Source organism: Mobula birostris, chromosome 32, assembly GCF_030028105.1.
Source record: "Mobula birostris isolate sMobBir1 chromosome 32, sMobBir1.hap1, whole genome shotgun sequence".
In the NCBI taxonomy this organism is placed as follows: domain Eukaryota; kingdom Metazoa; phylum Chordata; class Chondrichthyes; order Myliobatiformes; family Myliobatidae; genus Mobula; species Mobula birostris.
In genome coordinates, this window is record NC_092401.1 from 20,665,834 (window position 1) to 20,810,012 (window position 144,179).

The 144,179-nt window shown below is 43.5% G+C and overlaps 2 protein-coding genes and 1 non-coding gene across 7 annotated transcripts in view; 1 reads left to right on the forward strand and 2 right to left on the reverse strand.

Moving 5' to 3' along the window:
* Window positions 1-24,676: 24,676 nt before the first annotated feature.
* Window positions 24,677-24,761, reverse strand: trnar-ucu (transfer RNA arginine (anticodon UCU)). The gene is given in 2 exon segments: window positions 24,677-24,712; window positions 24,725-24,761. It is a non-coding gene; the product is annotated as a tRNA-Arg (tRNA).
* A 288-nt stretch (window positions 24,762-25,049) lies between these two features.
* LOC140191127 (breast cancer anti-estrogen resistance protein 3 homolog) lies at window positions 25,050-112,783 on the forward strand. Of its 3 annotated transcripts, none has more exons than XM_072248237.1 (10): window positions 25,050-25,270; window positions 69,348-69,475; window positions 71,774-72,219; window positions 78,501-78,595; window positions 91,715-92,343; window positions 95,308-95,423; window positions 99,931-100,102; window positions 105,799-105,910; window positions 107,169-107,372; window positions 111,982-112,783. In XM_072248237.1, the coding sequence occupies exons 2-10, from the start codon at window positions 69,368-69,370 to the stop codon at window positions 112,191-112,193; spliced, it is 2,094 nt and encodes a 697-aa protein (XP_072104338.1). In that variant the 5' UTR covers window positions 25,050-25,270; window positions 69,348-69,367; the 3' UTR covers window positions 112,194-112,783. The 3 variants fall into 3 exon arrangements, with proteins under 3 accessions (XP_072104338.1, XP_072104336.1, XP_072104337.1); XM_072248235.1 differs by lacking the exon at window positions 25,050-25,270 and adding an exon at window positions 63,266-63,331; XM_072248236.1 differs by lacking the exon at window positions 25,050-25,270 and adding an exon at window positions 68,645-68,779.
* A 20,589-nt stretch (window positions 112,784-133,372) lies between these two features.
* LOC140191238 (cdc42-interacting protein 4 homolog) overlaps window positions 133,373-144,179 on the reverse strand; it is a 195,277-nt gene continuing 184,470 nt past the window's right edge. For all 3 annotated transcript variants that reach the window (XM_072248443.1, XM_072248444.1, XM_072248445.1), the window contains exons 13-14: window positions 142,588-142,724; window positions 133,373-134,779 (exon numbers count right to left, since the gene is read on the reverse strand). In XM_072248443.1, coding sequence (XP_072104544.1) covers window positions 134,625-134,779; window positions 142,588-142,724 — 292 coding nt within the window. In that variant the 3' untranslated portion in view covers window positions 133,373-134,624. The remainder of the gene's footprint in view (window positions 134,780-142,587; window positions 142,725-144,179) is intronic.

Sequence of the window (144,179 nt, forward strand, 5' to 3'; positions counted from 1 at the left end):
CTAGCCGCCTGAGGCTGAAGTCAGATTTGTGCTTATCACCACTGACTATTTGTTTTGTAAAGCTCAAGTTCCTAATTAATGGCTGAATTTAAATCCCTAGTGGGATTTGTACTCAGGTGACTGCTTTTTTTTAAGTCTGGCAGCCTGTTTGTCTGGGAACTAGTGTTTCGTACACCACAAAACAAGATCTTAATGAAAAGTAAATTAAAATAGAGGAGCTGCTGTGAGGTGAGACAAAGGTTGTGTTTTTCCTTCAGGATTCTCCATATCTGAAGTGCTAAAGCACAAATGTGGAATGATAACACAACTTCTATGACTTTAGCCATCTGCATCAGCTGGGCCGCTTACACACTGCCTCAGAATTTCTTTGTTGTGGGTCTTCCTTGAGGCCACAACCCCTCTTCAGTCATGACACCCACAGCTCCAGTAACCCACCACCACCCAAGGTCACAATCTGTAAAAAGGCAAAAAAACACGAGATTTACACTGATATTTTCACATCACTGATATTGCACGCATGTATTGGTACTCAAGCAACACACACAAAAAATGCTGGTGAACGCAGCAGGTCAGGCAGCATCTCTAGGAAGAGGTACAGTCGACGTTTCGGGCCGAGACCCTTCGTCAGGACTAACTGAAAGAAGAGCTAGTAAGAGATTTGAAAGTGGGAGGGGGAGGGAGAGATCCGAAATGATAGGAGAAGACAGGAGGGGGAGGGATGGAGCCAAGAGCTGGACAGTTGATTGGAAAAAGGGATACGAGGCTGGAGAAGGGAGAGGATCATGGGACGGGAGGCCTAGGGAGAAAGAAAGGGGGAGGGGAGCACCAGAGGATGGGCAAAGAGGGACAGAGAGAGAAAAAAAAATTATTAATAATAATAAATAAATAAATAAATAACGGATGGGGTACGAGGGGGAGGTGGGGCATTAACGGAAGTTAGAGAAGTCAATGTTCATGCCATCAGGTTGGAGGCTACCCAGACGGAATATAAGGTGTTGTTCCTCCAACCTGAGTGTGGCTTCATCTTTACAGTAGAGGAGGTCATGGATAGACATGTCAGAATGGGAATGGGATGTGGAATTAAAATGTGTGGCCACTGGGAGATCCTGCTTTCTCTGGCGGACAGAGCGTAGGTGTTCAGCGAAACGGTCTCCTAGCCTGCGTTGGGTCTCGCCAATATATAGAAAGCCGCATCGGGAGCACCGGACGCAGTATATCACCCCAGCCAACTCACAGGTGAAGTGTCGCCTCACCTGGAAGGACTGTCTGGAGCCCTGAATGGTAGTGAGGGAGGAAGTGTAAGGGCATGTGTAGCACTTGTTCCTCTTACAAGGATAAGTGCCGGGAGGAAGATCGGTGGGGAGGGATGGGGGGGACGAATGGACAAGGGAGTCGCGTAGGGAGCAATCCTTACTCCCTTCCTTCAAAGTACAGCATAGGCCATACATCTGACAGATCACCTTCTTCACCTTGTTCATTTGTCCATATCCCTCAGTATATTTCTTAATGGACTCTTTGTTTGAGTTTTCTATGTCCTTACTTTGATTTCAATCCAACTGCTGAGAACTGTCCATAAGGCCATAATCATAGAAGCAGAAATAGGCCATTGAGGGAGGAACTCAGCAAGTCAGGCTGCATCTATGGAAGGGAATAAACGGTTGACATTTCAGAATGAAACCTTCACCATGCCTGGAAAGGAAGGTGGGTGGAGGAACGGGACGAAGTGAGAAGCTGGGAGGTGAAAGGCGGGAAAAGTAAAGGGTGAAGAAGAAATCTGATGAGAGAAGAGATTGGGTATGTGGAACAAGATACCAGAGGAGGTGATAGAGGCAGGTACAATTACATTTAAAAGACATTTGGACAGGTAACTGGACAGGAAAGGGTTAGGAATCCAGGCAAATGAGATTAGTGTAGACAGGCATCTTGGCTGGCTCTGACCCATTGGGCTGTAGAGCCTGTTTCCATGTTACATACTGGAACTATGAACTCTCTATTCCAATGGCCTTGTCAATCCAAAAGTTGTCTATTTTTAACATCTCCAATATAGTTTCCAATGAACAAACACATTGCTTTCATAAAAACAAGATATGCAGACATCTACGAGGAGCAGTGCCTTAGGAAGATGGCGTCCATCATTAAGGATTCCCACCACCCGGGGCATGCCCTCTTCACATTGTTGTGAAGGAGGTACAGAAGCCTGAAGGCACACACTCAACAGCTTCTTCTCCTCTGCCGTCCGATTTCTGAATGGACATTGAACCCATGAACACTACCTCACTACTTTTTTTATTTCTACTATTTCACACTACTTACTTTAGCGTAACTGTTTAACAGATGTATATATACTTGATGTAACTCAGTTTGTTCCTCTCTATATTTATTTATCAGATGTATTTCATTGTATCGCTGCTGTAAAGTTAACAAATTTCATGACATAGGCCAGTGAAATTAAATCTGCTTCTAACTCTGAGATGCTGGGAATCCAGAGCAACACACAAAGTGTTGGAGGAACTTAGCAGGTCAGGCAGTACCTACAGAGTGGAATAAACAATTGACATTTCAGGCAGAGACCCTTCACCAGGACTGGAAAGGAAGGGGGAAGAATCCAGAGTAAGAAGGTGGGAAGAGGTGAAGGACTGCAAGCTGGAAGGTGACAGGTGAGGGGAAAGGTGGGTGGGTGGGGGAGAGGGGATGAAGGAAGAAGCTGGGATGTGATAGGTGAAAGAGGTAAAGGGCTGAAGAAGAAGAAGAATGGACCAGAGGAGAAAGGGAAGGAGGAGGGACACCAGAGCGAGGTGATAGGCAGGTGAGGAGAAAAGAGAAGGTAAGAGGGAACTGGAAGAAATCCCAATAATGAAACATTTTCTGTCATGAAACTTCACTGCCACGAGGATTTCTTTGTAAATGGAATAAATTTCTGAGTAAAACTGATTTCTTTTAAACAATCATTCATTCTAAAAGTAGTGCTTTGTGTTGTAATTTGCATTTAGGTCCCAGAATGAATAACGCAATGAACTCAAATTCTAGATTTTTTGTAATAAGAATCATCTCTGAGTGTATTTGAAGTTATTTATTGGCTCCATGATTATCTAGCTTCATAATGATTTCTGTTGTTTATCTGCAGGGCCATATTACTTTGCAGCGAAATGTCAAATTAGAATGAGTGCATGTCCTAGGGTAAAAACCAAGGACAATGACCCAGTCTAATGTCGTCTGACAAACAGACAAACGGTCTTCATAAAGGTGATTGGTTCTGACAGCTCAGGCTGTGCTGTTGTTTATTTTTTTCCGTGGGGCAGGGAGGTGGTAAGTTGCGTCCATTCTCTCCAAGACAATGAGCAAAAGTTGGAAAATGCGGGGACGTTGACACGGCACAACACTCCAAAGGCTCAGTCCTCAGCAGCAGTGTTTGTCCTACTTCACACAGGGGCACGGCTGTCTTGGATGGGAACCGGGTCACCGAGCTTCAGCGTTGTCACACGAACCTTATTAAGATAATAAACCGGTCTGCCTCCAGTCAGAATGCACTTTCCAAGTGACGGAGAAGCACACTGCTTCGACTGTCTCACAATACGCCACCCTGCTGCCCTTATTACGTCCGCCCATCCCTTCATCCCCTTTCCACCGTGCCGTACCAACCAGTTACACTCAGCAGCCACTTTATTAGGTACAGGAGCAGTCTCCTGCTGCTGTAGCCCATCCACTTCAAGATCCAATGTGTTGTGCACTCAGAGATGCTCTTCAGCACATCACTGTTGTAATGCACAGTTATTTAGTTTCTGTCAGCTTGATACAGTCGTTCTCCTCTGACCTCTCTCACTAACAAGGTGTTTCACCCACACAACTGCCACTCAGTGGTTGTCTTTTGTTTGTGAAAATCCCAGCAGCTCAGCAGTTTCTGAGATACTCAAACTACCCCATCTGGCACTAATAATCATTCCACGGTCAAAGGTGATTTAGATCACATTTTATCCCCATTCTGGTTTGAACAACAAATGAGCCTCTTGACCATGTCTACATGCTTTTATGCACTGAGTTGCTGCCACATGATTGGCTGATTAGATATTTGTATTACTGAGCAGGTGTACACGTGTACCTAATAAAGTGGCCTCTAAGTGTATAGTTGTCCTATTTACAGATTTAAATCTCTTGGAACAGTGTTCTTTACCACCCTGGAAGTAAATTTACAGTTGAGTAAAAGTTCAGATGTCAGCACCTATATTGTCTGGAAAGAGAAACTCAGTGTCCATAGTCACCAGCTCTGTGATTGAAACTAACTCGGATAGGTGGACTTTCATCTCAAGAGAATTTTCCAAGGTTCATATCAAATGATAAAAATGTTGGTCCACATTTATTCAGAAAATGCTTCAGAAATTTCTCCATCCACACTGTGTTCTAGCAAATATTTCCATTCCCCTCAGAGTTTCATCAAATATAAGTATTTATCTGATTCATAGCTGGACTTAATTCCATTTTGACTCAATATTAACATATCAGAAAGGACCAGTTAACCAAATGATCAACCAAATGATCAAGTTTGTTACATGTTGTCCCCCCACACCTCCACCCATTTTATTTTTGTAGAAATTCAACACACCGATTACCCTCACTATTTGTAACACAGCATTTCACAATGTCAGGATTACTCCCATGAATAATCTACCATAGATATGAGTCATAAATTTGGGCAATTGTCTCCTCTTTTGCTGCTTGGTCAGTCGTGAGACACCTTTGCCATCTTGGATAATATAAGGTAACGTAGTAGTTAGCGTAAAGCTATTACAGCGCTAGAGACCTGGGTTCAGTTCTGCTGCTGCCGGTAAGGAGTTTGTACGTTTCCTCCAGGACCATGTGGGTTTCCTCCAGGTGCTCCAGCTTCCTCCCACATTCCAAAGACATACGGGTTATTCGGTTACTTAGTCACATGGGTGTAATTGGGCTGGAAGGGCCTGTTACAATGTTGTATCTTTAAATAAAATAAAGCCAGTACAGGTTGGCTGAAGATGGAGATATCTTATTCTCTATCTTTCACCATCTCCTGGTGTTACGTTTGGATCCTGGGTCAATAACAATGTTTGAAGTAAATGTTACCATCAAAGTACATCTATGTTGCCATATACTGTACAACCCTGAGATTCATTTCTTTGTGGACACACCTGGCAAATCTATTGAATAGTAACTATAAGAGGTTCAATTGAAGATCAACCAGAGTGCAGAGCGCAAACTGCGCAGATGCAAATTTAAATAAACAGCAATAACAAGACCATGAGATGATACGATAAAGAGTCCTTAAAGTGAGAGCATTGGTTGCAGGAACATCTCAATGACAGGGCAAGTACGTGTCGGTATCTCCTTTTATTCAAGAGCCTGATAGTTGAAGGGTAGTAACTGTTCTTGAACCTGGTGGAGTGAGTCCTGAGGCTCTTGTACTTTCCACTTGAAGGCTGAAAGCATGACCTGAGTGGTGGGTATCTCTGATGTTGGATGCTCCTTTCCTACAGCAGCATTTCATGTCGATGTGCTCAATGGTAGGAAGGGCTTTACCAGTGATGTACTTTGGCTGAATCCATTACCTTCTGTAGGAGTTTCCATTCAAAGGCATTAGTGCTCCCCTACCATTCCATACAGTATGCCTAAGTAGGTTGCAAAGCATCTTTTTGTTAAAATCTAGGAATATGGGAGCCACAACCACTATATTGGAATTATAATATTTATATGCAAGTGGAATGAGTGAAAGTATTTGTATCACTAAGCTAAAGAGGAGACATTAGAATGAGCCACTAATAGTTTAAGATCAAACTTAATGACAATAATATCATTAAAAAGTTAACTGGATTTAAAGAAGAATGGAAAAAGTCCGGGTTGTATATTTCCCAGAGAAAGACAGATTAGATAGAGACAGCACAGGCACAAAAATGTTTGTAGTCAGGAAGTATATGTTAGAGCTGGTAAGTGGCAAATCCTACACACATATCCAAGTAAAAGAAAAAGGATGCCAGGGTGTGACCAGTCAATATTTGCTGAAAATCTTACCAAATACTGTATATTGATGGAGAATGGACGTGAAAGCACAGAGGAACGTCTGGAGAAATTTCTGAAATGCCCGTTCGCTGCTGTCGTTACTGTGTGGTCGGGAATCTTTCGGAGGGTAGGCCTCAAAATCCCCAGCTTTGCCTGCTGTTGGCAACCGAGGTTGAGGTCGAATCGTTTGGACAGAGGTGGCGCTCAGTACTCGGTGTCCGAGAGCTGATCAGAGCTCGAAGTTTTCGGATGACTCAGAGTCTGATTGTGGTCGGCTTGGCAGTTAGAGTTTTTCTTCCTTCTCCTGTCTGCATGAGATGTGGGACATTTGAGAAACTTTGATCTTTACTGTGCTCATGGACTTCTTCATCAAGCTATGGTACTGTTACACACATCAAAGTTGCTGGTGAACACAGCAGGGCAGGCAGCATCTCTAGGAAGAGGTACAGTCGATGTTTCAGGCCGAGACCCTTCGTCAGAACTAACTGAAGGAAGAGTTAGTAAGAGATTTGAAAGTGTCAAATCTCTTACTAACTCTTCTTTCAGTTAGTCCTGACGAAGGGTCTCGGCCTGAAACGTCGACTGTACCTCTTCCTAGAGATGCTGCCTGGCCTGCTGTATTCACCAGCAACTTTGATGTGTGTTGCTTGAATTTCCAGCATCTGCAGAATTCCTGTTGTTATGGTACTGTTACACTGTTTGTAACTATATGATATAATTATGTGGTTTTGTCAGTTTTTTCAGTCTTGCTCGGTCCTGTGTTTTGTGATATCACACCAGAGGAAATAATGTATATAAAATAATGACAATAAAAGAGGACTGCTGTCTTCATAATCTAATATCCTTTATTATCCACAATGTGAGAAGAAATTAGAAAATGCTCAGCAAAAAAAAAGATTAGAAACAGTTGTCATGCATTGTAGTTGCTGACAATTTTGAATGAATTTTTCAAAGAAATAATAGCATAGATTGTGTGGGGTAAGGATATTGGCCTCCATAGATCTTCACACTTGGGGCAAGTGAAGTTATTGCCTTTGGTTCAAGAGTCTGATGATGGAGGGGTAGTGTCTGTTCCTGAACCTGGTTGTGTAAGTCCTAAAGCTCCCGTACCTTCTTCCTGATGGCAGCAGTGAGAAGAGGGCATGTCCTGGGTGGTGGGGTTCCTGATGATAGACGCTGCTTTCCTGCGACAACTTCAGTAAGTTCTCCCTGCGACCGCGTGGAAGGCAGTTCAGGGGAAAGATGAGAAGAAATTTCTTCACGGAGAATTTGTAATTCTCAAAAGCGGGGTGCGGGGTAGGCTCAGTCATTGAACTCCTTCAGAAAGATTAGGGCATTACAGGAATCCGGCTACAGCATGAAAATGGCAGTGTGGTGGCATAGCGGCTGGCGCGACACTCAGAGCCGAGTTCAATTCCGGCACTGTCTGTAAGGAGTTTGTACGTTCTCCCAGAGAAATGCATGGGTTTCCTCCGAGTGCTCCATTGTCCTGCCACAATCCAAAAATGCACCACTTAGTAGGTTAACTGATCGTTGGAAATTGTCCTGTGACTAGGCTAGTGTTAAAAAGGAGAGTTACTGCGCAGTACTGGGCTGGAAAGGGCTGTTCTGCACAGTATCTCGATAATTTTTAAAAAACTAAATAAGATAAACCACTCAGATTCAGATTTTTTATCACATGTACATCAAAATTTACAGTATCAACAACCAGGATGTGCTGCAAACAGCCCGGAATTTTAATAAATCAGGCCATGGTTTCAATAAGTGTTAAAGCAGGCTTAAAGAACAAAACAGCCTTCTTCAGCTCCCATTTCTTATTCTTACATGAAGCTCCACTCACTGATTAACTAGTAATGTTTCATCCACCAGATGGAGTATTACAGGAGATCTACAGAACCTCCAGATGAACAACTAATAGCAGCTATTAATGTTATTCCCCTTGGATATCCGCTGATACCCTGCCAAATTAACAGGAGGAGACAAGGAACACAACGCAGAATTTCTTCTCTCTTGAAAGCTGCCCTTGCTGACAAGTGAGGCTGTTTTCCCTTTTATGTGCAAGGTCAAGCAGTGCGCACTGGCAGATTGCTCCATAATGTGAGATGTCACAAACGATTTTGTCCTTAGCCCACATCTAAAAAACGTGCACATTTCAGCGTGTGTCGTGAGATAGAGATCAGGAGCGGGAGCCATGGTTTAAATTCCCTTTCCTAGAACAGGAATATAAAGCTAATTTTATCCAAAGTTGCCCAATTTGAGGTCAGTAACTCAGCCTGGGCTGGGAATTAAAGCTGGGATCTATTCTGCATTTACCGATAAAATCTATAATTGATGTCATCTCTATTAAAGAATAAGTGAAGCATCTACTGAATTAAACCTTTTTTTTTGCCTGTTCTGTTTAAAGAAACTGGCCTGGATCTTCATCCGTGCAAGGGGCAAAAAATCAAAACAACCTTACTCAAACTTGCAAGTTCAGAAGTTCAAAGTTCAAAGTAAATTTATTATCCAACTATATATATGTCACCCTATACAGTACTAACGTGAGATTCACTGTCTTGCGGGGATTCAGAGAAATACAATACAATCAATGAAACTTGCACACAAAAGACTGAGAGACAACTAAAGTGCAGAAAGAAGACAAACTGTGTAAGCTATCAATAAATAAACAAACAAACATAAATAAAACTATCAACATCTAAGTTGTAGAGTCCTTGACAATGGATCCATAGGTTGTGGAATCAGTTCAGAGTTGAGGTGGGTGAAGTTATCCACTCTGTTCAGGAGCCTGATGGTTGAAGGGTAATAACTGTTACTGAACCTGAAGGTACGGGAAATAAGGCTCCTGTACCTCCCGCCAAACGTCAGCAATGAGAAGAGAGAACGGTCAGGATGGTGAGGGTTAATACTAACTGCTAATAAAAATTTTGGTGCAAAAATTTCACATACCTTGGCATCTTTTAGGTTTCCAAAGATGCCAGTTGCATGCAATAGCCAAAATTTGATTCTGTCAAGAATTAAAAATAAATCATTGGTCAGCAGATGCTGTTAGATTCTGGAAAAAAATAGCTTTTAACAATACTGAAAGTCATTGGGAGAATGTTGCACAACTATCTATGGAACAAACCTCAACCACACTGACCTAAATTGGGAGCCCTGTCACCACACCCTTGGTAATTTCAAGAGGGCTTCCTTCAGATTGGTGACCAGAAAGATATAGAAGGACATCGCTAGGATTAGAGGAGTGGAGTTATAGGGGGAGGCTAGTTCTCAGTTCCGTGAAGTGTAGGAGACTGAGAGACGTATCAAATCACAAGGGGAACAGATAAGATGAATACACTCAGTTTATTTTCTCAGGGTTGGGGAATCAAGGTCTAAAAAGTAAAGGTTTAAGGTGAGAGTACAGAAGTTTAACAGAAACTTGAGCAATTTCTTTATACAAAGGATGGTGTGTATGTGGGATGAGCTGCCATGCAAGGTGTTTGAGGGTAGTACAATAACTGCTTTTAAAAGATATTTGGACAGGTACATGGAATGAAAGGGTGAAAAGGTTTAGAAGGTTATGGGCCTATTGCTGGCAAATGGAACTAGACTAAGTGGGGCCTTTTGGTCAACATAGACCAGCTGGGCCTGTTTCCATGCTCTATAATTCTGTGAACTCTATAAATATCAGAAGAAATTATTTTTAAAAGGGAAGTGAATCCATGCTCATCAAATGAATCCATGCTGTACTATTCTATGTTCTATGTTAAATGAGAAGTAAGTTAAAACGAAGCAGGAGAGAGATCTGATAAGAGGTGGTATCAAAACTGCCTTCACCTTCCTTGTAGCTTTGACCTCAGAAAGTAGACTTCGAGGAGTCTCATAACAATATATCCAGTGGTCATTCAGCTGTATGAGTTTCAAAGGAAAGTGCAGTCAGGAGGCAGCTTTCTTGTGCAAAACACACATGCCAGAAAGTTACCACAAAGGAACCTGCAGGAGCACCGTGCCCTTCGAACAGAGATTGCATTTGGCAAGATTCAAGCACTCTGCACTGTGCCCATGCACAGGAACGCAGCAGTGACAAATGGGACAAAGAGCAGCAAAAATTCCGAGGCGCATTTCTGAGAAGGTATTCCTGACTTTGACTTTGGGAGTAGTGCAGATCCGTAAGTTTATTTGCTACATGAAAGTTGAGTGTGATCTCTGAGAACTATAAACAGATGCTCACATAAGTTCCGGGTGTTTGATCTAGCAATGGTGAAAGACTCAATTTTATCCAAGTCAGGATGGTGTTTGATTTGGTGAGTAATTATTAGGTGTGATATTGTATGTACCTGCTGTCCTCTTTCCTGTAACAAAGTAGCCTTGAGCATTTTACAAATGGCACACACCGGGACCACTGTGCACTGATGAGGAAGGGAGTGGATGTTTAATGAAGTGGACGGAGGTGCCAATCAAATGGGCTGCATTGCCCAGGCCAGTGTCAAATTTCTTGATACTGTGGTAAATACATACATACAGAAAACTAGAAAATATCCCATTATCCCTGCAATCCCAGTAACCTCCCTACCACCTTACCGATGATAAATGGTTTGGGAAGCCTGGATGATGGCATTCGGACTCGGTCAGCGATCACTCCCAATGGGACCAGAGGGTCAGTGATCTCTCCCAAAGAGACCAGAGGGTCAGTGATCTCTCCCAAAGAGACCAGAGGGTCAGTGATTGCTCGCAAAGAGACCAGAGGGTCAGTGATCTCTCCCAATGAGACCAGAGGGTCAGTGATTGCTTCCGATGAGGCCAGAGGGTCAGTGATTGCTTCCAATGGGGCCAGAGGGTCAGTGATCTCTCCCAAAGAGACCAGAGGGTCAGTGATTGCTCCCAATGAGACCAGAGGGTCAGTGATTGCTCCCAAAGAGACCAGAGGGTCAGTGATCTCTCCCAATGAGACCAGAGGGTCAGTGATTGCTTCCAATGAGGCCAGAGGGTCAGTGATTGCTTCCAATGGGGCCAGAGGGTCAGTGATCTCTCCCAATGGGACCAGAGGGTCAGTGATCTCTCCCAAAGAGACCAGAGGGTCAGTGATTGCTCCCAGTGGGGCCACCAGGTCAGTGATTGCTCCCAACGAGACCAGAGGGTCAGTGATTGATCCCCATGAGGCCAGAGGGTCAGTGATCACTCCCAATGAGGCCAGAGGGTCAGTGATTATTCCCAGTGGGGCTACCAGGTCAGTCATTGCTCCCAACCAGAGGGTTAGTGATTGATCCCCATGAGGCCAGAGGATCAGTGATCTCTCCCAAAGAGACCAGAGGGTCAATGATCACTCCCAATGAGGCCAGCGGGTCAGTGATTGCTCCCAATGGGGCCACCGGGTCAGTGATCTCTCCCAATGAGGCCAGAGGGTCAGTGATTGCTCCCAATGAGACCAGAGGGTTAGTGATTGATCCCCATGAGGCCAGAGGATCAGTGATCTCTCCCAAAGAGACCAGAGGGTCAATGATCACTCCCCATGAGGCCAGAGGGTCAGTGATCGCTCCCAAAGAGACCAGAGGGTCAGTGATTGCTCCCAATGAGACCAGAGGGTCAGCGATCACTCCCAACGGAGGCCACTCTTCGGACCAGGCGTGAGTTCCAAGTTACAGAAGAACTGTTCGATATTCTGAGGTTTATGTGATTGGACTCCTTCAGTTTTTTGGCATTTTCTTTCTTGTGGTTGATTGGCGGGTGGGTGATCTGTAAGTTCTTTGTGTGTGGGCGGGGGTGGAGATAGGGGCTTTTTGATGTTACTGTTGCTGTTCTTTATTTGCGAGTGAGGGGGTAGGTCACTGTTTTTTTCTGTGGGGGTGGGTTTGGGGATTTGTTGCTATTGACACTGTCTCTTTTTTTCTCTGTGAGTGAGTGCAGGTAGCCTAAAGCATTTCTGGAACGTGGGAAGAAACCGGAGCAGTCACGGGGATAATTTACAAATTCCTTACAGACAGAGGCAGCAGGAGTACCTCAAAGGCACAGACTGGAGTATAATCAGGAAGGCGGCTACCTACGATCATCACATCAACGTTGATGAAGATGCAGTAGACCGGCTACACAGGAAAGAGCATTGACGACATTGCAGTGATTGAACATTTTGTCACTAGGACAGCCAGCTGTTTACTGTACAGCTTATGGTTTACCTGTGCTGCACTTCCAATTTATATGCAATTAACTTATTTATAGTATAATATTTTGGTTTATGTGCTGTGTGTGATATACGTTGTGTGGGTGGTCTGTGGTCTGGAGGAACATTGTTTGGTTTGGTCGTGTATGTGTACAGTCAGGTGACAATACACCTGAACTTGAACTTAAACTCCTCTCACTGGCACTGTAAGGGTGTTGCACTAACCACTACACCAGCAGGCCGCTAGAAAACCTCTTTAAGAGGTGAATTGAGTTCACAGAAGTAAGCCAGCTCTTCCCACCAGCTTCTGCCCTTCTGTCCACACCAATCATGATGTTTATCTGTGCTAACCTCACTGGACTTCATTAGGCCCATATCTTTCTTATCTAAATATCTTTTAAAAGTAATCATTGTCCCTGCCTCCGCCACTTCCTCTGGCAGCTCATTCCATATCACTATCACCCTCGGTGTGGAGAAACGTGCCCCTCAGATCTCCTTTAAATTTCTCTCCCCTCACCTTAAACTCATGCCCCGTAGTTTCAGACTTCCTCACTCTGGAAAGAAAATCTGACTATTTACCTGCCTATGCCCTTCAGTAAGGTCACCCCTTAGACTCCTGAGAGTGACCCCGACCTGTCTAATCACTCTTTACAAGGAAAGCCCTCCATTCCAGGCAACACCCATGTGAACATTGTCTGCACTCTTTCTACTACCACCACATCCTCCTGTAGTGTAGTAAAAGACATGCACACAATGCTCCAAGTGTGGCCTGTCTGATGTCTTCTACAGTTGCAGCATATCTCCCCAGCTCTTACCCTCAGTGCCTTGTCCTATGCAGGCAAGCATGCCGAGTGCCTTTTCACAACTCTTGCGAGACCATGGATAATCATGGGAGCCTGGAAAATCTTCACTCTCCAGGGCGCAGGCCTGAGCGAGGTTGTATGGAAGATCAGCAGTTGCCCATGCTGCAAGTCTCCCCTCTCCACGACACCAATGTTGTCCAAGGAAGGGCATTAGGACCCATACAGGTTGGCACCAGTGTCGTCGCAGAGCAATGTCTGATTAAGTGCCTGGCTCAAGGACACAACACGTTGCCTCAGCTGGGACTCGAACTCACGACCTTCAGGTCGCTGGTCCAATGCCTTAACCACTTGGCCACGTGCTCAGAACCTGTCAACCTATATCACCATTTTCAGGGAGCGATGAGCTTCCAGCCCCAGGTCCCTCTGTATGTTAACGCTCCTGAGGTCCTTGCCATTTGCTGTAAGTGCCCTGTAGTACATGATGCCTTACCTCACCTTTAAATTTCACCTGCTATTATTATAGATAACTTTATTGTATTATTAGCATTCTTAAAATGGGAGAATATCCACTTTGCATGATGTGAGGTGATAGCGGAGAGATGACACCTCCCATTCATGTGATGAAACTTCCAGGAATACTTTTAACCAGTGTTAGTAACACTCGTAAGAACACAAGAAAATAGGGACAACAGTCGCCCCACCATTCAATATGACCATGGCTAATCTGCCTTCGACCTCATCTCCTCTTCTGTTCCAGTTCCTCATAGTCACAAAAATGTCTCTCCCTCCCTCTTCCTGTGTTCCCCCTGATAATTTATGAAACCTTCAGGGTCGAGGACCCCAGGGATTCACCACCTTCCACAAGAATAAATTCCTTTTGCCTCCCAATGGAAGACACAGTCCTGTAAAGATCCTGAACATTAACAAACTGGATAACATCCAGAACTTAGTTAATAAACAATTAAATAGTTTCATACTATGTTCTTTTGTCAGATACATGAGAACTTGAAGCTATCTGTGCAAGACCGTAGTAGTTAATCACATGATCGTTATGCAGATAGAATGGCCATCCTCTGAGATGGGCCTGTAACTCCCCCTGGTGGTTTGATTACAAAATAACTACATTTAATTAAGTCTATTTTATTTTGATTTCCTGAGGGGCACAGGTCAAATGGCAGAATGATATAAACGTTAGAAAGTTTAGGGAAGATAAATCAGCATTATTATTTATTTCTTAGCATAGATTAATAATTAATTTCTAGAAAGGTGCAGTGGAGAGCATTCTGACTGGTTACATCACAGCCTAAATGGAAGCTCCGGTGCTCAGGACTACAAGAGGCTGCCGAGTGTTGTAGACCATGAATAGCACAACTCTCCCCACCAGTGAGGACATCCTCAAGAGCCAGTGCTTCAAAAAGGCAGCATCGTTAACTAAGGACTCTCACCATCTTCTCGTCACTAGTGTTGGGAAGGAGGTACAGGAGCCTGAAGACTCACACTCTACGTTTTAGGAATAGTTTCTTTCCCTCCGCCAATGGATTTCTGAATTGTCCATGAACCTCATTTTGCCCTTCTATTGCACTACTTAAAAACTCAAACATGAGGAAATCTGCAGATGCTGGAATTTCAAGCAACACACACAAAAGTTGCTGGCAACTTTTAAGCGTATTGCACTACTTACTTATTTCCTGTAATTCATAGTAGCTTTTATTGTGTTGCTCCCACAAAGAAAACAAATTTCATGCCTTACAAGTCAGTGATAATAAACCTGATTTGATAATATGATTAGGAAACAATCAGATGTTCTTTAATTCATTAAAAAGATAAATGTCCACATATTTTTCCAGTTATTTCATTACTAATTCATTCCCACATGAATTACTTTTAGAATACAGAATACAAAAGTAATTCATGTGAGAACGACCTACAAGTGACATTACCTCCCCAAATGAGAATAGCCTTTGTTAATAATTAGCTAATTGTTCTTTCATGAGCATAAAAGGAATGTGTTAAGAGATGAGGTAAACACTGATTTTTGATTCAATGTTTAACAAATCTATTTAGAAAAAGAACTTCCAAAGAGGACTGGTTATAATCTCCTTCCTTAATAATACCATGGAGCAGAGTCAACCTTCATTTATATTCACACTATCCATGGGTCCGGTAGCACTTCTCAGAAATGGGCATACTTTGGAAATGTTGTCACTGAGGTAGGGTAACACTTTGTGCACAGCAATGCTCCTGGATGGCACAGTGATCACAACTAGGTGACTTGCTTCAGTAAAGCTGGTTAAGTGATAAATATTAAACAGCACCCAGAAATAAACTCTGCAGTTCTTTATCAACATAGGTCCTTTTATACCTACCCAAGAGAACAGCTTAACTTCTCATCCAAACACAAACACCTTGAGCTCACTCATAGCACTGGCATGTCAGTCTAGATATTTTTGCACACGGAAATTTGATCGTTCTCCTTTTGAGTTAGTGGTGTGAGTGCTCCTTACAATAACAGATGACAATACCCTGTGAGTAGTAACTTTGCTGCATTTCATTCATGAGCAGTACTGCTGTTAGATAAAGCACACACAAAATGCCGGAGGAACTCAGCAGGCCAGGTAGCATCTATGGAAAAGAGTAAACAGTCAACGTTTCAGGCAACACACGTCAAAGTTGCTGGTGAACGCAGCAGGCTGTTGTTAACGTTTCAGGCTGTTACTCTTTTCCTAGATTAGATTAGATTAGATTATGAAGACATGTAGTCATCTTTTATTGTCATTTAGTAATGCATGCATTAAGAAATAATACAATATTTCCTCCAGTGTGATATCACAAAACACAGGACAGACCAAGACTGAAAAAACGGACAAAACCACATAATTATAACATATAGTTACAACAGTGCACAATACCATAACTTGATGAAGAAGTCCATGAGCACAGTAAAGTTCAAAGTCTCTCAAATGTCCCAGATCTCCCGTAGATGGGAGAAGGAAGAAAAACTCTCCCTGCCATGCTGACCACAATCTGACTCTGAGTCATCCGAAAACTTCGAGCTCTGATCAGCTCTCCGACACCGAGTACTGAGCGCCATCTCTGTCCGAACGATTCGACCTCCTTCTCAGTCGCCAAAAGCAGGCAAAGCCGGGGACTTTGAGGCCTACTCTCCGAAAGATTCCCGACCACACAGTAACGACAGCAGCGAACGGGCGTTTCAGAAATTTCTCCAGATGTTCCTCTGTGCTTTCGCGTCCATTCTCCATCAAATCAGAATTGTCCACGGCCCCTATTTTACAGATACGATATCATTTTTCACCGGAGGGCTGCGCACGTGCAGGCGCGCCGCCATCTTCTCCTCCCGCCTCCATAGATGCTGCCTGGCCTGCTGAGTTCCTCCAGCATTTTGTGTGTATTGCTTGGATTTCTGGTATCTACAGATTTTCTCTTGTTTGCTGTTGCTACATAGGTCTTTTATTCCCCAGCATAGACCGTTGGGGAAAACTGCCATGAATTCAACAACTCTCTGCTATGATTCAGTTACTTCATTTTCTCAGTGTTCCACAAATCCTTCCAGCCTTGCCTGTCTATCAAAAGTAACATTGTGCTTTCTTTGTTATGGAAGGCTGTGCATTTCTATCAGAAGACAAATTACTGCCAATGTTGGAAACATTAAACAAATACTAGTTTTGGTCAGCCTATTATAGGAAAGAAGTTACTAAACTCGAAAGAGTGGAAGAAAAAATTTACTAGGATTTGGCGGACTTAAGGCCCTGAGTTACAAGGAGAGGTTGCATAGACTAGGAATTTATTGCCCGAAATGTAGGAAGGGGGTGATCTAATAGGTTCTTGCTTCGTAAGGGTGGCAAAGGTTACGCAGAGGAGGCAGGAGAATGGTGGTGAGAGGCAAAATAAAACAGCCAAGATTGAATGGCAGAGTAAACTTAGCAGGCTGAATAACCTAATTCTGCTCCTATGTCTTATGGGCTTATGATACAGGTATATAAAATCATAAGGCACACAGACAGGGTGAAAGCACTTTGTCTTTTTCCCAGGAAGAAGGTGCTATAAACAAGAAGGTAGATCAGAGGCAAGAAATTTAAAAAGGACATCAGGGGGAGCTTCATTGCCCAAAAGGGAATGAGATGCCAAAAGAGTGGCTGAGGTGGGCACATTAGAAACATTTAAAAGCCATCTAAATAATGAGAGCACAAATGGGAATAGCTTGCTGGGCAACGGAGTCGACATCAATGAATTGGCCAAAGGGTCTGTTTCTATGCTCTGACTCTGGTCAGCAGCAGAGACAACATACACTATATGGAATATGAAACATTAATTTTCAAATTAATGCACCCTTCTGAAGAAAGAGCTTTAACTTGAAATAGTGAATCCGTTTCTCTCTCCACAGACGCTGTCTGATACACTGACCAGTTCTGTTTTCATAGTGACATAGTAGCAGGCCATTCAGCCCCTCAAATCTGTTCCACCACTCAGTTAGATCATAGCTGATCACAATTCCACTTAACCAGCTTACCTTGTACTCCGTAGTAATTTTACAAAACAGAAGAGACCCGCAGGACTTCCAGGTTTCTGTTTCCTTCTATTAGGTAGAAGGTAGAACAAGTTTCTATTAGGGTGGTTAAGATCACCAGCCTCCTCAGCATCAAGGACATCTTCAAAAGACAGCATTCGTGATTAAGCACCCCATCACCCCCCATCACCCAGGAAATGCCCTCTTCTCATTACTACCATCAGGGAGGAGGTACAGGAGCCTGAAAGCACACATTCAGTGTTTTAGGAACAGCTTCTTGCCCTCCGCCATCAGATTTCTGATCAGACGATGATCACCTCACGTACACTACCTCACTACTTTTAGCACCGCTTATTTAAATTTTACATATTTCTTATTGTAATTTTTACTACTTATTGCACTGTACTGCTGCTGCAAAACCGCAAATTTCCTAACACATCCCGGTGATATGAAACCTGATTCTGGTTCAGGTTTTGAACCTGAAGGCTTATCGTGTGTTGGCCTTCTTTAGTCAGGGGATTGAGTTCGTGAGCCGTGAGGTAATGTTGCATCTCTGTAAAACTCTGCTCAAGCCACACTTGGAGTATTGAGTTCAGTTCCGGTAGCTGACGTTACAGAAAGCTTTAGAGAGGCTGCAGAGGAGATGTACCCGGATACTGCCTGGATTAGAGAACATGTTTTATGAGGAAAGGTTGAGTGAGCTGAGGTTCTTCTCTTGGGAGCAGAGGAGGATGAGCGGTGACTGGATAGATGTGCATAGCACGATAAGAAGCATTGATAAAGCGGCACATGCAAAGTGCTGGAGGAACCTGGCAGGCCAGGCAGCTTCCATGGAAGTAAACAAACAGCTGACATTTCGGGCCGAGACTCTTCTTCAGGACAAGTGGACGGCCAGCACCTTTTTCCCAGGCCAGACCAGAAATGGCTCATTTGAGAAACCATAAATTTAAGACATAGGGGGGGATGTCAGAGATAGTTTTTTTTTAACACAGAGCATACTGCTGCAATAGAGCAGCATCCATCATCAAAGATCTCCCCCCACCATCCAGCCCATGCTCTCCTTTTGCTGCTGCAGTCAGGAGGTACAGGAGCCACAGGAAGCATGCCACCAGGTTCAGGAACAGTTATTACCCTCAAACATAAGGCTTTCGAATTAGAGGGGATAACTTCACTTGCCCATCACTGAACTGTTCCCACAAACTATGGACTCACTTTCAAGGAATCTTTATTTCATGTTCTCAGTGGTTATTGCTTATTCATTTATTATTATTATTATTATTATTTCTTTTTCCTTTCTTTCTTTGTGTATTTGCACAGTTTGCTGCTTTCGAACATTGGTTGTTTGTCCGTCCTGTTGGGTGTGATCTTTCATTGATTCCATTGTGTTTCTTGTACTTACTGTGATTGCCTGCAAGAAAATGAATCTCAGGGCTGTACATGGTGAGGAATATGTACTTTGATAATAAATGTACTTTAAACTTTGAACCCACAACACTGAGTTACAACATTCGAATTCTTAATAAATATGGCTGGGAGGCTACAACAGACCCCGAGGGCACTCTATGATCAAATCATCTTATTATTCCTGTCAACTAATTCCCAGGCTAAGTCAAAAGTCTGTTCCAATTCTGCACAGTCTAATTTGTAATCTTACATAGGGAGCCATAGAAATGGAGACACAAAAGACTACAAATGTTGGAATCATAGAAATGCTAATGCAATGGCAAAGCACCACAGCATTTGCAAGCAACACACATCAAAGTTGCTGGTGAACGCAGCAGGCCAAGCAGCATCCCTAGGAAGAGGTACAGTCGACGTTTCGGGCCAAGACCCTTGGTCAGGACTAACTGAAGAAAGAACTAGTAAGAGATTTGAAAGTGGGAGGGGGAGGGGGAGATCCAAAATGATAGGAGAAGACAGGAGGGGGAGGGATGGAGCCAAGAGCTGGACAGGTGATTGGCAAAAGGGATACGAGAGGATCATGGGACAGGAGGCCCAGGGAGAAGGAAAAGGGGGAGGGGGGAAAACCCAGAGAAAACCTAGGGGTATAGTCAGAGGGACAGAGGGAGAAAAAGGAGAGAGAGAGAGAAAGAATGTATATATAATAAATAAACAAATAATACATGGGGTATGAGGGGGAGGTGGGGCATTAACGGAAGTTAGAGAACTTGAAGCGAGGCAGAAAATTCTGCAAATAGAGGAATGATATACATCTAGAGCAACGCACACAAAATGTGGAGCAACTCAGAAGATCTGGCAGCATCTACGGAAAAGAATAAGCAGCCAAAGTTTCAGGCCGAGTCCCTTTATCAGGACTGGAAAGGACAGAGGAAGAGGCCACCACGAGAGTGGGGGATGGGGAGGGAAGGAGGACAAGCTACAAGGTGGTAGGTGAAGCCAAGTGTGTGAGGGAGGAGGGATGAAGTAAAAAGCTGGGATGTCATGGGTGGAAAAGGTAAAGGGCTGGAGAGGAGAGTGGACCATGGGAGAAAGGGTAGGAGGAGGGGCACCAGAGAGAGGCGGTAGACAGGTGAGGAGAAAGGGGGTTTAGCGCTGGAAATGGTTACATCCCAACACGCGGGACAGAAGCAAGGTCGCATTGTGTATTTCCGACCAGCAGATACCAACCAGTTTAGCAAGCAGAGCGGCGGACACCCCTGCTGAAATCCGGAGGAAAACACACAGAGGATGCAGAGGGGGATCACAAAGCCGAGGAAAGAGGACCGGGTTGAGACAACAGAGACTTTTGGAGAAGAGGAGTTCGGTGGGTAATACCGTTCCGGCTGACCGGAAGTGCACTGACAGCAGTAAGCGTAAAGGAGTTGGGTGCTTACTGTTCTGGTTAACAACGGATGGTGCAATCCGGGGCATATTACGATCGAGGAACGTGTTTGCAGACTGGATATTGAACCTTTTGCTGTTGGACTTCAGCCACATTCCACCATGATACAACACTGGGCGTCACGGGAGGTCGTTCGTGCCTGTGGCCATCGAACGTGCAGCTCCTCCCGTGGAGGGTCAGACACCCTGAGCCAATAGATTGGTCCTGGACTTATTTTCCATCTGGCATAGTTTGCATTTTGTTGTTTGATTGTTGGGGGTTTTGTATTGCTATATTTACGCTCTATTCTTGGTTGGTGCGGCTGTAACGAAACCAAATTTCCCTCGGGATTAATAAATTATATCTATCTATCTATCTATCTAAGAGGAGATGTACCAGGATGCTGCCTGGATTAGAGAATGTTTTATGAGGAAAGGTTGAGCAAGCTAAGGCTTTTCTCTTGGGAGCAGAGGACTGAATTGAAGACGAGAGAAGAGGAATGGGGGAAATATGACCAGAAACTGGAGGAATTGATATTCATGCCATCAGGTCAGAGGCTACCTAGATGGATAATGAGGTGTTGCTCCTCCAGTCTGAGGGTGACCCCATCGTGTCAGAAGGGGGAGCCATAGATAGACTGACATGTTGGAATGGGAATGAGGATTGAAATTAAAATGGCTGACCACCAGGGAATCCTGTTATTTGCAGATGGAGTGAAGGTGCTCAATAAAGCAGTCCCCCAGTCTACGCCAGGTTTCACTGTTGTACAGGAGGCCAAATTGGGATTGGCCAGTACAGTAGATGCACAGATGAAGTGTTGCCTCACCTGGACGGACTGTTTGGGCCCTGAATGGGGGTGAGGGAGGAGGTGAATGGGCACTGCTGCTTATACGGATAAGTGCCAGGAGGGAGATTAGTGGGGAGGGATGAACGAACAGGGGATTCAGAGAGGGAATGATCCTTGCAGAGTGTGAGGGGAGGTAACAAGGCATTTGATGGTGGGGTTCCATTGAAGATGGCATGTTCTAACATCTCAGTGTCTGAATCTGGAGCAACGCACAAACTCAGTGTGACAGGTAGTACATCATGAGCATCAAGGAGCACAGGAGGTGTATCCAGAGAAATCAGCGGTAGCAGAACACTGCATCTGCAATAGCCATAGGATTGACTTTGACGGCACAGAACTACTGTGTTGTGCCAATGATCTGTGGGACCGTCTGGTGAAGGAAGCCATTGAAATAAAACTGGAGAAAAGGAATTTTAACAAAGATGTAGGTCTCACTGTAAATAAGAACTGGAATTCAATTGTAATCAAGGTGGGACAGTGGAAACCTGATTGGATGAGGACTAACTAATCAGCAGTTACGGACTATAGGAGTATAAATACGACCAGATTAGACATGCCTAGGCATCATCCCTGATGAAGATGGCAGAGTCTGCATTCGAAACATTGGTTAGAATCGATACCTGTACCCAGCTGGAAGTCCGAGAAGAGTTTATTCATCATCTACTGTGTCTCTACAATCTCCCTCAACACAGGTGCACCACAGGAATGTGTGCTTAGCCCCCTGCTCTACTCGTTTTACACTTGTGACTGTGTGGCTAAGCACAGCTGCAATGCCATATGCAAGTTTGCTGATGACCATGACTGCTGTGGACTGTATCAAAGGGGGTGATGAATCAGCATACAGGAAGGAGATTGAAAAATTGGCTGAGTGCTATAATAACAACAAGCTTTCACTCAATGTCAACAAAACCAAGAAACTGTTTGTAGACTTCACGGAAGAGAAACCAGATGTCCTTGAGCCCGTACTCATCAGAGGTGGAGAGGGTTAGTAATTTTAAATTCCTGGGTGTCACTATCTCAGAGGCCCTGTCTTGGACCCATCATATAAATAAAATTACAAAGAAAGCTCGACGGCACCTCTACTTCCATAGTCCATAGTCCATAGTCATACTTTATTGATCCCAGGGGAAATTGGTTTTCGTTACAGTTGCATCATAAATAATAAATAGTAATAAAACCATAAATAGTTAAATAGTAATATGTGAATTATGCCAGGAAATAAGTCCAGGGCCAGCCTATTGGCTCAGGGTGTCTGACCCACCAAGGGAGGAGTTGTAAAGTTTGATGGCCACAGGCAGGAATGGCTTCCTATGACGCTCTGTGTTGCATCTCGGTGGAATGAGTCTCTGGCTGAATGTACTCCTGTGCCCAACCAGTACATTATGTAGTGGATGGGAGACATTGACCAAGATGGCATGCAACTTGGACAGCATCCTCTTTTCAGACACTGCCGTCAGAGAGTCCAGTTCCATCCCCACAACATCACTGGCCTTACGAATGAGTTTGTTGATTCTGTTGGTGTCTGCTACCCTCAGCCTGCTGCCCCAGCACACAACAGCAAACATGATCGCACTGGCCACCACAGACTCGTAGAATATCCTCAGCATCATCCGGCAGATGTTAAAGGACCTCAGTCTCCTCAGGAAATAGAGACAGCTCTGACCCTTCCTGTAGACAGCCTCAGTGTTCTTTGACCAGTCCAGTTTATTGTCAATTCATATCCCCAGGTATATGTAATCCTCCACCATGTCCGCACTGACCCCCTGGATGGAAACAGGGGTCACCGGTACCTTAGCTCTCCTCAGGTCTACCACCAGCTCCTTGGTCTTTTTCACATTAAGCTGCAGATAATTCTGCTCACACCATGTGACAAAGTTTCCTACCGTAGCCCTGTACTCAGCCTCATCTCCCTTGCTGATGCATCCGACTATGGCAGAGTCATCAGAAAACTTCTGAAGATGACAAGACTCGGTGCAATAGTTCTCAGGAGTCTGTGGAGATTTAGCATGTCATCAAAAACTTTGACAAACTTCTATAGATGTGTGGTGGAAAGGCTACTGACTGGCTGCATTATGGCCTGGTGTGGGAACAACAAAGGCTTTGAGTAGAAAATCCTACCATAGGTAGTGGATTCAGCCCAGTACATCATAGGTAAAGCCCTCCCAACCACTGAGCGCATCTATATGAAACATTGCCATAGAAAAGCAGCATCCATCATCAAAGATCCTCACCACCTAGGCCATGCTCTTTCCTCTGCCATCAGGTAGAAGGTACAAGTGCCTCAGGACTTTCACCACAAGGTTCAAGCAAGGACAGTTACTACCACTCAACCATTAGGCCTTTGAACAAAAGGGGGTAGCTACACTCAATCTATTTCTGGTGCTCCCACAACCACTGGTCTCACTTTAAGGACTCTTGATCTTGTTATTTCATTCTCCCGTTATTTATTGCTATTTATTTACATCTGCATTTGAATAGTTTGTTGCTCATTGATCCTGTTTACAGTTATTGCTCTATAGATTTGCTGAGTACACCCACAGATAAAAAGAATCTCAAGGTTGTATGTGCTCTGATAATAAATTTTACTTTGAACCTTTGAACTCTGAACTTTGTGTTTTGTTCTCTTATGCCTGTATCTTAAAATTTGTGTAATCTCCAATTTTGTGATGAAAACTCATTGAATTGAAACATCGATTTTGTTTTTTCTGTTAGAGTTGACATCAGGTTTTATTGAGTATTTCCAGCTCAATTCTGACTTAATCACAGCCAGCTGATCAGAAAAATATCACCTGATCAGAAAAATAAAAACAGTTCATATTTTGTGGAAAGGAACACAATAATATTATTTTTTTAAAGATACCTCAACTTGACACTGATCCCTGCAACAATTCCAAATGACATTAAAATATACGTTTTTTTTATTATCTAAATATAGTCCTCATTTTTAGAAGATTTATAACACACCAGATTTATTTCCCTCAGCAATGAATTTTTAAAAACCCTCAAAAACAAATAAATTTGTATTTTAAAATTTATCATCTGTTTCACACTCACTTCCCAGTGGTGCTGCCAGGTTCTATTGCCGTTAATTCTACTGCTCTCAATTATTCCATTACTATCATTTTAGCATTTCTTCTTTCACTATTGTCACAATATTTTCACCAACTGCGCTACAATATTTGCGCTATGTGTTTGTGCTGGTGGCTGTGATTATTGCTGTATTTATTATTACCATGTACAGTGTTCACTCCGTGAGCGCCATGCAAACAAGGAATTAAATTGCAATAAAACTAATCTAATCTAATCTTATCTTATAAATATAATCACTAAAGAAAAACAAAACAAAATTAAAATACTTATTTCCCCTATTGGTTAATAAAAGCTGGAAATAAAAGAAATGTCTTATAATCCTGTAAAATTAAATGACTATTTTAAATGTTCATAAATATTTTTCAAATATTAATACAGTCACTTGGATGTTGATAAATATTTCTGAAACATTAATACAGGGGATGTAAAAGATTCTCGACTCCGCCGGGACTCGAACCCGGAACCTTTGAATCACTTCAGCCGCTAGAAGTCCAATGCGCTATCCATTGCGCCACGGAGCCACCTGTTGGATCCAACCTGGAAATAGACTACTCGTTCTCACATCACAAGCGTACAGCTGCAAGCTCTCAACTCCGAACATGCCACTGTTTATGTCCCTCCATATATGCCCCCTGACTCGCTGAACTCCCCCACCATTTCACGTTTGTTGCTCAAGATTTTCCAGCATTTGCAGAATCTCAGATAATTACTTGCCATTTCTTCCTTTTAGCTATCACCTTGCTAGGTCAGCATCTACCCCCGGAGGCTTCGCCGGTGAGGTAAAGTGAAATTAGCTTCGATGTCTGTGCGTGTGTTGGGGTGGATGGCTCGGCGGCCGGTGAAACCGGCGCCCATACCGGCTGCCGCCGCTAGGAGCTGCCCGCCCCGGCCCGGGACCCGCTCGCCGACGGACGGAGAACGTCAGCCAGCCGTTGCCACTGGCAACGCGTCCGCTCGGGGCCGAAGGCGGCTGCCGACCGAATGGCGCCACCGGCGCGTTCAAAATGGCGGCCGCGACGGCTTCACTCTGGTCAGTTAGAACATCGACATGATGGCTGCGTGTTAAAAACAATGTTCATTACCTTTGAACATGCTGAGTTGTTGTGCTGCGCAATTTTATAAAAAGAATGGGAAACGGCTTCATATAATCTCAAATTCAGGTTTATTATCCCTGAGATATGCCGTAAAAATTGTTTTACGGCTAAGGTACAGTGCATTACATATATTACAATAAAATATATTAGACTATTACATATATAACAATAAGATATATATATGTGTGTGTGTATATATATATATATAGTACAAAAATAGAGCAATATTCTGTTTAGACTTGATACTGGAGCACGAGTAAAATGGAGAACAGGCAAGGAGTTATTGTGAGAGGAAAAGAGAGAGAAAATAAATAAATAAATAAATTAGGGATGTGGCCTTCTATATATTGGTGAGACCCGACGCAGACTGGGAGACCGCTTCGCTGAACATCTACGCTCTGTCCGCCAGAGAAAGCAGGATCTCCCAGTGGCCACACATTTTAATTCCACATCCCATTCCCATTCTGACATGTCTATCCACGGCCTCCTCTACTGTAAAGATGAAGCCACACTCAGGTTGGAGGAACAACACCTTATATTCCATCTGGGTAGCCTCCAACCTGATGGTATGAACATTGACTTCTCTAAGTTCAGTTAATACCCCTCCTCCCGTTCTTACTGAATCCATTATTTATTTAACACACATCAAAGTTGCTGGTGAACGCAGCAGGCCAGGCAGCATCTGTAGGAAGAGGTGCAGTCGACGTTTCAGGCCGAGACCCTTCGTCAGGACTAACTGAAGGAAGTCCTGACGAAGGTTCTCGGCCTGAAACGTCGACTGCTCCTCTTCCTAGAGATGCTGCCTGGCCTGCTGCATTCACCAGCAACTTTGATGTGTGTTGCTTGAATTTCCAGCATCTGCAGAATTCCTGTTGTTTCCATTATTTATTTATTTATTTATTTATTATTTTTCCCTTTTTTCTCTCTCTCTCTGTCCCTCTCACAATAACTCCTTGCCTGCTCTCCATCTTCCTCTGGTGCTCCCCTCCCCCTTTCTTTCTCCCAAGGCCTCCTGTCCCATGACCCTCTCCCTTCTCTAGCCTCGTATCATTTTTGCCAATCAACTTTCCAGCTCTTAGCTACATCCCTCCCCCTCCCACTTTCAAATCTCTTACTATCTTTTCTTTCAGTTAGTCCTGACGAAGGGTCTCGGCCCGAAACATCGACTGTGCTTCTTCTTATGGATGCTGTCTGGCCTGCTGTGTTCCACCAGCATTTTGTGTGTGTTGCAAGATAGTGTTCATGAGTTATTGGACCATTCAAAAATCTAATGGTTAAGGTTGAAGAAGGTGTTCCTAAAACGTTGAATGTGCATCTTTCGGCTCCTGTATCTCCTCATTGATGGTAGTAATGAGAATAGTTATGATAGAGCTGACTGTCTACAACACTCTGCAGCTTTTTCCAATCATGTACTAAACGGTGATGCAACCAGTCAGAATTCTCTCCATGGTACATCTGTAGAAATTTGCTAGTTTTTGATGGCATACAGAATCTCCTCAATCTCCTAATGAAACATAGACGGTGGTGTGCCTTCTTCATGTTGGGCCCAGGATAGATCTTCAGAGATGTTGACATCCAGGAACTTGAAGCTGCGTGCCCTTTCCACTGCTGACCCCTGGACGAGGACTGGTATGTGTTCCCTCAACTTCCTGTTGCTGAAGTCCACAATCAGTTCCTTGGTCCTACCGCTGTTGAGTGCAAGGTGGTCGTTGCAACATCACTCAACCAGCCGATCTAGCAGACTCTTGCATGCCTCCTCGTCACCATCTGAGATGCTGCCAACAACAAATGGGTCATCAGCAAGTTTATGGATGGTGTTGGAGCTATGTTTAGGCACACAGCAATATGTTGTAAAGAGAATAGAAATCTCAAGGAATACAGAATATTTTACCGAGCTGCATTCATGCTCCATCCTACTATTATGTACATGCCTGTGGGGCTGGGAAGTGAGGTTAATATAAGATGTGAAGCTTTAACAAGTGAAGACAATGAGCCAAATGAACTCCTTCCATGTTGCGCATGTCTCTAATTCCAAAGCATTAAACTGTGCTTTTTTTCTCTCCATATACCTCTGTGTTGGATTGCATTAGCTGTATATATCTGACAGTGCAATTGTGTGAAGAGTTATACCACCAATGGTAGCACATTTGGCTAAGTAAGAATAATAAGGGTTCAGTTTCCACTCTCAGTGCACAGAAATGTAGGTCACTTTGGTAACAAGGAAGTCTATTGTTGACAGCGGTGCTGTAGAATCAAAGAAATGGCCCTTTCAGTTCATCTAGTACATGTAAACAGCAGTGCTTATCTACACTAACCCCATCTGCCTGCATTAGACCCGAATCCTTTTATTCTTTACACATCCAGGTACCTATCCAAATGTCTTTTAAATGTTGAAATTGTATCTGCTCTGGCAATTTGTCCCAAATATTCACTACCCCTCAAATTTCTCCCTTGTCATCTTAAACCTGTGTGCACTAATTCTTGACTTCCCCCGTCCTTGTAAAAAGTTTCTAACTGTGTCTGTTATCTATGACTCTCATAATTTTACAAACTTCTATAAGGGCACCTCCTGGCCTCTTGCATCCCACTGAGAAGAAACACAGCCTGTCCAATTTGTCGTAGCTGAGACACAAGAAAGACCGCAGATGCTGGAAATCCAAATCAACACACACAAAATACTGAGGAACTCAGTGGGTCAGGCATTATCTATGGAAGAAAATGAATAGTCATTGTTCCAGACTGATACCTTTTATCAGGGCTCTTACACAGGATGTGAAGAGGAGTCCTATTGAATTGTCTTGGCACAAAATGCCAACAGTTCATTTTACTCCATAGATGCTGCCTAACCATTCCTCCAGTATTTTGTGCATATTTCTCCTTATAACTACAGCCCTGCATTCCAGTGAAAGCGACATGACAGTGAACCTCTTCCTCACTGTCTCTATTGCTACCACATTCACTCTTATATATAAAGTTACAAGCACAGATTAAGTTTTCTCTCACAGTTGGATGCAGCAATGGAGTCATTCCTGGTATCCTGCACAACACTCATTCCTCAATCAATATCACTATAACTGATTTTCTGGTCACGATCTTATTGCTGCTTGTGGAAGCTTGCTGTACATAAATTAGCCTTCTTATATTATAATAATGTCTACGGTTCAAAAGCACTGTTTTTGGTTTACAATATTTTGCAACATCCTGGAATCATAAAGGACACGCTATAAATTTAAACCTTTCTTCATTCAGCTAACACAGAGAAGTGCAAAGGGCTATGAACAGACTCCAAGAAAGAACAGGACACAATAATAAAAAAAATTAAGGACATCACTGACTACGCAAGGAAAAACAACATCAACTGTACCGGTGATGCCTCCCTCCCTGATGCTCTCAACAACCTTTATGCACACTTCAAAGCATGCAACACCACACCACTGTGAAAGCTGCCTCCTCCCAGGTAAGCAGCCACTGTCTGTAACAGCAGCAAGTGTAAGAGAAGGACTCTGCAGAGACTCAAACTCCATAAGGCAGCCGGGCCAAACAATTTCCTAGGCCGAGTACTCAAGGACTGTGCTCACTGACACCTTCATCTTCAAGACATCGTTCATGCAGGCTGCTGTGTCCACATGCTTCAAATCAGCTACCATCATCCCTGCACCAAAGACCTCTGCTTTTTCAGAACTAAATGACTGCCATTCAGTGGCATTGATGCTAATTTACATGAAGTGCTTTGAACGGCTGGTAATGTCACATATCAACTCCATTACTGCTACATTGGACAGTCACCAGCATGCTTACGGACAGAACTGCTCTACAACAGATCCCATAGCATCTGTCACGCTCCTGGCCCTGTCACTAGAAAACAAGGACTCTTATGCCAGAGTAGTTTCTGGATTTCATTTTAGCATTCAACACTATTGTCCCACAGACCTTGGTGAACAAACTCCTACTTCTCAGTCTAAATATGGGACTGGGTGTTGGACTTCCTAACCAACAGAGCTCAGGTATTCAGAATGCCCAACCTTCCCATTATCTTCAACGTGGGTGCCCCCCCCCCCACCAGGGCAGTGTGCTATACACCCTACTCACACATGACAGCATGGCCAGACACCTGAGTAATCATATTGTTAAGTTCACCAATAGCATGACAATGGTGGGGCTTATCACCAACAATACTGAGGCAGCCAACAAAAGGAGGTGGAAGAGTTTGAGGCCTGGTGCCGGGCAAATAACCTTTTCCTCAATGTCAACAAGACAAAGGAGATGGTTTCTGACTTCAGGAGAACTCGCACCACTCACACCCCTCTTTACATCAACAGCATAGCGGTGGAAACTGCAAGCAGTTTCAAACTCCTGGGAGTTCACATCTCACACATGGTCCCAGAACACATTACACACAATCAGGAAAGCTCAGCAATGCCGCTACTTTCTGAGGAGGCTGAGGGGAGCTGGACTATGCACATCATTCTAAAGATGCACAGTAGAGAACATCCTAACAAAATCTGCATCACTGCATAGTACAAACACTGCACTCTGGCAGACAGGAAGGCTCTACAAGGAGTAGTCAAAACTGCCCAATGCATCACAGTCTACCCACTAACAAGGACATATATACAGAAAAGGGCCAGTAGTACCATGAAGTATCCCACCCACCCTTCTCGTAGACTTTGTCCTACTCCCATCAGAGAGGAGGCTACGTAGCATCCACTCCAGGACCATCAGACTCAAAAACAATTACTTTCCTCAAGCAGTAAGGCTGATCAACACTTCCACCCACAAACCCACTCTCCACATTCCCAATCACCACTACTTTATCACTTCCTGTCAGTCACCTTATCTACAGACACTCCTGTGTCTCGTGTCACTTCATGGACATACAATAAATCTAGATATATAAGCTATCTTATGTACTTATGTTTATTGTGTTTTTATTATTATTGTGTTCCTTATCGTGCTTTTTATGCACTTCATCAGATCAGGAGTAACAATTATTTCATTCTCCTTTACACTTGTGAACTGGAAATGACATTAGACATTCTTAAAGGTCTTATGGGCATACAGAAAAATTGGAGAGGGAGGGTTCAGTCTTGACAAAAACTTACAAGGCTGTGAATTCTTCAGAAGCCATTTCCCAATCCACATAAGAATGCAGACTCAACCTTCAATCTGATCTCCAGGTGGATTTTTTAATATACGTAAACTAAAAATGCTATGTGCTCCACACTGTGGTGAAGCATAGATTTCAGAATGCTGGCAAAACACTTCCAGCAGAGGGTGCACAAAACCAAAGGAACTTTCCAGAAGCTTAAGCACTGTAGTCACTTACTGAAAGTTAATACTTGGAGAAAGGTCTCATTGCAAGGGGGCAGAGTTCGCAGTGAGAAAGGAAATAGGTTTCAGTTGGCATAGTAACAATCACATTACCTGACTAATCTTGCCAAAAAAGCAGGTACAGACCTAAATGATTTATGAATAGTGATCAAACTCCATTTGTTTGTTGAAGGAGCTTAAACCCTTGAGAGTCACAAGGCATAGAATAACACAAGTAGGCCATTTGGCCCATTGTATCTATGCCACTTCTTTGAAAGGACTATCCATTGAGCCCCACTGTTCCTAATCCTTCCCACATCCCTTCAAATTCTTCTCATTCATGCATACAAATGGTGGATCTAGCTGAAGAAGTTAGCATGTTGGCCTGACTCAAATCAAAGAGGCCTTGGGAGGGAGATCCCTCTCTTTGATACAGTTGCCATGGGGAAATGAGTAAGTGTTAGCAGTAACATGGTTAGTACAAACAGGAACTGCAGCCTGTTTCAGTTTGGAATTTGCTAGAGGCAATGGCGTACATGACTACTGTCTACTTAACGCTAGGGGTAAAGCGCAATATGGAAGGGCTAATTAAGTAGCTTATTTAACGAGCTGGCATAATCACAACCGATCATGTGGGTTCTTTCTCTGCTGGTTTATAATTCTCTGTATGCCTCTTAAATTAATTTGCTAATAGAAACTTCACATAAAATGACTCCCAATCATTACAGTACTTTAAACCAATCTGTACCTTGCTATACTGTTTGAGGGTGCATTGAGGAAGTGGTATATTCATGTGAAAATCATACTTGGAACTTCACTTGCATCATCTGACACTCACTTTCAGTGCTACTTGCATGAATTGTGGCTATTTTAAAATATACAATTGTGTCAGGTCAGTAGCTGACACTTCCAGAAAGAATTCAATTGTGTGACGTATCTTCTTCTTAGGCAGTCTTTCAGGGGCAAGGATGATTTGCTTCTGCTCCAGTTTTGGATATTTTGAAGAGGTGAAAGTGGTCTATACTGGAACTGCAGACTCTGCCACAAGTGGAGCAGAAGATGATTTTGGGACGATGTGCATTTCTGCGGTTTGCGCAAGACTTCTGTGTCCTCCTGTCGTCAAAACTGAAGGCTCTCATTGCCTCCTAAATGCTTCTCCATTTTGAGTAAGGATTCCCATTAGTCAGGTAGAAGCTACATTTTTTTGAAGGTGATTTTGAGAACATCTTTGAGGCACTTTTTCTGCCTTCCTGGAAATGTCTGTCTATACAGAGCTCAAAGTAGAATAATTATTTTGGGAACCTTCTGCCAGGCTACCAACAATGCATCTCAACATTGCAAGAGCCCTGCTGCTGAAATTACTGGCCTTGGAAAGTTCATCATCATTTCTATACCTCTCCTGCCAAATGTTTTATAGGATTTTGTCAACATAATATTGATAGTGATTCTTCAAAACTAGAAACTTCTACAGTAGCAACACACACAAAAGCTGCCGGTGAACGCAGCAGGCCAGGCAGCATCTCTAGGAAGAGGTGCAGTCGACGTTTCAGGCCGAGACCCTTTATCAGGACTAACTGAAGGAAGTCCTGACGAAGGGTCTCGGCCTGAAACGTCGACTGCACCTCTTCCTAGAGATGCTGCCCGGCCTGCTGCATTCACCAGCAGCTTTTGTGTGTGTTGCTTGAGTTTCCAGCATCTGCAGAATTCCTGTTGTTTGAACTTCTACAGTAGGTTATGATTGACTTCAGAGCAGCAATAATCACCTGATGTATGGATCACTATAGATCCATAGACTAGGCGCTTGAGGTTTTGGCCTTTGTGCATCCTCAGTCAGCCAAAGACAACCTGCCGCACTGGGAAGTGGTGAATTCTGTTGCCAACACTTGCCTTCATTCAAAGACGTTCTCAGGCTGCCTTGATAAAGTGGAGGAGTGTTTGGGATGCCACTGAGAACCTTAAGCTTCGATGGTGGTCCTGAGATAAGAAAATTAATGGACAGTTTCAAGTCTCTGGCTGTGGTTATTGATTGTCATGGTGTTTTGTGGCAAAGGAAGATGGACAGAGGGCCTTTCCCTTCTGGATTTTTATGTGAAGACCATCCTTTTGTATACTTCATTGAAGGAGTCAATGACATGCGACTTGATTTTTAAGGTTGCAGTTATCTTGATTCCGAGGTAGAGGCAATGATAATTGAAGAGCTTCCCGCTCCAACTTTAGACCAATTCCACTCCATTTGGAAGCTTGTTGGAAGTGAGGTGCAGCATTTTAGAGAGGAAGTTGATGTGTTGAAAGATTCAGTGCTTGCTTGGTCCTTTTCTGTGCTAGTATTGAATGGACCAGTCTGTTAGGACCACAGAGTATATACAGTATGATTGTGTGGCAGATGTAGAAGGGTAATGAATTTTTTGAAGGCAGACACATTGGAGTACGATACTTCATAATCTGTCTTTGCAACAGTGTCAATTGCTTATGTTAAAATATCAAATATATCATGTACTATGTATGATTGGAGCTGTGCTCTATTTTTCATTGATTTTTCACATGTGGTATCTCTTGATGGAATTTGCCTTATGAGTCTGAGGGGAACTTTTCATTCATAAAGAGAAGGCCATTGGAGACGATCCTTGTGAAGATTTTCATGCAGCAGATTCCAGGAAATCTCACTAAAATGACCATAATCAGATGTCTCCTTTCTTGGATATCTTCTCATATGGGAATCATGAATTAGTGCCAGAAGAACTTTTCCAATATGTTTTAATATCTCGGATGGAACTTCTCTGCTCTAGCAGCCTTGTACAGAGCAATGGTCCTCGCATTTAGCATTCAGGGTTAAGAAATTACTTCCCCTAATTGCATGAAGAAGCAAATTATTTGCTTGAGGCAGGCAAAAGCAAACTCCATTGAAAGTACATAAATTATCTGTGAATTTGTATCACTTTAATTGACGTATTAAGTAACTGACAGTGATATTTCATCCATTGCTCATCATTCTGCTCCTACCATCAACTGCAGATGAGGTAGGATTAAGTACTTTCAGACTCAAGATTAAGTATCTCACCCTGGATTTGGTAATATTTTTGGTTAATGGACTTGCATTCAAACTAGTATTGTGTCCTGGGTTATAAAGTCAGATTCCACTCTACAATTTGAAGTTACGTCTCTGTGACTTAGATGAATTGCTTGAAAGATATCCTTAGTTCTATTTTACCACCAATTGTAATTTTCTCAGAATCAATCAAAAAACAACGTTCATGTTCATTAATGTTAAGTAAAACATCTTATAATACATATAATATGCATGCATGGGTCTGTTAAGCCAAATTGCCTGTTTCTGTACTGCCTACACTTTGCAGTAATTTGAAAAAATAGGCCTTGGGCTTGGGAAACCATTATCTAATTCAAGAAGCACTCATGCCAAATAGAACTGCCCCATGTGCTGCTAACTTAAGTCAAATCGTGGATTGAACCTTTTAATTCTCTTCACGTTATAATTCTGTTATTTTCTGTTTCTTGAGCCACTAATGAAGCAAGGGGATTTGAAAAGGCTTTAATTGCCTGTCGACATTTTGTTCGAAACAACGAATTATAAATGCAATTTGCTACACCAAGTGAAAAAGTGAAATATTTTTCCTTCCTATTCTCAAGACCTTAACTCCCTTGATGACTTAAGTGCATTAGAGTGAAATATTGATAATATTTACAATGTGATATTCTTATTTTGTACTCACATTTCCTGGCTCTTGGTTTCCAATCCTGTACAAATGACTTTTCACTCCAGGCTGGTATCTATCCCTTAGTGACTACTGAAGAAGTGAAAAAGGTAAACAAATCTCTAATAAAGGCTCAATGTCCAGAAAACAGTACACCCGGGAAGTCTTGCCAGCTACAATCAGACCTTTAAATATATTCAAGTATATTTTAAACATGCCTGGTTTATTCTTACCTAGTTTAGACTTGCCTGTTTGATCATTTGTATGTTTTCATGGAATTCCTTCGGGCCAGCTATGAATGGTATTTGAGGTAATGTACTGACAAGTCTACTCTGAATACGTTGTCGAATATTTTGTTGGACAACAAAGCAACTGAGTTCAGACTCAAACTATCAAAAAATACTTCACTGAGAAATAATATATTTGTATCTTGTTTTAATTATCAGTGCACCTTTTCTTTGTTTTGTTTCTCTTTTAAAGTTTCCTCTATTTTGTTTACCTTTGCTCAGTCTTGAGTTTATCTGCCCTGTGTGGAGTGATTCTCAAGTCCTAGCCTGCGTCTTCTGCAAACCAATCCTTAAGTAAAGATTCTTTGTTGAACTCCATGCTTGTATCTGGTGGACTTGGGTCCACCTGATCTAAGTCTCTCCTGGTAGTCCCTTAGTTGAAGACATGGAACTTCATCATAACAACCCCAGTTCAAATCCAGCCTGTCTTACAGCAAGACAGAGCCACAACATGGACCCAGCAGAGTATTAATAGCTCCAGTCAGTGCAGGCCAGCCAGGAAGCCATGATGAGTAGACATGAGCATGTGCTCCAGCAGATCTTGACCACCCTGCAGACACTCACCGAGATCATCCAGCTGAGCCAGCAAACTCCTGCTACCACATAAACTCCCGAGCCTCAGAACCTGCCGGTGCCCAAGTGATTTGATGATAGCCCAGGGACCTGTCGAGGTTCTCTTTCTCAGTGTTTTCTGGCTTTCAAGCTGCATCCCACCAGGTTCCCTCTGACCACTGCAAATTGGCCTATGTCATCTCTCTTTGGTCTGTCAGAAATCTTGACTGGCCGTGGTGCTCTTGGAGAAGAACTCTTCAAGTTGTGCAATGTACACCAGGGAGATGAAGGGGGTGCTTGACCACCCAGTCGTCAGACGAGAGGTGGCCAATTGGCTCCTCCAACTTCTTCAGGTATCTGTAACACAATCGAGTTCCACATCCTGGTGTTCATGGCCATGTACTGCCATGGGTTATTGGGAGAAACTAAAGATGAATTGGCAGCCAGAGACCCAGTTGAGGATCTTGAGACATTCATTGATACCTCCATCCGGGTTGACAATTGTCCCCAGGAAAGGAGAGCGCTGCACCGAGGCCTCTAGAACTGCCAGTCTCTGAGCCCCTCCAGCCGCATCATCCTTGATGTAGTCATGCACCCCTCCCCTTCAGCTCCCTTAAACTTACTCCAGAGGAATTGATGCATCTTGACAGAGCCTGGCTTTCTCCAGTTGAGCAGGACTGGAGAATGAAGGGAAAGTGTTGCACCTACTATGGTGAGTAAAGCCATTTCCATTCTGCCTGGTTAGACCCATCTAGAGAAAGGGTCTGACAGGTTCCACCACTCCTCCCAGGTCTGCTACTTCCAGAGTCGTGCTGCCTAACTCCATCTCATTGGGAGAGCAGCAACGTGCCTTTGGAGCCTTCATGGATTCTGACATGGACCTAGGTCTAGCAAGATATCTCCAGGTTCCTCTGGTCCTTCTCAACCAACCAGTCATGACCACAGCTCTGGGTCCTGGGAGGATCTCACTGCTCCCATATGTCTACATATAGAACATACCGACACGGTCCTCTTTCAGCCTTATTCATTCTCTGGAGATCTCGTTGATTTTGGGACACTCCTGGTTGGCCCTTCACAGCCAACAAATTACCAGTGCACTCCATGGATGGTCTTGTCGTTGCCAGACCCCCTGCCTACCCACCTCCTGGTCTGCCTCCTGCTGCCTCTTCCGAGCTGTCCCAAGTTCTGCCCAAGTATGCAGAACTGTTAGGGGGTGTTAGTAAGTAAAGGGTCTCTACACTCCCGCCTCTTCAAACCTGTGTCAGCACAACTGAATTGGTGCCCGTGTAGGGTAGTGTAATTAGTGAAGATATACAGAATTCACAGCCACCGACATTGAATTGGAGTTAACTTTAAAAGATAGGTCTGGTGTGATTACATAATTACTCTTACCATGCTTTGTATTCAGTTTTTTGGAGTTCAATAAATGAGTTGCTATGGCTTTTTCTTAAACATAAAATGCCTCGCATTGTTTTATTTCCGAAAACCTACGTTGGTGACCCCAATGCTTTAGGATGATTCCAGAGTTACTGAACATGTTCGGCAACACAGTCACTTTGAAACTGCCAGAGCTTTGGGAACAAAATGCCGTCACTTGGTTTGTACAAGCCAAGGCCCAATTTGTGCTACAAGAGATCACACAGACCACACCGAATTCTACTATGTGGTAATGTTGCTCAAAAACTCCACGGCTGTGAGAGTGGTGAGTTTATTAGAACATGCGCCTGAACACGATAAAAACCAATCGCTGAAAACTCACCTTTCATAGAAATCTGGACTATCAGAGTCTGAACGCGCCAAACAGTTGCCCTCTTTGCCCAGTCTTGGTGTCTCTCCTGATAAATCACCATCCTTCTGTTATTTTTGAAGAACTCTTCATGCAGCAAGTGCATGATCAAGTTCGCATAGCCCTCACTAATGCACTTGAGAAGGATTATAGGGAGCTTGCCAAAATGGTTGATAGTCTACACTCAGCCAGGCTGGAGAACATAATTTTTCCGCTTTTCCCTGCCTCAGTAAGCCGGGTCAGTGAGGCCTCCAACATAAGCACGTGAAGCAGACAATGCCAAGTCTATGTTTTTACCACACTCGGTTTGGTACAAATCACCTTGCAGCTTCGACATTGCTAGCACATCAGGACATCAGAGGTCTGTGAAAATTGTGGATTCCAGCTGCCAAGGTGGTCTACTGTTCATTACGGACACTCTTTCGGGGTGACGCTCCCTGTGTGACATGAATGCTCAAGTGAGTGTGCTGCTGGCATCGCCTATTAGTGAGAAGGCAAAGAACAATGAAACCTCCCTGGAGGCTGCCGATGGCAGCAGGATCCAGACTTGATTGACTGACGCTGTGCTGCAGTGGACAATGTTACCCATTCTTTGTCCTGGCTAGAGTGGCTAGACTTCTGCCTGGTGCAGGTTTCTGCTGTGTGCCCAAGGACTGTTGGTTGATCTAGGAAATACAAGCTTGTGGATATCAAGGATGTCAGGGCTTGTTACCCTGGTCTCCCAATAAGTTCCCCACAACTCTCAAGCGCATGCACCACCGCATGTGAGTTTATTCAACTGCTGGGTGAATTCCCAAACCTCACCAAGCCTACATTCTAAACTACAGACACAAAACATGGGCTCGAGCACCACATTCCCACAACTGGCCCACCAGTCCGTGCCCGCACACACAGACTGGACCCGGAAGAGCTGGCAATTGCAAAGGCTGCATTTGCCAATATGGAAAGACTTGGCATTGTATGCTGCTCAAGTACCCACTGGGCTTCGCTCCTCCATATGGTCTCTAAATATGATCATGGTCACCACCCCTGACTGTTACCCGGTCCCACAATTCCGAGATTTTTTGGCACAATTAGCCGGAAAGCTAATTTTTTCCAAAGTCACTTTAGTTAGGAGCTACCATCAGGTACCTGTGTGCCTGGACTTTCCCAAAACAACTGTGATAACCCCATTTAGCCTCTTTGAGTTTTTGCGCCTGCTGTTTGAGCTGAAAAATGCAGTACAGACTTTCCAACAGCTGATGAACTCAGTATTAAAAGACAGATTTTCTTTTTGTCTACCTGGATGACATACTTGTCTCCTGTGCATCGAAATTTGAATGTGTATCTCATCTCTGTACACTTTTCAAGCGCTTAAGCCAACACAGTTTGACTATTAACTGCTAAATCTCAGTTTGGGTTGTCAACCATTGACATTCTTGGCCATCGCATCTCCACAGAAGGTGCAAAACCACTCCATCAAAAGTAGCCGCTATTAGAGAATTCCCACCACTTCACACTACAGGAGTTTTCAAGTATGGTGAATTTCTATCACCACTTCATTCCGCGAGCTGCTGAACTTGTGCTCCCGCTGCATAGTACGTTAGGCAATGCCCCTAATCAAGTGCTTGACTGGTCAGCAAACATGACCAGGGCCTTTGATGATGCCAAACAAGCTCTTTCCAACATGACCCGACTGATGCATCCGCCTCTCAATGCACCTGTAGCCATTTAGTCATTACTACTGACATTTCAGACTACGCTGTGGTTGGAGATGTGTGCAGCTGCTCGCCTTCTTCACCTGGAAGTTCCGTCATCCCAAAATGAAGTAAAGCACATTTGACCACAAGCTTCTTAGTCTCTATCTGGCTGCCCACCATTTTCTAGAGGGTCGCCATTTCACAGCGTTCATTGACCATAAACCCCTCATGCATATGATTGACAAAATATTATACCCTCGGTCTGCACGGTAACAATGCCACCTGGCCTACATATCAGAGTTCGCAACTGATTTACAACATATAGAAACATAGAAAGCATACAGCACAATACAGGCCCTTCAGCCCACAAAGCTGTGCTGAACATGGCCCTACCTTAGAACTACCTAGGCTTTACCCATAGCCCTCTATTCTTCTAAGCTCCATGTAGCCATCCAGGAGTCTCTTAAAAGACCCTATTGTTTCCGTCTCCACTGCCGCTGCTGGCAGCCCATTCCACGCACTCACCACTCTCTGCATAAAAAACTTACCCCTGACATCTCCTCTGTACCTACTTCCAGGCACCTTAAAACTGCCCCTCTCGTGCTAGCCATTTCAGCCCTGGCGAAAAGCCTCTGACTATCCACACGATCAATGCCTCTCATCATCTTATACACTTCTAACAGGCCACCTCTCATCCTCCGTCACTCCAAGGAGAAAAGGTCGAGTTCACTCAACCTATTCTCATAAGGTATGCTCCCAATCCAGGCAACATCCTTGTAAATCTCCTCTGCACCCTTTCTATAGTTCCCACGTCCTTCCTATAGTGAGGCGACCAGAATTGAGCATAGTACTCCAAGTGGGGCCTGACCACAGTCCTATATAGCTGCAACATTACCTCCCAGCTCTGAAACTCAGTCCCACGATTGATGAAGGCCAATGCACCGTATGCCTTCTTAACCACAGAGTTAACCTGCGTAGCAGCTTTGAGTGTCCTATGGACTCAGACCCTAAGATCCCTCTGATCCTCCACACTGCCGAGAGTCTTACCATTAATACTATATTCTGCCATCATATTTGACCTACCAAAATGAACCACCTCACACTTCTCTGGGTTGAACTCCGTCTGCCACTTCTCAACCCAGTTTTGCATCCTATCAATGTCCCACTGTAACCTCTGACAGCCCTCCACACTATCCACAACACCTCCAACCTTTGTGCCATCAGCAAACTTACTAACCCATCCCTCCACTTCCTTACCCAGGTCATTTATAAAAATCACAAAGAGTAGGGGTCCCAGAACAGATCTCTGAGGCACACCACTGGTCACTGACCTCCATGCAGAATATGACCTGTCTATAACCACTCTTTGTCTTCTGTGGGCAAGCCAGTTCTGGATCCTCAAAGCAATGTCCCCTTGGATCCCATGCCTCCTTACCTTCTCAATAAGCCTTACATGGGGTACCTTATCAAATGCCTTGCTAAAATCCGTATACACTACAGCTACATCTCTACCTTCATCAATGTGCTTAGTCACATCCTCAAAAAATTCAATCAGACTCGTAAGGCACAACCTGCCTTTCACAAGGCCATGCTGACTATTCCTAATCATATTATGCCTCTCCAAATGTTCATAAATCTTGCCTCTCAGGAGCTTCTGCCTTTCAGGTTCCAAGGTTGTCAAGCCAAGAAGTGGTAGTGGGGACAAGCTCTTACTACCTAAAAGTGTTCCTCATGGCATGCGCCTCAAATAGCCTCTGACAACCAAGTCCAACTCCTGGCCTTCTCGTGTGGCTTAGCCTCTAAGCCCAGCGGAACTGTTTCTACTAACCGGAGAAGGGGCGAAGGCAGGTCCTGGCACCTTAAAACCAGTGCTTCGGGTAGAGCTCGTCAGCCTGGGAAGGCAGTCCATCTAAGAAAGGGAAAACTCTGATTTCAAACCTCCGCTGCCTTGCGGCCATACGCACTTATGAGAAAGGCTTCAGGAGTAAACCCTGAGGACAAATCTGGAGAGCTGGAGACCCTAAGGCAATTCGACGTTGCTTTCAACCTTGCTCTGGCAACTCCTGCGATGTCACTGGTGCAAAGCTGTATTGGCCCTTGGCCTTCCCTTGGACAACATTGGTGTCATGGAGAGGGGAGATTCGCTGCATGGGCAACTGCCAGTCTTCCATACAACCTTGCCCAGGCCTACGCCCTGGAGAGACTGAAACAAGACTTTCCAGGCGCAGATCCACGAGACTAACGGATGCCATCCATCAACTTACGAACCACAGAAGTATAGCTCAGTGGCCTATAATTTCCTGGGCTATCCCTACTCCCTTTCTTGAATAAGGGAACAACATCTGCAACCCTCCAATCCTCCGAAACCTCTCCCGTCCTCATTGATGATGCAAAGATCATGGCCAGAGGCTCAGCAATCTCCTCCCTCACTTCCCATAGTAGTTGGGGTACATCCCGTCCAGACCTGGTGACTTATCCAACTTGATGCTTTCCAAAAGCTCCAGCACATCCTCTTTCTTAATATCTACATTCTGAAGCTTTTCAGTCCACTGTAAGTCATCCCTACAATCATATAACCATATAACAATTACAGCACGGAAACAGGCCATCTCGGCCCTTCTAGTCCATGCCGGACTCTTACTCTCACCTAGTCCGACTGACCTGCACTCAGCCCATAACCCTCCATTCCTTTCCTGCCCATATAGCTATCCAATTTAACTTTAAACGACAACATCAAACCTGCCTCAACCACTTCTGCTGGAGGCTCATTCCACACAACTACCACTCTCTGAGTAAAGAAGTTCCCCCTCATGTTACCCCTGAGCCTTTGCCCTTTTAACTCTCAACTCATGTCCTCTTGTTTGAATCTCCCCCACTCTCCATGGAAAAAGCCTATCCACGTCAACTCTATCTATCCCCCTCATAATTTTAAATACCTCTATCAAGTACCCCCTCAACCTTCTACGCTCCAAAGAATAAAGACCCAACTTGTTCAACCTTTCTCTGTAACTTAGGTGATGAAACCCAGGTAACATTCTAGTAAATCTTCTCTGTACTCTATTTTGTTGACATCTTTCCTATAATGCGGTGACCAAAACTGTACACAATACTCCAAATTTGGCCTCACCAATGCCTTGTACAATTTCAACATTACATCCCAACTCCTATATTCAAAGCTCTTATTTGTAAAGGCCAGCATACCAAAAGCTTTCTTCACCACCCTATCCACATGAGATTCCACCTTCAGGGAACTATGCACCATTATTCCTAGATCCCTCTGTTCTACTGCATTCTTCAATGCCCTACCATTTACCATGTATGTCCTATTTTGATTAGTCCTACCAAAATGTAGCACCTCACATTTATCAGCATTAAACTCCATCTGCCATCTTTCAGTCCACTCTTCTAACTGGCCTAAATCTCTCTGCAAGCCTTGAAAACCTACTTCATTATCCACAACTCCACCTATCTTAGTATCATCTGCATTCTTACTCATCCAATTGACCACCCCATCATCCAGATCATTAATGTAAATGACAAAATAACATTGGACCCAGTACAGATCCCTAAGGCACACCGCTGGTGACCGGCCTCCAATCTGACAAACAGTTAACCACCACCACTCTCTGGTATCTCCCATCCAGCCACTGCTGAATCCATTTTACTACTTCAATATTAATACCTAACGATCGAACCTTCCTAACCAACCTTCCATGTGGGACCCTGTCAAAGGCCTTACTGAAGTCCATATAGACAACATCCACCGCTTTACTCTCGTCAACTTTCCTCAAAAAATTCAATTAAATTTGTCAAACATGACCTTCCACGCATAAATTCATGTTGCCTGTTTCTAATCAGATCCTGTCTATCCAGATAATTATATATACCATCTCTAAGAATACTTTCCATCAATTTACCCACCACTGATGTCAAACTCACAGGCTGATAATTGCTAGGTTTACTCTTAGAATCCTTTTTAAACAACGGAACAACATGAGCAATACTCCAATCCTCCAGCACCATCCCCGTTTCTAATGACATTTGAAATAATTCTGGCAGAGCCCCTACTATTTCCACACTAATTTCCCTCAAGGTCTTAGGGAATATCCTGTCAGGACCCAGAGACTTATCCACTTTTATATTCCTTAAAAGCTCCAGTACTTCATCTTCTTTAATCATCATAGTTTCCATAACTTCCCTACCTGTTTCCCTATCTTACACAATTCAATATCCTTCTCCTCAATATACCGAAGAAAAGAAATTGTTCAGAATCTCCCTCATCTCTTTTGGCTGCACACATAGCTGTCCACTCTGATTCTCTAAGGGACCAATTTTATCCCTCACTATCCTTTTGCTATTTATATAACGGTAGAAACCCTTGGGATTTATTTTCATCTTGCTTGCCAAAGCAACCTCATATCTTCTTTTAGCTTTTCTAATTTCTTTCTTAAGATTCTTTTTACATTCTTTATATTCCTCGAGCACCTCATTTACTCCATGCTTGTAGATATCTCTCTTTTTCTGAACTATGTTTCCAATTCCCCTTGAAAACCATGGATCTCTCAAACTCTTAACCTTTCCTTTCAACCTAACAGGAACATAAAGATTCTGTACTCTCAAAATTTCACCTTTAAATGACCTCTATTACATTCTTCCCATAACAAATTGCCCCAATCCACTCCTTCAAAATCCTTTTACGTCTCCTCAAAGTTAGCCTTTCTCCAATCAAAAATCTCAACCCTGGGTCCAGACCTATCCTTCTCCATAATTATATTGAAACTAATAGCATTGTGGTCATTGGACCCGAAGTGCTCCCCAACACAAACCTCCGTCACCTGACCTATCTCATTCTCTAACAGGAGATCTAACACTGCCCCTTCTCTCGTTGATACCTCTATGTATTGCTGCAAAAAACTATCCTGCACACATTTTACAAACTCAAAACCATCTAGCCCTTCTACAGTATGGGCTTCCCAGTCTATGTGTGGAAAATTAAAATCTCCCACAATCACAACCTTGCGCTTACTAAAAATATCTGCTACCTCCTTACAAATTTGCTCCTCCAATTATCGCTCCCCATTTGGTGGTTGATAATACACCCCCATAAGTGTTACTACACCTTTTCCATTCCTCAATTCCACCCAAATAGCCTCCCTAGACGAGCCCTCTAATCTATCCTGCCAGAGCACCGCTGTAATATTTTCTCTGACAAGCAACGCAAACACCTCCCCCTCTTGTCCCTCTGATTCTATCATACCTGAAGCAATTAAATCCAGGAATATTTAGTTGCCAATCACACCCCTCTTGTAACCATGTTTCACTAATAGCTACCACATCATACTTCCAGCTATCAATCCATGCCTTAAGCTCATCCACCTTTCTTATAATGCTCCTAGCATTAAAATAAATGCATTTAAGAAATTTTCCACCTCTTACTCTCTGTTTATCACTAACGGTGCAAACAACTTGACTATTTTCTTTTTCTTCCTTATTCTCTACATCTGTTCCTACACTCTGGTTCCCCTCCCCCCTCTTATCTAGTTTAAATCCACCGGAGCCTCTCTAGCAAACCTACCTGCAAGAATATTTGTCCCCCTCCAGTTCAGATGTAAACCGTCCTGCCAGAACAGGTCCCACCTTCCCTGGAAAACTGCCCAAATATCTATAAATCTGAAGCCCTCCCTCCTGCACCATGTCTTCAGCCATGTGTTGATCTGCGCTATCTTACTATTTCTAAACCCGCCTGCACGTGGCACTGGTAGCAATCCTGAGATTGCTATCCTGGAGGTCCTGTCCTTTAACTTGGTGCCTAACTCCCTAAACTCACCTTTCAGGACCTCCTCACGCTTCCTGCCCACGTCATTGGTCCCTACATGGACCACAACATCTGGCTGCTCACCCTCCCTCTTGAGAATACCGAGAACTCGATCCGAGATATCGCTGACCTTGGCACCAGGGAGGCAACAGGCAATCACCAAGATCCTTTTCTGTAGTGAATACTGTAGCAAAGTATTCATTAGGTACCTCTGCTATCTCCTCCGGTTCCATACACATTTTTCCACTGTAACACTTGATTGGTCCTATTCTCTCACATCTTATCCTCTTGCTCTTCAGATACTTATAGAATGCCTTTGGGTTCTCCTTAATCCTGTCCACCAAGGCCTTCTCATGGCCCCTTCTGGTTCTCCTAATTTCATTCTTAAGCTCCTTCCTGCTAACCTTATAATCTTCTAGATTCATCTCATTACCTAGTTTTTTTGAGCCTTTCGTACGCTCTTCTTTTCTTCCTGACTAGATTTACAACAGCCTTTGTGCACCATAGATCTTGTACCCTACCATCCTTTCCATGTCTCATTGGAACGTACCTACTCAGAACCCCACGCAAATATCCCCTGAACATTTGCCACATTTCTTCCATACGTTTCCCTGAGAACATCTGTTTCCAATTTATGCTTCCAAGTTCCTGCCTGATAGCCTCATATTTCTCCTTACTCCAATTGAGTGTTTCCCTAACTTGTCTGTTCCTATCCCTCTCCAATGCTATGGTAAAGGAGAAAGAATTGTGATCACTATCTCCAAAATGCTCTCCCACTGAGAGACCTGACACCTGACCAGATTCATTTCCCAGTACCAGATCAAGTACAGCCTCTCCTCTTGTAGGTTTAACTACATATTGTGTCAAGAAACTTTCCTGAGCACATCTAACAAACTCCACCCCATCTAAACCCCTCTGTCTAGGGAGATGCCAATCAATATTTGGGAAACTAAAATCTCCCACCACAACAACCCTGTTATTATTACACCTTTCCAGAATCTGTCTCCCTATCTGCTCCTCGATGTCCCTGTTACTATTGGGTGGACTATAAAAAACACCCAGTAGAGTTATTGACCCCTTCCTATTCCTAACTTCCACACACAGAGACTCTGTAGACAACCCCTCCATGATTTCCTCCTTTTCTGCAGGCGTGACACTATCTCTGATCAACAGTGCCACGCCCCCACCTTTTTTCTCCCTCCCTATCCTTTCTGAAACATCTAAAGTAGGGGTCACCAACCGGTCGATCTTTCAGACTTTCCCAGTAGATCCTGAAGAAAAATCAAAAATAAATACACAAATACTGTTGTAATGTGAGCATTATAAAAGTAAGTAATACCAATTAGGATAATGGTCATATAGCAATATTTTCACTAAAAAGCTGTTTGTAAAGAGAGATTGTTTCCAGGTTGCGGGGGTTTAGTTCCGTTCTTTCTGCCCAGTGCGCATGTGTGTAGCTCCCCCGCCATGCACCGCATTTTCAGCGTAGCCTGTGCTGCATCAAAGTCACCAATCAGATTAGGGACAAGAGTACTGACTGTCGCAAACATCAATATACGGCAGTGTCCCCAACCTCCGGGCTGCGAAGCAGGCAGTGGTGCAGCAGTAGTCGGGATGCACACAGCACATTTTTAAGAAAAAAAGCCGAAATAAACAAGCTAATTAATTAGATGCTGCCCGGCACATAAATGTTGGCTCAGATCAGAGGCGATGCAATCGGCAATCGCTCGGGATATCCTGATAGCATGACGGAGGCTCCACGAAAGAAGGAGAAAATGTACAAATTCCATCCAGAATGGGAAGAGGAATTTCCATTTACCTTGGTGAAAGACAAGTGTGTATGTATGTTGTGCCACCAAACACAAGCACTGACTAAAAGAGGGAATCTGGAGCGGCACCGCAACACCAACCACCAGGAATTTAAAGACACCTACCCCCCAAAGAGCGCAATTCGTGCCAGGAAAGTTGAGCTGAAATCGGGGTTGAAGGCCCAGCAATTGTTTTTCACAAAACATGCTGCTCAAAATAAGGCTGCTATTGAAGCATCATTTCGTGTAAGTCACCTTTTGGCTGAACACAAGAAGCCTTTTACAGATGGCGATTTATTCAAGGAAGCAATGGTCATTATTGCAGAGACTGTTTTTAATGACTTTAAAAACAAAAACGGCATCACAACCGCAATACATAATGTACCGCTCGGCCCTGCAACAGTGACAAGGAGGGTAGAGTCACCGTCAGAGGACGTGAATATTTTTCACTACAGTTCGATGAATCCCTGGATGTAATGCAAACAGCTCAGCTTGTTGTATTTGTCAGAATGGCTTTCCAGGATTTTACAACAAGGGAGGACTTCCTCACTCTTTTGCAATTAAAGGAAAGAACTAGAGGTGAGGATATTTACAATGAGTTTTAAAAAACGTCTGTGAAAATGACATCCCCATTCATAAACTGGTGGCAATTACTACTGATGGGGCCGAGCAATGCGTGGTGTGTGCGTTGGTTTTATAGCACTAAAAGTCGGTGCCTACTTCGGGTCAACATCTATGTGAAATTGTATTTTCACAGATGAAAATTACTAAATCTAAGTACAGGAACTGACTTACTGACAGACACCTCTCTAGGGCTGCCAACTTTCTTACTCACAAATAATGGACAAAAGTAGCAGTCAAATCCCAAGAAAGACTAGCATGACCATGAAGCCTTGCACGGGCACTTGTGTGCGCATGTGCGTATGTGCCGATTTCTTCTCTTTACCCCACCAATCGGTTTTGGCTTAATTTTCATTATTTCTACTTTATATAGGCTGTGTATTTATCATATCATTCCTGCTTTTACTATATATTAGTGTTATTTTAGGTTTTATGTGTTATTTGGTATGATTTGGTAGGTTATTTTTTTGGGTCTGGGAATGCTCAAAATTTTTTTCCATATAAATTAATGGTAATCGCTTCTTCGGCGTAAAGCATTTTGGCATGAAAGGTTTCATAGGAACGTTCTACCTTAGCGGGGGAAATACGGGACAGCTGGCAACCCTACACCTCACAGACTGTCCCAGACTGGCTGTCTGTAATTATGAGCCAAATTTCAGGGAACTAGCAGAAAGTATTCAGCCCCAGTCATCACACTGAGTGCAACAGTCAATTTTTATTCATTTATTTTTGGCGTTGAAATAAAATTAAATAATGAAACTTAGAATTAAAGGTGTGAAGTATTGTAATATTCTTAAAGAAAGACAGCTATGGCCTGTTTGATATGCTAGTTACAGTGTTTTCTTGTTTGAATTAATTTGAAAGTTTGACAAAAGTATTTTGTGTAATTCAAATACAATTCGCCCAAATAAAAGGCCTCAAATTGGAAGTACAATCTGAGCTGTTTTTTCTCTAAACGATTTAGTAGGTAGATCTTGCCTTTCACTGAGGTCGAGGTAGGGGATCTTGGGCTTAAAAAGGTTGGTGACCACTAATCTAAAGCCTGACACTTGAAGTAGCCATTCCTGCCCCTGCACCATCTAAGTCTCTGTAATGGCCACAACATCATAGCTCCAAGTGCTGATCCACATTCTAAGCTCATCCGCTTTATTCATAATACTCCTCGCATTAAAATAGACACATCTCAAACCATCGGTCTGAGTGTGTCCCTTCTCTATCACCTGCCTATCCTTCCTTTCGCACTGTCTCCAAGCTTTCTGTACTTGTGAGCCAACCTCCCTTTCCTCTGTCACTTCAGTTCGGTTCCCACCACAAGGTGGATACTAAAGCAGTGGCCAGCCATTGAGGCCATACACATAGGGGTTGACTATGCCGGCATGCCAACAGACCAAGCTACTGACCCAGGGGTCCCGGCTTACCAAACAACAGTCATGGGCCTACGGTTGGCTGACATTCAGTTTGGGGTAGTGGGTTTTCTTTCCTGTGCAATGACTCAATCAGTCGCCTTTGTCCCATAGTGCCTGCAAACTGGTAGCAGGTTGTTTTTAACTCCATACATGTCTTTTTGCATCCAGGTCAGAAGGCCTCATGGAAACTGGGTGCACTAAAGTTTGTTTGTAACACCCTGGGAAAGGTTTTACTGCTATCGTAATGTTGTTTCTGTAGAAGCAGTGTTTGGGTTAAGATTAGAGATAACAGGTGCTTTGGAATGTGAGCCGTCCAATGAAGGGAGTGTGTTTTCGTGTTGTGTGCCTGACACCGGGGTGAGCTGGGTCCTTTGTTCAGCAGGACGTGAAGGGAGATGCTGGAGAGAAGAGGTCGTAGGACCCGACCCAGAGTGGGGTCATGACTCGACAAAGCCCAGGGAGTTCGAAGGAGGATCAGCGAAGAGGAAAGTGTGAGCTCCAGCTTGTGCACATTAGACTGTTTCATTAAAATGGGCCCTTTTCTTTTTTTCTTTACTATAATTCTTTATAAGGCTAAATCATGTAATTGTATACCGTCTACTGTCTGTGATTTCATGGCACTTATTTGTAACAGGGTAACAAATCACGCAGCATCCACACAAATGGGGTTTCGGGGTTTTGCACTTCAATCTCACACATTTGGCGGGGCTGGAGATTGTATTCCCTAGACTTACACAGCCGACAGAATCAGAGCGTTACAATGGTATTAGAAAGGACGTGCGTGATTGGAGTGCAGTCTGTGTGCAGTGCCAGTGAGCAAAAATTAACCGTCATGTTCAGGCATCATTGGCACCTTTTGTGGTCCCTAAGCGACAGTTTACCCATGTCAATGTGGACCTTGCTGGTCCCCTTTCATCCCCCCCCGCCACCTGTGGTTTTACATACCTCCTTACCATGGTGGACCATACAACCAGGTGGCCAGAGGTCACCCCTCTAGCATTGACGACGGCCACAGACGTGGCTCGGGCATTCCTCTGCACCCGGGTTGCTCGGTTTGGCACCCCATCTGTTATTTCTCTGACCGGGGACCCCAGTTCATCTCAAACCTCTGGGCTGCGTTGGCCCAGAACCTTGCATTAGGCTACATCACACCGTAGCATATCACCCACAGGCCAATGGCCTATGTGAGCACTTTCACCACTCCTTAAAGGCTGCTCTGAGGGCTTCCCTGAGCTTTCCCTGAAGAAAGAGTGTTGGCATGATCGTCTCCTGTGGGTCCTGCTGGGGCTCAGAACAGCTCCAAAAGAGGACTCGCAGTCATCCACGGCCAAGTTGGTATATGGGCAGCCATTCCAAGGGCCGGGTGATTTTATTCCAGACTGCCTGGTCGGCCTCTCAACAGCAATCCAACTCATCAATAAATTCAATTCCTCTGCACCTGTTCCTACCTCCCATCACTCTTAGATTCCTGTTAACCTACATTCCGCCTCACTTGTTTCTTGTCCGCCATGATGCACACCAACATCTCCTTGGGCCCCCTTACAATGACCCATTCTGTGTTTCGAAACAGAGAGAACAGACTTTTCTCATATATAGGAGGGGTAGGTTCAGTAGATCGCCTCAAGCTAGTTTTGAAGGATTCCACCACCATGCTCCTGCTGTCACGATATGACCATGAATGGGTCAACAAGCCTCTGGACGAGCTAGACGCACCTACTGTTCCTCCAACCATGGAGCATAGGACCCGAGCCAGCCAGCTCATCCAAGCTCCCAATGCCGGTTTTAGTGAATTCTGGGGGAGTGGAGGGGGGCCCGTGTAGGGTAATATAATTGATGAAAACGTACAGAATTCACAACCACAGACATTGAGTTGGGATTCACTTTAAGAGGAGGGTCTGACATGATGACGTGATCACCTAAAGTACTTTTACCGTGCTCTGTCTTCAGTTTTTTTGGAGTCCAATGAATGGCTTGTTACTGGTTTCTTCTTAAACATAAAATACCTCAAGCCATTTTATTTGCAAAAACATACACATGGACCCTGTCTGCCCCGAGGGAAACTCTACTCCCTGTCAGCTCCAGAACGGGTGACCATGGAAGAGTAGATCGTGACACCCTAACGTCAGGTTTCATCTGCCCTCCCCGATTCCCTGCTTCTACAGGCTTCTTTATCCTGGTGAAAAGGAATGGCGGTCTCTGACCATGTGTAGATTCTCAACATCTCAATGAGATCACAGAGAAGAACTGGTACCCTTTGCTGCTGATGGTCACGGCTTTCATGTTGCTGCAGGAGTCAACCGTCTTTACTGGTGGGCCTCTAAATTGCATGTAACTTGGTCCGCATTCGGGAGGGTGATGAATGGAAGACTGCTTTTAACGCCCCGCTGGCCACAAAGAGTATCTCATGATGATGTTCAGTTCAGTCAATGCCCTTGCCATTTTCCAGGCCCTTACCAATGATGTTCTGCGAGAGAAGCTACATCACTCTGTCCTTGTGTACCTGAATGATGTACTCATCTTCTCCAAGACATACAATGGACATGTCTAACATGTTTGACAGGTCCTTCGATGTTTACTCCAAAACCAGCTATTCGTCAAACTGGAGAATTTGCTCGGGTTTACTGTCTCTAAGGGGAATCTGCAGATGGGCCCTAGTAAGACCTAGCCCATCAGGGATGGGCCTCAACCTACCACGATCAAGCAGCTCCAGCGGTTCTAGGATTTGCTCATTTTTACTGGAGGTTCATCCACAGCTTGCTCCATTGTAGCAGCCCTCACTGCTCTGACTAAGGGAACCTACGGCCCATTTCACTAGACCCCAGAAGCCAAGGTACCCTTCCAGGAATTGAAAACTCGCTTCACAAAAGCTTCCATCCATGTTCTCCCCGGCCCAGGGCTGCCATTCATTTTTGAAGTAGGCACCTCAGGTGTTGGGGTTGGGGCAGTTCTTTTGCAACGATGCCTGTCTGACCAAAAACTCCATCCCTGTGCTTTCTTCCCCCAATGACTCTCTCCTGCAGAGAGGAATTATGACATAGGGAATAGAGAGCTACTACTACTATGTCGACTCAGGCCTAGGGGGCCAGCGTCGGGCACGATGACAGATTCCTCTCTTCTCCCTCTCCCTCATCAGTGTGTTCAGTTCATCTACATTAGTCGCGCCACTGTCTTCTAGGAGCATGTTGACCATAGTCTTGGGAGGGCGCCTAGGGTTCATCCTCCCAGGCTTGGTCTCGCATATGATGACTAGGCTGGCAGGTAGCTCAGGGTGGCGTAGTCAGTGCCCTGCTAGTTGCAGTCTTCTCACCTTGATTTTAGTGGTGAGCATAGGTAGGTTGCTATAGAGCTCGATGTTCGTCATATGCTGTTGCCAACTCACGGCAAGAGCCATCCGGAGCATTTGTGTATAGCAACCATCTAGAGACTTTCGCATCGTCTTGGTGAGTGTCCACATCTCGTATCCGTACGTGAGAATGGACTCTATGACTGCTATGAAGATCCTCTTTTTAAGCCCTCTGGTCAGGTTCAACTTCCAGATTTCCTTCATGTCGTTCATAGCCCTTCACGCCAGCGCCTTCCATATCTTTATGTCCTTCTCCGAACTCATCATTCTTGACCCGAGATACTTGTAGTCAAAGACTTTCTTAATGGTATCATTCTCTACAGTCTAGAGAGTACCTTCATCACAGTTAAACGCCACATACTCTGTCTTTTTAGCGTTTAGGTGATGTCCAACTTTATTGCACTCAGTTTCCACGTTTGTCAGTAGAGAGCTGTTGGCAGTCAAATGAGCAGTGGAAGAGTGGAAATATTAGCTGGAGTGGGCTAAACATCCATTTGTGGTCTAGACCAATCACAAGATCCTGGCCTAGATTCAAGGGGAGAAGTAACTGAATTCATGCCAGGTTTGATGGTCTCTTTTAACACTTTTGATTTTATCATTACCTACTGTGCAGGTTTGAAGATTTAGAAGCTGGACACCTTCTCCAGGCAGTTTGAACAACAGGACCTAGTTGCCATCCCAGAACCCGTCCTTCCGAGGTCGAGGATGGTGGCATTGGTCCAGTGGGAGGTTGAGACCATTGTTAGGAGAGCACAGCAACAGAAGGCAGATCCAGAGAATGGCCCACCGGGTTGCCTTTATGTCCCTAACTCTGTCTGTTCAGATGTGTTACAGTGGGGGCATGCATTACGTATCGCAGGACACCTGGGGACTGCTCAGATGGTGGAGTTCAACAAGAGGCAGTCCTGGTGGCCGGCATGGCTGGGGATGTTAAATCATTGTGGCAGCCTGTCGCATCTGTGGTCAGAAGGAGGAACCCAGATCATGTCCACAGGAGGCTGTTACAGCTGCTGCCCAATCCTTCCTGTCCCTGGTCCCATATCTCATGGACTTCATTACTGGTCTGGCACCATTATGAGGTAACACCATGATTATGGGGGTGGTGGACCAGTTCTTCAAGGCCTGACACTTTGTGCCTCTACTTAAGCCCTTCCCTCAGCTTGGGAGACGGCCAACCGTATGTGGCAACGCATGTTTAGAGTGCATGACTTTCCCTGGAATGTTGTTTCCGACTGCGGCCCTCAGTTCACTCCCTGGTTCTGGAGGGACTTCTGTCAGCTCATTGGAGCTACGGTCAGCCTCTCATCGAGATTTCGCCCCTAGTCCAATGAGCACATGGAGAGGACCAACCAGGTCCTGGAGAAGACCCTGAGGGGACGTGTTGGGTAACCCAACCATTTGGAGTGACCATCAGCTCTGGGAAAGTTTGCTCAAAACATTCTGCGCCACTCTTCAATGAGTAGGTGTCATGATCAACAGGTCTAGCTCTCCACCAAAGACCTTTCTCTGCGGGTTACCTCTCAGAAACTGGCGCCGCGCTACATCAGACCGTACAACCCCGTCACTTACCGTCTCCAGCTGCCTGACGCCATGCGTATCAACTCCACCTTCCGTTTCTCCCTTCTGAGGCCCCTTCTGTGTGGTCTGCTGGCACCAGTCCTGAGACTGCCCCCAGCTCCTCACATCATCGACGGTTAGCTGGGGTACATCTGGTGGCTTCTGGATTCCCGTCTGGTTTGTGACCCAGAGCAAAGGCTGCGAGTTCCCTCCCGTGATACCCTGGACCCAGACCTGATCCGAAACACCCACTGCCACCACCCAGATCACCTTGGGCCATCAGGTGCCAGTCACAGAGGGTAGGGTCCTGTCGTGCTTTGATCTGACCACTGCGACACACCAGAGTCCTCCACTCCTCCTCCCCGATTATTAGTTGATCATTTTCACCAGTCTCTTGTTTCAGTTACCAGTTTATCTGTGCCTTGTGTCTCTGGTTAAGTTCCCTCTGCTTTGTTTGTTTTTGTTCCGTCTTGAGTCTACCTACCCTGTGTGAAGTGATTGTCAAGTGAGTTTTCTACAAACCAATCCTCAGGTAAAGATCCTTTATTCAACTCCATGCTCAGCTCTGGTCTTCTCTGCACTTGAGTCCACCTGGTAGTCTACTGGTTAAAGGTACAGAACGTCGCCATAACAACCTGGATTCAAACCCAGCCTGGCAAACACCTGTGTTATAGAAGGTCCATGTTCAAGTGAGATCAGGGTGAAAACTGACAGTAAATGTCATTAACTTTCACTCTCTTCTCGCTACTAACATCAGCAGGAAGTACAGGGAACCTTAGGTCCCACACCACTAGATTCAGAAACATTTATTACCCTACAATCATCAGGCTCTTGGACCAGTGTGTGATTGTTATTGTTAATTGCTGTTTATCTGCATGAGCAGATCGGTGTAATATCACAGTAGTGCTCTGGGCGATGTGTGTCTAATCCCCGTATGGCAATCCGGATATAAAATAATGATTCTTTGGAAATAAAGTAATAACTCTGTCAAATGATCATATAAACCCCTAACTGGTTAATTGCAGTGGAGACGCAAAGCTGCCCATGCTGTAGGAACTCAGCCAGTACAGCAGCATCTGTGGGAGGAAAGGAAATATCAATGTGTTGTTTCAAAACCCTGTATCAGAACTGATGAAGTGCGTGCACCATGTCCCGGATGTGGGTGGGAAGGGCCTGGACAAGAAGAGACAGGAAAGAGTGAGGGTTTGGTGGGACATTGCAGTTTGTTATGATACAGCCTGGATCCTGTGATCTGGGCCAAGATATGACTCTAGTTTCATATGTAAGAATGATCTGGTGTATCCCAGCAAGGCTCCCATCTATATCTAACAGAAGGCTTACCTGTGTGGGAGTTCATCTAACGTAAGACTGTATCCTTTAAAGAGGTAACTCACATCACTGACTCAGGCGAAAATAGGGATGGTCAATAAATATGGGGTTTCTCAAGCAAGGTTCAGCTGGCCTTGTCAGCTATGACCATTTTCAGGAATTAATTAAAAATGAATTCTCGCAATGTAATCAACAACTCAAAAGAAAGGCAGGTCTTTGTTTAGATGATGTACTGGTGAGTGTAATAAAGGCTGTCATTTCTTTATGGAACAGGCAGTTACCATATATTAAATTCTGCATCAGAATTACTTAGTACCATCTAATGCTTGTTAGAGACATCACTAATTGAATAAAACCTTGCGTTAGTGGGATGAAATCAACTGTAAGCTTTCATAGAATGGGGGCGACAGAGTAGTGTAGTGGTTAGTCGATTACAGCACCAGCAGCTTGGATTCACTTCTACTGCAGTCTGCAAGGTGTTTGTACTTTCTCCCGTGACTGTGTGGGTTTCCTCCCACACTCCAAAGATGTACAGGTTATCAGGTTAATTGACCACCCGGTATAATTGGGTAGTGTGGGCTCATTGGGCCAGAAGAGCCTGTTACCATGCTGTATCTCTAAATTTTAAAAACATTAAAAGCTGTGCATTCAGTCCAACACCCTCTTTTTGAAAGATACTATTTAAATTGCTTCTAGCACCTTTTCAAACCCCTCTCAAAAGTAAACATATAACACAATTTCTCACTCCCTCTTTCTTTTTTGAATTTTCTCACATCTGTATTTTTTTTAACATGTCTTCTTACAGAGAAAGGGGGAAAAAAAGAGTTTCCCTATCTATCAAGCCCTACAATTTTGGATTCTTCCTATAATCCTCCTCTTTGAGAAAACCCTGTTTCTCTAAACTCTAACCTTTTTGCTCACAGATATCCTAAAGTACATGACTGTAGAGTGAGTTACAGGACAAAAATTAGGTCGGTTATCATCGGAAACTCTGCAGAAATAGCACAGAATTATACTGATCATACATAAGAAAAACACTATTTAGTTAATACTTGTATATATGCACCTATAAACTTTCTCTGACTCTTCTTTCTCAATTTTTATCCCTCTATCCGTTCTTCCTCATGACTTTATCTACGTTTGTAGATTCAAATGCATCTGTGATATATGGAACAACTATTAATCACCATAATGAACTGCATATTCCCACCCACCTCCAGCCAGAAAATGTCTTTTGCTGTATGTATGATTGATCATTTTAATCTCATGGCTCCTAGTCTGTTATGGAACCTTCTCTGTTCCTGCCCCGATAAACCCTGCTGTAATTGCTATCAAATCACTGTAACCAATTCTCTTCTAAGGGAATTCCAATCTGTTCATTTTTTCCTGAAAGGAATGACCTCCTATAGTTCAGTAAGCAGTCTTAAGAATCTTCTCTGTACCTTCTCATGTACTTTGTTATCCTTTTCTAATATAGATACCAGAATATTTTTCATTAAGTATATTCAAAACCGATAAGGATAAATGGTTAGAGCAATGATTCCCTAAGGGGGCATTAGGGAAAATAGAAGTTGTTTGGAGTTGTTCAGGATTCATGGAGGGCAGGGTGCGGTAAGTGGCACCCTAACTGGAGGCACGAGACCCTACCGACCGTTAGTAGAGCAGGCACTTCCAAATAAAAGAATGAGGCATTGGAACACAGGAAGAACCATAGCTCTGCGGGCAGTGAAATAGAGCCAGTCAGTGAACCTGCCAACCCCAAGGATTCCTCTTGAGGTGTTAAAAACAACCTCAGCTTCATACGTGCAGTCAAGAATCACCTTTGGGGATTATGATAACTTACATGATTGGTCAATTGTACTAAAAGGTAGCTTACCGAACACCAGCTCGATCCCAACTAACATTCAGATTCCAATCTGAATCTTTGTCAATGTAGTTTTTGTTGTTATCATCTTCATCTTTGCCTCACTGTTCCTTTGCATGGCGCTACCATCATTCAATTCATGTCAACTCACTGCCGTCGTCAATATTCGATAGGCATTCGCAGTTTGTGTTAATTTTTTATTTTGATTTAGCCCCGTTAATGATGGATAAATACATATGGCGAGATCTCTGTGACCCTGAAGGTGGTGGAGCCTTGAATTCTAATCCTGCTAAAAAACAGAAATGACAGAATGTGCATCAATACAATGTACATTCCTGGAGTATGGTTTAATTCCGTTCCCGTCAGATCAGAGATGCCGTATGTGTCCTATTTGTAATACTGTAGTGTCTAATGAAGCCATGAAACCATCAAGGTTGCAGGAACACTTCAGTAAAAGACACCTGGAAAAGGCCTCTTATGGTATTACTGTTCCAGAAGATGAAAGAAGCATTTGAAAAGCATTGTCACTAGAGTCATTTGCGAAAGAAAGCTAAAAGAAGACCTTGATAGTGGTCTCATTGCTCCTTATCACATTTCCAAAATGATAGCAAAGTGTGGAAAACCTCATACAATTGGAGAAAGATTAATAATTCCTGCTGTATCAGATGTGCTCACCACTGTTCTCAAAGTAGATGCTAGTATTGTAAAATCAATTCCTCTGAGTAATAACTGTAGCTCATCATAAAGACAAAATGAGTGAAGACATTGAGTATCAGCTATGCACAGAGCTACAAAAAACAGAATTTGGGATTTTACTGGATAAGTCTACCGTGCATGACAACGAGCCATTGCTAATGGCATATGTACAGTTTATCAAAAATGGAAAAGTTTATGAAGAGATTCTCTTTTGTAAAAAGTTAAAAACAAATATCAATGGAGATTCAATCTATGATGAGCTGAAAATGTATATTGGGAATAAAAGTATTCTGATTAGGAACATGATTTCTTGGGCAACAGATGGAGACCATATGGTAGTCTCCAGCCCCTTGGTATGAACATAGAATTCTCCAACTTCCAGTAATTCCCTCCCTCTCCCTTCCTCTATCCCTATTTCACTCTACCCCCTCCCCCAGCTCCCTCATGGTTCCGCTTCCTTCTTCTACTACCCATTGTTTTCAGGGCTATGACGTCAATGCTTCCCCTCCCCCCACCCCTTTGTCTTTCAAATTACTGGTCTTTCAACTGACGCTACAAGCATTTTTCAAATCCTTCCCCATCTTTCATTCTTCAGTCCTGACGAGGCGTTCCGGCCTGAAACATCAAATCATCGTTTCTAACTGATGCTGCCCGACCTGCTGAGTTCATCCAGCATACTGAAAGTGTTACTTTGATCTTTTACAGCATCTGCAGATTATTTTGTGGAGACCATATATGGCAGGTTAGATCTGGTTTAGTGGCATTTATGAAAAAAGAAATTCCAAGTCAGTTTGCAATCCATTGTATAATTCATCATAAACATCTCACAGCCAAAAACCTCAGCTAAGCACGACTCTTGTAATATCCGCTATCAATAAAATTAAAGCTTGTCCATTAAATAGCAGAATATTTCACCAGTTATGCCAAGATAACAATGAAGAGTTTGAATGCTTGCTTCTTCACACTGAAGTGCATTGTCTGTCAAAAGGGCTGCTGCTTAAAACATTTCTTTGATCTTTTTGACACTGTGGCTGAATTTTTGCTCAAAGTTGGTAAGAGTTTGGGAAACAAAATTGAACTTCTATCTGGAGATGTGGCATACCTAGCCTATCTAGATGACAAAATGAACATTCTAAATATGAAATTGCAGGATGAAAATTTCAATTTAATCCAGACAAAAAGTGCAGTGTCCGCTTTTATCGGAAAATTGAAAATACATTAGCAGAACATTGGGAGAAGAATGTTCTTACAGTCTCCCTGCATAGAAGGTATGGCACTCTCTTTCACAGACAGTGATTTGCAAGAGTACTGCTTACACCTGCAGTCACTGAAGAAGGATTTTCAGTATCGATTCAAGGATTTGAACAATCTGGAAATTCCAGACTGGATAATTAACCCATTTCTTTTCAAGGTGGAAGAACAGGAAGAAAGCTTGCAAGCAGAAAGTGTCGAAATTCAGAATGATGAAGAAGCAAAAATGCTTTTCAAAAATGTCAACTTTTGTGGTATGTGGCTACACTTTCATATGAAGTTTCCCAGTCTTTAGAGAAGAGCCAAAATGCTCTTCATTGCATTTCCATCCTCCTACCTTGTAGAAAGAGGCTTCAGTGCAGTGAACCACATACTCACAAAAAACAGAAACCACTTGGACGCTGCTACACATGGGGACTTAAGTATTTTGTTGTCACTCTGAACCAGGTATTTCAATTCTCGCTAAAAACCATCAAGCTCAAGAAGCACCTTGATATCAAAGCTGCTGTACAGCGCACAGGTACTGTGTAAGCTAATTTAAAGACAAATAAAAATTAAAAGCAGAATCATTTTGCATATGGTAGACATGTTTTACACTATGGGGGTGCCAGAAAGTATATTGTGCCTAAGAGGGGCGTCGGCAAGTATGAAAGTGCTTTAAGAGGTGTTGGGCTAAAAAAAGTTGGGAAACACTGGATTAGATTTTAAGGGAATCAAGGGTCCCGGAATCGGCAGTCTGTGCAGATCAATACTGAAGGTCAAATGCCAATGGCTGGAAGCCCAGGGTCTGCAAGTCCACAGGGAAAGTCATAGGTCCGATATCTGCGAGTCCACTGGAGGCTGGAGGAGGCCTGTTCTGTGTGTGTGTGTGTGTGTGTTGTTCTGCTGAACATTGTAGGCATGCTATTTTGATGCCAGAACATGTGGTGACACTTGTGGCCTGCCCCAGCACATCCTTAAGCTGTGTTAGTTGTTAACACAAATGATTCATCTCACTGTATGTTTCAATAATAGTAAGTACTTTACTGATTTCAAGTGGGAAATTCTCTCATTACAGCAGCAACATTTAACTAATAATAAAGTACAGAATAATAATGTACACAATAATAATTTACCAATGTGCAATAATGTACACAATGCAAATAAATGTGAATCTGAGAATCAGATACAAAAGTGGAATTCAGGACTACAATTAGTTCAGCCCTAATTGTTTTAAATAGAGGGGATGTACGGTTTACATCTCTTCCTTGTTATGGTCTAAACAATATTTAATGTTTTACAGATTCTGCTTTTCGTTCCAGCTCTTGAGAAATGACACAGTTGTTTAGCTGACTCTCTCTCTATGGCCTGAATTACGTGTTGCTGACACTTCAGGAATGAATGGGTTTGAACACTAAATGGTAGCAACTTGTGCTTATGTGGTACCTATAACCCGCTTCAAGCAGCCTTCAGTTATACCGGTGCCAGAAAAGAATATGGTGGCCTGCCTTATTGACTATCATCCGGTCGCACTTACATCCACAGTGATGAAGTGCTTTGAGAGGCTGGCGACAAAACCTATCAAATCCTGCCTGGGAAGTGACTTGGATCCACTCCAATTTGCCTACCGGAGCAACTGGTCCACAGTAGATGCCATCTCATTGGTTCTTTACTCAGCCCTGGAACATCTGGACAGCAATGATGGACACATCAGGATGCTCTACATTCAGCATTCAATATGATCATCCTCTTAAAGCTAATCAATAACCTCCAAGGCCTTGGCCTTACTATCTCCTTATGCACTGGATCCTTTACTTCCTCACTTGCAGACCCCAAACAGTTTGGACTGGAACAACATCTCCTCCGTGATCTTTGCACCACAAAGCTGTGTGCGTAGTCCCCTGCTCTACTTGCTTAGCCCAACTGTGTGGCTAAGCACAGCTCCAACGCCATAGTCAAGTTTGCTCATGACACCGCTGTCACAGGCCAAATCGAAGCGGTGATGAAGCGACATATAGCAGGGAGATGGAAAATCTGGCTGAGTGGTGCCAGAGCATCACCCTCTTGCTCAATGTCAGCAAGCTTATTCTTGACTGCAGGAGCCAGTCCTCATCAGAGGATCAGAGGTAGAGAAGGTCAGCAACTTTAAATGCCTCAATGTTCGTTATTATTTTGGAGGACCTGTCCTGGGCCCCTCACACAGGTGCAATTACAAAGAAAAAATGGCAATGCCTCTACTTCCTTAAGTATTTACAAAGATTCGGCCTGACATCTAAAACCTTGACAAACTTCTGCAGATGGGTAGTGAAGAGTATACTGATTTGTGCATCATAGCCTGGTATAGAAACACCAATGCCCTTGAGTGGAAAATCCTACAAAATATTCAAAGTTCAAAGTAACTTTATCATCAAAGTACATATATGTTACCATATACAATCCTGAGATTCATTTTCTAGTGGGCATACTCAATAAATCCATAGAATATTAGGCATAACAGAATTACTACACCAACCTGGGTATTCAATCAGTGTGCAAAAGACAACAAACTGCAAATACAAAAAGAAAGAAATAATAATAAGTACCATAAGCAATAAATATTGAGAACATGAGATGAAGTATCCTTTAAAGTGAATCCTTCGGTTGTGGGGATATTTCAATGATGGGGCAAGTGAAGTTGAGTGAAGTTATCCCCTTAGGTTCAAGAGCCTGATAGTTGAGGGGTAGTAACTGTTCCTGAACCAGGTGGCATGAGTCCTGATGGTTCTGTACCTTTTTCCTGATGGCAGCAGCGAGAAGAGATCATGCCTTGGGTGGTGGAGGAGGTCGCTGATGATTGCTGCTGCTTTCCTATGACAGCATTTTGTACTGATGTGCTTTGCGGTGGGGCTTTACCCATGATGGACTGGGCCTTATCCATTACACTTTGTAGGATTTTCCATTCAAGGGCATTGGTGTTTCCATACCAGACAGTGATGCGGCCAGTCAATATACATTCCACCACACATCTATGGAAGTTCATCAAAGTTTTAGATATCATGCTGAATCTTCATAAAATCCTAAGGAAGTAGAGGCACTAATATGGCCCAGTCCATAAAGGGTAAAGCCCTCCCCACCATTGAGCACATCTACACGAAACACTGTCACAGGATTTCAGCATGTAGAGCAGAGGTCTACGTGCCACTTGAGGAGATATCAGAACGTTAAGGAGCTGCATTTAACCACTTAGAAGAAGTGAGATGCCATTTCCCTTTGAAAGCAGCAAGGACAGAGATGAAGAAACTGGGGTAAAAGCTGACGTGGGCGTATCCTGACGCTTCTTCACATGATCGTAATATGTGTGGCTGTGGTGGCCATGCTGTAGGAAGGATGTGATTGAGTTCAAGAGGATGCAGGCAGAGATTCACAGGAATGTTGCCTGGACTCGAGGGTTTGAGCTAAAGGAGAGAATGAATAAGTTGGGACTGTTTCTCCTGGAGTGTTGGAGACTGAGAAGTGAGCTTTAGAGGTTTATAAAATTAAGGGGGGGGGCATAGATAGGGACAGAGTAAGAGAACCTAAAATTAGAGGGCATAGATTTAAGGTGTGTGTAAATTATTTAAAGGGGTTCCAGTGGGAAGGTGGGCAAATGGAACAAGCTGCTGGAGGAGGTGATAGAGGCAGGTACAATTACATTTAAAAGACATTTGGACAGGAGACTGGATAGGAAAGGCTTGGAGAGGGATATGGGCCAAAATCAGGCGAATGGGATTAGCACAGACAGGCGTCTTGGCTGGTTCAGACCCAATTCTCTATTCCAATGGCCTTGTCAATCCAAAAGTCATTTATTTTAAAGGACAAATACGTTGTTCTAATAAATACAAGAGATTCTTGCAGATGCTGGAAATCCACAGCAACACACCAGATGCTGGAGGAACTTATGAGGTCAGGCAGCATCTACAGAGTGGAATTAACAGTTGACATTTCAGGCAGAGACCCTTCACCAGGACTGGAAAGGAAGGCGGAAGAATCTGGAATAAGGTGGTAAGGGGAAGGGAAGGAGTACAAGCTGGAAGGTGATGGGTGAGGGGAAAGGTAGGTGGGTGGGGGAGGGGGATGAAGGAAGAAGCTGGGAGGTGATAGGTAAAGTCGCTGAAGAAGAAGGAGTCCAATAGGAAAGGAGAGTGGACCAAGGGAGAAAGGGGAGGAAGAGGTGCACTTGAGGGAGGTGATTGGAAGGTGAGGAAAAGGGGTAAGAGGGGAGCCAGAATGGGAAATCGAAAAAAGATAGAAGAGGGAGTGGGGAGAAATTACCTGAAGTTAGAGAAATCAATGTTCATGCCATCGGGTTGGAGGCTACCCAGGTGGAATATGAGATGTTGCTCCTCCACCCTGAGAGTGGCCTCATCATAGCGGCAGAGGAGGTCATGGACTGAAATGTTGGAATAGGAAGTAGAATATTTTTAAAGCCACTCAGATTTTTTTCTCTCCGGGAGTTGCCTTGAGCAATGCTCTGGGTATATATTTTTTTTAATTGCTGGGCAATCTTTGCGGTTGGTAATCTTGATTAGATATCTGCAAGAGGGAAGGGCACTGTTTGCACAATCTCTCCGCTTACTAAACTGAATGATATGCGTGAGTGTTACATAGGTTTGCCGTCGAAGTGTCCTCTAAAGGGTGGAGTACAGCACTGGGATATTCCATGTTTTGTGGGGGCACTGTGCCTCTCAAAAGCTCAGTAAAATGGTGACACTAAAATAGAATGGCTTGTCATTTTAATTGTTAAGCAGTTGTGCTAGAAACTGCTTAATGGTGCTGCTTTGTTGAGGTAGTACCCCCGCCAACCTGTATGGGCTTACCTGTCAGCAACCTTCAGTCCCCTTATACCTTTCCAGCTAATAGTCTTCCCAGGAGGTGCGGTTCCCCTGGGCTGTGTTGAGGTGCTCTTCCACTTCTGTATAAAACCACTAACCTAAATGGCTGTACCTTTCGGTTAGCGGATCAAAATTGGAGCAAAGGACATACAAGGTAGGCGAAAAATTACTGATCGGTGGTTCTCTATGGCACATCAGCTGGGACTGGGTGAGAAATGTGTGGAATGTGATTAATGAAATGGTTGAAGTTTTATTCCGTATTAACAAGGAGAGTTGTGCAAGACGTGTACAAACCAGTACCGGCGTGTTCAGGCTACTGTAATTTCCTTCAAAATGGAAAGAAATTTTTGGAAGGAACATTAACCTAAATAATTAACTTGAATGTGAGTTATGTATGTGAGAATTGAATGGTGTGTGGGCATAGATTTAGAGGGATGGACAACGGATACAGGGGCTGTGGATGAAAAGGAATACAATGAAACAGAACGTGGAATTGCAGAGCAGCAACAGCCAACAATGTTGTGGCAATTCAATTTTAAATTAGTAATCAAATGGCTAATTGAACTAATTCCCTCTGCCAACCCAATATTTACATCCTTCCGTTATAGAATTTTTTTTTAACTGTGTGGTTACAATATGTAACTTGCTATCTACAAGAAACAAAAGGGGGAGAAATTTGACAGGAAATAATTTGCTGGTCTGTTGTGAAAAAGCAGGGAATGCAACTGACCAGCTACCTTGATAAGGAATCAGCGTAGTCTCAATAGTTCCATGTCTTAATAATTCTGAATGTGTTCTTTATCGATTCCTTCTACTGTCAGCAAAAGCACTTCAGAATTTCTGACAGAGGAATTGTTACAAATCACATTGGCACATTTAAGGCCTGTCCTTTACAAGCACTACTTTGCCATTTTCACAGGAGCACAAGAAAGCAGGACCATGCTACATACTCTAGCATTCAGTATGATCCTAAGACCATAAGCTATAGGAGCAGAATTCAGCTGTTTGGCCCATTGAGTTTGCTCTGCCATTTGGTCATAACTGATTTATTAATACTTACCATAAACTCCTTTTGCTATTTCATGTTAACAATCCTTATGAAACAGCTTTAACATAACAAAACATCAAGGTGCATCGCAGGAATGCTACCGATCGGTACTAAAATTCTGCTGCATCAGAAAATATAAGGCCACGTTACCAAAAGATTTGTAGTGTAGGTTTTAATCAGCTCCTTTGAGGTTCTCACAATGACTGATCTGCAGTGTCCTCCTTTTCGTGCCAGTTCCCACACCCCAACATTCCTCAATCTGCCAAATACTTTTCAATCTCCACTTTAAATATATCGAAGTATCTCTAGGGCCTCAACCTTCCCTAGACTGTAGAGAATGCCAGAGATTTATTACCCTCTGATAGAAAACATTTATACACACCCAGCTTTAACTGACCGGCCTTTATTTTGTGACTGTGACCTTTGGCACCGGAGAGTCACTGAAGCTGGTGATATTAACGTCTTTATTCATCGCGACAAGCAAACATTCTCTTTGATATCCTTTCCGTAGGGTCTCCAAAAGTTAAAGTAAATCACACTCTTACACCATTCAGATCAAAGGTAATAGCAGATGATTCAATACGAGTTCAATAACTACAATGACACAGTTTATTTCAATATTTTGAGCCCTAAGAGTTACATATCTACAGTGGGAGGCATTCTGAATATTCAAATACCTTTGCTGGGACAACGTCATTCACAAAGATGGTCTAAAAGCTTCTGAAGACAGAGAACCCAGACACTCAAAAACTAATGGTGTGAGGCTGACTCTCTGAGTACATAATATCCCAGCCACTTGTGACCATGTTTGATATGCTGAGTGACGTAATCAGTCTAGTTTGCAAGCTTTGCTGGACTCAGTCACAATAGTGCAAAATAACTTAGCCTATGTTGTCTTACATTTGGCTTATACAAATGAGAACTTCATACGGTCACTTTGCAGACCTTAGCAGCCATCCCCATGCTGTGGGCTAGCAGTCAGTGCTCTGGACAACTCTGTTTGTTTACAAAGCTGTCCTTTTAACTTCAACCTGATTACAACTTGCAAGGTAGGTTCTCATTTGAATTAATATCCGCTAAGTTCATATCAGAATCAGGTTTAATATCACCACAATATGTTGTGAAATTTGCGGCAGCAGCACACTGCAATACATGATAAGCATAGAAAAAAAACTGAATTACAGAAAGTATATATCTATATTTAATAGTTGAGTTAAAATAAGAGGTGCAAAAACAGAAATAAATTTAAAAAGTAGTGAGGTAGCGTTCACGGGTTCAAGCCCATTTAGGAATCGGATGGCAGAAGGGAAGAAGTTGTTCCTGAATCGCTGAGTGTGTGCCTTCAGGCTTCTGTACCTCCTTCCTGATGGTAACAATGAGAAGGGGGCATGTACTGGGTGGTGGGTGCCCTCAATGATGGACACCACCTTCCTAAGACACCATTCCTTGAAGATGTCTTGTTTACTGTGAAGGCTACTACCCATGATAGAGCTGACTAATTTTACAAGTTTCTGCAATCCTGTGCAGTAGCCCCCCGAAGTCCACAAACAGCTCTTTGGTCTTATTAACGTTGAGTGCAAGGTTGTTGCTATGACACATCTCAACTAACTGGTATAGCTCGCTCCTGTATGCCCTCTCATCACCATCTGAGATTCTGCCAACAATGGTTGTATCTCTAGCAAATTTATAGGTGGCATTTGAGCTATGCCCAGCCACAGAGTCACGGGTGTAGAGAGAGTAAAGCAGTGGGCTAAGCACACATCCCTGTAGTGTGCCAGTGCTGATTGTCAGCAAGGTGGAGATGTTATTTCCAATGCACACGGATTGTGGTCTTCTGGTTAGGAAGTCAAGGATCCAGTTGCAGAGGGAGGTATAGAGGACAGGTACTGTAGCTTTTTGATCAGGACATTTAATTGCATAACTCCTGAATCCTTAATGCCACATCCCCTTGACAATGACTTGAGCCATGATCCTTGTGGAACAGAGTATCAAGGTCTGTTGGTTTGCAAGGACCCAGCATCAATCAGAAATGTGTCTTTATACTGCATCATTCACCCCTCAGGACATTCCAAAGTATATTGTAGTAACAGCTTGGCCTTGGAAGTGCAGATATTGTGCACAGCAGCAAAATGTGCTCCCACAAATACCAATGTAACAATATCCAGATAATCTGCTTTTAATGATATTGAGTAAAAATAGACCAAGGTGGTAAAGCAGCAGTCCCCAACCACCGGGCTGTGGACTGGCACCGGGCCGCAAAGCATGTGCTGTCAGGCCACAAGCAAATGATATGATTTGGCGATATGAGTCAGCTGCACTTTTCCTCATTCCCTGTCACGCACTGTTGAACTTGAACACCACCGCCCCTCCCCCCCACCCGTCAGCCGGTCCGCAAGAATATTGTCAATATTAAACCGGTCCGCAGTGCAAAAAATGGTTGGGGACCCCTGTGTTAAAGAATTGTAGAAAGTCCAGAAGAAAGTTGTTTGGCCGACTATATCTGCATTTTCTCATTCCAATCCACAGCACTTGAACCAAGGCCCCTATGAATCATTGTCTCAAGGATATGCCCACACATGTTTTAAATGTAATGAGGATTTCTCTTTGAGGAAGAAAATTCAAGACCTCTACACCCTCTGGATGAATAATAGTTCTCCCATTCCTCCACTTCTTCTTCTGTCATTTACTTTCAATATTTCCCTCCTTATTTTTGGTTTTTTAACCAGGAAAATTAATCTTTCCTATATATATTCTATCTATAAACCTATCTATACATTTGTTCTATCTTTTCATCTTTCTTAAGTCCCCAGTTAACATCAGCTTAGATAACTTCACTCAACTCTGAACTGATACCATAATCTATGGACTCACTTCCAAGGATCCTGTAACTTATGTTATCTGTATTATTTAATTCCTATTTATTTATTATTACTTTTGTTTTTTTTGTGTGTACACAGTTTGCCTTCTTTTGCACATTGATTGTTTGTCAGTCTGTGTGTAGCCTTTCATTGATTCAGTTGTATTTCTATGTTCTATTGTGAATGCCTGCAAGAAAATGAATCTTGGGGTAGGATATGGCGACATCTACAGTACGTACAATAAATTTACTTTGGACTTACTTACTTTCCTCTGTTTCGAAGAAAACATCCCCAGCCCATCTTTGTTCCTCATAGCTAACATTTTCCAGTCCTGGTAACATTCCTATAAATCTCCTGTGCGCCCATCCCAGTGCAATCACAGGTCATGGACTGCATCCTGCTCCTATAAATTATGATGTGGGAATCTTTCACACCCACCTGAAAGAACAAACAGTGCTTCAGTTACACATTGCACCTGATAGATGACACCTCTGCAGCACTCCCTCACTAGGATGGACCTTGAACCAATAACCATATGAGGAGAGAGGCAAGATTGCTAGCTATCCCCTCTTTTCCCCCTGCCACCCCCCCAGCCCATTCATCAGGTAAGGTTGCTGATGGGGATAGTTTGTTTTTATATTCTGTGTGAGAGACAGAACTTATTAACGCAGTTATAAATAAGACTGGAATTAAACAATACTGAATGAACGTGCCCACATTCAACATTTCTATTTGTTCAGAATTCCCATTTCAGCCTGAATAGTTACGTTTGTGTTTCCCAGGACAGAGCAGCATTCTGTCTTCATTAACTTTAATAAATAGCAGAGAAATTATAAACAAGGGAAATTGAACCCCCCGCTAATTACCAGATTTTAGTAGGTTGGGCTGCACAATTTTGCACACTGATTACTTTTTCCCCTGAGGCGTCTGAGAGTAATTTATGTTTGGCCACTGTGATCAAATGGTTACAAGATTATCATCTGCTGATTGTACTCAGCTCCTGGGAGAAGTGAATATCAGAGGCAAACTGGTATTCTCAAACACATTTAGCACAAGGAACAGATGACATATTTCTCCTCAGTGAGACTCCATGTGGTATATTGCATTTCACTGTAGGCATCTGCAGAGGTTTGAAATATATTCCATGCCCCTATCACATACAAAAGCTGTTCGAGGCTGATCTAGAATGAACATTCTGAAAATCATGACCTTTATGAATAAAGAAAGGCTTACGTTCTACAGCAATTTTTACTAAGTCAGTCAAAGTACTCGTGGTCAATGCTGCCAGCCAAGAAATACAGCAACCAATTTGCACGCATCAGATGTCTACAATTAGTAATCAAATCATCATCAGTCATCTTTTGCAGTGTTGTTAAATATTCGCCATGACAAAGGAGCCAACTGCTTTGTCAAGTGCTGCCACTAGATATTGCAAGTCACGGTAAGAAGGAAGCAGGTTTTAGTGTAACCAAGAGATGGCACCGAGAATAAGGACGTCCCCTATATTTGGAATTTGGAGTATTGTGTGCAGTTTTGGTCACCAAGTTACAGGGAGGATATTAATAAGGTTGAAAGAGTGCAGAGAAGGTTTACAAGGATGTTGCCGGGACTTGAAAAACTGAGTTACAGAGAAAGGTTGAATAGGTTAGGACTTTATTCCCTGGAGCGTAGAAGAATGAGGGGAGATTTGATAGAGGTATATAAAATTATGATGGGTATAGATAGAGTGAATGCAAGCAGGCTTTTTCCACTGAGGCTAGGAGAGAAAAAAACCAGAGGACATGGGTTAAGGGTGAAGGAGGGAAAAGTTTAAAGGGAACATTGGGGGGGGGCTTCTTCACACAGAGAGTGGTGGGAGTGTGGAATGAGCTGCCAGATGAGGTGGTAAATGCGGGCTCACTTTTAACATTTAAGAAAAACTTGGACATGTACATGGATGGGAGGTGTATGGAGGGATATGGTCCAGGTGCAGGTCAGTGAGACTAGGCAGAAAAATAGTTCGGCACAGCCAAGAAGGGTCAAAAGGCCTGTTTCTGTGCTGTAATGTTCTATGGTTCTATATCAGTGTCAGCTGTCTCCCCTGATTTTATGCTGAGGTCACTCACTGAGGTGAAATTTGGACATAAGATGATCCAACGTGCAGCATCAAGACTGCCACCACAACAGTCAACACATCAGTGATCAGGGACAGTCTGAATTGGAGATCTGACTGTTTGGGACAATAATTAATTTGGCACTGACTTTATTAATCCTTTTTTTTTTAGCTGCTTGCTGATAACATAAAATGGCTTCTGTGAAAGATCCATTAACGAAGGAGCTGGAGGAGGAACTAAAACTGAACACAGATGATCTCCGTAGCCATGCCTGGTTCCATGGCCCTATCCCACGACAGGTTGGAATTTCCTCTCTATTTCATTCTGTATCTCTGAACCATGAGGTTCAAACTTAACACAACTTGAAAACCATAGCATGCAGTTAAATTTCCTTGAAGTTAATTGAAAATGCTGTTTTTCCAGTATTGTGCAATTGAATTTTTTTAAGTTAAAAATGCTGTAACCACTACAAAACCTTCATGGCCTCTGTCACCTGCATCCTGTTGGAAAAGTCCACACAGACTGATGCGTATTGCTCCTATAGGAACATTGTAGAGAAAGTTGAGTCACCTTGTGCTGGGGTTGATTGCAGGTTTTGATCTGGGAATTGGATACTACGGTGTTGGACTCAGCCCTCTAATTTCTTATGCTTCAAGGTCAACACACACTACACCAGTCCCCACTTTAATGTCCCGACAGGAGTCCTAGCCAAATTCAGGCCCCGACCATTCTGTTGGTCTGCAATTTCCCAGATCATCGAATCTACCAGGTCAAATTTCATTCCTTCTGTTTTGATTCTGCTGGACCCTGATTCATCCAATGGCCAGGATTTTTCTAGTACCTAATTCTACCCTCCCCTCTCCCTGCTGATTCTGTTAGACCTTGAATACGCCCTCTCCTCGTGTTTGAGTCTTCTGACCTCTGACCTCCACTTTTTCTTTGATTCTGGCACTACTGGAGTCCTTACCCTCCCCGCGCCACTGATTCATCAATTCCCAGATTCCTCTCAGGCTCTTTCTTTATTCTGTTAGTCTCTACTCTCTTAATTCCTCATCACTATACCTCTCCCCCCCCCCACCAAATCACAATACCAATAATGCTCCCTGAACAATCCTCCTCCTTTCAAACTGCGGGATATCAAAGCCACGTTACCACCCTCCCTAAGTCCTGGCCATGGCAAAGGATCTCTTGGACTGTGTCCGCTGACCATAATCACCCGCTCCCCCAGTATGACCTTAACATATAGGAGCAGAATTAGGCCATTCGGCCCATTGGGTCTGCTCTGCCATTCCATCATGGCTGATTTATTATCCCTCTCAACCCCATTCTCCTGCTTTCTCCTCATAACCTTTGACGCCCTGACTAATCCAGAACCTATCAACCTCTGTTTTAACTACACCCAATGACTGGTCTTCACAGCCGTCTGCGGAATAAATTCCACAGATGCACTCCCCGCCCCCGGCTAAAGAAATTCCTCCTCAGACAAAGCCAGCCTCTTAAAGGGGTTGAGGCCATATTTTGTAAAAAAAAAGATGCAATACAATAAGCGAAAATGTCAGTTGAGGGCCAAGGATAAAAACACCAATTTGCTACATCCATCTAGGTTGCAAAAGAGGTTGCAACAAAATCCTAACCAGTTACCTCTGCAAAGAGGTTTTTTTTTGAATTATTAATTTGGCTCAGAGATCAAATGAGAGCCAGGATAAAGAACTATAGGTCTAGGGTAAAGCATTGATGACATGTAGAGGAATCCACATGGATTCTGATAAACCGATTCTGTCTGAACCAATTGGCAGATCCAATTCACCACAAATGTGACATTCCATTTGCCACGCTGCCTAACTGTGCCCTTTAATTTTACTTGGTTCTGCTGCCACGGAACAACAAATTTCCTGACGTACGTCACTGGTAATAAACCTCATTCGGATCCCAATTCACTGCTTGGATTGGAACTGTAGCCCCATCTATTAAGGCAACAACTCATATTCATACACCACTTTCAACACAAGAGAAAACAGTCCTTTAAAAAAGGTGCAGACTTCACAGTGGGGAGAAACTGTTAATGGAAAAAGTGAGGAATTGAGATGTGTTTTTTTTTTCAAAAACATCTAAATATAGAGAAGGAAATGGCAGAACCGATACTTCAACAGGAAGTTAGGGTTCCAACAGTTGATTAGATATCAGTGGCTGAACAGGAGTTATGCTCTTGTTATCAAAAGACAGTAGTCAGGAACCACTATGCCATCAAAATGGCAGGCTGCCTGGAAAATAAAACAAGCACCCATGAGTTCCACCGCTGTGTTATTGGTGATCATGAAATAGTGCCAACTTTTTCACATTTATTATCCTGCAGGACTTCAAGGAATCCTTTTCCTTGGCCTCTTCTAAGAATATATTTAACTCATAGCCAAATAGCAGCAGGATCAGATGTTGATCTTGGACTTCAGCTGATCGGTTGACCTCAGGTCTTATCTCTAATCTCAAGCCCGAAGCCTTACACTCTTTCATCCTAAAACAAACATGGAAAGGCAAATAAAATAAATTTAACATTAGCTGATGGATAGCAGATGGGGGCTGATTCTCCTCTTTGTTGACAGGAAGCAGAGGCGCTGATTGAGAGAGATGGAGACTTCCTGATACGCGAGTCCCGTTCCAGTCCAGGAGACTATGTACTGAGCTGCACCTGGAAACACGAGCCTCTCCACTTCAAGATCATCCGCGTGGTCCTGCGACACAAGGAATCCTACACCCGCGTGCTGTACCAGTTTGAACAGGAGAGCTTCGATAACCTCCCAGCGCTGGTGCGATTCTACGTGGGGAACCGCAGGCCAATTTCAGACAAAAGCGGAGCGATAATCTTCCATCCAGTAAACCGCACTGTACCCTTGAGGTGCATAGAGGAAAAATATAGGAAAGCATCAAATCAAAGATCACAGCAAGGACCACAGGCAGTCAAAAGCAATGATCAAAATAAAAGATTCAGCTTAAATCTATCCGAAGGAGTATCTTTGGGCCAGCTTGAAGTGGATAGTAATCTTTTGAGGTAATTATTTACTTAAATAACTCTGGCAACCACAGTGACAGGGCTGAGAATGGGTCAGTTGGTATACAACTAGATGCAGTTGTATACAGGAAGGACAGGCAGATGGTAGGACAAAAGTGCAGTCAGCGGGGTGAATTGCAGAGTAACATGGGAACAAAATCTAAAAGAGTGATGAATACAGGACTGGAGGTGTTATATTTTAATGCACGCAGTATATGGAATAAGGTAGATGATCATGTAGCGTGATCACAGATTGGTAGGAATGCCATTGTAGGCACCACTGAGTTAAGGCTGAAAGAAGATCATAGTTGGGAGCTTAACATCTAAGGATACACGTTGTATCGAAATATCAGGTAGGTAAGCAGAGGGGTGGGGTGGCTCTGTAGGTAAAAAAAAATCAAATCCTTAGAAAGAGGTAACACACTATTCAAAGATGTAGAATCCTTGTGGGTAGCTTTAAGAAACTTCAAGGATAAAAAGACCCTGATGGGAGTTATATACAAGTCTCTGAACGGTAGCCAGAATGTGGTCTGCAAATTACATCGGAAGATAGTAAACGCATGTCAAAAGGGCAATGTTATGATAATCATGAGTGATTTCAATATGCAGGCAATTTGGGAAAATCAGGTTGGTGTTGGATCCTGAGACAGAGAATTTCTAGAATGTCTGCGAGATGGCTTTTTAGAGCAGTTTGGCTTTGAGCCCACGAGGGGAAGGGCTAATTTTGGATTGGGTGTTGTGCTATGAACTGGATTTGCATAGGGAGCTTAAGGTTAAGGAACCCTTAGGAGAAAGTGATCATAATATGATAGGTTTTACCATGCAGTTTGAGAGGGAGAAGCTAAAGTCAGATGTATCAGTTTTACAGTGGAGTAAAGGGAATTATAGAGGTCTGAGAGAGGGGCTGGCCACAGTGAGTTGGAAGGGTACACTAGTAAAGATGACAGCAGAACAGCAATGGCTGGATTTTCTGAGAGCAATTTGGAAGGCACAGGATAGATACATCCCAATGAAGAAATACATTCTAAAGGCATAATGATGCAACCATGGCTGACAAGGGAAGTGAACAGCAATATAAAAGCAAAAGAGAGGGTATATAACAGAGAAAAAATTAGTGGAAAGTTAAAGGATTGGGAAGCTTTTAAAACTCAACAGAAGGCAACTAAAAAGGCCACAAGGAAGGAAAAGATGAAATATCAAGGTAAGCTAGCAAATAATATCAAAGAGGATACCAAAAGTTTGTTTTCAGATACATAAAGAGTAAAAGAGAGGTGAGAGTAGATACTGGATCACTGGAAAGGTAGTAATGGTGGACAAGGAAATGGCGGATGAACTAAATAAGTATTTTGCATCTGTCTTCACGGTGGAAGACACTAATAGTATGCCAGAAGTTCAAGAGTGTTAGGGGGCAGAAGTGAGTGCAATTGCTATCACTAGGGAGAAGGTGCTTGGGAAGCTGAAAGGCCCTAAGGTAGATAAGTCACCTGGACCAGATGGACTACACTCCAGGGTTCTGAAAGAGGTGGCTGGGAAGATTGTGGAGGGATTCTTCTTTCAAGAAGAAGGTTCTGGAGGATTGAAAAATTCCAAATGTTACTTGACTCTTCAAGAAGGGAGAGAGGCAGAAGAAAGGAAATTATAGACCAGTTAGCCCAACCTCAGTGGCTGGAAAGATGTTGAAGTTGAATGTTAAGGACGAGGTTTCAGGGTACTTGGAGGCACATGATAAAATAGGCCAGAGTCTGCATGGTTTCTTTAAGGGGAAATCTTGCCTGACAAATCTGTTGGAATTCTTTGTGGAAATTAACAAGCAGGATAGACAAAGGAGAATCGGTGGATGTAGTGCCCTTGGATCTTCAGAAGGCTTTTGACAAGGTACTGCACATGAGGCTGCTTAACAAGATAAGAGCCCATAATATTACAGGAAAAAATTCTAGCATGGATTGAGGATTGGCTGATTGGCGGGAGGCAAAGAGTGGGAATAAAGGGAGCCTTTTCTGGTTGACTGCTGGTGATTAATGTTGGTGTTCCTCAGGGGTTGGTGTTGGGACCACTTCTTTTTACATTATATTTGGTTGACAGAATTGATGACTTAGTGGCCAAGTTTGCAGATGATATTAAAATATGTGGAGGGGCAGGTAGTGTTGAGGAAGCAGGGAGGCTGCAGAAGGACTTAAGACAGATTAGGTGAATAGGCAAAGAAGAGGCAGGTGGAATACAGTGTCGGGAAGCGTACAGTCATGCACTTTGGTAGAAGGAACAAAAGCATAGATTATTTTCTAAGTGGGCAGAAAATTCAAAAATCTGAGGTGCAAAGGGATTTGGAAGTCCTTGTGCAGGACTTCCTAAAGGTTAACTTGCAGGTTGAGTTGTGAGGAAGGCAAATGCAATGGTACCATTCATTTCAAGAGGACTAGGATATAAAAGCAAGGATGTAATGCTGAAGCTTTATAAGGCACTGTTGAGGCCTCGCTTGGAATATTGTGAGCAGTTTTGGGTTCCTTATCTAAGAAAGAATGTACTGACATTGGAGAGGGTTCAAAAGAGGTTCACGAAAATGATTCTGGGCATGGAAAGGCTTATCATTTGAGGAGTGTTTGATGACTTTGGGTGTGTACTCACTGAAATTTAGAAGAATGAGGAGGGATCTCATCAAAACCTATTGAATTTTGGAAGGCCTTGATGGAGTGGATGTGGAGAGAATACCTCCTATAGTGGGGGAGTCTATGACCAGAGGGAACAGCCTCAGAATAGAGGGACATTCATTTCGAATGGAGTTGAGGAGGAATTTCTTGAACCAGATGGTGGTGAATCTGTGGAATTTGTTGCCACATGCAGCTGTGGAGGCCAGGTCACTGGGCGTACTTAAGGCAAAGATGGATGGGTTGTTGATTAGTCAGGGTGTGAAGAGTTATAGAGAGAAGGCAGGGAATGGGGTTGAGAGCAAAATTGGATCAGCCGTGATAAAACGATGGCACAAACTCATAGCCTAATTCTGTCCCTAACTGTTATGGTCATATGCTCTTAATTCTATTAGCAAGTTCAGCTCCCAGATGTCATCTTCCATGTTCCATAAACTTGAGCTCATTGAAACTCTGCTGATATACCCCACTGGCCATTCACGTTCTCTAATATCACTGGCCTGTATCAATTCCATGCTTACAGTATCTGTACTAAATTTAGAAATCTAGTTTACAAATCCCTGTATTGTCTGGCTGACTTAAACTATCCAGTTTTAATTATTCCACCAATGGCAGTCATGTTTCTAGTTTTCTAGGCCCTAAATTTGTTTGGTGAATGATCTTTCTCTTCCTCTTTGGTACCTTAATGTTTTTGGTCAAATGACCTGATTTCTCTTTTGAAGACTCTGAATCAAGTTTAGTTGATAATACTCCTGTGAAGCCCCTTGGGGCATTTTTACTGTGTTAATCCTAGCAGAGACAAAGATATACCTTGAGATCAAATAAGACCATAAGATATAGGAGCAGAATTAGGATATTCGGCCCATTGAGTCTGCTCTGCCATTCAATCATGGCTGACCCTTTTTTCCAACCCCATTCTCCTGCCTTCTCCCTGTAACACCTTACCCCTTACCAATCAAGAACCTATCAATTTCTGCCTTAAAGATTAGTTTTATTTGAAACATCGAAGCATACAGTACCAGCATCCAGCACAGTCCGAGGATGTGCTAGGAACAGCCCATGTGTTGCCATTCGTCCAGCGCCAACAGAGCATGCCCACAACCATCTAACCCTTACCCATATGTCTTTGCAAAGTGGGAAGAAATGGAAGCACCCAGAGGAATCCCACTCTGTCACACAGAGAATGTCCCAACTCCTTAAAGACAGCGGAGGGAAATGAATCCCGGCTGTTGGCACTGTGGGGCATTACACTAACAGCTACACCACCATATCTACCTATCACCTGGCCTTCACAAGCCTCTGTATCAACAAATTCCACAGATCCACCACCCTCGGGCTGAAGAAATTTCTCCTTCTCTCAGTTTTAAAGGAAGGTCCTTTCCTTTTATTCTGAGGCTATGCCTCCCAATCCTAGACTCTCCTGCTAATGGAAACATTCTCCCTCCATCCAGTCTTTCAGGGCTTTCAGGATCCAGTAGGGTCAATAGGGTCAATGAGATTACTACCCGCCCCCAACGCCCAGCTCATTCCTATGAACTCCTTAGAGTTTAGGCCCAGAGAATGCAAGCATTCCTCATGTCAAGCCAACACTCACAATACGCTGGAGGAACTCAGCAGGTCGGACAGCATCCGTGGAAAAGATCAGTCAACATTTCGGGCCAGAACCCTTCGTCAGGACTGTAGAGGGAAGAGGCAAAGGCCCTATAAAGAAGGTGGGGGGAGGGTGGGAAGGAGAAGGCTGGTAGATTCCAGGTGAAAAACCAGTAAGGTGAAAGATAAAGGGGTGAGGGAGGGGAAGCAGGGAGGTGACAGGCAGGAAAGGTGAAGAAGGAATAGGGGAAAACACAATGGGTAGTAGAAGGAGGCGGAACCATGAGGGAGGTGATAGGCAGCTGGGGGAGGGGGCAGAGTGACATAGGGATAGAGGAAAGGAGGGGGAGGGAACTACCGGAAGTTGGAGAATTCTATGTTCATACCAAGAACATAGAATTGACGAAGGGTCATTTCCGTCTGACGAAGGATTCCGGCCCGAAACATTGACTCATCGTTTCCACGGATGCTGCCCGACCTGCTGAGTTCCTCCAGCGTGTTGTGAGTGTTGCTTTGACCCCAGCATCTGCAGATTATTTTGTGTTTACGATCTTCATGTCAAGCCTTTCATTCTCATGAACTTCCTCTGGACCCTCTCCAGGGCCAGCACATCTCTCTTCAGATACCAGGCCCAAAATTGTTTCGCAGTGTTCCAAATGCAGTCTGACCAATACCTGACAAAGACTCAGTAGTATATTCTTGCTCTTATGTTCTTGGCCTCTCAAAATGAATGCTAACATTACATTTGCCTTCTTAACTACCAACTCAACCTGCAAGTTAACCTTAAGGGAACCCTGAACTAGGATTCCCCAAGTCCCTTTGCACCTTTGATTTCTGAATTCTCCCTCCATTTAGACAACAGTCTACACCCTTATTCTTTATTCCTGGGAAAGGAAAGAAATACAGTAAACACAAGAGAAGAAATAAATCAGCCAGAGATCTCTAGCTGACTACTGAGCTGTGCTGGACAGTCAAGTGTTGGGAAAAGGCTATATCTGGTTTAGTTCAGAAGCAACCCAAGCTTCGAAGGCTCCTTTCAATGAGCCAGTTCAGGCGCTCAATGCTCCAATCATGAGCCCCACTCGCATAAGCTTTCCCACAATTTTTCATCCATCATGTATTGTGAGAGTTACCATTGAATCTGCTTCCTCCCCCTTTACAGGCAATGCATGTCAGAGCATAACTCATTGCAGTGAAATTGCTTGCCTCACTTTTAGAACAATGCACACAAAATGCTGGAGGAGCTCAGCAGGCCAGGCTGCTGAAAAGGAATAAACAGTTGGCATTTCTGCCCGAAACCCTTCATCAGCAAACATCGACTGTTTATGTCTCTCCATAGATGCTGCCTGGCTTGCTAAGTTCCTCTGGCATCTTGTGTGTGTTGCTCCAGAAGTCCAGGATCTGTGGAATCTTTTGTGTTTATGATTTGCCTCACTTTTCCTTTGTTTTTTTTAATACAATTATTTCAAAAATGTTTCCTCCGGGAACATACCACCTTTGCCACCAGAAGCAATTTCTCTAAACTTACTCCATCCAAACCATTCATGCCTCTATCAAACCTCTCTGGAGGAGGTATACATGATTAGTATTGGGTAAAGGGGTGATTATTTTCTCCCTTGTTGCCTCTCCTCACTAATATCCATACACTTGAGACAGCAGCAAAGCTCCCTCTTGGCCAAGAAGGTTTTAATTGGAGCCCCCAGTGAACATTTAAACATAAGTTTCCAATGTAGTACTGAGGGACCGTTTCATTGCCTAGGCTGCTGCCTGTTGCCAAGTTGGTCTGCTGGTCCCATAACAAAACTACAGCAAGAGTATGCTGAAATGGAGGAACAAATCAACTCTGTGAGAACCCACAGCTCATTCTCATGGTTATCACATTACAGCACTCCAAAAGTGTATTGTAAAATGTTTTAAATTCATGAAAGCACTATAGAGTTGGAGGCTCTTTTACAATGCCAATTGTGCTCTACCATGTGAATTGTTTGATAAGTTAGAAGTGTTAACTAACAAAGCCATTCTATGTTTGCTGACATGTTTTAATTCTAGGAATAAGGACAAGAGTGGCAGCCAACCAAATATTCTGGACTGGAATGACAAAAAGCCATTGCAGTCCGCCCAGTCTGACAGCTACCTTTCTGGAGGTGAGTCCATTTTAAATCTCACCTCTTGCACTGCATGCATTCCGATCCTGATAGGATTATCCCTATTGCATCCTAATAACACTGCCATTTCAGCTTCAAGATAATATATCTAGACTGAAATATCTTCTGCAACTGCACCCTATACTCTTTTGATCTGAGGACTGAAAGCTGTTAGAGATAAAAGTGGTGAATTATGAGGCATAGATTGCTGATGCTGGGTTTGTGTTCCCTTGAGTATACATCAAGGGATGATTTAATTGAATCAGAACTAGATCAGAATCAGGCTTAATATCACTGTCACATGTTGTGAAATTTTGTTGTTTTGCACAGCAGTACATAATAATAATAAAAAACTGTAAATTACATATATAGAAAAAATTACATTAAATAAGAAGTGCAAGAAGAGACAGAAAAAATAGTGAGATAGTGAGATAGTAGTACTACATTTATTCTATCCTGACTTATGGAAGTGAATGCTGGACCATTTCTCCAGCAATGGAAAAGAGACTAGAAGCAGCTGAATTATGGTTCTACAGGAGAATGTTAAAAATATCATGGACCACACACACACATCAAATGAAGAAGTTCTCAGAAGAGCCCAAGCAGTTCGATCACTCTTACCAACAATAAGAGGAAGACAACTCAGATTCCTAGGGCACGTCATGCGGAAAGATGAACTAGAAAAACTCATGCTCTCTGGAAAGATTGAGGGGAGCAAACCTAGAGGAAGACCTCGGCTTATGTACATCTAAAGCATAGCCGGGTGGCTACACATCGAGGAAATGGAAGTCATCCAAAGAACGAAGGATAGATCTATATGGAAAACCGTGGTCACCAAAGTCTGCATCGGATATGGTACCCAGATGGACAGTAATCATGGGTTCATTGTCCATTCAGAAATCTGGCAGTGTGGGGGGAAGAGACTGTTTCTGAAATGTTGAGTGTGTGTCTACAAGCTCCTGCACCACTCCTTGATGGTCGCAATGAGAAGAGGGCATGTCTTTAATGATGGATGTCGCCTTTTTGAGGCATCCCCTTGGAAGGTGTCCTGGATGCTAGGGGGGCTAGTGCCCACGATGGAACTGGCTGAGTTTACAACTTTCTGCAGCTATTTCCAATCCTGTGCAATGGCCCCACAGTCACTGAATGCTCTCCATGGCACATATCCTTGAGGTGCACCAGTGTTGATAGTCAGTGAGGAGGGGATGTTATTTCCAATCCACACAGACTGTTTTCTCCTGGTGAGGAAGTCAAGGATCTTTTTCAATCTTTATATAATGTTTTTTTTTCTTGAGACATTGTAAGTGCTGTTTACTTCGATGTACTCGTGTTTATTTTGGAAAAAAAATAATAAAAAGATTTGAAAAGAAAGCCAGGAAGTCAGGGGTCCAGTTGCAGAGGGAGATACAGAGGCCTAGGTTTTGGAGCTCATTGATTAGAACTGAAGGTATGATTGTGTTGAATGCTGAGCTGTAATTAATAAACAGATATTACTATTGTCCAGATTATCCAAAGCTGAATGGAGAGCCAGTGAGATTGCATCCACTGTATACTTATTATGGGTGATTGACGTACCTAAGATAATTAAAGGTTTTCTTGAAACTGTTTCCTCTTGTGGGAGAGTCTAGAACAACAGATCATAACCTTAAATTTAGAACTAAGGCATTCATAGCTGATGTAATGAAATACTTCTCCGGATAAAGAATTGTTCTTCCAAAATCTGTTGATCTTGGGCTTAGTTTGCATTTTCAAACTGGGGATTGATACACTTTTATGAGATAAAGGTACTAATAATTATTGAGTCAAGGTAGGTAATTTCCTGTGGTACAAATCAGCCATGGCTTTATTTATCAGCAGGATGCACCTTTAAAGATTTTTTTTTAAAGATTAGCTTTATTTGTCACATGTTAATCAAAACATACAGGGAAATGCATTGTTTTGCATCAGCGATCAACACCGTCTGAGGGGGCAGCCCACAGGTGTTGCCATGCCTCCGTCACCAATATAGCATGTCCACAACTAACTTGATGGACTCAATGATCTAGGTTTCGTAGTAAGTTCCATGTGATAATCTTGAGTAAAGGCCCTTGATTTCACCCTGTAAATACAAATCTACAATATATCCACAATTTATAGCTCTCATCTGAATATCCTGAGAAGATTTATCTCATGTTTCAATAACAGGAAGTTCCTCTGACAATTTAGCATTCCTCAGTATTTTTTATGATTTAATTGTTAATCTCCTATGGAGCTCCAGTTAAAAACTTGCGAATCAAGAACTATCAAATATGTGTATACAGACAGTGTGGGGAGAGACTGATGGAAAAATTAATTACTATCTTATTCAATGTTTTTAAGGTAAGGGGTGGGAAGTTCAAGGGGGATATTAGAGGAAGGTTTTTTACTCAGAGAGTGGTTGGTGCGTGGAATGCACTGCTTGAGTCAGTGGTGGAGGCAGATTCACTAGTGAAATTTAAGACACTACTAGATGGGTATATGAAGGAATTTAAGGTGGGGGGGGTTATATGGGAGGCAGGATTTGAGGGTTGGCACAACAATGTGGGCCGAAGGGCCTGTACTGTGCTGTACTATTCTATGTTCTATGTTCTAATACACTTCTTTCAGATAAGACAAATTTTGACTGAACACAAGAGATTCTGCAGATGCTGGGAATCTTGAGTAACACGCAAAATACTGGAGGAACTCAGCAGGTCAGGCAGCATCTGTGGAGAAAATGAACAGTTGACATTTCAGGCTGAGACCCTTTTCACTTGATCGTTCATCATCTACATCAGTTTTCATTGAGACTTTTAAAATCGTGAATGGTTTCGATATGATAAGTAAAACAGAGGGATGAATAACCAGAGGTTACATGGAGAACTTAGGACAGTATAGCACATGTTTAGGCCCTTCGGCCCACAACGTTTTGCTGAACCAATTAAATGTGTAATCAAATGGCCAACTAATCTCTTCTGTCTACTCAATATCCATTTTCCTCACATTCATGTGCCAATCTAAATGTCTCTTAACATCCCTAATATATCTGCCTCTACTGCCACCCAGGCAGTGCACTCCAGGCACCCATCACTCTGTAAAGAAACTACTTGCCCCTCACATCTCCTTTGTAATTACCCCCCCCTTACTTTAAATGCCTTCTGGTATTCAACGTTTCAACCCTGGGGGAAAAGATACTGCCTGTCTACCCTGTCTACACCTCTCATAATCTTACAGGTCTCTATCAGATTGCCCCTCAGCCTCCAGAGCAGACAACCCAAGTTTATCCAGCCTCTCATTATAGCACATGCCCCCTAATCTAACATGTTTAAGAGGATTGGGAATGAATGTCAAGAAATATGAGGTAAAACATTTTTCTGCAATGAATACATGTGAAGCATACTGCCCGAAATGGGAAGAAGAGTCAACCATTACCCACACAGGAAATTGGATAAATACTTAAAAGGAGAAAAGCATGACTACAGTATGAGGCAAGAATGTGGAAGTGCATTTAAATGGATAGTTCATTCAGAGAGTCAGCCCAGACTCAATCAGTGAATAGCTGCCTTCTACACTGCATCATTAGTTGACAACGCTGTGGCCTGTGCTCGTGGTTAGATTGAGACATACCCTAAATGGGTGGAGCAGGCAAAGGCTGTTTCTGGATTTATGAGGTTTGCATCAGTTTAACAAGTTGATCTCCTTTACATTTTCAGGATATGGCATTGTTCATGTTTATTGCCCATTAATAAATACCCTTTAAATTTCTTACACATGGAAACTAAGATGTAGAAACAAAAGGATATTAAATGGCTCCTGTAGAATTTACTCTCCTTTTGAGTAAGATCTATGCTGACCCTGTGCCTTGTCCATTCTCCTGCCCGTTTCAGTAACTGGCATTACATCCACTCTGTCTCCTGCACTCATTATTTTCATAGCCCAGCAATAACTTGCCACTAGTTTCTTGAGCTTCAAAATTGGCCAACCTACTTTGAGCAACTTTATCAACTGGAAGTTCACATACATAATCATTCACATACGAGGCAAATGCAATGTTGGCATTCATTTCTAGAGGAATAGAGTATCGGAGCAGGGATGTGATGTTGAGGCTCTATAAGGCGCTGGTGAGACCTCACTTGGAGTACTGTGGGCAGTTTTGGGCTCCTTATTTAAGAAAGGATGTGCTGATGTTGGAGAGGGTACAGAGAAGATTCATTAGAATGATTCTGGGAATGAGAGGATTAACATATGAGGAACGTTTGTCCGCGCTTGGACTGTATTCCTTGGAGTTTAGAAGAATGAGGGGAGACCTCATAGAAACATTTCAAATGTTGAAAGGCATAGAAACCTAGAAACATAGAAAATAGGTGCAGGAGTAGGCCATTCGGCCCTTCGAGCCTGCACCGCCATTTATTATGATCATGGCTGATCATCCAACTCAGAACCCCGCCCCAGCCTTCCCTCCATACCCCCTGATCTCCGTTGCCACAAGGGCCATATCTAACTCCCTCTTAAATATAGCCAATGAACTGGCCTCAACTGTTTCTGTGGCAGAGAATTCCACAGATTCACCACTCTCCATGGACAGGGTGGATGTGGCAAAGTTGTTTCCCATAATGGGGGAGTCTAGTACGAGAGGGCATGACTTAAGGATTGAAGGGCGCCCATTCAGAACGGAAATGTGAAGAAATTTTTTTATCCAGAGGGTGGTGAATCTATGGAATTTGTTGCCACGGGCAGCAGTGGAGGTCAAGTCATTGGGTGTATTTAAGGCAGAGAGTGATAGGTATCTGAGTAGCCAGGGCATCAAAGGTTATGGTGAGAAGGCGGGGGAGTGGGACTAAATGGGAGAATGGATCAGCTCATGATAAAATGGCAGAGCAGACTCAATGAGCCGAATGGCCGACTTCTGCTCCTTTGTCTCATGGTCTTATAATACTGTTCACTTCTGCAGTGAATTCCCCATGTGTACAGCAACAGCATTTGCTTGTTCCATCCACTTAACGTCTGTCTTACCATAACCGCAAATTCACACTTGATCCTTCTGACCAACTGAAAGACTTCAAATTTTTCTGTCACTCTAATATAACGATAGATTCTAGGAATTTCCCACTGTTTAGTGTTTCTCCCTTTCAAAAACTATGTCATAATTATTAAACTCCCAGGTTAGTCTGTTAACTAATAGTCTAACAGTCTATGGACTATAGACTCACTTTCAAGGACCCCACGTGTTCTCAGAACTATTTATTATTGTTATTATCATCATTTGTTGTTGTTTTTGGTGCATAGTTTGTCTTCTTTTGCACATTGGCTGCTTGTTAGTCTTTGTCCATAGTCTTTCATTGATTCTATTCCATTTCTTTGAGGAAGGACATTCTTGCTATTGAGGGAGTGCAGCGTAGGTTCACAAGGTTAATTCCCGGGATGGCGGGACTGTCACATGTTGACAGATTAAGCGACTGGGCTTGTATACTCTGGAATTTAGAAGGCTGAGAGGGGATCTTACGGAAACATATAAGATTATTAAAGGATTGGACACGCTGGAGGCAGGAAGCATGTTCCCGCTGATGGGTGAGTCCAGAACCAGAGGCCACAGTTTAAGAATTAGGGGTAGGCCATTTAGAACGGAGTTGAGGAAAAACTTTTTCACCCAGAGAGTGGTGGATTATATGGGATGCTGTGCCCCAGAAGGCCGTGAAGGCCAAGTCTCTGGATGCTTTCAAGAAAGAGATGGATAGAGCTCTTAAAGATAGCGAAATCAAAGGTTATGGGGATAAGGCAGGAACTGGATACTGATTGTGGATGATCAGCCATGATCACAGTGAATGGCGGTGCTGGCTCAAAGGGCCGAATGGCCTACTCCTGCACCTATTGTCTATTGTCTACTGTGAATGCCTGCAAGAAAATTAATTGCTGGGTAGCAAATGGTGACATTTACATACTTTGATAATAAATTTACTTTTAACTTTAAATTTGGCACATTATTCAGCACTAAGTCTAATATTGCCAGCCCTAGCATGCCTTGTTTGAGAACATAAGCATAAACCTGCCTTGAACATTACTCAGAATTCTCTCTCTGGTGTGAACTCATCTGCTCTTCTTAATCTATATGAAGTTAAAGTTCCTAATTAAAATGACTGTGCAATTACAACATACTTGCCCATTTCAGGACTCCCTCTGAGATGCCCATAGCCCACTCCCAGTAGAGTTTTATACTAACCCCTTCGCTCAGCACTCAGGATGCATTCCCAAGAACAAGAATGCTAATGGATTTGGCACAAAAGGTTCATCATACCTTCAGAACAGAGATGAAGAGAAATTTCTTTAGCCCGAGGAATTCATTGCCACAGACGGCTATGGAGGCCAAGTCATTTAAAGTGGAGGTTGACATGTTCTTGGTTAGTCAGGGCATGAAAGGTTATGGGATAAGGGAGGAGAATGGGGTTGAGAGGAATAATAGTCCATAGTCATAGTCATACTTTATTGATCCCGGGGGAAATTGGTTTTCGTTACAGTTGTACTCCTGTGCCCACCCAGTACATTATAGAAATATAGAAACATAGAAAATAGGTGCAGGAGTAGGCCATTCGGCCCTTCAAGCCTGCACCGCCATTTATTATGATTATGTAGTGGATGGGAGACATTGACCAAGATGGCATGCAACTTAGACAGCATCCTCTTTTCAGACACCACCGTCAGAGAGTCCAGTTCCATCCCCACAACATCGCTGGCCTTACGAACGAGTCTGTTGATTCTGTTGGTGTCTGCTACCCTCGGCCTGCTGCCCCAGCACCCAACAGCAAACATGATCGCACTGGCCACCACAAACTTGTAGAACATCCTCAGCATCGTCCGACAGATGTTAAAGGACCCTAGTCTCCTCAGGAAATAGAGACGACTCTGACCCATCTTGTAGACAGCCTCAGTGTTCTTTGACCAGTCCAGTTTATTGTCAATTCGTATCCCCAGGTATTTGTAATCCTCCACCATGTCCACACTGACTCCCTGGATGGAAACAAATCAGCCGTGGTAGAGCAGACTCGATGGGCCAAATGGCCTGATTCTGCTCCTGTGTCATATGGGACAAGATGTGATACCGAAAATGCTGCTGTGCTGAGGGCCTAGTACAAACACTGCCCTTTCTGTTACTGTGCTCTGCTGTCATTAGAAACCTGGGTGCTGGGAGCATGGTGTGAACAAATCCACTCCTAATTACCAGCCTGTCCACCTGCCCTCAATCAGCAACAAAGTGATAGGTGCTGTCTTCAAGAATGCCATCAGGGAGCACTTACTGGTTCACCAGTGTTGAGTCTGAATTTTGCCAAGCTCACTTGGCTCCAGATCTCATTACAGCCTTGGTCCAAATGTGGACCAAGGAGTTCAGTTCCATATGTGAAGTGAGATTGACTGCCATCAACGTCAAGGCAGCGTTTGACAAATGTAGCATCAAGGTGCTTGGTAAAACTGGAATCAATAGGCATCTATCGATAAGTTAAAATATTGAGTACAGGAGTTGGGATGTTATGTTGAAGCTGTGTAAGACATTGGTGAGGCTAAATATGGAGTATTGTGTGCTGTTCTGGTCATCTACTGTATCTGCAGGAAAGATCCCAATAAGATTGAAATCGTACAGAGAAAATTTACAAGGATGTTGCCAGGACCAGAGTTACAGGGAAAGATTGAATAGGCTAGGACTTTATTTCTTGGAGCACAGGAGAATAAGTGGAGATTTTGTTGAGGTATATAAAATTTTGAGTGATATAGATAGGATAAATGCAAACAGGCTTTTTTCACTGAGGTTGGGTGAGAATAAAAACTCAGGTCAGGGTGAAAGGTGAAATGTTCAAGGGAAACACAAGGGGAAACTTCTTCACTCGGAGGGTGGTGACCTGCCTGCAGAAGTGGTGGAAGTGGTCCGATTTCAACTTCTATGAGAAGTTTTAATAAGTACGTGGATGGGAGGGGTATGGAGGGCTATGATCTAGGTGCAGGTCAATGGAATGAGGCAGAATAATAGTTCAGCACAGACTAGATGGGATGAAGGGCCTGTTTCTGTGCTGTAGTGTTCTATGACTCTATCAAAGAGAAAACAGTCCATTGGTTGGTCCTACCTCACACAGATTTGTGTTTATTAGATATCACAATAGATCCTGGGCACAAGCATCTTCAACTATTTCATCACAGACTCTCCAACCGATATCAAGTCCATACTTCGCTAGTGACTGTATGATGTCCATTCACAACTCCTTGGCAAATGAAGCAGCCACTGACAACATCCAGCTTGGGCTGATAAGTAACATTCATGCCACAAAGGTTCCAGGCAATGACCATCTCCAACAATTTAGCCCTTCCATTCAATGGCATTGCTATCACCCCACTGTTACTATCACTCCACCATCAATATTCTGGGCATCTCCATTCAGCAGAAACACAACTGAACCAACTATATAACTACCTTACTTTTAAGAGCAGGTCGGGGAGCTGGGTATCCTGCAGTGAGAAACATTCCTCTTGATACCCCAGGGTCGTTCCACCATCTGCACAAATCTGGAGTATGACGCAATGTTGTCTACTTGCTAGCTGAGTCCAGCACCGATAACTCTTCAGAACTCAATACTATTACAGTACAAAGCACCCCACCCTATTCACCGCTCTAAACCTTCAATCCCTTGCCACCAGCACACAGGGGCTGCAGTGCATGCCAGCTACTAAATACACTGCAGTTGTCCACCTGGACTACTCAGATCGCTCCCCATAAACTCTGGCATCACGAGGGACAAGGCAGGAGGTAAATGGGAGCACACCGCCCACACTTTCTAAGTCAGACACCATTCTGTCTTGTAAATATACTGGCAGTCTCTCATTATCATCTACATCCTAGAATTCCTATTCATGGCACCGTGGGAGTACCTTTACCGGCAGGGCTGTAGTGGTTCAAGAAGATGGTTCACCGCCATCTGCCCAGGGATGGCCATTAAATACCAGTGATACCCAGTCGCCGCAGGCTTTTGTGACCATTGCACATTACCGTGAAGAAATGTCTGAGCTGGGCATAACTGACCATCCAAACAAAGCAAACGGGAGACATCAAATCATAAACACAAGAGATTCTGCCGGTGCTAGAAACCCAGAGCAACGCACATAAAATGCCAGGGGAACTCAGCAGGTCAAGCAGTGTCCATGGAGAAAGAAGAATCTATGGCGAGACTGCATCACTGAAGGGGAAGATGCTCCAGGAATATACATGGTCATAGCAGTCACTCCTGCTCCAATCAACGGTGAAATTTGTAGTCCCGTTCATCTTTTTTATGACTGGAAAACTCTGCTGATTATAACGAACACTAAAATCTGCAAGTCTACCTTGTTAGCAAGTGGTATAACAAAGGTGCTGCTCAGTTACAGACTCATGTGGGGAACGGGCACTCGCTCTGCCCCGCGGTTTACTACAGCTACTCAGAGAAGTGGCCATCGGAAGCGGTGACCTTGAACGCAGAAGCACAGTAAGTGCGTCACTTTTTGAGCGAGACTTAAAACAGGTCCCGACAATTCGACTCACTACTGTTCAATCACTAGAGAATAGATGGATTACCAGTGTCTGTCTGAACCAGTGGTAGATGAGGGACATTTGTCCTGACACAACTCCAGACTTGGCCATCCAGCTAGAAGGCCTAATCTCCTTTCGGGTGGACAGAAATGCTGCAACATCCGGCAAGACCCGTAGAGGAGGTCTGTGTGTCTTTATCAATAAGAACTGATGTGTGAATGCCTCAGTAGTAATGACAGATAGTTTTTAATGGTGAAGTTCAGGCCCTTCTGCTTAGTGAGGGAGTTCACTGCCATTGTGATTATTGCTGCTTATTCCTTACCCCCTCCCCCTCCCCCTCCATCCCTGTGCTAGTGCTGGGGAAATGCTTTGGGAACTCCACAGTGCCGTCTACAACCTCAAAACCACTCACCCCGATGGTGCCTCTATTGTTGCTGGTGACTTCAATCAATTTAAAAACACTCCTGCCAGCAGAACAGCTTCACAACCAGAGTTCATAGTAAAATTTATGGAGCCTAAAAGCCTGCCCCCCTCCCCCACCCTCCCTCAGATATTCAGACCACTTGTCCATTTTGCTAATCCTTACGTACAGACCACTGGTTAAATGAGTTAAGCCAGTTCACAGGGAGATCAGGACCTGGCCAGAAGGAGCCACCTCAGCACGACAGGACTGCTTCAAAAGCACGGACTGGAGCATTTTCAGGGAGGCAGATCATCATGTTTCTTTTTTCTTCTATTACGTTTTCTCTCTCTCCTGTATCCATTTTAACATGTATTTAGTTCTTAATCCTGACTACTCAATACCATGACTATAATTTATGATCACACACAAAGGGGGAACTCTTTCGGGGAGTCAGTGTAGTCAAGTGCATGGGAAACCCTGCCTCAATGAGTTCTTGTTAAACAGGCTACAAAGAAAGTTGATGAAGGAAAGGCAGCAGACACGATGTACATGAACCTCAGCAAGGCTTTTGACAGCAGCATGCATGGTAGACTGATCTAGAAAGCTGGAGCATGTCGGGTCCATGTCTTGCAGCAAACTGAACCGAATTTGGCTTAGAGATAGAAGCCCGATGGTCATGGAGGAGGGTTGTTTTCCTGACTGGAAAACTGTAACCAGTGGTATACCATGGTGAATGAATGGTGCTGGGACCTGCGTCATTTGTCATATATATAAATGACTTGGGTGAGAATGTTTGTGGTCTGATAAGTAAGTTTGCTGATGACACAAAGATTGGTGCAGTTGTAGCTGGTGAGCGAGGGCTGTTATCTGAGGATACAAAAAGGCATAAATTGCTGGGAAGTCGGGCAAAGCGGTGGCAGTTGAATATTTTTAATCCAGACAAATATGAGGTCATGCATTTTGTATCATGTAATACCAGCCAGACATATCACAGGAAAGAGCAGCAGCCTTAGAAGTGTTGACGTTCAGAGGAATCTTGGGCTGTAAGTTCATAGCTCCCTATGCACATGGATAGGGTAGTGTGAAAAAGCATAGCTCAGAGGCCGGGGTATTAATTTTGTTTATTTTGCTGTGTAAATCATCTATAATTTATGTTACATGCATAAAAGTTGCTGGTGAATGTAGCAGACCAGGCAGCACCTCTAGGAAGAGGTATAGTCGACGTTTCGGGCCGAGACCCTTCGTCAGGGTCTCAGCCCGAAACGTCGACTGTACCTCTTCCTAGAGATGCTGCCTGGCCTGCTGCGTTCACCAGCAACTTTTATGTGTGTTGCTTGAAATTCCAGCATCTGCAGATCTCCTCGTGTTTGTGATAATTTATGTTGATTTAGTTTGATGCAACTTACATTTGCCATGGTTGTAATGTAATGTGTCGCTGCTACAGAAAGCAAATTTTGGTGGCATTTATCCTGTGGGTGTGTATTCCCTTGACAATAAGCCTGTATTGAGTGTAAGAGTTGGGACAACACGTTGCAGCTGTATAAGATATTGGCTTGGCTGTACGTTGAACATCGTGTTAAGTTCTGGTAATCACAGTATAAAAAAGGTGTGGTTGCAGTAGAATGATGGCAGAAGAGATTCATCAGGATGCTGCCAGGAATGGAGACTTTAGTTCCAAGCAGAAACTGGATAGGCTGGGATTATTCTCACTGAGGTGCTGCAGGATATAAAGTGACCATACAGAGGTTTCTAAAACTGTGAGTGACATAAACAGGTTAGATAAACACAGTCCTGGACATGAGTTTAAGGTGACATTTAAAGAAAGTTTTTCCACAAACCATTCATTCAAATTGGTGCTTATACTTTGTCTAAGTGCCTGTTGAGTTTCAAACTCCAACCTATTCTACTCTATCCTGTGTGGGGAGTCAGGGAGGGGGTAGCACCTCTGGGGTGAAGACCTGTCTCTCCTTACTTTGGTCCTCAGCTGGGTCTCACCTGTGGCTCCAAGTAAGCTGCTTGCATGTGACAGCGGCCACACCCGGGGCAACAGCTTCGACAGGCCATCCAAACCAGGTGACAGTAGCCGTTGGGGTTTTTTCTTGAACCTCGGTGATTCAGGCTTGTCTACCCAAAGCATGTGAAGACTGGATTCGGTGGACCGCGCAGCTGGTTCTATGGGCATGAAGGCGTTTCCCAGCAGGCATTGTAGAATGTAAAGAGCACGACAAGACATGTAGATCGCACTAGTCATCCACTGCATACTGACCTATCTCCAGCTGTCTTGACTCTTGTCTTGCCACTGGATTCAGATAGACTGGGACGAGAGAGTGAGGTTGACGACCCGCGCAACTCTCCCTCATTTTAATCAAACTCACGCGCAAGTCATGACATGACAAACACACCCACCCAAGAATGTCAGTTGTCCTCATTGCTCACGATGGATGTGCACAGACACTCTATTTTCTAGCTTAATGTGATTACATTTTTAATTTTCCATTCACCTATTGTGGCTAAAACATGATTTCAAACTAGAACCTACTGCTTTCTTTTTTTAAGAGCTGTTATTAGTGCTAATCCTCCTCAGAAACATATCATCCATTTACAAAGTTGAAGTTCTTGTGATTACTGTGCGTATCCTTTGCAACAGGGTTTTGATCTCAGCTGGGTTAAGATAGATCCCAGCTCAATAGTACCCCAAAATGGCACTATTAAGTGGAATGTCTTTTCCCCACACCTTGAATTTATCCACATTATCACCTCCCTAATCATTTTATCCCCATGCCTATCATTTGGGTGACAATTTAGAGATTCTGTTCTTGGTGTTCTCCAAAAAGGAGTATGGTGTTGGGTCCTGAGAGAGTTGGCAACATAATTAGAGCACTGGTCAAAGTGAGGAGTTAATAACAAGGGTTTAAGGTGGAGATTCTAGAGCTCAGGGGTTTGATAAGTATAGGCATAACCAGCAGTTATGGAATAATTAAATGAGCTAGAGGTTTGAAATGAAGTGGTACAGGTATCTTGGAAGGGCTTTGGTATTTTGTTTAATGGCCAGTTTGGAGAAACGGCAGGGCCCTAGCGTCTAACCATTTGACAGGGAAGACAACAAAAAAAAAAAGAAAGGGGAGATTGATGTACACTGTGAGATTTATATCATTCATATTGTGTTTCTGTGCCACAGGACCCAGGGACATCATTCAAGCAAATGAAACACAGAAATTAATTCGATCTTCATCGGTGATGTATAGAGCAGGGAGTGACCCATTAATAAACCCCAAAGTGGGCCTAAGACGCCTTTGTTCCCAGTCTAGTATTGGGTCAAGAGGTTCTGAAGGACAGTTACACTCGAAGGCACCTCCAAAACCACTCAGAATTCCGTCTCTCATGGTTCCAGATGTCCCTACAGATCCACTGTTAGATGGAAGTGTCTACTGCGAGCTAGTGCCACACGTTCTAAAGCCCGGCCAGAAAACTTCACCATCAATGACTCACGTGGAGAGATTACGAGCTGCAGAACGATCGAGGATCAGGACCCGTATGACAGACATGAATTTTTGCCTCCTGGATTTAGATATGAACTCAATCTCTATGAAGACCTGCCAGGAGGAAGCTGTGGAGGGAGATGGTTGGACGTTCACTCAGCCACAGCTGGAGACTACCAGCTCATTTCAACCTGACACCTTTGTTTCAATCTTACTTCCGTCCGACAACAGATCTCTAGATCCATCTGTGCTTAAGCAACTCAAAGAAATATTCAGTGAACACGATGCAAAGACAATAGCACAGCATATTTTGAAAGTGGACTCTGAGGTACAGTACATAGGTTTTAATTAGTGATTAACCTGATTATATCCAGAACCACCTCCTTTGTGATACAGTCAAAACCTTTAGCATGACTGTTTCATCTTCTCAGTCGTTCATTCGATTAGGTAAACTGTAGCATTGTTGGCACCGGCATGTGCAGTGACACTTGGGTGTGTTGGTTGCTATCACAAATGACACATTTCACTGTATGTCTCCACGTACCTGTGATAAATAAATCTTAATCTGTAAATTGGAGGCCAAAAGTGCATTGAGGAGTGATGTAGGAAACTATCCAGCCCAGCAGATCAATCCCACCGGACTATTTCACCTTGTTTGAAACTGTCTCACATAATTTCCCCAATCAATTCCCCTTTGGTTTCACTGTTGCCATTCAGCTACACAAAGGGATCATTTACTGTAGAATATTAGCCTGACAGAACTGAGCTCTTTAAAATATAGTTGGTGTTTGAAAAAGCCATAAATATAAATAAATACCCAATGGAATCAGTTTTGGTCTACCTGTGGGTGCAGACCCAAAACTAGAGGCCGAGGCCGTTCATATAAATAAATGCAACATCAAAATCAGAAGGACCTGTCAAACCAGAAAGTGGTTAGAATTATAAACACAAGACATTCTGCAGGTGCTGGAAGTCCAGAGCCTCACAAAATGCTGGAGGAACTCAGCAGTTCACGTAGCAACTGTAGAGGGACATTAAAATATGTGGCCTCCTGTATATTGGTGAGACCCGACGTAGATTGGGAGACCACTTCACTGAGCACCTGGGCTTCGCCCACCAGAAAAAGCAGGATCTCGCGGTGGCCACCCACTTTAATTCCACTTCCCATTCCTATTCTGACATGTCAGTCCATGGCCTCCTCTACTGTCGCTATGAGGGCACACTCAGGTTGGAGGAGCAACACCTTATATTCTGTTTGGGTAGCCTCCAACCTGATGTTCAAGCCTTCAAGATGTCTTGAACTTCCAGTATATCCCTCCCCTCCCCTCCCCCACCCCATCTTCACCATTTTCCATTCCCTCTTCCCTCTCTCACCTTATCTCCTTACCAGCCAATCACCTCCATCTGTTGCTCCTCCCCCTTTTCTTTCCTCCGTGGCCTTCTGTCCTCTTCGATCAGATTCCCCCTTCTCCAGCCCTGTACCTCCTTCACCAATCAATTTCCCAGCTCTTTACTTCATCCCTCCTCCCCTCCTGGTTTCGCCCATCTCCTTGTGTTTCTTCCTCCTCTACCCCCCCCCCACCTACTTGCTCTGACTCCTCATCTTTTTTTTTCTCCAGTCCTGATGAAGATTCTCGGCTCAAAACGTCCACTGTACTCTTCTCCGTAGATGTTGCCTGGCCTGCTGAGTTCCTCCTGTATTGTGTATGCATGTGGCATTTTGAATCTTCAGATACATCAGGGCAATTTAAGAAACTCTTCGATGGACAAGGATGGAAGTAAAATGGAGGGTTCCGTGGGAGGGGAAGGACACGTGCTGTGGTATTGTTCTATGTTCTTACCTCAGTCCTGAACTGCCAGCTCTTCATTTCTGAAACTATGCCATTTGTCTTGGATCCCTCAGTCCCTCAGCCAGGTGAAACATCTTCCCTGTGTATTGCCTGTCGAATCCTTTGAGAATTCTACGAATTATGGTGGGATCTCTCCTTATTGTTCTGTACTCTAGTAAATACAATCCCAATCTACTCTCTCCCTCTCTTTGTATTGGAATTCTTCTAAATCTGGAAGCAGTCTAGTGAATCTTCAATGCACTTTGCTACGCTCTCTGATGGGTAAGGAGACCACAACTGTACTCCAGGTGCAGTCTCCCCAAGGCCTTATACGATTGCAATTGAATTTCCTTCCTTCTGTATTAAAATCCTCTTGTCATAAAGCTATTTGTAATAAGGGATGGTGCGTGGCCAAGTGGTTAAGGCGTTCGTCTAGTGATCTGAAGGTCGCTAATTCGAGCCTTGGCTGAGGCAGCGTGTTGTGTCCTTGAGCAAAGCACTTAACCACACATTGCTCTGCGACGACACCGGTGCCAAGCTATATGGGTCCTAATGCCCTTCCCTTGGACAACATCGGTGCCGGTCTTCCATACAACCTTGCCCAGGACTGCACCCTGGAAACCTTCCAAGGTGCAAATCCATGGACTCACGAGACTAACGGATGCCTATATAAAAAAAATTGTAATAAACAGATAGCTTGCTGTGTTGAAGTGTTAATCTTCTGCCGCTTGCGCACCCAGGTTCTTTTCAACATCAACATTTTCCAGTCTCTCACCACTTAACAAATACTCCACATTACACTGATAATGGCACATGTTCCACACTGCATTCCAGTACTCTGCTTCTGCACACCCACTCAGCTGGCCTGCATCTCCTCAGTGCGTGCAATCTCTTACCTTGTTGAGTATTATTTCATGGATTGTGAAAAGCTAGGTTGTGAGCAGCAATGCCTGAGTAACCTCACTAATTGCAGCCTGTTTATTCCCAGCCTTTGTTTTCTGTGATAACAAATTATCTATCCACATTGGCATCTTACTCCCAATTCCATGTGCACTCATCTTGTTGATCAACCTCCTGTGTGATACCTTATTAAATAAGGCGAGAGAGAATTCACTGATACTGGAGGAGTCCCTTCCTATCACTCTGAGTTCAACTTGGCTTCTATTCCCACTGCCGAGATTTACACATGAATAGCTGTAAAAAAACCCATGATGCTACACACCTATATGTTTAGCATCAGTGAAGGCCTTGACTTCAATGATGACATCTGAGGAAATTATCAATATCCACAAACATGTGCCATTGGAATCCGCACGTTTAAATAAATTCTGCATTTCTTTGTGAGGTTACTTTGAGAATAGGTAGGCCATTCCAACAGAAACAGGAAACACGTCCAAGCCGTTTGCTGGGAGGAACAAGTTATTTTAATCTGATGCAAAGATACACATGCTTTGATCTCGTAGGTTGCTCGCCTCGTCAATGTGTCCCCAGCGCAGAAGAGGATGATGGGAGTGAGCTCAGGACTAGATCTGATTACGTTGCCCCACGGACACCAGCTGAGGATGGATCTTCTGGACAGGTAGCACCAACAATCTTTGGCACTGAGATGCAAAAGGCCTCAACCAATTAAAACTTTTTCTGTTCAGTGTTTTGAGAGATTCACTTATTGTGGGTGAGAGGAAGCTCAGGAGGTAAAGATGAGATGAGGATGTCATCACAAGAGAAGCGAATTCCAACGTCAATTGCTTGTGTTGTCTCAAGTTGTACTGCCGCAAGCTCTTAAGCTACCCAGCAGGTGGAAACTTTTAACAAAGTGAAAATTTGGGTTAGAACACACTTGCAGTACTGTGAATGGTCATTTTTTTGTAGTGTATAATATAACACTATTGGTGAAACTGCTGAAAAGATTTTTATGATAGCAGGACAGAGATGTTATATTGTTCAGAGAGGATAAAAGAATTGGGATACTTCGTTCTAAAAAAACAGTAAAATTGAGGACTACCCAAGAAAAGTCTTGTCTTGGTTTTTTGCGTCTGTATTTACTAAGGAAACCGGCATGAAGTCTATGGAATTAAGGGAAACAAGTAGTGAGATCATGGAAACTGTACAGATTGAAAAGGAGGAAGTGCTTGCTGACTTGAGGAAAATTAAAGTGGATAAATCCCCAGGACCTGACAGGGTGTTCCCTCGGACCTTGAAGGAGACTAGTGTTGAAATTGCAGGGGCCCTGGCAGGAATATTTAAAATGTCGCTGTCTACAGGTGAGGTGCCAGAGGATTGGAGAGTGGCTCATGTTGTTCCGTTGTTTAAAAAAGGATCAAAAAGTAATCTGGGAAATTATAGGCCAGTAAGTTTAACGTCGGTAGTAGGTAGGTTATTGGAGGGAGTACTAAGAGACAGAATCTACAAGCATTTGGATAGACAGGGACTTATTAGGGAGAGTCAACATGGCTTTGTGCGTGGTAGGTCATGTTTGACCAATCTATTGGAGTTTTTCGAGGAGGTTACCAGGAAAGTGGATGAAGGGAAGGCAGTGGATATTGTCTACATGGACTTCAGTAAGGCCTTTGATAAGGTCCCGCATGGGAGGTTAGTTAGGAAAATTCAGTCGCTAGGTATACATGGAGAGGTGGTAAATTGGATTAGACATTGGCTCAATGGAAGAAGCCAAAGAGTGGTAGTAGAGAATTGCTTCTCCAAGTGGAGGCCTGTGACTAGTGGTGTGCCACAGGGATCAGTGCTGGGTCCATTGTTATTTGTCATCTATATCAATGATCTGGATGATAATCTGGTAAATTGGATCAGCAAATTTGCTGATGATACAAAGATTGGAGGTGTAGTAGACAGTGAGGAAGGTTTTCAGAGCCTGCAGAGGGACTTGGACCAGCTGGAAAAATGGGCTGAAAAATGGCAGATGGAGTTTCATACAGACAAGTGTGAGGTATTGCATGTTGGAAGGACAAACCAAGGTAGAATATACAGGGTTAATGGTAAGGCACTGAGGAGTGCAGTAGAACAGAAGGATCTGGGAATACAGATACAAAATTCCCTAAAAGTGTCGTCACAGGTAGATAGGGTCGTAAAGAGAGCTTTTGGTACATTGGCCTTTATTAATCAAAGTATTGAGTATAAGAGCTGGAATGTTATGATGAGGTTGTATAAGGCATTGGTGAGGCCGAATCTGGAGTATTGTGTTCAGTTTTGGTCACCAAATTACAGGAAGGATATAAATAAGGTTGAAAGAGTGCAGAGAAGGTTTACAAGGATGTTGCCAGGACTCGAGAAACTCAGTTACAGAGAAAGGTTGAATAGGTTAGGACTTTATTCCCTGGAGCGTAGAAGAATGAGGGGAGATTTGATAGAGGTATATAAAATTATGATGGGTATAGATAGAGTGAATGCAAGCAGGCTTTTTCCACTGAGGCTAGGAGAGAAAAAAACCAGAGGACATGGGTTAAGGGTGAAGGAGGGAAAAGTTTAAAGGGAACATTGGGGGGGGCTTCTTCACACAGAGAGTGGTGGGAGTGTGGAATTAGCTGCCAGATGAAGTGGTAAATGCGGGCTCACTTTTAACATTTAAGAAAAACTTGGACATGTACATGGATGGGAGGTGTATGGAGGGATATGGTCCAGGTGCAGGTCAGTGGGACTAGGCAGAAAAATAGTTCGGCACAGCCAAGAAGGGCCAAAAGGCCTGTTTCTGTGCTGTAGTTTCTATGGTTCTATGGTTCTATGGTTAACATTATTGACTTCCTGGAAAAGATTTGTACTTGAGGGAGAAGATAGAACAAGGGCTATAAATATGCATATAGGGAATTTAGAGGAAGCCAGCATATGATGGAAATGCAGAACACATATACAAGTGAAGTCATTGGTGTACAGCAAAGATTATGGGAAAAGCAAAGGCAGGCAAAATAGAATCACAGGGTGAGACAAGTAAGTTTAGAATAAGATATGTATTGAGTGTACCTCCCATCTATTGGGCTGAATGTCCTGGAGCAACATTCACAAAATACTGGAGAAACTCAACAGGTCAGGCAGCATCCATGGAGGGAAATGAATAGCTGATGTTTTGGGTCCAGACCCTTCATCAGGACTAAAAAGAAAGAATGCAGAAGCCAGAATAAAAGGATGGAGGAAAGGGTCGAGGGAGAGAGAGAGTAAAGTGTAAATCATGTGAGAACTTGGAGGTGATAGGTGGAAGAGGCAAGGGGCTGAACAAGATGGAGTCTGATTGGAAGGGACAGAAGACCATGGAATAATGGGCAGAACTGGAGAATAAGAAAGACAAAGTGTGCATGATAGTAGGTCATAAGGGTGGGGAAGGAGAAAGAGAAGGGGTGATGGGGCCAGAGGAATAAAGGGGAAATCAGATGGGGGAGGGGAAACAGAGGGAAGAGGTTATGAAATCAGTAGCGATGACATTAGGTTGGGGACTACTAAAACGGACTATGAGGCACTGTTTCTCTAATCTGCATCTAAACGACTTGGTGGTAGAGGAAGCTGTAGACTATCATGTCAGTGTGGGAGTGGGAAATGGAATTAAAAAGGCTAGCCAGCAGGAGGTCCTCTCTGTTATGGTAGGTAGAGTGAAGGTGCTCAGCTAAGCGATTCCCCTAATCTGTGTCAGGTCTCACGGTTGTAGAGGAGACCACACAGGACGCAATAAATGACACCGATGGATTCACATGTGGGACTGTTTAGGGCCTTGAAAGGTGGTAACAGTGGAGGTGCAGAGGCATGTGTAACACCTAGCACTCTTGCAGAGATAAGTGTCTGGAGTGCTTACGTGCCCTGTCCCTGTGTGGTAAATACTGTGTGGGAATCAAATACAGCCAAAGAAAGATGCACACAGTGACCACTTCATTACATACCTCCTGTACCTAATAAAGTGGCCACTGACTGGATGTTCATGGTCTTCCTGTGCTGTACATGCACCTCAAGGTTCAATGTGTTGAGTGTTCAGAGATGCTCTTCTGCACACCACTGTTGTAAAGCATGGTTATTTGAGTTACTGTTGCCTTCCTGTCAGCTTGAATCAATCTGACCATTTTCCTTTGACCTCTCTCATTAATAAGGCATTTTTACCCACTACTCACTGGATGCTTCTGTTTTTGATTTTTGCACCATCCTCTGTAAACTCTAGAGACTGTTCTGCATGAAAATCCCAGGAGATCAGCAGTTTTCAAGCTACTCAAACCTCCCTGTATGGCGCCAGTAATCATTCTATGGTCTATATAGGCATCCATTAGTCTCGTGAGACCATGGATTTGCGCCTTGGAAGGTTGTATGGAAGACCGGCAGTTGTCCATGCTGCAAGTCTCCCCTCTCCACACCACCAAGGGAAGGGCACTAAGGCCGATATAGTTTGGCACCAGTGTCGTCGCAGAGCAAGGTGTGATTAACTGCCTTGCTCAAGGACACAACACACTGCCTCAGCTGAGGCTCAAACTAGTGACCTTCAGATCACTAGACTGACGCCTTAACCATTTGGCCACATGCCAACACCTTTCCATGGTCAAAGTCACTTAGATCACACTTCTTCCCCCATTCTGATGTTAGGTCTGAACAACAACTGAATCATTGACCACGTCTGCATGCTTTTATGCATTGAGTTGCTGCCACATGATTGGCTGATTAGATATTTGCATTAATGAGCAGGTGTGCAGGTGGACCTAATAAAGCGGTCACTGAATATACACTAGGAAAGATATTCTGATGTTCGGTCACAGATAGAACAAAAGAAAATGTAGAGAAAGGCAAACAAATTGTTCACCGAGATTATTACTAGCAATTCACACCAGAGGGAATGCCTATTGTCTATTGGATATTTTCATTTGGATCTTTTGAGTTTTAGTCTAGATGGTTGACAGAAATAACAGGTGCTTCAGATGGTGATTCCAATAGTTCTGCATGTCTGTTATGGATTGCAACCAAGAGTGTACAATAATAACAAAACCAGACATCAATGCAGCAAGTCAGACAGTATCTGTGGAGAATATTGGGGATCGGTGTCATTTTTCAGTAGCTTGCCAAAAAAAAAAGTTAAAATATTCTTATTGACCTTCTCGCTTTGCTCCTTTCAGACATCACTTAATAGCTCTTGGAATTGCAGTGGACATCCTGGGCTGTACAGGAAGTGTCGGACAGAGGTCTGCAGTACTTCACAAAACTATCCAAGTTGCAGCCGAGCTGAAAGATTCCATGGGCGATCTGTTTGCACTGTCAGCAGTGATGAAAGCGTTGGAGCTGCCTCAGGTACTTAGATGAACCCTCACTCCTTCCTCCTTTCCTAACTCGTTTCACCCTATCTCCCGCAAGGACTCGAGATTCACACCAAGGTGTAATCTATATATTTCATATGTACAGCAGATATGAAAATGAATGATCTTAGTTTTACATTTCACAGAAAGAGGCTACTGTGCCAGACCCAGTTCATTGAAAACACGATCTAATTAGCTACTACGAACTACTTTTTTCCCTCTAACCCTGAAAATTGTTCCTTCTCATGTTTGTCCACATCCCATTTGAATGTTATTACTAAATCAGCTTCCACTGTCTTTTTGGGCAATGCATCCCAACCAGAACAATTAAATGCATCAGAAATGTATTTTCTGGTCCTCTAACTCTTTAGCCTCTTTCAGTTCTTGACCCTCTGTCGGGTGTTGATCATTAAGTTGAGGTGATTTATTGACAGGAAATTCTACCCATCTGTATTTGTAGCAGGCCAGAGTGCAAATTTCGGCGAGGTTTGTTTTAATTTAAGTAGCTGAGAAAGGGGCTAGAAAGCTGATGAAGTCAGGCAAGTCATTATTATCCAGAATTCACTGACTGCAAGAGCAGTGAAAACTGTTTCATTAGTAACTTTGGAAGGGGAATAGGATAAATATTTACAGGAAATAAATTTGCTGAGTTACAGCAAAATGACAAGGAAGTAAATCTTATTTCAAAGGGCCAGCACAAGTACAACAGACCCAATTGTTGCTGTGATACTTAATCTCTCATATGGACTGGTGGACTTTAAAACCCACTTTCTTGTGTAACGTAACTATGCAAGGGTAACAGAATCAGCCTGCAGTTCGTTGCAATAACAAGTTAGTAATGTCCTGCACTTTCACATCAATGGTAGAGCTTGTCTTACTCTAAAGAAATAACCTAAACAGCTTGATTTTAACTGAGTCTTGATTTCTGGTGCCTGCTGTCTATGCCCTTATCATTATTTTGAAGCTACTTCCTTATGTTTGGGTACAACTTCATGTTCTGAAAGGGCTCAGGAGACACTCTACTATGAAGTGCAATTTGTCGATATCTGATATCTTCATAAACACACAATTTTCTGTACAGAAAATAGTGATTGTGATCAGCACAAATTTCTTCTCTGTTTTCCCAAGCCTACTACAAATCATTTGAAAGTCCCATATTTCTTAACTGGCTGAGATCAGTTATCTTACTGCAGACCAGATATCAAAACACTGTGGTCAGTTGGTGAATGTAGGAATATTCAGAATAGATAGCTATTCACTTCCAAAGACTGTTCCATTGTTGTATTCGAACTGCGTATCTCTTAATAACCTTTTTAAACAATAATCTATCTATCTAAAACTATAGTTGGTCCATCATCCACTGTCTTTTGGAGTAATAGTTTCTAACGTTCTGTGAAGAAATGTTGTGCGATTTCACTCCTATACAGTATAGCTACAATTTTGAGATTATGTTTTGGATTTCTACACCAAAATAAACCAATTTATATCTATCCACCTTTTGAAATCTTCAGATGTTTTATACAAGATCACAAGAGCCCTGATGGCTTAATAAAAAAAAAAGTGTGTGCTCAGGCTACAGGGATAGTTTATGAGGATAAGTTTGTACAACATTTACACATGTTCATTTGAGTTTAGGAGATTGAGTGGTGATCTAATTACTTTGATCAGATTACCACGCCCCCATCTTCTAAATACCAGATAGTCTTGCACTAGTTTATAGAATCCATTCTAATCACATGACAATCCGAACCGATTCATTCTATTGATCAAGCACTGTATCTGCTCTTAAGCCAATATATCGTTTGAGGTGTCGTACCCCCATCTCCAGCTGTCTCAACTCTGTCTTGCCACTGGATCCAGATGGGCATTGGGGAGAGAGAGTGAGGCTGACGCTGCACAACTCTCCCTCACTTAAGTCCAAATCAAGCACTAGTCTCAACACCTTCATAATGGTGTCAAGGTCCTCACTGACGTTGACGATGGACGAACACACCCAAAATTGCCGCTATCACATTCAGAACACAGTGGACCAGTAACCTGGAGGCTCACACACAAAATGCCGGAGGAAATCAGCGGGTCAGGCAACGTCTATGGAAATGAATAAACAGTCAACATTTCGGGCAGAGACCCTTCTTCAGGACTGGAAAGAAAGGCAAAAGATGCCAGAATAAAAAGATGAGGGGAAGGGAAGGAGAACTAGCCAGTGGTGTGGTGGCCAGTGCTATCATGTTTGCTGTTGTGTGCTGGGGCAGCAGGCTGAGGGTAGCAGACACCAACAGAATCAACAAACTCATTTGTAAGGCCAGTGATGTTGTGGGGATGGAACTGGACTCTCTGACGGTGGTGTCTGAGAAAAGGATGCTGTCCAAGTTGCATGCCATCTTGGACAATGTCTCCCACCCATTACATAATGTACTGGGTGGGCACAGGAGTACATTCAGCCAGAGACTCATTCCACCGAGGTGCAATACTGAGCGTCATAGGAAGTCATTCCTGCCTGTGGCCATCAAACTTTACAACTCCTCCCTTGGAGGGTCAGACACTCTGAGCCAATAGGCTGGTCCTGGACTTATTTCCATCTGGCATAATTTACATATTATTATTTATTTATGGTTTTATATTGCTATATTTATACTCTATTCTTGGTTGGTGCAACTGTAACGAAACCCAATTTCCCTCGGGATCAATAAAGTATGTCTATCTATCTATCTATCTATCTAGCTAGCTAGAAGGTGATAGGTGAAGCCATGTGGGTGGGAAAGGTTAAAGGGCTGGAGAAGAAGGAATCTGATGGGAGAGGAGAGTGGACCATGGGAGAAAGGGAAGAAGGAGGGGCACCAGGTAGAGGGGATAGGCAGGTGAGAAAAAGAAATAAGAGGCCAAAGTGGGGAACAGAGAAGAGGGAAGGGGGAGGGAAAAATTTTACTGGAAGGAGAAATAATGCCCATGTCAGTCAGATTGGAAGCTACCTAGACAGAATATGAGTTCTTGTTCTTCTACTCTGAGAGTGCCTCATCATGGCAAAAGAGGAGGCCATGGACCAACATGTCAGAACTAGAATAGGATAGGAACTTAAAAGGTTGGGCACTGGGAAATTCCGTTTTTGGCAAATGGAGCGGAGGTGCTCAACAAAGTGGTTCCCAAATTTACAATGGGTCTCACCAGTGTAGAGGAGGCTGCATCAGGAGCACCAGATACAATAGATCACCCCAACAGGTTCACAGGTGAAGTGTTGTCTCACTTGGAAGGACTGTTTGGGGCTCTGAATGGAGGTGAGGGAGGAGGTAAATGGGTAGGTGTCGTATTTCTGTCACCTGCAGCGATATGTTCCAGAAGGGAGATCAGCAGGAAGGGACGAATGGACAAGGGAATCATGAGGAAGCAATCCCTTCGGAAAGTGGAGAGCCGGGAGGAGGTAAAGATGTATTTGATGGTCGGATCCCATTGAAGATAGCAGTTGGGCTTACGGGGTGACAGGTGAAGACATGAGGAACTCTATCCTTGTTAAGGTGGCGGGAAGATGGGGTAACTGCGGATGTCTGGAAAATGGAGGAGATGCAGGTGAGGGCAGCATCAATGGAGGAGGAAGGGAAATTCTGTTCCTTGAAGAAGGAGGACACCTCTGATGTCCTGGAAAGGAAAGCCCAAAGCTGAGAACAGATGCGGCGATGAAAGAACTGAGAGAAAGGAATAGCATTTTTACAGGAGGCACTGTGGGAAGAGGTATGGTCAAGATAGCAATGGGAGTCGGTAGGTTTATAAAAGATGTCAGTCAACAGTTTGCTCCAGAGTGGAGACTGAGGTTGGTAAAGGAGGTGTCATAAATGGACCAAGTGTTTTAAGAGCGGGGTGGAAGCTGGCGGCAAAGTTGATGAAATTGATGAACTCAGCATGGTTGCATGAAGCAGCACCAATACAGTCGTCGATGTAGTGCAGGAGGAGTTGGGGAGCTTTACCAGGGAGGGCTTGGAACATGGACAGTGCTACGCAGCCAATGAAAAGACAGGCATAGCTGGGGCCTATGTGGGAGCCCACGGCCATCCCTCGAGTCTGGAGAAAGTGCGAGGAGCTGAAGGAAAAGTTGTTGATGGTGAGAATCAGTTCTGCCAGGAGGACCGTGGTGGTGGAGGGGAACTGGCTGGGTCTTTTGTTGAGAAAGTAACACAGAGCTTTAAAGCCCTTCTTGATGGGGGTTAGAAGTGTAGAGGGACTGGATATCCATGGTGAAAATGAGATGGTCAGGGCCAGGAAATTGAACGGTGTTGAGATCGAGAGCACGTGAAGTGTCGTGGATGTATGTGGGAAGGGAATGAACCAAGAGGGATAGAGTGGAGTCTAGGTACGTGGACGTGAGTTTAGTGGAGCAGGAGCAGGCAGAGACAATGGTTCATCGAATCCCACCATGGCAATTGTGGAATTTTAATTTCAGTTAAAGAATTATATTTTTTTTAATTGACATTAGTAGTGATGATCACGAAACCATGAGATTTTTGTAAAAACCCTTCAGAGGAGAAGGTAAACACGAGGAATTCTGCAGATGCTGGAAATTCAAGCAACACACATCAAAGTTGCTGGTGAACGCAGCAGGCCAGGCAGCATCTCTAGGAAGAGATACAGTCGACGTTTCGGGCTGAGTCCCTTCGTCAGGACCAACTGAAGGAAGAGTGAGTAAGAGATTTGAAAGTGGGAGGGGGAGAGTGAGATCTGAAATGATAGGAGAAGACAGGAGGGGGAGGGATGGAGCCAGGAGCTGGACAGGTGATTGGAAAAAGGGATATGAGAGGATCATGGGACAGGAGGCCCAGGGAGAAAGAAAAGGGGGAGGAGGGACCCAGAGGATGGGCAAGGGGTATAGTGAGAGGGACAGAGGGAGAAAAAGGAGAGTGAGAGAAAGAATGTGTGTATATAAATAAATAAATAACGGATGGGGTACGATGGGGAGGTGGGGCATTAGCGGAAGTTAGAGAAGTCAATGTTCATGCCATCAGGTTCGGGGCTACCCAGACAGTCTGAGTAAGGTCAGCTCTTTTACTCAGCCTGGTCAAAACATGGCTGGCCTCTGCAATGGCTTAGCTCACCACTCAGTTCAAAAGCATTCATAAATGGACAATAAACAGTAGCTTTGCCAGTGACACCAAGAGCATGAAAAAAGCGAATTAAAAGAATTTAAATGTTGGGTCTGAAACTGCAAGGGACTCAACAGAAAGTAGGACCTACTCAAAACAACACTACATTTAACTACGTCTCCCAAACAATTTCCCCACAAAGCGCAGTGAGTTGTGGATGGTTTTATAATTCACAGTCTCCACGCGAAATCATTATTTACAGCACTAGGGATGACTGAGAAGGAAAATTATTCCACACTGCCACGGTGGCTCTGTCAAACTTGCACCTTGCACTTTAAGTCAATCTCAGGCCAAGACACTCAGGAACTTGTGCTCATTTTATTCTGTGACTGTATGTGTTGGATCTTAACTATATGTATGGTGTGTGTTTCGCACCTTGTCCCAGGGAAGAATGTTTCATTTAGCTGTATGGTTGAATGACAATAAACTTGAACCTTGAACCACAGGAAACACTGGAACGTAACCTCCCACATCGTTGATCTGGAATTGTTCAACTCCAGGAAAAAAGGAGTAAAAAGCTCAAAAAATCCCACTGTTGATGCAACTTGTTCCCTTCCCCTTGCAGATTGTGCGCCTGGAGCACATGTGGAGGACTCTACGCAGAAATTACACAGATAGTGCCATCAGGTTCGAGAAGGAACTCAAACCATTCATGAAATCCTTGAATGAGGGGAAAGGTAGGTATTTCTTTCCCAAAAACAAATGTCAATCAGTGATATGGGTCTATGACCAGATGAGGGCAGAATTAAGTTAGCATTTCAGAATCAGAAATCCACCCAAATATTAGAGAATAGGCCTCTTTTTTTTTTCAAAGTTAGCTTCAAATATACTCCAAGGCCTCAGTGGTCATGCACTTTGTAATTATATAATTCTGCTAAGAGTCAACTCCATTGTTAAAGAGACCAGTATCTGTCTTTAGTAGTTAACTAGGTCTTGTGATTAACTGACCAAAAGTCCTTGAATTTGGATAATTGGCATAAATTAGATAGAATTATATGCATTGCTGCTACAAACTCATCACTTGATGCTTTCAGAACTTCCTGAAAATCATTTACAAAGAAAGATAGGAACGGTGGTACAGAGATGTGGAAACCTGGGATTCCATTTGTATTCTATCATGACGGCCGGGAAATCAAAATTTTGTTGATGATATTTTTAAAACCTCAGCAATTTTTCTAAAAATACCATTTTGATCACTCATTGTTCTTTATCAGCATAGCCTGCTTGTGACTCTAGAACCATAGCAGTTGGGCAACTCCCAACTCTGAAAAGTTCCCACAAGCCACTCGGTTGTGAAAAGTAGCCCCATAACACATTTGGATAATTCTGTTCTTATTCATTGCTGTAGTTAATCACTGTATAATAGCATATATGGCTTCTAGTGGATTAAGCTCCCAAACCAATCTGCATCTCCATTTCTGCTGTTACTTATGATGCCCCTTAAAGCCTCTCTCTTAAGGCCAGTGTGGGCAGGTGGCCAAGTGGTTAAGGCATTGGACTAGCTACCTGAAGGTCATGAGTTCAAGCCCCAGCCGAGGGAATGTGTTGTGTCCTTGAGCAAGGCACTTAATCACACATTGCTCTGCGACGACACTGGTGCCAAGCTGTATGGGTCCTAATGCCCTTGTGTCGTGGAGAGGGGAGACTTGCAGCATGGGCAACTGCTGGTCTTCCATACAACCTTGCCCAGGCCTGCGCCCTGGAAAGTGAAGGCACAGATCCATGGTCTCGCAAGACTAACGGATGCCTTAATAAAGCCTCTCTCATTGACTGACTTTTCGTCATCTGACCTAATATCTCTTTTGTGTAGTTCAGAGATAACGTGTGCTTGATAACATTCCCATGAAATAATCTGGGTCATTAATGCCATGTTAAAGGTGTTATGTAAAGGGGTATGATGTTGTGAAAAGTAATGTAAGTTCTTCTTCAACACAGTTGAGTTTCCTCTGCAAAATACCACCATTCCACACATTATGCCCGTCATCAGGCTGATGGAGACACAATCCGTATCTGATTTTATGGAAACTTGGGATAACATCGACTCAGACTGCGGATTGGTATTGAAGACCCTGGAAGCAGCTCGTGTTGTGACAGTGAACACTGCAATATACAGAGCCAACACTGAAGCCAAACTGAAAGGTAGGCTCCTCGCCCCGCAGTATATTACCCGACCGGTGTTAAATCCAGTGTTTCCTTTCAGAACCAGGCCTGTGGTAGTTTGGGTCATGGCTGCAATTCTTGGCGCTGCCAGGAAGTTCAAAGTTCAAATTAAATTTATTATCAAAGTATGTATGTTTCACCATATACTACCCTGAGATTCATTTTCCTGCAGATATTCACAGTAGAACAAAGAAATACAATAGAGTCAATGAAAAACCACACCACACACAAACGAAGACTAATATGCAAAAGACAAACGGTGCAAATAAAAAAGTAAAGAAATTATGCAGCCGTGGAAAGAGAGCATGACCTGGATGGTGGGCGTCCTTGCTGATGGAAGCTACTTTCTTCAGGCAGCTCTCCTTGTAGATGTGCTCGTGGGGGGTGTGCGGGGGGGAAGAGCTTCTCCTGTGATGCACTGGACTGTATCCACCTTATTTTGTAACTTTTCCACTCTTGAGCGTTGGTGTTTCTATACCAATCAGGATACTCTCTACTGTGCATTTATACAAGTTAGTCAAAGTTTTAGATAACTTTATACTTCATACTTTATTGTCGCCAAACAATTGATACTAGAGCGTACAATCATCACAGCGATATTTGATTCTGCACTTCCTGCTCCCTGGATTACAAGTCAATAGCAAATATTAAAAATTTAAGTTATAAATCATAAATAGAAAATAGAAAAATGGAAAGTAAGGTAGTGCAAAAAAAACCGAGAGGCAGGTCCGGATATTTGGAGGGTACGGCCCAGATCTGGGTCAGGATCCGTTCAGCAGTCTTATCACAGTTGGAAAGAAGCTGTTCCCAAATCATGCCATACGAGCCTTCAAGCTCCTGAACCTTCTCCCGGAGGGAAGAGGGATGAAAAGTGTGTTGGCTGGGTGGGTCGTGTCCTTGATTATCCTGGCAGCACTGCTCCGACAGCGTGCGGTGTAAAGTGAGTCCAAGGACGGAAGATTGGTTTGTATGATGTGCTGCGCCGTGTTCACGATCTTCTGCAGCTTCTTCCGGTCTTGGACAGGACAACTTCCATACCAGGTTGTGATGCACCCTAGAAGAATGCATTCTACAGTGCATCTATAAAAATTAGTGAGGGTTTTAGGGGACAGGCCAAATTTCTTTAGTTCTTTCAAAATTCAACTTGCTGAATCTACACAAACTTTAAGAAAGTAGAGGTTCTGTCATTCCTTCTTTGTGATTGTACTTACGTACTAGTTCCAGGACAGATCTTCTGATATGATAATGCCAAGGAATTTAAAGTTGCTGACCCTCTGCTCCTCTGATCCCCACATGAGGACTGGCTCATGGACCTTGGGCTTCTTCCTCCTGTGGTTGATAATCAGCTCATAGGCTTTGCTGACGTTGAGTGAAAGGTTGTTCCTGTGGTACCATTGAACCAGATTTTCTATCTCTGTTCACTGCAAAGTTGTGGGTTCGATCTCATCAAGATCCGGACCAGTACTCCCCATGAAGTGCTGAAGGAGTGATGTGCTCTGAGGTATAGTCTTTCAGATTAAACATTAAAACTCTGCTCTTTCAGCTGAATGTAAGCATGCCATAGTAATGCTTCGAAGAAGAGCTATTTATTCTGCATCATCCAGCCACCGGTAAAATAAATTATCTGGCCACCTTCACAGATAGATGAGAGTTTAGATTGTATCCTCTTCAATGACCAGAGAGTACTGCAGAGTGCACTGAAATTTAAAAAGTGCAATAAAATAGCACAGGAACAGGCCCTTCACCCCATGACATTCCCTACTCTCATAGACTGTTGGGTTTTGGCCCACCTTTATTTGTCTCCCAAAGTGCATCCTTCAGCATTTATCAAGATTAAGTTGCATCTGCTTTATCTATCTTGCCATCTGATCAACGATTCACCAGTAACCTAAGACCATTCTCCAATTTTCATATCGTCTGCAAACTGACTTGTACATTCATACTGAAATTCTTCAAATATAATGTTACTGGCATCTACCTGTAAAAGTAACACTACACCGTCACTTTCAGACTCCTCTTATCTAGCCAATTTTGGATTTAATTAGTCTACTTTCTCATGTGAGATGTTGCCAAAGGCCTCACTGAAGTAATATGATACTTAACTCTAGGGTTAAGCAGTGAAATCTGTTTAACAGCAACACAGGTAACATCAAAGTATACCTCACTTTTAATAAGCTATAATGTCCCGAAGGGATTGCACAGGAGGGTTAACAAACAAAATTCAACAGTGGACTAAGTAAGAAGATATTAGCACAGACGATCAAAAGCTTGGTTATAGAAGTGGATTTATGATACTTTGGGAGGTGAGTGTATAATTACTAATGATGGATCAGTTAAGGGATTATCCGGAGGTCAGATCTTGAAGGGTACGAGATATGGAAGGTTGTAATGTTGAAAGCTACAGAGCTTAACGATGGTCTGGAAACGAGCATTTTATATATTTGGAAAAATAATCAAAAATACAAAGAATTGCCTGTATGACAGGCCCTTCATTGTAACAACACCCACTGTAACATCCTCCCATATATTAAGGACTCTATATGTTTGATGGGAGCCAAACGTTACAGGGCACGCTTTATCCATCACATTCGATGGATATCTGTGGACTGCCCATTCATCACCAGCAGCCAAAACCATACGGAGATGGCAAACGAAGTGTGTTACATTGGGCCAGGAGGCTGCCTTCCTGCAAGGCTACAAATTGGGGGTGACTTGGTTCGGGATTCAGAGGGACCTGCAAATGCTCACCTTGCTCACGGAATATAAACTACGGAAACAAATCTGTTAAAATTTATTGCCTTCCCTTCCACCTCACCTCCTCCCCCAGTCACTTCCAGACAATCTGTTTTTGGCTTAACATCTCGTTCTTTCTCTTTCAATCTATCTCATCCTCTCTCTTATTCTCTCTCACATATAGAACCTTCATCTAGAAACCCAGAAGTGTCCAAATATTATAATCCTGTAGTGAACAGTTCTGTGCATATCAAATTCATCTTTCACCCTTTTTAAATACAGTAATTCTTGCCAAATTTTCTCATCTACGGTACATTCCACGAATAAGAATTTAGCAACCAAAATGTGGGCATGATTATAATTCTGCCAGGGCCATGCTCAAGTTAAAAATACAGAGAAGGCGCAAGGCCCCTGTTCCCACCAATCCTGGTTCATTTCCCTGACCATAGGCAGCCTGTCTTTAACCAGGTGCATCCAATGCAGCACCATTAGGAAACAATGCATCAAGTTACTTCAAAAAAAATGTCCTAATTTAAGATCTCACAGGTATTACATTGAGACGAGGTCAGAAATTTTAACAAGGCACTAATTCTGTTACTAACTCGAGGGTGAAAACAGAAATAGAGGCACCGCGGTCGCACACAGCGGTCAGTGTGACGCTTTTTCAGCTCGGGGCATCGGAGCTTGGAGTTCAATTCCAGCGTCATCTGTAAGAAGTGCGTACATCTTCTCCGTGGCCACGCGTGTTCCCTCCAGGTGCTCCGGTTTCCTCCCACAGTCCAAACATGTACAGGTTCGTAGTTTAATTGTAAACGTGAGAACTTCTGCAGTCACTGGAATGTTTGGCCACCGGTACGTTTCATTTTTGGTGAATGGGACAGAGGTGCTCGATGAAGTGCCCCCCCCACCCCAATTTACAATGGGTCTGTCCAATGTAGAGGAGGCTGGGGGACTGCTTCATCGAGCACCTCCTCTCCACCTGCCAAAAGCGGAACTTTCCAGTGGCCGTACGTTTTAATTCTGATTCCCATTCCCATTCCAGCACATGCCACAATGAGGCCACCCTCAGGGTGGAGAAGCAACGCTTTATATTGTCTGGGTAGCCTCCAACTTGATTTCTATTCCCTGTAAAATAATTTTTCGCTCACCCTCCCCTTCTTCTATTCCCCACTCTGGGCTCTTGCCTCTCCTCACCTGCCCATCATACTCTCCTGGGACCCTTCCTCCTATAGTCCACTCTGCTGTCCTTTGAGATTCCCTCCTCTCCAGCCCTTTACCTTTCCCTCTCTCCTGGCTTCACCCATCACTTTCTAGCTATCCTCCTTCCCGTCCTCCCACCTTTTTATTCTGGCATCTTCCCCCTCTCTTTCCAGTCCCGAAGAAGGGTCTGTATATTCACTTCAATAGATGCTACCTGACCTGCTGAGTTCCTCCATCAATGTGTGTGTGTGTGTGTGTGTGTGTGTGTATTGCGTGTTCCTTTGGATTTCCAGTTATCTGCAGAATTTCTCATGTCTACCATTTACAATGGCCAATTAACCTACTAACTGGTACATATTTGGACTGTGGGAAGAAACTGGAGCACTTGGAGGAAATGCACGTGGTCACGGGGAGACGTACAGACTCCTTACAGTTGACATCAGAATTGAGCTCCGAACCCCAGCGCCCCCAAACTGTAATAGTGTTGTGCGAGGTACCCCTATTTCTGTTTCTGGGGAGAAGGCAGGAGATCGGGGTTCAGAGCCATGATCGAATGATGGAGCAAACTCAGTAGGCTGAATGGGCAAATTCTGCTCCAATGGCTTGTGGTCTTACAACACAAGATTTCAATAACTGGTATTAATTTTTCCCCCAGATTTTCAAGCTAAAGAAGAATTGCTAGAGGTATTCAAGACTGAATTTGCTCTGAGATTGTTCTGGGGTGCCAATGCAACTGTAGTTGCACGCAAAGAGAGATATGAGAAATTTGATAAAATTCTTAATGCTTTGTCACGGAAGATGGAGCCTCTGGGCCCTTCAGAGATTTATATGGCAGAACAGACACTCGAGGCCAAGGAGAAAAGGTAAAACAAGTGAAGATCTAATAGTCAACTCAGGAATTAACAAAGTGCGTATAGTGAGGTACCGATCAATGTGGCACGCGCCATATGGGAAATGTCCTTTTCTTCCGTCCGTGGATCTCCTACCGTGTGGAACTTGTTGCTTTCTGACTAGTTGTTGTTTCTGTAACATGGACAGCAACTCCCAGATCCACAGCCTCCGGGCACTGAGGAAAACAAGACCAGTCGTTGCATGGGATCAGCTTTACTCCCAAGTCATACACTGGATGTATTATTTGTATATACAACCTGAATATATATCTGAAGTTTCTTCATTGTCAAAATCCGGCAAGTCCTTTCTACATAGATTGTAGCACTTCATAGTGGTGGCTCATTATTATCTTGTAAATGGCAATAAGAGAGAAATAATAAATGCTGGCCTTGGCCAGCAGCAACTTCATCAAAAGAATTATTTTAATCTTAACTCCACTCTGATTCTATACCCATGGAGACATAGTTGGTGTTATAATAACATTTATAATGGGGTTGGGCTACCCCAGCACATTCTTGGGTGTGCTGGTTGTTGATACAAGTGGCACATTTCACAGTATGTATGTATGTATGATAAATAAATCTTAATTCTGTACCTAATGGATAAATTCTTTACATTTTACCAAAATATGGTCTAAATTTTACAGTGACGGAACCAAAGGAACCTCCGCATAGGAGTTCCTTTATACATGTGGCAGTTTAGACAACAACCCGTCCAACAATGCAGTAACGTCTGTAGTAAACAGTGGTCTCCTGTTAACAGTAGTACATGTCAGTCATTTGTTTCCTGTGCAAAGCATCAGATCATAGCATAGTGTGCAGCGAAGCTGAACTCCCCCTCCTTTTAGCCAAGGAACTTCAGTGATAATGATGTCTTGCTGCAAAAGTGGCTTAATTTTCTCTCTGACTTTTATTTAGAGATACAGCACGGTAACAGGCTCTCCCAGCCCAACGAGCCTATGCCGCCCAATTACACCCCTGGACCAATTAACCTAACAACCTTTGAACATAGAATTCTCCAACTTCCGGTAATTCCCTCCACCTCCTTTCCCCTATCCCTATTTCACTGTGCCCCCTCCCCCAGCTGCCTATCACCTCCCTCATGGTTCCGCCTCCTTCTACTACCCATTGTGCTTTCCCCTATTCCTTCTTCACCTTTCCTGCCTATCACCTCCCTGCCTCCCCTCCTTTATCTTTCCTCTTACTGGTTTTTCACCTGGAACCTACCAGCCTTCTCCTTCCCACCTTCTTTATAGGGCCTCTGCCCCCTCCCTCTTCAGTCCTGACAAAGGGTTCCGGCCCGAAACGTCGACTGATCATTTCCACGGATGCTGCCCGACCTGCTGAGTTCCTCCAGCGTGTTGTGAGTGTTGCTTTAACCTAATAACCCGTACAGCTTCGGACGGCTGGAGGAAACCAGATCACCCGTGTGCTTACTGGAAGAACATACCAACCTCCGACAGACAGCAGCAAGTTGAACACGGGTTGCTGATGCTCTAACAGCATCATGCCAACCGCTGTGCCACTGTGCTGCCCAAGATTATACACAAGATGTCAGGCTGAATCTGTCCAAGTGCTCCAAAAATAAGCATAAAGTTGATATATCATTCAGAGACTGCCCACTTCAGAGATTTTGGAAACCGTCGGATGTACAACATATCAGCATCTAATCGGGCTCAGCCTTCATTTGATATCAGCCTCCCAATCAGTAACTTCGCAGTTGCAGTGTGCATCAGAGACAGAGGTGACCGCAGATGCTGGAGGAGGAACTCTGCAGTCAGCGAGCATCTGCAGAGAGACATGGAGATCCGACGTTTCAATCGGACCCTTCATCTGGACTGGTGTGCATTTAATCTGCTTTAATTGTTAAAACGCAAACTCATTGTGAAGCAGGATGGAGCTGGCGTGAACTTGAAACAGAAACATGGAGTTTTTTTGTTTTCTGGCCTAATTTGATGTCTATTTTCAGCCTGCTTCTCACTACCCAAGGCTGTTACATAATTTTAGCAGAATAGGACATTTTATCTTACAGACTTTTCTGTTGCTATAAATCAAGGTCAAAATTCTCGATAAAATCAAAACAAGTATTGAAAAATTTCATTCATAAAAATAATCTTCAAATATTCCTTCAAAACCTTTCCTATCCCAGCAGCTGAAACTGTCTAACCTTGTAAACAGGCTTATGAAAGAGGACACAGCAGTTGTATAGACACCAGGGACATGAATTCAGTACATGAACAGACTGAGGTTTCCCCAGGAGGGCAGATGGGTGGCTAGGATAGACCGATTGGTGACAAAAATCAGAAGAAAAATACAGGGAAAAAATGTCGCAAAATCAAAGGAGCTGGTTGTGGATTACAGGAGGAATGGAGTTGGGCTAACCCCTATTGACATCAGACAGATCTGAGGTTGAGAGGGTAAACAGCTTCAAGTTCCTCAGCATCCACATCACTGAGGACCTCACATGGTCTGTGCACACCAGCTGTGTGGTGAAAAAGGCACAACAGCGCCTCCTCCACCTCAGACCGTTGAGGAGGTTTGTTATGGGCCCCCAAATCCTAAAACATTTCTACAGGGGCACAATTGAGAGCATCCTGACCAGCTGCATCACTGCCTGGTATGGGAACTGTACCTCCCTTAATCGCAGGGCTCTGCAGAGAGTGGTGCGGACAGCCCAGCGCATCTGTAGTTGTGAACTTCCCATGATTCGGGACATTTACAAGGACCGGTGTGTTAAAGGGGCCCGTAGGATCACTGGGGACCCGAGTCACCCCAACCACAATCAATTTCAGCTGCTACCAACCGGGAAACAGTACCGCAGCATAAAAGCCAGGACCAGCAGGCTCCAGGACAGCTTCTTCCAACAGGCCATCAGACTGATTAACTCATGCTGACTTGTGTGTACTCTATATTACATTGACTGTTCTATTTATTATAAATTATTATTAATTACTATGATTGCACATTGCACATTTAGATGGAGATGTAACGCAAAGATATTTACTCTTCATGTATGTGAGGGATGTAAGAAATAAAGTTAATTCAATTCAATTCAGATTCTGGAAATTTGAGATGAAAACAGAAAATGCTGGAAACACTCAGCAGGTGAGGAAAGAAAAAATAGAGTTAATGTTTGAGTTCAAAGATTTCTCATCTTCAGCTTAGTTAGTGTGGAGGCAGACATGCCAAGTTGACTTGGCAGGTAAACACCAGTTTCTTCATTAAGTATTATGACAGAGGCAATAAATCTAGTCCATTTTTCCCTCCTGCCTCTTGTCGCTGAGCTATATAGAAAGTAACTGAGAAGATTAGGGCAGGTTAGATCTCAAAAGTGCTCGCAGGGTTAATTGAACTGGTCACCTGGGTTCCTGTAATGGGTTGTCGGAGCTGCAACATGAATCCTGAATTTGGTTTATTTTAGCAGAAAGATGATTCCATTATACAGAAGCCAAGTAAACACAAGACCTTAATATTTTAGTGTAATGTCCCATAGATTTTCTGTTTGAGGTAATTATTTTCACCAAAATTACTCAACCTCTTTTTCCTCTCCAGTTGTAATTCACCTACAGAGATTATCAAAGCCTGATAGTCTGAACCCAAAAATAGCCAACTATAAGTGGAAGGTCAGGTTCAGTCTGTGTCCCACCAAAGACCAAATGAACTGTTGGGTTGGGTCAGGTTGGGGCATCCTGCAATAGTGCAGATCTATACACTCGCCAGGTCATTTTGACTTGGTTTTCCTTTGCTAGCTGGATACTCAGCCAGGGAATGCATAAAGAACCTAACCCAGAATAGTCCCTCTGTCAGAGAATGGGCAGGGAACAGGAACTGTAAATGTAGCTTCAAGTGTAGGTGTCTAAAAATCACACGAATTGAGTTCGAATAGGTAGGGAATAAACATAAGGGCTCAGATTGGATGTGTTCATATTTTAATTTTATACTGAGCTAATTTCTAGTCCTTACCAATGGCTAAAAGTTGCCAAATCCAAGAACCTCTAGGCCATAAGCTCCAGCTACAACCTTAACCTCCACACAGTCTTAAAAATGACTGGCAAATCTATAGTATTGTAAGCAGAACTTTGAAGGGGACTCAGCAGAATTCTCAAGCACTAGAAATATTTGATTTTCAATACATTAAGCTTTGACTTCTCCCCTCACGACAAAACGTGTTCCTGTTGGAGGTTCAATGACCAAAAGGTAAAGAAGTGTGTCTCAATTCAACATGATAATATTGGCCAATGAACATTTGGTTTCATTAAAGACCTGCTTTTCCATGAGCAATAGATACCAGATAGAAACTGTACAGCAGTTCATTACTCATCAGTGATAACACCTACTGTAGTGGTACTCTCCAAGTTTAAAACTTAGTATAAATAAAGCAAACATATAATATCATTCATGTATAACTGTTTAAAAAATTTCTGTTTTAGTCATACTTAAGATGTCCTTTCTACTTAGTGACGTTAGGAAGAATTTTCCCCTCCTGATCAAGATCTCACTGGATGAATGCGCTGCCCATGAGTATCTTATAAACAGGCAGTAGAACAGGCGCCAGAGGGTTTTTCTGCCTGAAAGAGATAAAAATCAAAAAGGAATGCGAGAGTCCCTGTAATTTTCATAAATTACTAGACCCTTCAGAGCAACTCTGAAGAATTGTCAGGGTTTCCCAGAACAATTTGCGGCCTTCTTTGTGCTGTCCTTTTACTGGGTAAACAAACTGTGTCTGTAACAAGAGGTTTTATCAACAGGAATGAAGAACATTCATTTCCAATTTACATAATAAAATCTATACTGTCCAGTCCTCGCCCATGCATACAAACTATTATCTGCATTATTTCTTAATCATCTCCATTACACTCCCATTTGTTCCTTGAATCGCAACCACAAATTCTTTGAAATCTACCTAAATCATTCAATTACCAGGCAGTGCAGGGATTGTGTCTCATTTCCAAAAGACAGTCTCTCCAAATCCTGCAGAGAGGAGCTAGCCATGAGATGTTAAAAAAAAACGCCAAACATCATTATTTCAAATATATCAAAGAAACATTCAGAGGGCCTGGAAACTCAGAGTTCATTGTCTAAGCACAGAAAGAAGGCATTCAGTCTACACTTAAACACGAGGAAATCTGCAGATGCTAGAAATTCAAGCAACACACACAAAATGCTGGTGGAATGCAGCAGTCCAGACAGCATCTATAGGAAGAGGTACAGTTGACATTTCGGGCCGAGACCCTTCATCAGGATTAACTGAAAGAAGAGATAATAAGAGATTTGAAGGTGGTAGGGGGAGGGGGAGATCCAAAATGATAGAAGAAGACAGGAGGGGGAGGGATGGAGCTAAGAGCTGGAAAGTTGATTGGCAAAAGGGATATGAGGCTGGAGAAGGGAGAGGATCATGGGACAGAGCATAGGTGTTCAGCAAAACAGTCTCCCAGTCTGCGTTGGGTCTCGCCAATATATAGGAGGCCGCACCAAGAGCACCGGATCCCTTCCCACCGATCCCTCTCCTAGCACTTATCCTTGTAAGCGGAACGAGTGTTACACATGCCCTTACACTCCCTCCCTCACCACCATTCAGGGCCCCAGACAGTCCTTCCAGGTGAGGCAACATTTCACCTGTGAGTCGGCTGGGGTGATATACTGCATCCGGTGCTCCTGATGCAGCCTTCTATATATTGGTGAGACCCGACGCAGACTGGGAGACCGTTTCGCTGAACACCTACACTCTGTCCGCCAGAGAAAGCAGGATCTCCCAGTGGCCACACATTTTAATTCCACATCCCATTCCCATTCTGATATGTCTATCCACGGCCTCCTCTACTGTCAAGATGAAGCCACACTCAGGTTGGAGGAACAACACCTTATATTCCATCTGGGTAGCCTCCAACCTCATGGCATGAACATTGACTTCTCTAACTTCCGTTAATGCCCCTCCCCCTTCTTACCCCATCCCTTATTTATTGATTTATTATTTTTTTTATTTTTTCCCCTTTCTTTCTCTCTCTTTTTTCCTCCCTCTGTCCCTCTCACTATATCTTCCTCTGATGCTCCCTTCCCCCTTTCTTTCTCCCTAGGCCTCCCGTCCCATGATCCTCTCCCTTCTCCAGCCTTGTATCCCTTTTGCCAATCAACTTTCCAACTCTTGGCTCCATCCCGCCGCCCCCCCCGCTCCATCTTCTCCTATCATTTCAGATCTCCCCCTCCCCCTCTCAAATCTCTTCTTTCAGTTAGTGCTGACGAAGGGTCTCGGCCCGAAACGTCGACTGTACCTCTTCATGTAGATGCTGCCTGGCCTGCTGCGTTCACCAGCATTTTGTGTGTGTTGCTTCAGTCTACACTGTCTGTTCTTTGAAAGATCAGGCAGACTTAATTTACCCCCACCACTGCTGTTGTTAGGAAGTCTATCTTCCAGCTCTTGTAAAACTCAAATCCAAAATTATTTGTGGAATTTGTTTCCAGCTCCTTTACAGGACAAACCATCCTGCTCCTGACAACTCTTGAATGAAAAATAAACTCACTACCTCCCCTCTGGGCCTGTTGCCAATGTTTTTAAATGCACTCACACATAACTAATTCAAGGGGTTAAATAAAATGTGGAAAGAGGCCAGGGAATTTGCACAAATATTCACAAGAATACTACAAATATTTGAGTTAATGAGAGATGCATGTTGAGCTCTGTCTGGATAGGTCCTTTGAGGATAACTTGTTGTAAGATACTTAGAAAGTCAGGAAATGTCAGGTGTGTTAAATTAATTCCCAATTTCCAATTCAGTTAAATCATCTTGAAAATCCATAACATATGTGGACAGGAATCTGTTGTAAAGATACTCAAAGAATTCTTGACTGTAAATCTCTAAATAGGACACATTAGGATCCTGAGGGAAGTGTGCCAGGAAATGGTTAATGCTTTAGTTTGTAGTTGGCTTCATAAAAGCCCGAAGCTGAAGACTGGATGATTTTCCATTTATCTCATAAGGTGGTCAACCACACATTATGGAATAATTCTTATATTCTTCTAATGAGCACAGGCACCACATCATCAATAGCCAGGTTTCAGAAATATGTTGACTCAAAATCTTGGGACTTTACTGTCGGTTTTTGCTATGTTGTGGCAGTCCCGTCAATTCTGAGTTGGTTCGTTGGTACTTTCTTTGGGTGACAATACTAATTGGATGTCCAGGGAGTATTGCAATATCATTGATACCATGTTTAGAGATTGGATTAAAATTACAGAGCTCTTTAATTTTATAAATGAGGTGCATAGAGGCTTTTCCTGTTACCCTGACCATCAGTAAGATATCAGAAAGCAAACCCTCCAGCCACCATAACAATGCTGTTGGTGAAAACTCATTCTGCACTAATTGTCTGCCAGGTTTTACACATTACAGTCCTTCAAAGATTCAGCATTGGTGGTAAAATCTTTTGGGATTTCCAGATGAGTCCAAGTATATTTTCTTTAACGACATTTACCTTCAAGGGTCTAATTTTAATCCTGCTCACTCAGTAGGAAGGTAGGTAGCTGGACATAATTTGCTTTCCACTACATTTTGAATATATATGAATCTGAGCCCGGATTATGGAAGGAGGGGGTACCAATGAAACCTAGAGACAGTCATCAGGTCCTGGAGAACCTTTAATTAAGATTTTATAAGTCGCATACCCAAGTCTTTCCCCATACCATTACATCATTCTTCTGTGCATTCCACTATTGACTCATCAATTTCCACTAGCGTAGGTCCTCTCCCTTCAATTCTACCCTCTTCCCACACCGATTACCAGCTTTGTCATTTCTCAAGATGGATCAAGTAGGAGTATTTTTCTACATAGCACTGAGGTCCCAGAACTAAAGTATGACTCTCATGCTGACAAACTATCCCTGGTTAGAGTAAAAGGTGCAACTCCCCCATCAGTCAAGCCTGGTGATACTTTGCTGTAAGTGACTGTGATTAGTTTTTATCTAGCTATCTTCCACTCACTGCATTTTTCCATGCCATTAGCTGCTTTTATTGGGAGATGTTTCATGACAGCCAAGCTAAATGAGAGTAGCATCTTTAGATGAGGGCCAGAAGATCAAATGCTGGAGGAGATAATGGCAGAAACTCATATGCCGGGCAGTCCCTTTATCAGCAATACTCTAAAAACAAATTATAACACTGATATGCATGGGAACCTAAGTACATATTGGCAGCTGTATGTCCCATATTACAGTGAATGTGCTTCACGAGTTGTAAAATTTCCCAATAGACATGCATCTCTCTTATTTCAGTAAGGATGTCTGTAAACTGACATACATCCATGCACAAAACACATGGGAAATGATGGTCCAACAATGTTAACCTGTAAAATAAGTTCTAATGTGTGCTCATGACTGCATGTATTCTGTTCCATTTTTTAATCTTCTTCTTCATGTGCCTTGCACTTTACACGCTTGGGCGATCATAGCTTTCTACATCAAATGATCCCACGCAGCGTCAATGATACCTCGCACACTTAGATCTGTTAGTTCCTTCACAGTGTCCATATATTTTCTTCTTTGCCTTTCCCTTCGGCGTTTCCCAGGCGTACGGCCTTGTAATGTAAGGCATTCTATTTCTCCCTTTCTGATGACATGGCCCAGGAATTTAAGTTTCCTCTCATTTAATGTTCTCAATAAAGATCTTTTTGTACGGTCCCGTTGGAGGACTGTCTCATTAGTTACCCTATCTCTATATGATATTTTCGGCATTCTATTTTTTAATGAGGGAGTTTAAAAGAAACATTTCCATTGTACCTTTTTGAAGTTTAATTAATGCTGCAACGTAGGAAGCAAGTCAGCCAAAGTATACACAGTGCTCCCACTGAAGGCATTATTTATAGTGGCCAGATGATGTTATGAATACCAAAGCCATTTTAATGCACATTGAAATTATCACTATATTTAATAACTGATAGATATTGCACTATAAACAATGACATTTACAGGAAGATGTTGTTTCCTGCTTGGCATTGCTGTCTGCCACACCTCCAACAATGTCCTTAGGTCATCAGCCAGGGACCACTGCTCACTGAAGTTTTGCCCCCTTCGCCCTGGTACATCTCCTGGTGGTGGAGCAGTAGCAGGGACGTCTCCCCACCACCTCCTGCAGCTCTCAGTGAGATTAGTTCCCCCCCTACCCATTTCTGTCCTTCCTCCTTTTCTGTCTCTTCAGCCACCTCTCTGGCAGCCCACCCAAGCCTCGCTCCAGTCACTACCGTATCACAGAGTAACTTTGTCACTGATGCTCCGACCAAGTCCCGGCACCCTCCCTCCGCAGGGTAGATGATGGTAGTCCAGCCAGCTGCCAGGCCTGAGTACTTCACGCTCTTCCACTCGTGGGCAGCCTCTAATCCTTCTTCCTATGGGATGGTTAACTCAATGAGGAGGACTGCCTTGGCGGCCATGGACCAAAGTATTGTGTCTGGCTGGAGAGATGTGGTGGTGATTTCTGCGGGGAATGTCTTTATGCCAGAGGTAATCATCTTGCTCTTTTAAGTTGTACCATGGGATCGACTCAATCTATCCCGAGAGTACAGACAGGGTCCCTGTTTGTCATTTCACCAAAAGGACACCACCAGTCTTCTATTGACGTTGTTTTATAAACTCAGTGGCCACTTTATTAGGTGCACTTGCTCGGTAATGCAAACATTTAATCAGCCTACCATGTAGCAGCAAGTCACTGCATAAAAGCATGCAGTCACAGTCAAGAGATTCAGGTGTTGTTCAGACCAAATATCAGAATGGGGAAGAAATGTGACCTAAGTGACCTTGATCGTGGAATGATTGTTGGTGCCAGACGGGGTGGTTTGAGTATCTCAGAAAATGCCGATCTTCTGGGAGTTTCACACACAGCAGTCTCTAGACTTTACAGAGAATGGTGCAAATATGGTTCTGTGGGCTTGTTAATGAGAGGGGTCAGAGAAGAAGGTGACAGTAACTTAAATAACCATGTGTTACAACAGTGGTTTGCAGAAGAGCATCTCTGAATGCGTGACATGTTGAACCTTGAAGATGTTGGGCTACAGAACCAAAAAAAACCACACTGGGTTCCATTCCTGTACCTAATAAAGTGGCCACTGAGTGCATTATCACTAAAATTTGTTGCTTTGCAGCTGTAGAGAGCAGTATTTTAAAAAAATACGGCTGGTTACAATAATAAATATAAACAATAAAGAATGCAAAAGGAACAAAGTTGTGAGGTGATGTTAGAGTAGTCGGTCAGACTTTTGTTCCGAGTAGGGGAGTCTAACAATGGAAGGCCTGGGTTCATGGTCAGAGAGGAAAGACAAAGGGGCAATTTTCCACACAGAATGTGCTGGTAGAGCATGGAGGGTATATGGATCAAGCCACTACAGGAGGTGGTAGAAGTGGGTCAATTACAATGTTCAAAAGACATTTGAACATAGACATGAATAGGGATGATTTAGCAGGATATGGACCAATCACATTCAAATGGGATTAATTTAACTTGAGAAAGCCAGAGAGATCACTCATCAATGGTGTCATTTACAAATCTTAACAACAAATGCCAAAATTATTTAACATTCTGGATTCTGCTGATGGGCACTAAACCTGCGTTATAAGTGATGAATATTATGGGTGATGGATTGTAATCCTAGAAAACGGGCCACATCAAGATTTTCTATACCATGAGGCCCCATCATCTGCGCATATGCCAAGAAATGCGAGTTTGAAAAATGTGTCTTTATTGTCAATTTTTCTTTTCCAGGGTGAATTTTTGCTGATAGGATTGAGAGTGAACTTTTTGGATAGTGATTTGAAAGGGTGAATTTCCATTACTCAAAAGTCCATAATGCAGGGGTCCCCTGTGCTTGGATTTCTCGATTGCCATGTAGCTTTCAAGACCAAGTCTAACTCAACATTACATGAGAAGGAGCAGCGAAGGCAGGAATGAGGTCAGGAGAATGAGTGGCATGCCCACTTCTAACATAATTTTCCTGAAAATACTGTCAATCGAAAAAAGCTTCTGTTTTCAGTTTTGAACAAAGAAAACTCACCACTTCTCAAGAGTTTCTTAGAGCAGAACAAGGCCAGCTAATTAGATGAGGAAACAAATTGTTCCCAGCAAGAACAGCCCCAGGTGGGTTCCGAATCTCAGAGTACAAGGTTATAGTCAACAATATACAGTGATACATCCCCACCAGAGACCGTTTGTACTGGGAACCATTCCACAATGAAGTCTGCAGGAAAACAAACTGTGAAGATAACAGTGCCTTCCTTGGTAGGGAACAGACAAAATGTAACACACAGACTTTCTCGAGAAGAGGAAAAAAAAGTGGGATTTCCCTCACAGTTTTCAGATCCGCTTCAGGATCCCCAAAGTTTCCAGCTGATAAAACTAAATTGTGTAGCTGTTGTGATTCAGGAAGTGCTGCAGTGGCTTACATAGAAACACCACATGTTACAGAGCTGGCCACAGGGTTCAATCCCCACCACTGCCTGTCAGCAAGTACCTTCTTCCTGTGACCATGTGGGTTTCCTCCAGGCGTTCTGGTTTCCTCCCACATTCTACAGACATATGGCTCAGAAGGTCACTTGGACACGTGGGTTAATTGGGCTGGAACTATCTGTTACCGTGCTGTATCTCTAAGTAAAAAGAAAATAACACTGAATAAGGCATAAATATTGGCCAGGAGATTAGGAATAAACCCATTCCTTTTCTTGGAAACAGTATCATGTGTTCTTTGTTATTTCCATCTAAATAAGTAGATAGGCCTTCAGTTTAACCTCTCAAGGTTGCATCTTCAACCATACAGTATTTCCTCAGAATACAATGACCTAGACATTCACGTTTGTTACCGGAATTGCATTTAAAGGAAGAAAGTTGCCTATCAGGAGTGAAGTGGAGGAAATGTGGCACTCACTACCGAATCTGTCAGTCGTGGACCTAGCTGGCCAGATGAGGGGTTATTGCCCACCCTAGCTTCTCCTGAAGAACACAGAAAGAGAACCCCGTGGATGTCCACAGCCACATGGAGGCCAAACCAGGAACAGACAGCAAGTTCCTTTTCTTCAAGGACATTGGTGAAGTACTTTCGATGGCCAGTTTATTAGGTACACGTGCTCGTTAATACAAATATCTGATCAGCCAATCATGTGGCAGCAACTCAACGCATAAAAGCACGTAGGCATGGTCAAGAGGTTCTGTTGTTGCTCAGAGTGAGAAAGAAATGTGATCGAGGTGACTTTAACCATGGAATGGCTGTTGATGCCAGATGGGGTGGGTTGAGTAACTCAGAAACTCCTGATCTCCTGAGATGTTCATGCACAACAGTCTCTAAGTTTACAGAGATTGCTGTGAACATCTCTGAATGCCCAGCACATCGAACCTTGAAGTGGACGGGCTACAGCAGCAGAAGACCACAAACGTACGCTCGGTGGCCACTTTATTAGTTACAGGAGGCACATAATAAGGTGTCCACTGAGTCCACAAAGTTCAAAGTAAATTTATTATCAATATACTTATATGTCATCATCTGCTAACCTGAGATTCATTTTCTTGTGGGCATCCAGAGAACAACATGCTACAACAGAATCAATGAAAAACTGCACACAAAGACTGGCAAACGACCAAAGTGCAAAAGAAGGCAAACTGCAAATACAAAAAATGAATAAAAATAAAGAAACAAATAATCCCAAGGACATGAGTCGTACAGTCCTTGGGCCTGAGTCTATAGGTTGTGGAGTCAGTTCAGAGCTTTGGTGAGTGAAGTTATCTGCTCCGGTTCAGCAGCCTGGTGGCTGAAGGGTAACAGCCATTGCTGAGCCTGGTGGTGTGGGACTCAAGGCTCCTGTGCCTCCTTCCCAACGGCAGCAGCAAGAAGAGAACATGGCACAAATACTGATATTAAAATCCCTCTGTTGTATTGGTGAGAATTAAATTCACAGCACTATCTGTGGTTTAGGCCCCTGACTGTGAGTCCAGTAACAACTATAAGGCACCACAGCGATTATGAGAACAGCAAAGATGTATTTGGGGGGGGGGGGGGGTGCTGGAGAAATGAATGAGAGAAAAGGGACTAATATCAGAATAGAATCGTGATGATTTGGTTTTAAACATATGAGCCCTATGTACAACCTTGAACTCCAAAAGGCAGTGGTGAGCACATTAAGAGGTTGAGTTAACTGACTTAAGAATTGAATCCCAAACCTCGTCGGACAGAGAAATATTTAAATCATGCTCCCAGGCAGTTCTAATCTTATCAAAGGGGTCACGTCTCAAGGTTGCTAACTTATCACAAATAGTAGATATTAGACTTTTACCCAATGGGTTTATACAAAGAAACAAACCCACAACATTTTTTCCGGGCATCTCAAGAAAATTAGGTATTAAAGGGTTAATCAAATGTCTAATTTGAAGATATCTAAAGAAATGAGTATTAGGTAGGTTAAACTTTGCAGACAGTTGTTCAAAAGTTGCAAAACAATTGTCTATGAAAAGATCTTCAAAAGACCTGATGCCCTTCTGTACCAATCATGAAATGTTAAGTCCTGCATAGAAGGTCGGGAAAGATGATTATGAAAGATAGGACTAGAGAGGGAGAAACCATAAAGACCATAATGTTTTCTGAACTGAGTCCATATTCTCAGAGTATGTCTGATGAGAGGATTAACAATTAGTTTAGGCAAATGACAAGGAAGTGTGGAAATTGAGAAATCCATGTATTGGGCTTGTCCCAGCTTAGAGAAATTTTGGAGAGATGTCTTTTTAATTTCATCCCATATCCTTAATTGCCATTTAGAACCTAACCCATTCGTTGCTGTTTTTGGCATTTTGGGTGAAGTTGACACGTGTTTGAGTCCGACTAAATGGCGAACATTGTCTTTTGCCTCTCTTTTGGCTAGACGTTTAGTTCTTCTTAGGTGGAGAGATGCTGCCCCACCCACTCATGCTCAATGGCTCAGAGACATTATGTCCTGCTTAGACCTTGAAAAGATTCATTATTCACTTCTTAATTCGGACATAAAGTTCCATAAGGCGTGGGGATCTTTTCTTGATTATTTTCATAACTCCTCTTTAGATTAAAGGTTTATCTTCCTTTTTCTTTCAGTGACTTAGTCCCTTACATCCAGCTTTCTTTGCTGGTTAACTTTTATGGGTTTTTTTATGATGTGAAATATATTATAGTTTAGGTAGTAGGAAATACACGTTTTTATATTCACAGCTCTGTGGCGACAAAAGCTCTGATTAACACACAGCCAACCTACAAACAACAATGATGAGACAAAACTCCCTTTTCCTCCTTCCCACCCATTGATAGGCTGCCTCCATGCCTCAGACCTTCAGTCCTTGGCCCAGGCCCCGGACCCGGACTACTGACTAGGGGCTTCCCCAGACTTGTCAGCCCAGGCTGCGACCTCTGGACTCACTGACATCTGGGTTTTGACCCCAAGATGTGTAAATCATAGGCTTCCAACCTCAGGACCTGCTGATTTAATATGGGCCTCCAATCCCAGGACTTTCCACAGAAGAGATTCTGCAGATACTAGAGCTCTGAGCAACACACACAAAATGCTGGAAGAACTCAGCAAGTCAGGCAGCATCTAAGGAGAGGAGAAAGTGATCAGTAACATTGAAAAGGCTGGATTATACAGCCAATTGTATTAAAAAATTCTTGCTAGCAACAAACCAGATAGGGGAAAAATAATCTTTTCAAGCCAATGTTTTTAATTATTTTACAGAGCACCAAATTAAAAATCAAAATCTTTAATACTGAAATGTTTACCCAAGGGATTTTCAATCAAAAGATCACTAATGATTGGTTAGTGAGCTATTAAAAACTCCACACGATAAAATATAAAATATTAAAGGTATTTTACTCAAGAAAAGTTTGTAAAGCTCTTACTCTGACTTCCCCCTTCCTTTCCAGTCCTGATGAAGGGTCTCAGCCCGAAACGTTGGCTGTTTACTCTTTTCTATAGGTGCTGCCTGGCCAACTGAGTTTCTCCAGCATTTTGTGTGAAAGTTTGTAAATATCAGTTTTCTAAAGATGGCACTGGAGAAAGCTGCAAATTATCATAACAAATGCAGGACTCGTTGATCATTAATTCCTGGAAATCTCTTTTTCACAGTTTAACAGTTAACACAGATAGTGACCTCTAGATTTCCACAAATCAGCAACACTTCGCAACTCTCTGCAAAGATCAGGCCAATATTTTGAACTTTAAATCCACACGTACATTGTACCGCACACACAAAGAAAGTACCACTGACTTCACCCTGAGAAGGCAAGCATTCTGCTGGAAGAGAATATGTGGGAAGTGGCAGAACTCCATTTACTGTCTGTGACAAACAACACTGTTGGCGTTGCTTGTGATAGGAGAAAAATGACGGCCAGCACAAACGTCCCCATTCACAAAGACTTGGCAAACCACCACAAAAATGTTCAAAAACTCATGCGGGCCACTTCAGGAAAGAACTGCCAACGTCCATCCCATAGGAAGAAACTGTCCACCCCGATGGAAGAAATGGGGACCCAACCAATTTATGAAATAAATCATTTGTCACTACATCTACAAGGAGAGGTTCCTAGCTTTAACCTCCAAAGATGGTGGTCAACACTCAACAGAATCCACATAGGCCACAAATGAAGCAGCTGCCTGGAAGTTGCTCGCCAACTCAAAGTTCAGCTACATGTCCCCAAAGGATCCCATTAATCTGGCCTCCAAAACAGGAGTAGGAGGCACCTCACTTTCCGACTGAAGTAACCGTGGACTGAATTTCAAGACAATGTCTAGGGGACAACAGGAAAGACCAACAACATTCCAATTGTCAAAAACTGCACCGGTATTTGTTTTATTGTTAATGAAATCCTAGCTGCAATACCCTCCCTTGAGCCGAAAGGCTCTTTGAATAGCCGTTGGGGACTAACTCCCTTACTCCCACTAAGCCAAGAAATGGAGCGAATGAGGTGCGTCGCACAGCCACTGATGGGTTTATGCAACAAGTTCGCTGGCCTCGTTTCTAGTACTGTGGGAATTCAGATAAAGTGTTCTTACACTCATAAACACAAGAGGTTCTGCAGATGCTGGAAATCCAGAGCAATGAAATGCTGGAAGAACTCAGTATCTATGGAGAGAAAAAGTTGTTGTCCTGGCCCTTTAAGAATCTAGTAACCTTTGTGCTCTCTGCATTTGACTTTCCTGTACTCCACTCTCCCTTTTCTCTTATAGAAAACAGATTTTTTTTTGCTTTGTTCTCTGCATTGCTTCCCTCTGTCTTTCAAGATGGCACATGGACTGCCATCCCTGTGTGTTGTTTGTTTGCCTTTGCTGTTTGATGCACGTTGGCTGTGTGTTGTACGGCTATACATGCGGGCTGGCCCCAGCACATCCTCAGATTGTGTTGATTGTTAACATATTTCTCTGTATGGTTTGATGTACATGTGATTACAATCGGTATCTTTTGCTAGCTCCCCTAGATTATCTACTCCCTGACTTGTGATAGAGCTGTGTTCACAGGTTTGGCTATGTGTTTGAAATCTAATTGCTGCCAGATGCGCAATGCCAGAGCACAGGAAATTACCCAGAGATACATAATGAGGTCACTATGTTACTGCACCATACACCAAGCCAGAACACCACCCTAAATCTATCAGGGATAAATGTTAAAATGAACATTAACACTGGAGCTGGGGAAATTATGTCACCACACAATCTCTGGACCTATATTTTGCTTCCAACACTTTCCTACCCCCCACCCATACACAGACAGGCCACCAGGCACCATCTTAAAATACAGAGGGAGACAACGCAGAGGCCGAAGCAGAAGTTAGAAAACAGAGAAGTCAAAGCCGAGTACAGAAGTGTCAAATGTAAAATCGAAGAGTTCAACATGCTCTTACTACTGGCTGAATGAGGATGAAGCCAGAGAACCATCAGCCGGTTTTCTTTAGGGGGAACGGAGGTGGAGAAGGTAAGTAACTTTAAATTCCTTGGTGTTAACAGATTGGATGATCTGTCTTGGGACCAGTAAGTGTCCTCACAAAGAAGGTACAACAGTTTCCATAGATTTTGAATGTCACCAAAATCTTTGAGAGACTTCTATAGGCACAGGAAGGAGAGTATCCAAACTGTTTGCATCACAGCCTGGTATGGACACATCCAGCCCATGCTCTCCTCTCACTACTATCACTGGGAAGGAGGTTCAGAAGCCTTAGGTCCCACACCACCAGGTTCAAAAACGGTCATTACCCTACAACCTTCAGGCTCCTGAACAAGTGTGGATAACTTCAATCACCACTACTTTGTATGGATTCCACAACAACACTCAGTTTCAAAGACTCTTTACAACCTAAGTTCTCCTTTTTTTTTTATTATTTGCAGTTTGTCAGTCTTTGTCTGCTTACGTCTAATTTTTCTTCCATATTCTGTTGTATTTCTTTATTTTCCTGTAAATGCCAGCAAGAAAATGAATCTCCAAGGTAGTATATAACATATACTGCATGTACTTTGATAATAAAAGTATTTATTACCAATAATAAGGATAAGTGGCTGGCATAACGCATTACAGTGCCAGTGACCCAGGTTCAATTCCCGCCGCTTTCTGTTAGGAGTTTGCACGTTCTCCCTGTGGCCGCCTGGGTTTCCTCCGGGTGCTCCAGTTTCCTCCCACATTTTAAGGATGTACGGGCTAGGGTTAGTAAGTTGTAGGCATGCTATGTTCGTGGCACAGCCGGGTGACACTTGCAGACTGTGTGGGTCGTTGACGCAAATGACGATTTTCAGTGCATGCTTCAATGTAAATGTGACATATAAAGCTAGTCTTTAACTCCCTTTGAACTTGATTCGCCCACAAGTTGTGAACATCACTGTGAACACCAGTATTTGTTGCCCGTTTCCAAATGGAGCAGCTAACGTAGTGGGACAACTAAAGTCAAAACCTGAAAACAGAGAATATTGGAAACTCTCAGCAGGCCAGGCAGCATCTGTGGAAGGAGAAATAGGGTTAACTTTCGGCGTTCAGCCTGAAACATTAAAGTGACTTCTCTCCCCACAGATGATTAATGTTTTCAGCTATATTCTATTCTTAACACAGGAACCCATTCAGAATCAATCACATTATTATCACTTAAGGTTCCAGACTGATAAACTAAATGGAGTTTTACTGCCTATCCATCTGATAGTTTCCTGGTTTCCATTACTGATACCGGCACTTTCGTTCTCTATATTTATTTAATTGACTAAATTGAATTACCCAGCTATTGTGGTAGGATTTGAACTCACTTCTGCAGGCAAAGTCCACAGTGCTAGATTAAGTACAAAACTATAACTATTCTGTTTGTGTACGGCATAAAATGAAGTTGAGAGTGGGGGTCCAATCATGGCTGATTCATGGCAGATGGAGGATTGCACTCGAGGCATTAATTAATATTGCAGTTCTATAAAACTCATGGGATATTATGTTCAGATCTGTAGAAGCATTAGAAATGGTGCCGAGGAGATTTACCAGGATGCTGTCTGGACTAGAGAGCATGTCTTATAAGGAAAGTTTGAGCAAGCTGGGGCTTTTCTCTTTGGAGTTAAGAAGAATGAAAGGTGACTTGATAAAGTTGTATAAGATGTTAAGAGACTATATAGAGAGAGTGGACACCCAGAGACTTTTTCCCAGGGCAGAAATGATTATATGTAGGGGCAAGGTGTTGGAGGTGATGTCGAAGGTACTCTTTTTTCACAAAGAGTGCTGGGTGTGTGGAACGTGCTGCCAGAATTGGTGGTAGTAGAGGCAAGTACATTAGGGGCATTTAAGACTCTTATAGACACATGGATGATGGAAAAATGGAGGGCTATGTGGGAGGGAAGGGTTAGGTTGATCTTAAGAGTAGATTAAAAGGTCAGCACAACATCTTGGACTGAAGGGACTGAATTGTGCCATACTGATCTATGCTCAAGCTCATTCTCCTGCCTTCTTCCCGTGATCTTTAATTCTTTAACCAATCAGAGTTAACATTTTTTAAATGGAGACTGATAGGTAATGACGACATTTGATTCTAGCACAGTGAAGGCTCAAGGAGCCAAATGGTTTTCCCCAGCATTCTCGAATTGATGTGGTCACCATTTATTGCAGATCGTTGACCAAACCTTTTCACATTTCCCTGAAGTATCTCAAACCATCAGCTTCAGTGGTCATGGTTAAGTACCAGCTCAAGCCACAGGATGACACACTGAGAATTCATCTGTGACATGTGAAACATTATAAAGTTCACTGGACAAATGTTCAAAGAAAATGTACATTCTAACTTGGCATGCTGGGTGGTGAGCACTTGAAAAACAGTAACCTATCTCCATCCACATAGCAGTATAACCAGTGACTTTAATTGACGAAAATAGGTGTGGTGTGTCAATTGAAAGCAGCAGTCTTAAAGTACAAATCACAATCTTAATCAACAGGTCGACCACAGACCCAGTCTCAGTACAGATTGGCATTATGCATTAATTGCCTCAGCACTTCTTATGTTTTATCCCTGCAATATGACGCTTTATCTTCAAAAAGCTTCTTGCCAAAATAGGAAAGCCAAGTCTCAAAGCCAAAACTCTCAAAGTTCAAAGAGAACGTACAAACTTCTTGCAGACAGCGACGGGAATGGAACCCAATCCCGAAGCTGGCGCTGTGAAGATGTACGCCATTGTAAGTCGAAGGTTGCTTAGCCTCTCAGGGCTGCTTCATCGTTTAGTGATGCCGTGGGCAATCTCCCATCTCAGAACCACTTTTTTGTACTAATCCAATAACCTCTGCTTTTCAATCTCCCTCTCTGTTGTAAAGTCTTTTTCAAGACATGTCTCACTGACCAGTGATTTTAGATGCATATCTGATCCAGACCCCCATGGTTCATTGTGGCTTCTGCTCAATTTTTCTTTCACATTTGATATGTCACTCAACTACAGACAGAGGCTGGTCTCCGCTGTTTGTGCACGGCTTGTTCAGGCTCCCGTGCAGCAGCTGAACCTACGCCCACTGCCCCACAGCAGAGGCAAGGACACAAGGGATTCCCTTTAGAGCAGAGATGAGGAGGAGTTCCTTTCGCCAGGAGGTGGCGAAGCTGTGGAAGGCCAAGACATTGGGTACATTTAAAGTGGAGCTTGACAGGTTCTTGATGAATAAAGCTTGTCAGAGGTTATGGGGAGAAAACAGGAGAATGGGGTTGAGAGGAAAAATTACTCAGTCATGATGGAATGGTGGAGCAGGTTTGAAGGGTCAAATGGCCTAATTCTGCTCCTACATTTTATGGTCTAATACTTTCAACAATGATTAAATAGTTGAGGCATTCATGAACCAAATTCCCCATCTGTTTCCTAAATGCAGCACAAAGGGAAATGCTTATTTATAAACTGGGCCACTCTGCAGGTTGGCCACAGTCATCACATTAAAGCAGAAGGGGAGCACAGCAGTATGTTTAAAAGGTGTACCAGACTGATCATAGCCCAAGTTAAACATCTGAGAGTGTCCAGCACTGTCTGTAATTGTAATTTTTTTTAAAAAAATCAAGCTTAGCTCTATTTGTCGCACGTACACCAAAACATACAGTGAAATGCGTCATTTGCACCAATGGCCAACGCAGTCCGAATGTGTGTTTGGGGCAACCTGCTTCTGGCACCAACACAGCATGCCCAAAGCATACTGAACCTTACTAGCCTACAAGTCTCTGGTATGCAGGAAGAAACCCGAGCAGCCAAATAAAACCCACATGGTCACGGGGAGAACGTACAAAGTCCTTACAGACAGTGGCGGGATTCGAACCCTGATCACTGGCACTGTAAACCGTTATGCTAACCACTACACTATCATGCCACCCACAGTAGTTAGCAAATCACAGCTGGAGGGAGGAGGTGAAAGAAGCAATTAATGTTTGGAATTTGTGCTTTGAATGTTCGAAGATGGGCAAGCTGTGTAAAGGTCAGTAATTTGTGTAAGAATAGAAAGTGAATATTTTCCATACTACAGGCAAATACTGGACAAATGATCTCCCACTTCAGAAAACCTGGAACGGACAGTTTCCAATATTCTGCCCTGCGGCTGCTTGAGGATCAGGGGCTCAGCTTTGGAGAACAACAGGTTCTGGATAATTACCACAGGAAGACTGTGTGTACACAAACTGACATATTGTACATGGAGTCCTCAGTTGGAACAGTATTTTATTACAGGATTAGATTCGTGCAGGAAAACAACCAGGTTACTGTCCTATTGTAATGTGAAGCGCTTTATAGGTCTACAACATCATAAATGCTCCATTACCATATATTTTCTGCCATGGTTTAACAAATGGGCTACATTCTGGACAGCTTACCAAATACCACAGAAGAACTGCTCAAGTTAGGACCCCACAGGTTAGCGTCAGGGCTCAAAATATCCGCCCTCAGTTCACTTCTGACTTATAACAACTCATTGATTTGTTTCTTTTAATAATATACACTTAAAAGACCAATAATTGGCAAACATTCAATTTTAGTGAAGTCGCGCTATACAAACGCACAAACAGATATAACCATCCATGCCCCGCCACAAGTTCCCACAGGCAGCCCAGTGCTTACTCCTGCTTTCCCCCAAAAATCCACAGCCTAAGCTAGCTGCTAGTGTCGATCATCAGCCCCACCATCTAAGGCATCGTTGGACTGCGCGCTGAGCACTGCTCCTCATTTCTAAATCGTTTATGAACCTCTTCTTACCCTCACCCCCACCATCTATCAACCTAAATCGATGCTGGCCTCCATTCGCCCGGAGTGAGCCACAGCCAATTCACGCCTGCAGACTCCGCTGTGTCCAGTTGCTTTTCAGAACGGCCAGCCCACTCCTCACGTGCACGACCACACCGCCGCCGTAAAGGAATGCGATGATTTGGAGAGCCAGCTCGATGCTGCTGGAGTAATCTTATCTGGGCGCCTCAGCCGTCACACTCCAGGTCATGTTCTGAGTGGCTTTAACCCCATGCACAGGACTTGACGATTGTACATAAAAGAAATGACAGTCTATGTAAAATATCTATATAAAAGAATGGCCTCAGTGATTTGCAATTAAAAGTCAGGAGCTCATCCCTAAATACAATTATTACTACACAATATGTACATTAGAACTGGATTTACTGTACCAGAATGGACTGCAGAAGGCAACAGTCTTCCTAAAGTGAACTGAATGGTCAGAAATGCTCTCCTAATTATGTGCCGAAGATATTACAATGCAACTAAGTGACTCTTAGGTGTTTTTTTTTCCAATGTGAGGACCGGTGATGGTCAAGTAACCCTTGTCCCTCTCCCACTTTTCCAAGGAGCTGCCTGTCCCATTGAATGCTCCATCACAACACCCACAATGGTCCAAAGGTGGAAGTTGAGCCACCCTGAACCAGAGGGCAAGTCCCAAAGCCGCTGAGACCAGCTGGCTCACATTCTGCTGAGGGAGATCTTCACATATGACGTGGGGACGTAGCCTTCCTCGCCGTTGTTCCGCCTGACCCGAGTCCATCCGTCCCCCTTGTCCTCCTCGATCAGGTGCAATACCTCTCCTTCTGCCATTGCAATGGTCCCTTCACTGTTACCTGCAAGGATCAAAACAGCTCTTTACTCATTATGTCCTTTCGGATCTCCCCCTCCCCCTTTCAAATTTCTTACTATCCCTTCTTTCAGTTAGTCCTGACGAAGGGTCCCGGCCTGAAACGTCGACTGTACCTCTTCCTAGAGATGCTGCCTGGCCTGCTGCGTTCACCAGCATTTTTTGTATGTGTTACAAATGATTATCTTTACTGCCAAATGAAGCAGCAAAAGATAATTTACAACCCGAGAGTGAAGACAGCATCTCGCACCAGCTTGGTGTCAGCTCGGCAGCTGCAAGAACCCGTGACGTTGGATAACACATTTTGAAATCCTCGCGAACTTGGTGTACACATCAATATTTAGAGAGTAGAAACAGACTCACTGATGCGAATAGTGCTGTGTGCATAGCTCTCAACACAACCACATACAAAGTGGACATAAAATATATCTGCCATTGCTAGTGCATTGTGTGTAAAGTGTGTTTATTTCCCTTTCCCTGACCTTTTCTAAATATGCACCAAAGCTGTTCATATTTTTTATGTTATATATGAGCTACAATAACAATACTATTTAGAAATGATGTTATTTTTTCAATTGTCTTTTAAAAAGATTAATATTAATCATTTTTGAGCAGGTTTTCTAAAATGCTTCATTTATTTCGATCTTGGTTAGCAATGGTAGATCAATGAATACATGATTCATCATTTTTCCTTAAAAAATGTCCATAACTATTGTTACTAATTCATTTATCACTAACAATATCTGCTCAATATCACTATGGCACGTGAAGGAGTTTTTAGAAGGTTATTGCCAATTAGGGCACACGCACTCAAATAGGTTTGCCACCCCTGCACTAAACCTTTCTGCTCTGGAGCTCGTAATACTGAAGGCAAGTCCTTGATGGGCCTGTGGCCGGGGGGAGCCCAGCAGATGCTAAGAAGCTATTTCCATTGTTGGGAGAATGCAGAAAAAGGGGAGATATCGAGCTTTTCCCCATTTCAGAGGTACCCAAGTCCATTCAGCAGAGTCAAGTTTACTGTCATGTGCACAAACACAGTGACGCACGGATAGAACGAAGACGCTTGCTCGCAGCAGCATCAGAGTCAAACACAGTGAACACAGATTATGCGTGATGGTGGTCAGAGAGACTGTGCAAAAATGAGACACTGAAGTGAAGTGAGGGCCTCGACTGTGGATGTTGCGTCCCAGCTGTAAGCCAGCACGCAAGCCAGCGCGGTCGATACCAAGAGCGAGCTGTTGCCCATGGAGCAGGCTCCCCCTCGACACACACCTGATGAATCCAAAGGAACAGTGGAGACTGATATATTTTGGCACCAGCAGCATCACAGGAGTTGCCAGAGATTGTTCTCCAGAAGCCTTCCCCATAAGCAGGTATAGCCGCAAGGAGGCTTGAGAGAATTTCCCGTCTCCTTGATGAACTGCCAACCAAAAGGCAGACAAACCCCATCTGCCCGAAGCCACCAGTTTCCCCCATCCCCTTCTCCTATCATTAAAATCAGTTCTGCTCTGCTTAGTGGCTAAACCACACCGGAGGGCCATTTTCTGGACTTGATCGTCAGTGGCTATTTAAGATGCTCACTATGGGAGCAAGACATTAGTGGTTGAAAAAAAGCATATTACAGGGTGTGCATGAGATGGGCTGTGATGTGGTGGGATTAGGGCTGTGCAGGTCGGTTCACGAACCTGGTGGCTGCAGGCAAGTAGCTGTGTCTGAACAGATTCCGGTTCAGATTTATTTATCACATGTACATCGAACCACAGAGTGAAATGGGTCACTTGCGTTCACGGCCAACGCACCCAAGGGTATGCTGGGGGGGACAGCCCGTGGGTGCCACCACACGTCTTGGCACCAACATGGCACGCCCACAACGTTCAGCAGAATAAACCTGGTCATGCAGGACCTCTGTATCGTCTGACTGACTGCAGGAGCGAGCAGAGGGTATGACCTGGACAGAAATCCTTGACAACAGATGCTGCCTTCTTGAAGCAGTCCCTCGTGGAGATGATCTCAACGGTGGGAGGGCTGTGCCAGTGAGGGACCAGGCTGTATCCACTATTCAGTGCATTTCTGAGTGTTGGAAATGCCATACCCAGGCTATGACACAACCCACAAAGAATATCATTGACGGTGCACCCGCAGAGGTCCGTGAGAAAATCCGAAAGCACAGGTGTTGCCTCACCTTCTTCATGACTGCACCTGTGTACCATGCCCAGGGCAGGCCATTTGAGGTGTTAACGCCCAGGAATTGGAAGCTGCTGACTCTCTTACTAATGAGAATGAGCATGCACATTCCCGTCTTCCCCCTTGTGAAGTCAATGGTCGGTTCCTTGGTACGGTTGTTACTGCAGCACCACTCAACCAGATGTCCTGTACGACGTTCAGATTTAGATTCTGACTTACTTATCACATTTAATTTCAAGGAGCATAGGAGATTTGAGAGAGGTATACAGAATTATGAGGGACATAGATAGAGTAAATGCAAGCAGGCTTTTTCCACTGAGGTTGGGTGAGACTAGATTAAAGGCGATGGGCTAAGGGTCAAAGGTGAAATGCTTAAGGGGAACTACTTCTCTCAAAAGGCGCTGAGAGTTGGGAACAAGCTGACAACGGAAAAGATAAATGTGGCTTCGATTGCAGCAGTTATAAGAAGTTTGGATAGGTGCGTGGATGGGAGGGCACGGAGGGCTATGGCCCAGGTGCGGGTCGATGGGACGAGGCAGAATAATAGTTCGGCATGGACTAGACGGGTGAAAGGCCTGTTTCTGTGTTGCAGTGCTCTATGCCTATGGCACATGCATCAAGATACAGTGAAATGTGTCATTTGCATTAGCAACCAAGGATGGGCTAGGGGCAGCCCACATTTCAGTGCCAACTTAGCATGCCCACAAAGTCCGGCAAAACAACACACAACAAAAGCTAAACAAGCACTTTCCCACCCGCTCACCCGTCCACACAGGCCTCCAACTCCGAACTAAGCCGGCACACACACAATGGCCACTTTATTAAGTACACCACGTACCTTCCCATTAATGCAAATATTTAATCAGCCAATCACGTGGCAGCAACTCAATGTATAAAAGCATGCCGACATGGTCAAGAGGTTCAGTTGTTGTTCAGACCAACCGTCAGAATGGGGAAGAAATGTGATCTAAGCAACTTTAACCGTAGTTGGTGTCAGATGGGGCAGTTTGAGTATCTCCTGGGATTCTCATGCACTACAGTCTCCAGAGTTTACAGAGAATGGTGCAAGAAACAAAGAAAAAACATCCAGCAAGTGGCAGTTCTGTGGGCAAAAATGCCTTGTAAATGAGAGAGGTCGGAAGGGAATGGCCAGATTGGCTAAAGCAGCCATGCATTACAACTGCAGTGCACAGAAAACAATTTCTGAATGCACAACAGGTCGAACCTGAAAGTGGCTGGTCTACAGCAGCAGGACTACACTGTGTTCCACTCCTCGACCTTATAAAATGGCCACTGAGCGTCTACTGCCCACCTGTAATCACCCTCAGAGTGGGTGCGAATCGCCCTCCGAAACACCTTCAGTCCTTCAGCTCGCGCTGCACTATTGAATTGCAGGATTTAGATACAGTGGTGCTATTGGCGAAATTGTGAATGGCACTGGAGCAGTGCTTAACCACACAGTCACAGGTATGAAGAGAGCAGAACAAGGGGCTCCAATCACAGCCCTGAGGTACACCAACCACAGGCTTCTGGTGAGCTTTGAGGCTTCAGAGTTTTGAGGGAATCGGAGGGTGGCTCACTGCCTGAGAAGCAGAGGAGACTGAGACTTTTGCAACATTTGAGGGGCACTTTGAGTCTCCGATGCATTGTTGAGTATGGAGCAAGAATTTTCTCCTCACTAACAGGCTCAAAACACCGGAGGAACTCAGCAGGTCAGGCAGCATCTATGCAGGGAAAGTTTTCCAGCATCTGCAGTCCCTCTTTGTTCCTCTGAGCTTCCACCTCATCACTGCTGGTAATTGGGATTAATCTAGTAACTGCCTTCCGGTCAGTACCGACACAATGGGCTAAAAAGCTCATTTCTGCGCCACAGGACTCTACAATCAAAGGCCAGTATTTCTGAATTTTAGGAGTTATGCTCTTAAAACAGTGATGAGGATGAAACTGAGAGACATGAGAGAACTGCAAATGCTGACAAGTATTCTGTCCGTGGATGCTGCCCAACTGTTGAGCTCCTCCAGTGTTTTGTGTGTGTGTGTGTGTGTGCTGACAAGGAGAAAGTGCTCCTCTTGGAGAGCTACAAATCTCTGGAATTCTCTAGTCAGTAAGCTGGGAAGCCAAAAGGCTGATGCAATCGAGATTCAAACAGACACTGGGAGAGGAGAACAGGATTGCAGGAACAGGCAGGAAGGAAAGTTGCAGCCATGAGTTTAATAAATGGAACAGCAGACTCTGAAGGCCAAACGGCCTATTCCTCTTCCTGTTTCTTGTTATGAATGAACAATAAACCTATGAACACTACCTCACTATTTTTGCTCTCTTTCTTTTGCATTACTTAGTAGATTTTTTAATATACAGTAGATTCTGGTTAATTGGGCCATCACTTCCTTGGGACAACTCTTAATGAAAACAAAAACTAACCAAGAAAACAGCCGGGATTCCTTGTTTACTTGGGACAGTATGCCACTTAACTGGGGCAGGAGACTGTTGCCAAACAGTTTCTAACTAGCGTCAGGTGCCGTTAAAAACACGACACTGTGCTTAGAGAGAAGAAATTAAAAACTGTTGTGTGTGCTTGTATTCAAAAAGCAGCGATTTTTGTCACTGAAAGTTGCCGAGAAATAAGTAGTGAGACAACTCAGAACTGTTTTGCTTACTGCAGTTTCAAGTATTCAGGCTTGGAGATGCCATGAATTGGCAGAGGGTAAAAATGAAACAATTTCTCCACTTCAACAAGTTAAAAATTATGAAGAATTTGAAGGTATTGACAATCACCTTGAACGTTACAATGAAAATGAAGGTTTGGAGGATTCAATTGTCAAGTAAATTGTACGTAGGTAGTCCACTATCTGCACTAGATGTCTGCGCTGATTTTGTTTAATTTACAGTCAATCAAAAGAAGACAGCAGCATACACTGGATGAATTTCTCTGTCAATTATTCGGAGCTAATACCCAGTTTCATAGTACTGTTTTTAACAATGCAAACACGAGGAAATCTGCAGATGCTGGAAATTCAAGCAACACACATCAAAGTTGCTGGTGAACGCAGCAGGCCAGGCAGCATCTGTAGGAAGAGGTGCAGTCGACGTTTCGGGCCGAGATCCTTCGTCAGGACTAACTGAAGGAAGTCCTGACGAAGGTTCTCGGCCTGAAACGTCAACTGCTCCTCTTCCTAGAGATGCTGCCTGGCCTGCTGCGTTCACCAGCAACTTTGATGTGTGTTACTTCATTGTACTGTAGTAGTATTGGTAGTATTCTAATTTTTTTCTGTATTTTATTTAAATACATAATTTGTTACTCGGTTAAATTGTAGTTTGTCTTTTTTATACCTTTTAACTATTTCCATGAAACTTTAGCTAATTGGGGCCTCTGCTTAACTGGGCCACAATGTACTGGCCCCGATGTGCTCCAATTACCGGAATCCATTGAACATCTTATATTATTCCAATTTCTAGGATACTTTATGCATTGCACTGTACTGCTGCCATTAAACATCACCCTTCATGACCTATGTCAGTATAATAAATATGAATCTGATTATATTCTATTCCCTCTGAGTTCTGCTGTTATTGAAACTTAAGTATCGATGTCAGTAACAAAATTACTGGACTGGGAAAATGGCCCAGGGAGAAGAGTTTTATCACCATGTCTGCACTAGGACGATTTGATTGAGTAAATTCCAAAGTCGGGGTGGAGACACAAGAGACAGCAGTGCTAAAATCTGGAGCAACAAACAATCTGCTGGAGGAACTCAGAGGGCCAAGTGGCATATGTGGAAGGAAGGGAATTGTTGATATTTCTGGCCAAAATCCTGCACCAGGACCTGATACACATCAGGATGTTGCATACACACACACACACACACAAACAAACAGGAATAGTAACAGTGATGCAATCACACGAGTTGAGTAACATATCCTCCGAAGGGGTTGTCCACTGGGGTCCTCAGCTGGCTGTAGCGGCCACTTGGGGATCCAAATATTATTCCTTTGAGGGAGAATGCCTGTGCACATCTTTGTTTAAAGTGGGGAGGCTGATACACGGGCCACCACCACACTGCCCTTGACAGACCAGGGTCAGGATCGAGTGGCACGGAATGCAAGGCGACTGGGGACCTTGTATCGCCATTGTGACATGCCAACATCATCCGCCAGCTCCACCACTTTGTCTGGGACCCTACCCCTTGACCTTACCACCACGGGTGACCCCACCAAGAGCTAAGCGGCGGATTGCTAAACCCCAGACGACACAGCGCTCGGGATGTCAGGAACACAAGGTGATGATCCTTGGAGAAGGCCACGTGCACACACACTTAGACTCGTTTAATTAGGATGCAGAGTCGTTACTTTTTTAGTCGTTTTCTTGTAGTTTAACTTTCCTATGCTAGCTTTTTTTTTTAAATAAACCCGTGATCAGCGTGCTGGGACAAGGACTGGAGGTCTGGGGGAGGCCTGCCTGGGTGTGTGAGTGGATGGGAAAGGGGCTCGTTTTGCTGCTGCTGCTGTCCATTATTCTGGTGTTGCTCTATGAAACATTGTGGGCACGCTGTGTTGGCAACAGAAGCACGGCGGCACTTCAGCACGTCCTTTGGTGTGCTGGTTGTTAACGTATTTCACTGTATGCTTCAATGTACTGTACATGTGATAAACAAATCGGAATTGGAATCACCTGTAATTGCTCAGTGGTTCCACATTATCACAAGCTACCAGCAGAAGTGATGGATTTTAACAGTTACGAGAAATTTGGATAGGTACGTGGTTGGGAGGGCTATGGTCCAGGTGCAGGTTGATGGAACTAGCCAGATTAATAGTTTGAGACAAATCAGATGGGTGAAGGGCCTGTTTCTGTGCTGCGGTGTTCTCTGACTCCATAACTCTACATCTTCCAGTAACTGTAGTACAGCTGTTTCTGTATCTCTCTAAAAGCCTCTCAGTTTTTCTGCAGCAGGTGTCATGCCACTTTAATCTGCCTATTTTCTAGATTAATTTTTATCACTGGAATTTTATCTCCAGTCTGAGTAAGAGACGGCCATGACTTATTTTTCTTTGTATAACCATATAACAATTACAGCACGGAAACAGGCCATCTCGGCCCTTCAAGTCCGTGCCAAACTCTTACTCTCACCTAGCCCCACCAACTTGCACTCAGCCCATAACCCTCCATTCCTTTCCTGTCCATATAGCTGTCCAACTTAACTTTAAACGACAACATCGAACCTGCCTCAGCCACTTCTGCTGGAAGCTCGTTCCACACAGCCACCACTCCCTGAGTAAAGAAGTTCCCCTCATGTTACCCCTAAACTTTTGTCCTCTAACTCTCAACTCATGTCCTCTTGTTTGAATCTTCCCCACTCTCAATGGAAAAGGCCTATCCATGTCAACTCTATCTATCCCCCTCATAATTTTAAACACCTCTATCAAGCCCTCCTCAACCTTCTACGCTCCAAAGAATAAAGACCTTTGTGCCTGTAACATTTAATAAAACGACCGTAACCACCACATTCTAAGCCTCATTCTTGACTTCCAAAGAACCTCGGATCAATATCACTGGATCTAACAGACACTAAAGCACACATGAACATATACACACCCGATCCCGCCAATTCTTACCGTCGAATGGATACAGGGCAGTCGAGCTTCCTATTGGATGAATGATGTCGTCCACTTCAAAATCATCGAATTCCGAGAGGGTCGGAGGCTGCGGCAGAGGCTCCTGCCCACTATCATCAGAGTAGGTTGTATCCGGACTGGGTTCAGGAGAGAAAGAAAATTAATTTATAGACATCTGATCTTTTGAAAGCAAGGCACTTTCTTGGCTGACAGCTATGAATCAGCAGGTGGCACACACACATCTAATCAGATGATTCATAGAGTCAGAGTTAGCTTCATTGAGTGACACAGGACAGAAACAAGCCCTTCCACCTAAATTGTCGATGTCGACCGCAAGGCCTATATAGGGTAATCCCACTTGCCTGTGTCTGGCCCATATCCCTCTTAAACCCCTGCTATCCATGAATTTGTCTAAGTGTCTCCCCTTCTGCAAATGACCTCAGTCACTGCACCGCGAACACTTTAAAATACTTTTTCTAATGCACAAAACATACCAGTATTTATGTATTTATGCTCATTTTATTCCATATCTGTACTTCTAACTTTATTTTTTGATATAATTCTTTATTCTGTATTATTGTTGAACATTTTTTTGTTGTTGCATGCAGTGCCATAACACTGTCACACCACAGCAATTTCCTAGTGCAGTGGATTCGGTTAATTGGAACACATTGGAACCAGTACATCTTGGCCCAATTAGCTAAAGTTTCATGGAAATAGTTAAAAAGGTATAAAAAAAAGATAAACTACTATTTAACTAAATAACAAATTATGTATTTAAATGAAATACAAAACAAATTAGAACACTACTAGAGTTCCTAGTGGTTTTTGATGGGAAAATTCATCCAGTGTACAGTACATAACGCCACTGTGTTCTTTTGATTGACTGTAAATGGACAAAATCAATGCAGCACCTAGTGCAGATAATGGGCTGCCTTCATACAATGTATTCAGCAATTTTATCCGCCTAATCTTCATTTTCATTGTAACATTCAAGATGACTGCTGATACCTTCAAATTCTTCATAGTTGCTAATTTGTTGAAATAGTGAAATCGTTTCATTTTCACTCCCAGCCATTTCTGGCATCTCCAAACCTGAATGCTTGAAACTGTGGTAAGCAAAGCACTTACTGCTTATTTCTCGTTTTCTATCAGTGACAAAAAACACACGCAATGAACACGAATTTACAAACTGCTCACTCTAAGCACGGTGTGGCATCTTGCAAGCACAAGAGACTGACACTAGTTAGAAACTGTTTGGCAACAGTCTCCTGTCCTCGTTAAGCTGCACAGTGCGCCAAATAAAAAAATGGAATTCCAGCCACTTTCTCGATTAGCTTTTGTTCTTTAAGAGTTGTCCCAAGTAAGTGGCTGTCCCCATTAACCAATAGCCTAACTAACCGGAATCCTCTGTACACGTGAATAAAATTGATCCTGATCCTGAATTGAACATTTTATTTACCCCTACCACTTCCTCCGGCAGCTCATTCCGTATTCCCACCAGCACATTTGTGAAAGCCCTGCACCTCAAGGACCCCATACATTTTTCCCCTCCCACCCTAAATTTAGGTCCCCTAAGTCTAGACTACATT

Bases quoted from the DNA above. Each gene is read 5' to 3' on its own strand.
- LOC140191127 (XM_072248237.1), top strand. From the start codon at position 69,368: ATGGCTTCTGTGAAAGATCCATTAACGAAGGAGCTGGAGGAGGAACTA. The intron at 78,596-91,714 runs GTGAGTCCATTT...TCTGTGCCACAG, and splicing joins TGACAGCTACCTTTCTGGAG to GACCCAGGGACATCATTCAA. The intron at 107,373-111,981 runs GTAGGCTCCTCG...TTTTTCCCCCAG, and splicing joins CACTGAAGCCAAACTGAAAG to ATTTTCAAGCTAAAGAAGAA.